The sequence below is a fragment of the Amphiprion ocellaris genome, chromosome 13 (assembly GCF_022539595.1).
Source record: "Amphiprion ocellaris isolate individual 3 ecotype Okinawa chromosome 13, ASM2253959v1, whole genome shotgun sequence".
NCBI lineage: Eukaryota > Metazoa > Chordata > Actinopteri > Pomacentridae > Amphiprion > Amphiprion ocellaris.
This window is the reverse complement of record NC_072778.1, coordinates 34,253,327-34,382,316: the sequence shown is the minus strand read 5'-3', so window position 1 is coordinate 34,382,316 and position 128,990 is coordinate 34,253,327. Positions and strand designations below refer to the sequence as shown.

The window sequence follows — 128,990 nt, the reverse complement described above, 5'->3', positions numbered from 1 at the left end:
GACCTGCTGGTTGGGTTCTCTCTGTTCTCATATTTCCTCCATGTTTGTCTCCTGATGCTGCCTTACTTCAGCCAGTCCATGAGCAACAGAAAACACAGTTTGCCTTGTATCCATTGCCAGTGGTTCCACTCTTCCCACTCCAGTCTGTACATTTGCAAACGTTTTTGCTTCTTTAGACGTGGTGGAGTTTCAGGTGTAGACATTTTTAAACGTGCGGGTGCAGCAGCGTCTGTAACCTGGCAACCAGAGACAGGACCGGACAGGACCGGACACACAGAGACGTCTGAAGTCTGTCCACTGGACCTGGCATCGGGTCCTCGCTACAAAGGTCCTACGAAGATGAAATTGGCTGCCCTTAATATTTCCTGTGTTTTATTTTATTCATTATGCAGTTTTGATGAGTGTGTGACAGACGTGTACGGGGCATTTATGAAAATACGGAACAAGTTGCGTCCCGTAATGATTCAATACGGGACGCAACAATTAATTGTCGAATAAAGGACGTTTCCGTATTTTAAGGGACGGGTGGCAACCTTAGGTCAGGCTGTTGCTGTGGCTGTGGACGGGGACTTAGCTAGCGGACGTGTTGTGTGGCTGGTGGGCAGAGGTTTCAGGGTCACACACGGACATGCCTCAAGGAAGGAGTGTAATGAAGCTTTAGACACAGCTGGTGCTTGCCAGGGCAGGCCTCAAGTTACAAACCACAAATAAAAGGTCATTTTTGGACCAAAACTGCTTCAAATTAAATAAGTGTTTTGTGATGGTTGGGAGGGAGGTGTGTGCACTGGCTCATGGTAAGTATACCGTGGGTTAACCTTGGTTCGGGGTGGCTGACAGGATAACCTAGACTAAGAATAGATTACAAATGACTTTGAAAGAGTGCTTTTGACCATCAAACCCCTTTGTCAAAGTATCCCTGCACAGCACCAATGAGAAATGCTGGGGAAAGCAAGGCAAAGCAGATCTCATCAAGTAATGTACTGTATAGCAGCAATACAATGAACGATGAAGGGTAGCCCAGGGGTAATCGATAATTTGAGCCACCAATCTGTTCCAGGTGCTTTATGATGTGACTGAGGTAATTATCACCAGATCAATGAAAGAGTTTGTTGTACAGATGAATGGGAGAGGGAGGGGGTAATTGGTTTTTGCTGCTGAACTGATTTTATGTATGTATTCCTCCAACCTGGGGATAGGGGTTAAAAATGATTCTCTCTAAAAGCAGTTCCCCTTTAGGGTTCAGGACCAATATTCTGACATGTCCATGGGTTTATTTGTATTTGCATGCATCATTAAACGCTCACAAAGGGAGCTTCGGTGAGTCTCGGAGCAAAGAAGAATGTGCCGAGCTTGGAACTTAAAAGGGAGGGAAAAAGAGAAAAGAATTTAGGAAAGAGGACGCCCAAACTCACAGGAATTCATCAGGGGAAACAGACTTGCTTGTCTGTTTGCAAGAACCGATAATCAAAACGCGGGATGTCCAATTTTCACCAAACTTTGACTCATTCAGATGCAACCAAACAGACACTCCATAGACAAAGAAAGATTTTTACACCCATTTTGTGGAACGGGTGTAGAAACCGAACATGTAAAAACAACATGTGGGCTCCCAGCTTGATAGCCCACTTATCTTTGCACTTTTCTCCTATCTTCTAAGGACGCATGGTGGTTACTGTGCAGCGTGACGTTTGCTGTCCAGGTGACAACAAGGATTTATTGCTGGTTTCAAAAATAAAAAGACTAAGCACCACATGGCAGCAACGCAACAAGATGAAAACACAACACTGATCTACAATCACCTCACTGATTGTGTTAATAAAGTGAAAACTACAAATTAGTCCAATATTCTGAGGGGAATATCTGGCTGTTTGCTTCCAATATGCTGAGCAACTATAAACTTGCTGTGCAGACAGGGTACGGTGATTTTTAAAGAGCTTTTTTCTTTCTTTTCTTTTTTCTTTGCAGAAAACAGCTGCTTGCTTTGGCTGGAAATTAGGTTAATGGGAGCAATACCACAACACTGAAGCTAAAAGACAGTAAATGGCTCCATAAAGCTGATTGGGACAAAATTAGGTGGGGTCAGTGATTGCAAGCAACCTCTTTTACATCACATATTGTCATTTGAACCATTAATAATGTAAATATATTGATCATTGCAGCTTTAAAGTCTTTAGTGGGAAGCTACTTATTAATCATTTCGTTTTAACTGATGCAGTTGGCTTCCTGCACATGGAAATTAAATTGTAAGGTATTTAAAGATATCTGCTATGTACAGAGCAGTGGCTTTGAGTTTATATACATTTGTAATACATTCTCATAACTAGTGAAACCAGGACTGCATGTTCGGAGGACAGGGTGAGAGGAAACATGGTCGGGGGCCATTATGAGCTAAGATGAGTGTGACTTAGAGGTGAGAGTTCTGGTAATAGAGGTCCCACCGGGTTTGCTGTTCTGACCTGGAATGGGTAAAACGTGAAATTTTGATGTCAAGCCTTCCCTACAACAGGGTTAGCATCAGGTGAACGCTTATTCATGTTGATATGCATTTTTACCCCTGACAGGCCCTTTGTGTTTTCAGCTAATATTCACGCTGCTGTGTTGCAGACGCTTTGCATTGCAGACCCGCTTTCCTTCATTTTACAGTTCAGCTCCCTGTGGGTAGACTTAACCTCCTGTCTGTCCTCGGGACTTGTTGACCTCCTCTTAATATGGATGAGGGATTTAGTGTGTTGTGTAATCTGGTGTTGCTGTTGTTTCATATTGCTGTTGCGTCCACCCAGTGCCCACGCTAAATTTTACATGAGCTCATTATGCAGCAAGAGGCATCCAAAGTGTCACGTAACCCACAGATCAGCTTCACATGCAACACTGGAACCGACTGCTGATACACAAGAGAAACACCTGTATACACTCTAGATGTTTACTCCCTATTTACTTTCTTTGAGCTAATTTTTGGCAAGAAATCCAATAACAACTCTAAACGTACCTGCGGGACAGGTAGGAGGGGGTTGCTAATGAAGTTGGAGTATGTATCATCTTTTGAAATGTCTGTGTGTAAGCCAAGCGCCTCAGACATACTTAAACACATGCAATACCCTGTCCTGCATGCAGTCACGCTAAAGGTGAGTGATTCTCACAGCATTATGTGACACCTTTAAGTGCTGCTACTGCAATTTGACATGCACATGACCAAAGTACCAAGTGTCCTTCTCGCCTTGTTCTTCATTTAAGCATTTATATTTTGTAAATGAGAATCTGGGGTTTAATTTCTCACTAATCCGTGTAATCAGATGATTTTCATTTTATTAGTCATTTGCATTTGTTTTCATTTGAATCTGAAATTAATGAACCATTGTACTTGTGCCTTTTACTTTCACAGCACCGATCACAAAAAATATAGTTTGTTTGTGGGTCCATCTCAGTTTGCTCTGCATCACAAGCATTCGCAGCAGTCCTTGTAATTCATTGTAAATGTGATTGATGTTTGCAGAAACACTCTAAGACAGTACTGCAATCAATTATGTTTGATTTATCGTCTTTGCACTTTCCGTATGCATTGTGTAGCCACTGAAACAACAAAAACTTTCTGTGCAGCTTCACTCACGCAACCGTGATCGTTCTTTTTCTAACCCCTCCGTATGGAGTGGAGTCAATGCTCCCAAGCTGTCCTCATCATATTTTATTACTGTAATTCACAATGAAGGTCATTCTTATGAACTGACTGAGGAAAGACCAGTTTTTGTCCAAACTTAATTAAAACTCAGGCGTATCTTTCTGGGAAAGACTTTTTTTTTCTTCCTCCATGATTCAATAATCAACAGAAGTAAATCATCTACAGTCTATTGCATCAGTCGCCAGCAGGCTGGAACAAATGCAAAAAATAAATAGACCTACTCTGGCATGCCCTGAGTTACTGGCAGGAGCTGCAAGGTTACTCTGTGCAGCACACAGAGGCACCTTTAGACCACATGGCTACAATTATTACAGAGAAATCCTGTTTAAAGTGCCGTGCTATGATCTATGAAGTGCTGATCAGCTGTTATATCACCTATAGATATTATATGATCCTTTACTATTACAATATATCCTCGGTGCTGCTGGTGCCACCAGCCTTACTAATTACTAATGGTGATTTAATGTAACAGTGTGACCATTCCCTCTCCTGTGCAGGCCCCATTCCCACACTGTTGTCCTTGTAAATTAGGTGTGCACCACTGATTAATGGTTAACAGCCACTATTCCAAGAGAGGCATCATCAGCAAAGCATTTAATTAAATGGTTGTCTCATTTACTTAGCAAACTAATGTAGCTGAAACACAAGGTAACTTTATTAAACCATATGAAATGTCCCCTACTCAGGTTTTATACAAACATCCAAACACTAATCCATATGGCTACACGCGTTATCTCCAACATTAAAGATACTAATGCATTGTGGGACATCCAAAATGTATATTTCTCCCCTAAACCTGCCAACAACAACAAAAAACAACCTCAAATGCCATGTGCAGTTATATGACATAGCTATGGTACAATCTGCAGGATATTTTCTGAACCTGTATATTTCCTAAAAAAAAAAAAAAAAAAACAACTTCAAATTAATTGCTTCTATCAGCTGGTTCAATTCCTGAGCTGCACTGCGAAAGACAAAGTGCCGAGCCAAACATGGTGCCCTGTGCCATCAATCACTGCTCTGTATTAACTACCCCACCTCCCATCGCAAAGAAAACAATTAAAGTTAAACTTGTTGATTTGTTATGGTAGGCCATAAATCACGCTGGTATGTGAAACCCACCATCTCCTGGGGCCCCTTTTCATGTTCCTCGATCAGTGAGCCGAGGTTAGAAAGCAGCGCTTTGAACTGCACTGATGGCATTCCCTTTTTTATTAATTTCCTTGTTTGTTTTGAATAAAATGACACTTGCTTTAGTCACCTTAAAATATGCTGAATTAAAGTTCCATATGTGAGCCCATAAGCACTGTACGTGTACATATAGATAAAGTGCTTACATTATTCGGAAAGAAAGGGAAAAAACACTTTTCAGAAGGAGTGAGATACTGAAGTGCTGCAGATTATGCTGTCTGCAGTGCTTTGTGCTTTCTGTTTCTTCTGACTTCAGCACAGCGACAGGAGAGAAATGTCTGTTTGTCCCAGCAGGATGTCATTTTGAAACATGTGGTGACACATTGTTTTGAACAGCCAAAACTGTTGCAGCTAATGACCTGTTCTCTTCTCATAATGTTCCTTCTTTTCAGGATTGGCTATTGGTATTTTTTTGCCCCTACATTTCATTATTTTTTCTTGGACAATATGAACAAACTAAGCAACTCTTCCATCACTCCTGGCCACTTCTCAAAAAGCTATTGTAGTTGTGGCTGTGCCTTCGTCTGCCAGGATAAAGAGGTGGGCATTGTGATAATGCCTGGACTTGAAATGGATAACTTGAAGTGATTTCCGAAGCTTTGTCTTGAAAGTGTTAACTCCTTGCCTCCTATTACTCATTGAATGCATTTAGCCACAGCTGCACTATTAGGAAAGGAAATGAGAGAGATCCCTTAGCTCGCAGCAGAACTGGCAGGCTCATATTCCAGATCCGGTGACATTCAGGGATCCTGCAGAGAGCACAGAAATTCTGTACATGCTATGTTAAGAGAGAGAAGAGGAAGAAGAGACGATTTGATGGATGTCTGTGACTGCTCAGCTTCGGCTGCACAGGAGACCTTGTTATTGTCCGGGGCAGGCCACGGGTCAGACAGTCTCCGTCTGAAATTTTTATAGATGGAAATGTGCCTGAATAACATCAAGTGCACTGAGTCCGCACAAGTAATGAGACTTAACACGTGTCTCATCAACTTAAAATGCATCAACGTCCACAGACTCAAAGTCCCACCTTGTTAAACTGCACAACAAATAGAGTTGAGGCAGTAAATTATCAGACTCCCAGTGGCTGCAAAAATTACCATATCTTTTCAAAATCATGCCGCTGTGCTATTGGCTTCACTCAGATGTCAAACACAGTTTATGTGGTCTCGTATGGAATTCCTTTTTATCTGATAATTGAATAAAACCATTACGCTCATCGCTGTTTTTGTCTGCAAAGCTAATCTACTACTGGCATGGTTAGCTCTCTGTGCCTGAAAAAAGAAATTAAGTTGTTGACACTGGATATTCATTACAGCCAACCGTTTAAAAAACGTCACTTGTGTGGATTATAATTGTTTTGCTGCTGTCTATTAATCATAAGGTTCACATTTGAAATAAATTAGATTCTGTGTAACAAATCTCTTTGTGCTGAGGGAAAACAAGATAGGAAAGTCATATCCATTAAACAGTCATTCATTCCGCTGTTCTACCTTACTGAGAAAGCAGTACAATTTTCTGTTTACATAAGTTTACAGTGAGCACAATAACTGCACAATGAATGCCGGGATTATTCTTTCAATACAACATGCTTTGAGAGAAGAGTAGAGCTAAACAGAAAAGTTAACAACGTGAAGAAAACTCGAGTGAAATGAAGACCCAGAGGCCACAGTGATGGTCAGAAAACCCATCATCACTCAGACAGCAGGCTGCTATATAGACATGTAGGGTACTTTTAGAAAGTAATCTGAAGCTGGAAAATGTACTTATAGGAAAACCAAATGCAGTATGTTAGGCCATGGAAGGAGCATCCTTTACATCTACACTAAATCTCACCAATTCAGCCTGAGGCTTTTGCATCAAGGCGTCGGACAGCTACACAGTGTCCATATCTAAGCCAAGTATCATGGTGTGAACACACATGCTGAATCGCTGGTTGCCAATAAAGTCACTTTGGCTGCTCCTGACTTTGATTTTTGGCATGTTTTCAGAGCTCGAGCTCTGTCTGGCAGAGGCAGCTTAGCTAATGAGCTAACCATGAGAAGTGTAAAAGCCTACCTGCTGGCTTCAGAGCCCAGACTTTCAATTAAAAGGCAGGACAGCTAAGAGCCCCGCTGCAATGCATTTCTTTCAATTAGGCTTTGAAAAAATAGACAAGCCTCACTCCCTTCCACTCAGCCTCGGCTCGGTGCAAAGCGAGTTAAAATCACGAATAAGAAAAGGTTTGTTATTTTGTCAATGATAAAAGAAATGACCAGACTTTTGTTTGAGGACTTTGATTTGTTTAGCACCTACTCAGTGTTCTGAATGATTAGCAGCTAATATCATTTGTGAGCCAGCGTCACTGCAGCTTTGTCAGTTGTAAATCAGCTGAAGTGTTTGGTTTGCTTCAGATTTTACAGAAAGTAAAATCCAAACTTCTGAAGGTCTAGAGAGCTCCAAGACCAATTTAGATGAGAAAATGTGTTGATATAAAACCATAAAGCTTTGATTTGTGGTGAGACATTGGCACAATTTTTATGTACTTTTGGCTCATTGATTAACTGTGCTGCAGGGGTCTGCAGAGAATGTCGACTATTTGGAGCTGCTCAGCACTCCACAATAATAAGGACTGACTGTGAGATTTTGTGCGAACACTTCTGTTGGTTCTGGGAGTCTGTTTGAGCTCGGGCACGTTCAAACAATGTTGCCCATAAGGCTTTTTTGTCTCAGTGAAAGCTACAAATGACAGTCTAGTATAGCTGCCTCAATTCCTGTTAAAGAGATGTAAGAGGAGGACTGGGGAGGCCGGTCAACCTTTTATGGGGGAGCAGTGAATATAGCCTCTTATGGCAGACATGGGGTGAACTCAAAGAGAGGAACACACAAAATAAGTATGATGACATTGAAGCTGGATTTTTCTTGCATGATTTTAGCACTGCAGTACAAAAGTGGGAAGCCGTTTCCCTCTCTGCAGCAGAAATATCCTCACTCTCCCTCTCTCTTTATTTCTCCCTCTCTCCAGCTTTTTCTGTTCCATTGGTATTCCACCAGATTCATCACCATACGAGGGTGGCGTTCTGCCATCTCTCCTCAAATATAGCTGACAGAAAATTCTAAATCACCTCCTGCTTTAGGGACTGCTGGCTGCTGGATTGTTTTAATCACACATAATTGATTTTATTTTAACAAAGCATATGAGAGAAGAAACCCTACCACTAATAGATGAAACTGGGAGTGTTGAACAAGAAGACAATCGGTTAAATGTTGTCCTACGGTTTTTGGCAGAATATAATTTGAATTCATTTTAATCTAGGAGCCTCCATTTGTAAATCTTTGACTTGCTTCTCTTTGTTGGCTTTGTGATCCAAATGAAGGATTAAAAATAGCTGCTGAAGGCTAAATCAAAATATGCAGAAATGTTGAACTAAGTTTGAAATTAAACAAGCTCTCAAAGGCTTCTGTTACCCTTGATGTGGTTCAAGTTAGAAGAAAAAAAGCTTATAAAATCGGCAGCAGGGTTATTTAACAAATGGCCTCTCAGGAGTCAGGGTCCCTTGCTTTTATATTTCCCGAACTGTCATTCACTTAATAGGGGGGTTTCTGCTGACCTCAGTAATTTCTACTCCTACTTAAATTGCATGTAATTGCAGCAAATGGTACAGTTGAGGAGAGGCTGCATTTTGGTAAATGTAATGTTTGCTGTGTGGCATTTTGTTGTACAATAGCCTCCTACTCATGAGGCTGGAAGCAGCTCAGAGCAGAATGGCTCAGCTACAGATTCATAGAAAAGATTCCCTAGCACCTCTTACCCATTTATGTGTGTTTGTGCAGTGCGTTCATGAATACATGCATGCCTAAATGAGTGGATGAAGTAACTAAATGTGCAAGCTCAGTTTAGAAACAAGAAACTGCTTTGTGAAGTAGAACAATATCTCAGCATTCATATACATTTTCATAAACCGCTCTCCTGTTCTTTGTGCACTATGGAGCTAATACATGTTTAGTTTTTTTTTTAAACAATGCTAAAAGGTGAAGCTGATTGATTCAAGGTGATTGAATGTGCCAGCAACAAGGTTGTCATGGCATCCGTTTACTTCTAAAGGCAGCATTCTCGCATAGTGGGTAATATTGAAACTGTTTGAAACTAAAAGCTTGTGAAATTATTTCTCCTGAAGAAATGTTGCATAAAATCAAAGAGAACAGTCACTGTAGCTCCACAGAAAGAAATCTCTCTTATCCAAGATCTTAATATGGAGCCTGTTTGAAATGCACTTTGTGATCCACTAATTTGAGCAGACGCTCCCTCCTCTCGGCTCAGACTGAAGCGCAGTGATAACCTGTCTCAATAATGTCTCAGTGCTTTTGTCTAAGCCCAACACCATGTGGGTATAGGCCTGCGTATTGGCAGGCAAACCATGCTTTGACAAAATAATCCCTCCCTGCATAGCGGACATTATCCACCTCTGATGCTTTCACCAGTTGATCCGTATTCTGGGACCGGTCCATGTTAACCACCATGCAGGATTGCCCCTCTCTGCTTTCTCTTGCAAATTAAGCATTGCATGTGGTTAATGATCATTTGTACATTAGTCTATAAATGATGAATACTCCTTTTCTTTCACTGTTTTTCTCATGGAAACAGATTGTTGATAGATCACTGTGTATCAAATCACCAGATAGAGATTTGTGAAATCTCATTAATTAAATGACAGGCCCATAGTGAGTTTGTCTAAATTAGCGGAAGGGGAAAGTCACTGAATTACTTATCCTGTCCTAATTGCAAAAAACTATTGTATACATTATAAATTATCCTCATAACTAGACCACCAAACTGCAGAAATTACATAACCGTCTCTGATGAAACAGTGTGTTAAATCAAATCAATCAGATGAAATTACAATCCATTCCTCTTAGCAATTCATATAATTAAAATATATCAGCTATGGATGCAAGTTTCAGTGAATTACCTAATCAGTCACTGAATATGTCAACAACCAGTGGAGAAATTTTAAACCGCTTGTGTTAGCCACAACAGTCACAAAATCCAGTTAGGTATTTGAGCAATATAATCCGAAAACTTATCAGAATGTTAATAACAAATAACAACTTTACTTAAACTATAGCACTGCAACTTGCCAGAAAAGTTTAAAATATTAATATGTCACGTGCACCAATCGGCCACAACATTAAAACCACGTGGCTAATATGATATATTATCATAACCCGCTGATCTACAACAGTGTTTGGTTTGCTGCTACTTTTCAAAGTGAATGCCAGGATCCAACAGAACACTATATCCAGATGATCAGTGACATCTTTATTATAACTTGGTGTGGTGCATATATTGGCCAGTTTAAGAATTAAGGTAATTTTCTTCCATCAAAATGGCTCTAGTTTTAAATACCTGCCACAAAGTAGACATGAAGTTTGTTCCAACAGATAGTAAGCACACCTTAGGTCAGGTTAAGTTGAACACTGGTGGTTTCTCTCCATCTGTCCCAGCTGCTCAAAACACCTGCTCAAGTGCAAGAGATTTTACAAGAACACACACATACTAAAGTACCAGCTCAGCCCAATCCTTTAACATTTCACCTCCACCCGTAAATTCTGTTTAATTCCAAAGAAAGACATGACGCTTATAAACAATTTTGTCTTTGAAAGTTGTTGGAAAGTGTCGCTCGTCCAAAACTTCAAACTGTCAGCTGTTAACAGCTGTTAGCTTATTTTGTTGGAGTTTGAAGTTTAGCATTGCCTTCAAGTAATTTCAAGTGACTGAGTTTCTGTAAAAAGCATGTTACTTTATGTTTAAGAGTTTTGTACAAACAGGTTATTCAGTCAGTGTGGTTAGCTAGCTGTCAGAACGTCCAGTTCTTCACTTAAATAGAAGGGTGGAAGAGAGGAGCATATTTATTTAATGTGTGCAGCCCTTTCAAGTGGTTAGAATACATTTATTTGCAACTTTATGTCAGGGCCCCAAAACCACAAGACATTTTCTAACCGCTTACACCACACATCAACATGTTTTTTCTGTTTTAGCCAAGTCATTTCAACAAAGCTGAGTAGATCCTCACTATGAGCTCATTATGTATTTAAGAAATGTGAATATTTGCATTGGTTTGAGGATTCTGCTAACATTAAACTCAGAGAAGTGGTTCGAAGTTATTTTTGTGTTCTTGGGGCATGAAGCACTGAGAGATGAAAGTGATATGATTTAATTCAGTCATTAAGAAATGGCTGCTTCACGCAACCTTTCTCCTTGGTGTACCCCCTCAGTGGTAGTTTCCCCCGTCAAGGTCGTGGCCGTCGGCCATCAAGCAGCCATCAGTCATTTCCTGACAAAGTAATACATATGAGGGCTAATCATTAATTACCATCTCTTGACACGGTTTGCTTTTTATTAGAATTTGTGGCAAAGGAGAAATCAATAATATTTTAATAGAATAAATTGGGTGCTGTAGGTATAACTGACAGTTCGTTTGCGCAAAAGAAAAGTAGCATTAAACTTTAAAACGGCTCTATTTTTCCACAGGCTGGGTGATTGAATATGATTTGCCCAATCTATTCTTTCTCTTAATCCTGAGGTTCAGATGTTGTCAACTTGATTACAACTCCTGGCATGAATGAATATACTTGGCATGGTGACATTTTTTAGATAAATATCTGTCTACTTGAGAAGACACTTTTAAGCCTGGAGCTCTGACAAGATTAAATCGGTGGGAAATTGTTTGTGAATCTGCAAATGATTTGAAACAAAAGCAAAAAAAGAATGATAAGTGATTAAATATTTCCGTCCTTTTCTCGTCCTTCGAAAGAAAGAGACGAGATTGAATCTCTGGGTCTGACTTTAATATGTCTGAAAACATCCAGCACATTTCATATTTCTGACAATTTAACACAAATGTGTTCCTTTAATTTGATGGCCAGTTATCTTTTCAGTGCCTTCCAAGGATGAAACACATTGAATGAACAAGAATCTGTGCAGTGACTGATGAGCTGACGTCAACTGACCGAAAAAAAAGAATGTCCTGTGTCATCACACTATCATTATTATTTTTTCCATCCAGCGACAACCTGATAACGCTCTTGGATAGCCATAGCAATTATACCCTGCTGCAATATGGAGGTGCAGGGAATGAGAAATAGGTGCAACAGAAAGAAGGTCAAGCTACTTATGTTTCATTGCTAATGTGTGTACATTTTATTTCATGTGGACTGCAGAGAAGAGGGGGTCAGTATCGATTAAAAATCCAGAACAGGGGAAGGAAAAAAAGGTGGCAGACAGGCAACAGAAATGAGCAAGAGGGGCAGACAAAAAAGAGGGAAAATGGGTGTCCACTGAAAGTGAAAGAGTGGAGGAAGAGGAGGAAGAACTTGAGAGAGAGAAAGGAGGAGGAGCAGTGATGAGAGAGCACATTAGTACAAGAAAGAGAGAGAGAGAGGGAGACTGAGGAGTGATAGAGTCACAGAACAAAAGGAAGATGGGGAGGGAGAGCAGAGAAAAAGTGGAGATGGGGGGAAGAGAGCAGCTAGTAATGGGGAAAGTGCTGGAGTGCCCCCCACAGGCCTGCCGACACACTGTGACAGCAACACACACTGATCCATGTATCATTGTAATGCATTGCCTGTGCAAATTGAAACATTACACAATGATCACCTGAATGCTCGCAGTCATTTCCTAATAAGATAAGTGCAGTGAATGAAATGAATGCAATTTATTTTTCTGACAGACTTGTTTTCTCATTAGATAAACTACTTGGAGTTCTTCAGATTCATATGCAGCCAGACAAAATGAACGAGCACAAAACTACATCCGGTGACAGTTTGCTATCACAAATGGCAAAACTGTTTCCTCGCAGACACCCAGAGACTCACCTCGCAGCTAAATTCATTTGGAAAAGGAAACTCCACACCCCCAAGGTCAATCAGCACATCACATTCTGCTTGTGTTACCATGAGAACAAGAGACCTAGCAGTCTCATTTATATTCATAGTCACACAGATGTACATTTGCAATAGCAATTAAATGCCATTTTGCCTTTGTAGGCAGAAAAAAAGAAAAACAGCGACAGTGTGATTACAAAACCATTGCAATGCATCTGTGGCGAATTGTGATTTCATTTTAAGTAACCCTGCTTTTCATAGATTTTTCATGCAACCCTCAGAAAAACACATTTGAGTTGTTGTGGTAGTATGCAAGTTTTATAATTGTCATTCTTTGCCACTGAAAAGTGCAGTCGAATTCAAATTGAAAGTGGGTGCTAAAATGCCAAGAGCACATTTTAAATAATTTCATGAGTGAACATGAGTTGAATCAAGCTAAAAGCAGAAGGAGGCTCTCTTTTGAGTGTGCAGGCAGTAAGTGCCCTCCATCTCTGTCCCTTGTCTGTGAAGTCTGCTCAGCACAGTGGGGTCGCTGGAAAAACAGAATATGAGGATACTAAGGTCTATGCCTGAAGGCTCAGTCAGAGGCAGTAATACAAACATATGCCTGTGTGGGTGCTGCAGTCTCGAGTGAAGGAGCAGCACCAGGAGCTGGAGGACCTTCAGGAAGAAAATAGATGTTATTGAAGGAGGGACAGAGGAAGATTGTGATGAAAGGCTGATGAAGAGATAAAGGTGAAAGTAACAAGGACGCCTTCACCTTTTTAGAATTAACATTTTTCTCACCTCTTCTTTTTTCTCACCCTCGTGCTGCTGCGGAGATCAAAAAAATTATGATACAAGCAAATTTTCACTCTCTCAGCTCACTGGGCTCTCATTTGAAGGGTCAGGTGTTTCATGACTAAACATGCTGAGGCTCTCTATAAATAGTGCCGCGCAAATGCTTATAATGGCCTTGGAGACCTGGGGGAGCATGCCTGACATTTAGCATGTCCATATATAACAGAAAACTCCCAGTAAGTTGTCCTGTAGGTAGTGTGGCAGAGTAACTATTGATCTGCAGTTGCCTCATAAAAGCATTTCTCAGCTAATAATGAACATGGCATAAATGCTTGTGTATTTCTTTCATTTTCCTCATGACCACGCTCAGCCAGAGAGGGGAGAGAAAAGAAGGGCTTTTGGCCATGCAAATGGAAAGATATTTGTAATGCATACTAAGTACATCTTGAGTGTTGATCTTGAGGAGTGCTTTAACATTTTCTGTGATCTAGACAGCCTCATCTGCAAGCAACTGGCACTCTTCAGAGCTTAATTTTCAGGAAAACTATTAGCAAACTGCTATATCCTCCAACTCGAGAGTCACATGACCAGCAGTCCAACTTTTACTGCTGACTCTTCACTATTAACTGTGCTATCTCACAAACCACACTAGCTGTAGCTTTGAAAATGTTGTTTTATGGTGTGTTTCTCCCGTCACTATGGTTTTTATATTTTAAAATCTTTCAAGGACAGTTGAGTTATGAGCTCTTTTACCTTCTTCTGCACAGTGCAAGCAGAAAAGCTGCCAATTTTTTACAATGAAACTTGTCACAAGAGGAGCAAAATGTAATTCGGCAAATCAACACTGTTATTGTTTTCCTACAGCGCCTCTAGATTGGCACCTAAATATGATTGATAAGTATGTGCAAGCATCGTTTAATGTAAAGCATCAGTGCATTAAAAGGTGTAATCAATCATCAGTAATAATGAGTGGAAAAGTAAATTGAGTTTCTGAGTAGCTGCAGCTTCCAACCAAATGATTAACTCTGCAGAAGAAGAAAAAACAGCACATCCATGCTTGTATATCCATTGCCCTGGCAAGGACTTGACAACAATAGCCCACCTGGACTCTGCCATTCCAGCTCAATGTAATCAAACGCTGTGCGCTCAGAAAATGCAGACATGTTAAAATCTGAAAGGATGACATTAAGGATGAGAGATGAACAGGATGACAGAGGGCTGTGTGAGACAATAAAATCAAGGCCATCCAAGAACCAAGATGGATTGATGAGTCCGTTGAGTGGAGATGGCAGGCAGCCAGCTAGCACAGAGGTCAGTGCAGAAGGATATCTCTTGGAAGAAATGATGCATTTAAGAGGGCCAAGGCTGCCAGGGTGGGCTCACTGGCGGGGAGAGAAGGAAAGGAGATATGAAGTGAGCGATGGGTGGGTAGGCGGGCAGAGGAGGCTGGTATGTAGATGAAGTGGGGACGTGAGAAATATTTAAAATGAGCAAGAGAAATGATGGAGAATGAAAGAGGGATCGATTAGGGAGGCTAGCAGGTAAGTGGACAATGGGGAAGGAAAATATAGAAGTGAAAGAGAGGTTAGAGGGGTTGGAAGTTTAAGGCAGAAGGCTACAGGTGGGAAACACTTACAGCTCTGGGCATTAATGATTCATTTATCATATTGTCTGCGTTAGCGAGAATGAAAAAACAGTACGAATTCACCCTGCACATGAACACACAGTGTACTATAAAGGCTCCTCTTTTCTGCAGAGACATGGGGATCCATTTCAGTGTGAGCCAAAAACCTTCTGCCTACGGAGACTGGTTTTATTAATCAAACTGATTATTCAATGAGTCAGGCACTCACACAAACAAGGAAAAATAATGGGTTTGAGCCCTAGCCACCAAAAATGGAAAATATCACCCATCTGCCTATTGTGATTTGCTGCGATGGATCCGGCTCAGTGTCTGCTAACACCCCGGCTGGCTAATTGAGTTAGGTTTATAACGGTGAGGTCTACAATGAAATTTATGCAACCCATCTGCCACATAAATAAACAATGCCAAAGGAGATGGAGTGAATCAGTCAGAAGTTAACTGTCTGATTTCTCGAAAGGTCTCAGTTCCTTTCACTATTTGCAATGCCGTCTCAAGACCCTGCCTTTATTCCCTCCACTCTACGCTCCCTTCAAATTCCCCCCTTGACATTCCCCCGTTAGCCTGGGGGCAGGGGAAATCCACGGTGTAATATGAGCAGCACTGAAGGCGGTCGGCCTTCATCATTTCTCTATCCTCACTTTCCTGACATGGAGATAAATGCTGCACAAGTTATTGTACAGCATGGTTGATTGATACCCTCTACGGAGGCCCTAAAATGCAACTCTTAGCCTCTTGTCACAATTCAAGGTTACCAGACTAATAAAGTGGACATATTTTCAATAAAAAGCTTTCATAGATGTGTGATAATGTTGATTTAATGTACTTGCTAAAATGAAAACACAAGATCTAAAGAAGCAGGAGAGACAATGCTCATTTGATGGAGAACAAGAGATCAGAATGCAGCATGAATGAGTTCACTGGAAGGGTTTCAGCAAAACTTCAAATCAGAGAAGTAGACATAAAGAGCTTTTAACTTGCCATGATAATGTTTGATGTGTCAGCTCGTTGCATTTCCTTCTATTTAGAAATGCAGTCAAAGAATAAAATGAATCCCCTTAAGATGTCCCCAAGGGAAGCGCTTCAGATTTTTTTTCCTCCTTCATCTGTCAAAATCATACTCTCACTCCAGTACACAGCCTGCGGAGTATATAAAACGAGAAGGTTGTCGTAAATGTATATTAAGCTTTTTAGAAGCACGGTTGACAACTACCAAGGGCTAAATCGCTCAGCTGAAGCAGAGCCTGTTCTCAGGCAGGACGCAACATTCCCATAATCCGGGTCATATATAGACAAGCTTTCGAACCCACAGGAGCATCATGCAGACACACGTGCAAACTGCATGCACATATTGGGAAAAGATAAAAAAGGAGTTTTCTCTCAGGCAAATAACTGGGTCGGCTAAACAGCAAATGATAGTTTAAGAGATATAAATATGGTTTTCACATAGAGGGAATTATTTTCCCTTACCACAAAGACACATGCTGTGAGAAAGGAAAAAGAATTTACTCATGAGATGTTGACTGGTTATTAGTAAGATAATAACTGACTGACACACAATCAATTAGCAACTATTTAGATATTCAGTTTTTATGCAAGAAAAGTTCCAAACTGTAGTTCCACTTTCTTCACTGTTCTGTTTATATCATTATACACTCAAGATTGGGTGTTGGACCTTTGAAGATGGCACCCCTTGCTCTGACATTTCAGCCTTTTTTTCCTATCCTCTGACATTTAATGATGAAATGATTAATTGAGTTATCGAGAAAGTGATTGTCAGATTAACTGATGATAACATTAATCACTGGTTTAAAGTTTCTACGCTTTTTACAGTGATTTAAAGATTATACGTTAGATGGTTATAGCGGAGAGAGACTGAAAATGTGCAGGGAATGATGTGTAGAAGGGGTCAGCCAGCCGGGAATTGAACCGGGGACTCACTGTTGGCTGGATTTACACCCTAAACACTTGAGATTTCAGCTGCAATGAACTCACTCCACTGCAGGAGTATTACTAGCGAGTGAGTTTAGTATCTGTTGCCGACCCTTAGTCTCTCTGCTGTGTTCAGATGTTTGCTGCAAGCCAGCAGTGCCATTTTCTATGACTTGTCAGGCAAGCATTGCTAGTAAGTTTTGGCAGCTTGTGTTCAGGTTGTTACTTCAACCTGTCCTCATTGGGCACACTTTCCATCTGCCTGGTGTGTGTCAGCTTGGCAAACGTCCAGCAGAGCTGTGGATAACCCCTCCTTTCACTGCCACTGCATCCACGTGGGAAAGAAATACCTACAGCAATGCTTTGATATTTTTTTCTAAAGCACTGAACACCGCGACTTGCTCTCTTTGGATTGGAGGCATGAGAGTGGTGATGCACAAAGAGCGAGCTCCCCTTGTAGTGAAATGTTGGACACGTTAAACTCACCTCCTTTGACCAGGCTAGCCTCTGTGCAGTCACCGGTTTGCTTTCAGTGTGACAGCTAAGTCCCATCCCAGTTCAGCTGACAGGCCTGTTTGCATCAGGTTGCGATGCATTTTAAGGCTTAAAGAAGCGTCAAACTCCAGCTCAGCCTCCATCTCTCTCATTGTGCTGTAGAGGTGTAAATTCCCTCAAGGTAGCTTGGCATACTTCTCCGTCCAATGGCTTGTGCTCGCTTCACTCTTTGTTGATCTCTGAAAAATATCAGCTTTCACAGATAAGCTGAAGCTACTATCACCCGGAGTTCCTGCAATATTAATAGGATAAATTGTTTAGTATATACAGACAATATGAATACATAGTCATCTGACAAACCTGTCAGCTCTTACAGCACCTGCACACCTGTCAACATCGCAGCTTAAGAAGACCCATTGTGCTCGGGTGGCAATTCCCCTCAGTTTGGCATCTGCACTGACACTTTTATCTCAACACAGAGCTGAAGAACTGGACCACTTTTACATATAAATAGGAAAGATTCCTGCTCATCTCACCATGGGGAAACCATTCTATATTCACAGCTGTGGTGGAAGAGTATTTGAAGCACATATTACATGCTGGACTAGTGTAAGTGCCTATGCAACAGTAAAAAAAAAAAAAAAAATACTGTACAACCAGAATAGTTCTTCCATTCAAACAATGTCCTCACTTTAAATAAATAGTGTATTTAGCTTAATTTGTACTACTTGTTGTCATTCTGAGTGTTCAGTGCTTCGCCTTTGTAGTCCTTTAATCATTTTTGAACATTATTTTTCAGAGTATGGGCAGTTTCACACTTGAGAGCACAAAGACTCATGGATCAAGTTAAAATCCTGAATATGTTGTCATCATTGCCTCAGTTATAGTATGTTTGCTCTTTACTTGTTCTAGTTGTGTGATGAGGTTTCCAGTATTAGTGTGGTTGAGAACAGTGTTGAGGTTTAGCTAGCAGGAGGCCACCATGACTGAGCATCCTGTCGCCATTAAAGACTTCCGGCCAGTGTTTATGTTCAAGAGTATTGTTCGGATTTTAAGAATCGCAGCATTCCTATAGCTATGCAGTGAATGAGTTATGGGAATTGTGATGTAAAATGAGATCATTGCCTCTCAACACTTAAGTTCAATTTTGTACACAGGTACTCTTAATTGTCTAAAACAGTTAAGTAGGATTTTTCATAATAACAATCTGTGAGTTCATTCATTTTTAAGTCAGCTAAACTAAGAAATATTAAGCGTTAATTAATTTGAAATTAAGTAAAGCTTGCTTATTGTGAAATGGTTAATTAAATACTTGAGACTCATTTTAGAAGAGCTGTTTTAAAATTTTCAAAAAGAGTTAGAAAGGCTTGAGGACAACATTGAGTGCTTGCATCTTAGAGAATGTGAACACAAAACCATTTTACACAAGCTGACCAAGTTAGGTTCCTTTTTACTTACTTTTCCCAAGTTAATCAGTCTCCTAATATTTTTAAGCAAATTTACCTTAAAGTTTAATTCAAGTAAATGAACTGAGTAGTTGTATTTTTGGGCTTTTTTCCCCTTTATTATAGTGCACTGTGAAGAGAAAGACAAGAAATGTAGGGAGAAGAATGGATGAAGGACCTGCAGCAAATGGTTGTGGGTCGAACTCAAACCCATGGTCGCTGCTTCGGGGACTAACTCCCTGTTTATTGCCTGCTCAACTTGTTGAGCTACAGGGGTGCCTGAGTAGTTGTATTTGATTATTTCCAACCACTGCTTGTTTGGCAATTATATAAAATGCAGTATATCATAGGTACCGCACAAAACTATCTGATATTTGTAATATTTTATGTGCTATATGAATCTGCACTGATTTATTATTACAATATTTAATTATCTTTTTTAGCCTATTTGCATTTTCTTAATTCCCTATAACACCATGCCTAAACGAGTAGCAGCTATTAAATTCCACACATAATTTCCCGACATATTTACATGTTATTAGCAACTTCATATAAGAAAATAATTGATCTAAAATTTTCAATTTGCTGCTTCTGTTTATCTATCAGCACAGTTTGTTCTGCAGCTATCTGTGTTTACTTCATTGGTATTGATGGATTGTTGCTCTGGGCTCAGGGCTGGTTGAAAGGCACACATTGGTGACATCAGTTCAGTGCTAACTCTCTTGGGGTTCTGTTGTTATTGGTAGAAGCACAATATGAGCTCCTTTTGAACAGTTGGCTTCATCGGGTCTACTGGTTATATCTTTAAACTGCCCTGTTCTTGACCTTCTGCTTTGCCAAGATGATATTTAACGACTCAAACCCTCTGTACCAGATTCCAGTTGAGGTAGATGTTATAGTACACCCTGAGTTTGTACGTACTCATAAGGCTGTTAATCTGTTTTGAAAAGCTTCTGCTGTTGATGTAGATGTCATTTTATCTCTTGTGTCTTTAAAGAGCAAAGGAGACCGGCTGCCTTGTGCATACATTTCACATGAGGCACATATCAGGCTCTCGACTCATGCAATCAGCTGTTTGCTTGCTTTGTAAATCCAGCTCAGGGCAAGCACCGTCGAAACAGTCTTTGTCCCTCCAGATCATGCATACTATTACCACAGCCTTCAATGCAAGACGGGCTGATTGCCTGGCAATACTCACATTTGCTCTCGCAGAAGGCATCCTGAAATTATTGAAATGACTTTCATTGAGAGATGTCATTGAAGATAACTGTGTTTCACTGTAATGCATTTGTTAGATAGTAGCATATGAATGAGAGAGGTCCCCATTAACCTCTTTTTTTTCTTTTTCTCTAAGCTGAACTGTCAGGGTTTGTCAGGGTATTACTTTATATCCTCCTCATTGTTGGTGTTACACTGGATGAGCTTGAGTTTATCTACATAACCCCACTTTCCAGAAAGAAAGAAGGGAGATGCAATAACAGCTGGCCTTCCACCATCCCTCAAGACTCACTGAAGTGCAGATTTATGAAATAATAATCATGAAATAATTACGCACTGCGGGAAGACAGGACCTTCCCCAGACGTATTTATCAGTCCTAAGGATGTGCCCTCCCTCGCAAATTATGTGGAAGAGAAAAATCCCAAATGATTTAACATGCACCTTGTACCTGTCCTTCAGCAAGATGGTGTTGTGCTACATTATGCTATAAATACCACCATAGTGTTTGTGTAGTTACAGTAATAACATAATATCATGCAGGAGAAATAATTCAGATTAGTGGATTGTGTAATGTTAAACATGTAAAGTAAAATTAAGATTCTTTGAAATCTGCCCCATTCTGTAGCATTTCTTCATTGATCTTTGAAATGCAGTTGTCAGGTTGTGCTGGGTTTCAACGATAATTAGGGGAGTTCTTGCTGTCAGGGACATGCTGTACCGCCTGTTAAAAATGGTGTGTTTCACTCATGGACCAAGTATCCTATCAATCTAACACTTTAGAGTATCATCAGTACTTTAGACTTTGGTGTGCTCAAAAGAAATGACAGCCTTTGTTGCCAGCAGATCATAAAAAAGCTTCTCCTTTTTGTAACCATCAGTTAATTATTTCTCTGTACATGTAGCAATGCTGTTTTATCATTCCCTATGTAACCATTTTTGAATTGTTCATGTAATTTTACACCAATGCCATGCATAGATTAATGTCTTAATTTATGATGTATGATTTCTAGGCTGCCGTTCAGAGAGGCTAAACACTTGTGTGCGCTGCTGAGGAATCTGTTTACCGTTGCATCTCAAAATAAATATCTCCTTTGAAATGCAAATCATGGTATGCACAAAAGATTTTAAAAAATGCTTTCTGGAGCTCTCCTCTAACTGAGGACCATGTACTGTGTATCCTCAGCTTAAACATGGGTTTTTGAAGATGCTGTCAGATAATTTGCCACGATGTCAGGCTGTTTCCTCTTGGGAAAATGGTATGAGAATGAGTAAGGGTAAGAGTTTTGGATGTTTTTTTTCTCCACCACTACCTCAAAAAACAGCATTTGCATCATTATTGCAAATGCTGTTTTTTGTTTTTTTTTTTAGCATGAATGATTCATAAATTATGCTCCGAGATACAGTAAACAAATGCAACAGTATGTTTGTAGTTGTGTAAAAATTAGTCTGCTGTCCAGAATGAGGGATTTCTGCACAGATGTATTAGATTATTGAGAATTTCTGATCTCCTAGCTTAGCTTTGAGCTCATGTCTCTTTGAACAATGACACTTAAGAACCTATTCATCTTCAATGCTGGCAGTTTCTTATGCTTTTTTGAGTGGTAGAAAAGACGTTCTCTGAGTGCTAATCAGATGAGCTCCTGATCAATTGTGATAGAAATGTAATAAAGCTTGTGTGCATGTGGTAAAGGGGGTCCATGCATCGGCTGCCACACTTTGTATCTCCCTGCAGATTGATTTCTGTGCCGTGCAGCGGCAGAGTCAACTAAATATGTAATAGGCTGGCTATCTGCACAAGCACAGGAAATTATGAATGGATATTTAATGAGCTGGTTGGACTTCAATATATCACTGCAGCGTGTGTGCACATATGGGATGAAGAATTGGAGATGGAAGGCAAATTCTGTTGGTCAAGAGATGAATGTCATCAGAGTCTTAAATTAGAATCTACATTGTGAACTCCTGCAAGGGAATTTTACACAGAAGCAAAGGACTTTACGTCTTAGATTTGATCAAGAACAATCATGAAAGAGAATTAATGCTGTGGTCCTGTATGAACACAGATACAAACATGAGATTGTTCATCTGTTTTGGAGTACTGGTATTAGTCTAAAATATGTTCAATTCAAACTCCAAATTCACATCATTTTTACCTACTGTAGCCTAAATTTAGATACTTATATTCCTAGCTAGAGGCTAAAGAGTTGAGAATGCCTTGAAAATGTGATTGAGAAGATACTGGGGACTGGTAGCAACAGTGACAGCTGACAATGAATGCATGACACTGTGCACATATTGTGATAGCATAAAATGAAATAAAGATCTGAGAAAACATAAACAATGATTCATCATTGCAAATCTCCATTTCACTTGCTTGTGTTCCAGTTTTGTCTTCCATTGATGTGACATATTAGTGCCACAAGGTTTTAGTCTCCATGTATTCAGGATTAAATTGCTCCTGTTCATAAACAATAATTACTTGTCAGAGATCACATTTATTACACATTCTTGCTTTTACGCAGCTATATGTTGAGCTGCATTGCTATAGCTGAATGGATGGCAGCATTAGGAATGCTGAAAGCAAGACTGTGTGAAAAAAGGGCAACACTATGTCAGCAAAAAAGATAAATGCTTCTGTTTCACAAACACATAATGTACATTTCGCTAAGTGCGGAACATGAAACAAAGCAGGCCTACTTTAAGTAACACTAAGCCTGATAGATGGATCATACAACTTTATGAAAATCAATGCATTAACTCCCAGAAGATGCAGTTCTTTGTTATGTGCATGACAGTCTATGGTGTGTTCGCTCTCTGGCAAAGGTGCAGTGGAAGACCTAAATATCAAAGAGAGACCAAGGCGTTTTGTGAATTCCTCCTCCACACTCAAGTGCTTTCCCTTGTTGCTGAATAGAAATGCTTTTGATCTAAAACTTGAGGCCGCTGTGTTCTCAGATGACAATGAATATTACATGGAAACAGCCTTGAGATGCAGTTCGGCTTCCTGTCCTACGTAGCGTTTGTCAACAGGAGCCGAGACCACCAGCAGAACTGAAGGAAAAAAGCCCGAGACTCTCCGCAGATTTTCACAAGATTAGTACTGCAAATAGCTTAACTAGCCTCGGTGACAGCTGCTGTCACCTAATTGAATTCTGTAATTCATCATTCATTCTTGTTTACTGCCAGCACAACAGGTGACGGGCTGATGAGACATCTCTGAAGAATTACATGATGAATGAAACCTACTGCTAATACTGGTGCGTGCGTGCGTGCGTGCGTGCGTGCGTGCGTGCGTGCGTGCGTGCGTGCGTGCGTGCGTGCGTGCGTGCGTGCGTGCGTGCGTGCTCCCTACCTATCAACTGACAGGATAGATTTGGTTACATCAAAGTCAGACAGGAAGCAACACGTAAAAATGGTGCAAATCTTTTGAGCCTGGTAAACACCTTATCAGTCCCTTTCTACACAGTTCTCCATTATTTCCCATGTTGCATTAAAAGGGTAAGAAGGAAGAAATAACCATTATGAAATCCAATTACAAGACGCTCAGGGGTCCAAACACCCACGTTGTGCATAGCATCAGGCCAAATTTCATTTCGCCATGGTGAGTAGCTGCTCGTACATATTTCACTAAGGAGAGATTATGTCAATTCATTTCCAACAGGCTTTGACATCGTTTCGCAGTAAGTGTAACACTCAAAAATTCATGCACCTGGACTTCAGCCAAATCCAACCTCACCTCCCAAAAAGAATTCAAAAGATAATTGTATTATGGGACTGCAGTTTTAGATTTCCTTTGAGTTTAAATTAAGTGTTACACAACATTGTATAAGCCACACAGATTTGGAAAGCAGTGAAGCTGCTTAGTTTCTTAGCTGGCAGCTGGTTGATTGGTTGCTAAGTTACATATATAAATTGGTAAATAGAGTGGAGTGACACTCGTGTGATACTGTATTGAAGTATATTGGCACTCATTCAGATGGCTGTGACAGTGAGCTCACTGTGCTCTAATTAGTATTTTAAGGGATGCTGACAACATGAGCAGCTTGTTCTGAATACATCTAATACTGCATCTCCACCTTAAATTCTAAATCCAGCATCATTAATAATATTCTCCCTGTTAGGTTTTGTGTTTACTTTTCCTCTAAAGCAACAATGGTACAGTTCCAGCATCTTGAAAGCATCTGCAGATGCAGTGGCACCTGATTACTTTCATCAACTCTTCATTAGTTATGCCTTAATCACAGATCATAGCAGCTGATGCACCTGGGAGTGAAATAGTCTTAATATGGCTGCTGGCAGAGACGAGCTCTCCAGCTGTTTGCTGCCCTCCAAAGCTGTCAGCCCTCATTTGAGCCAATTGCCCTGTGGAACTCAATAATCAAACCTGTAATAACCTCACACAACCTCGGATGCACTTATGTGCAGGGCCAGCTAGTGCACATCCCATTTCTCTCCCTTTCTCTCTGTGTCATCCTTCAGCCACATCTAAATGTAGTGCGTGCTCACGTGGAACAGCAAACTGAGTATGATTAATTTCAGATTCGCTTATTTGACTTCAGGATGTGCACACCTGAAGCTGCATTTTTCAAGTTAGTTCACATGACTTGGCATTGTGGGAAAGTGTATACTTTCCCAATTTGTTAAATTTAGGCTCACACATAAAATGGAACACAGATGTAAATGATTAAAAGGTATCTGTGTTTGTTTTATTTGGAATTTTTGCTTCTAAAGTTACCCTTGCTCATTTTTTGACTACATATGAAATATTTCACTCAAGATGTGCATCTTCAAGCCAGGCATTGTTTGCAATTGCAGTAAGACTCTTTTATATACTTATTTATATGCTTGTTTGGAAAGAGATTTAATTATCTTTAGAGTGACTTCCAGTGAAATTTTACCATCAGCTTCAAAACAAATGCTACAATTTATGTGTGTGTGTGTGTGTGTGTGTGTGTGCGTGTGTGTGTTTCTTCCTTTTCAAGCATTACATTTGACATATTTCTCAGTCAATAATTTTTTTTCTGTGCTTTGGCGAGAATGAGAATTTACTACACAGAAAAAAATAAAGTGTTGTTGTGTAGGAGTGAAACGCTGTGCAGGGACTGTTTTTTCTTATAATTATGTGCAAACAGTGCTTTGCGGAAGATGACTTTGAAGATCTCACATCTCGTCACATTCAAAGGATAGCCTCATTATCGTGCCTAACCTTTACGATGCTTTACGCATCTGTAGTCTATTTCAGTTACACGCATTTGACGCAGGAACTCTTGTAAATGTTGATTACGTTAAATAAAACCACGTGAAACACAATGCAGTCTCTCTGTCCCTTTCCCCACATGACTCCATGACTCGGAGGCTGCAGCCTTCGTAATGAAAATAGTTTAGAGCTTAAACTTTTCTGGACAGCTTCCCTTTTCTACTTTGTCTAACAAGCTAGGTATTCCATTTCACTTGGGAGCTTTCAGATACATTTTAGCCTTCATGGTGTGATGAGGTGCCAAAACTACCAGGGGAAGGTAACTCTGTGGAGAGTCTGTCAGTGTGCTGAGGATCAAAGCCATTTGCAAAGAGCACACACACATCAAACACTGCCATGCAACGTGTTACCTAGCAACCCAGACCAGGTGTTGCAGGGAGTAGGAAATATTAAAGCCCACATTCTTCCTGTTTTCTGCAAATACAATTTTAAAGGAAATCGATAAAGCTGTGAATGTGTACTGCATGCGAGAGGAGTGGGGAGGCTTTTTTTTTTTCCTACATCATGGCAGACAACAAGGGCACGAAGAAGATAAGAGTGTAATATCAAAACCTGAGGCGGGTGGAAAAGAAAATATGAAGTAGTGACGCATATCCTCAGATGGATCACACTAATAATGCCCATCGCCTGTCCTTATAAGGAGAGGCACAGTGAAGTGAGCGGCATGAAATCGTGAAAGAGCCTCACTAAAAAGAGGAGTGTGATATGTGAAGCTAGAAAAGGCCCAATTCCACTGAGTGGCCATGTCAGAATGGAGTTAGGGAATTACATGTGATGCAGCAGAGCAGTGAAAGGAAGCGCTAAGGTGAGGCTACTGGCTCCTGGTGCATCGTGAGCAGCTCTTTATCATGATTAGAACACAGCTGTCATATTATTAGGAAATTAAACAGCGTTATTGTCCTACAGATTCCTACACAGCTGAGCAGGAGGTATCAACAGGATCAAACTGAGGTCATCTCCACAGTGTGAGGGCTGATGATGCTGTAATGTTGTTTGAAATGCACCCTCCATGCACATGAATTAAAGGATGCTAATGCCATGTGTCCTCATTTGCTTGCTCCCTGTCAGGCCAGGCCAGGTTAGCTTTATTTACCTAGAAACGGTGATGGTCATTGCGGGGAGCTAATGTGAAAAACATCAGGAACAATATGTGTGCGCAGCCCCCTTAGGAACACTTGAGGGGAGCGCAGAGAGTGATGTGGCACCGCAGCTGTCCCAGCTTGTCTGCCTTAGCCAGCAGAAACAGGTGTAAGCTGTGAAAGTACTTGATGAATGTTCTCTTTAGTGCCGGTGACTGACTGCCCTTATTCAAACAGCAGACAGCTCCTCTGGCTAAGTACTTCGGGAGCAGATACTGTACACGGCTCACACAGGCGTACAGTGCAGCGAGGCAGACGCGCCCACAGATACATGAAAACATGAGCAAACAGACGCACATGAAGACATTTTTAGCGCACTTCCCATATCACACGAGTTTGCTCTGCTTTGATAAGAGAACGCTCAGCAAAAACATGACCACTGATGGATTTTGTTTGTTGATTATGAGAGACGTGAGCTGCCCACCTGTAGCCTCCCCCTGGGCGTATATGAGATGAATCCATTCTGATAATTATTACACAGCAAGCATGAATAGAAAGGACAGAGCCCAGCACATGATGACTTAATCAAGCCACACAAGGACAAAAATAGGATTAAAGAGCAGGGGAAAAAAGAGAAAAGTGAGAGACGTTTCTCTTTTCTTGATCCATGAATAGAGTCTGAAACAAAAGGACAGCAGTGGATGGAAGGCCTGCGTGATGAAGACAGACTGTTTCCCTCTGGGCTGAAGGGATGACTGACAGAAGCAGAGGGTCATGATCTGACTCTCCCTCTACAAAGGAAATAAAGAGTCACATTTAAACAAAGAGCTCGCCATCCAAACACAGCTTTCATCTCATTTGGTCTGACTATGAGACGCATGAAAGGAAAATACGCACACACACTTGCATCGGCAACAAAAGCACAGGCAAACAAACCAGCAGCTACTTTTAGAGCTGTGGATCCTTTATTGTTTTTCGCGTTATTGCTTTTTTTCTTTTCTCGGCTGGCCTTTGACTCCATCTGCACTGAACTTTCATTCTGTTTCCTTTTGATCTTTGTATGCTACATGCAATTATTTCAAATATAAAAGCCAAAAGCGAGCAGACTCTAGAGTTACTGCAGGAAAGGAAAATTTCCACCTTCTATCTGCAGGCATTAATTTCCCCGCAAGCTACCTGAGGTGATATTGATGAAATGATCACTATGATGTGAATGGAAGATGATGAGGGGTTCTTAACAATTGTTATCGGTGTCGTGGTCTGGGGAGTTGCATGTCTGATGGCCTCTTGTAACCTTTCTGTTGACACCCTGCCACATGTCCCAAAGAAACCAATTACTCCCCTGTCTGAAGCTTTTCCGCAGCCCAATATGCCAACTTTTATCCAAGCACGCTTTGGTCCAGGGCAGTAGTTATTCACTATTTAACTATTTATTTCAGATTCCTTTTAATCTTACACAATTTATGGCTCACACAGAAGAAAATGTTGCTTGCTGTTACTTTTGCTTTTACAAATACAAAAACCTTGCCAGCACTAATGAGAATAAAAAGCAAAACACTGAGATCGTTTGTCAAGTGTAGTTATGTGAATGTAATGTGCATTTGTGTTTGAAGCAAAGATAAACAACTAGCACAGTAACATAATTGGCTCACTTGGTCCAGCAGGACAGATATAACGTTGAGAGCAGACAGGAGACTATCTATAGTATCATCCTGCATACATTCAGCATTCTAACACAAGGCGCATCCATGCAGCGCATCGAATAATAGGATGGTGAACATGCAGCAGCACAAGTGAGCTTCATTAATCACAGTGATATCAAACTCATTCCTGACACACAAAAAAAGAGTTTGTCCTGAAGAGTGGAATGAAAAATCCAATAATAGTAGTAGTATTTACGGCAAGTGAAGAGCTGCATGTAACAGAAGTAATACGATACAGACTCTAACTTTTGTTGCCTTCAAAAGCTTCTCGAGGGCTGCAGCTTGAAACCCTTTGAGGGAAAGAATCTTCTTGATCTGCTTTCATGCAACTGAGCTTCTCGCTGGGGAGAAACTCTGTACGCATATTTAGCTTTGGTTGTCACAAATTTAACAATTTTGAACCAACTAGCAGCACGATGTCTGGCAGGACGATCTCAGTGGGTGTGTGAGGGTGATCATGATTCCAAGCAATGCTCTGTCTTTGGAGCTTAAATATTTGTATTTTGAGCAGGTGGTTAAAAGGGATTTTATGTTGCTGTTGTGGGCGGACGACACTCAAAATACACTGGGTCACAACAGACTTAGTTTGGGTCATTACTACACAGTGATGCAATGCTGTGTTAACTTTGCCCACTACCCCACGGACAGGAACCCCCCAAAGACAACTATGTTTTGATACAACTTTAGTGTTGTTTTATAATGTAGTTGGATCATGTACCCTCTGAAATATGGTTATGAACTATTACTATCTCCTCTATTGCTTTTAAAACTTGCATCAATGCTTCAAAAAATCATCAGGTATGCACTGACACAATGCTGGGTTAGCTTTAAACATTTATTGATTTATTCTTTACACAGCACCAATGGGTAGAAAACCACTTAAGACAAGGGGATCAAGCCAACATTAAGACTGTGGCAAAGTATCAGTGCTGATTTACCCAGTACAATGGCAATGCTATACTGATCCAGAATCCTGTGAATTTCAGTGCATATATTCTCATGCAGGCCTAAAATCAAGAAGTACAATGATATTGTAGCTTGTAATGTTAGAAATGTTTATGGGAAATCACACAAGATATGTATAAACAACTGGAAATTTATTTGCAATTGGCTAAACCCACTAATATCCTCCAAATGGAAGTTCTCCTTCACACTGATACACAAAAGTCTCACAACAAATCCAATGTTGTCTTAAAATGCATGTAACATTTCCTACTATAGCCTGATACAGTACAAATGGAGATTTTGAAGTCATCTTCTGGTGAAAATCAAGTTTTTTTCATATGGTGTTGTTTTTATATACTCTAGAGGACAAAAGAAGAATAAAAAAAGCATAGCAGAGCATTTCCACCTTTAGTCTACCACAAACACGTAGATACAGACTGCCAGGGCTTCATATGGAACAAATATAAGGAACCAATCCTGGCAGCTTGCAGGGTGGGGTTTTCTGTATCATTATTCTTCTTCAGAATTGGTTTCTGGTTCGAACATGTATAACAGAACCACTCCACTGCAGAGTAATTTTACACTGTTTGAACAGAGTTGGAGGTGATCTGGTGTGCTTGAGCTGCAGCAGATATAGGTTTGGATGAAGAAAGACACCGGAATTTTATATATCGGCACATTCTAGATGAAGCAGAGTTCCATCTATGCCATGTTAATGAAAGCTTGTAACTTTTACAGACAACTTTTACACAGAGATTTGAGATTTTAGGGGTTAAATCGTTGCCTGGAGAGGGACTTTAAAGAGATCACTACAAGATAAAGAACATGAAAAACCCTCTGATGTAAGACAAATGTATATATAATCTGGCAGCACATTTTATCTTTATATCGCTCCAACTAAACCTGCAGTACAAAGTAGAACAATCTGCATATTCAACACAAAAATGCCTCACTTGACTTCATCTTCAGTGGAATATATAAAATTGTGGACACAGTCATTTAACTTGAACCTCTGGTGCACTCACAGTCAAGGGTCTCAATGGGACTCCATATTAATACCATATGAATGGAGGCACTCTTAATAAAGACGAATAGAAGGCAACATACTGCATGCACACACTATCCTCGGCTCAGTGTCCACACTCACAGACGCTGAGGCATGTTCCTGCTTGAGGTCAAATCATCAAGTGCATGAGGGCTCTCAGAGAGTCCCCAGGGAGTTGCCCATTGCGCAAATTGGCCATATACCTACAATGCCCCATAAAATGTGAACAAACCAAGCATGGATGGTGTTTATCTGTAACCGACAGTAGCTTGTTGTGTTTTGTTTTCTTGCACATTTGTAGAGCTGTTTGTATTTTTCAGTGAAAAATCATATTTAGAGACGCTGACTTTTGCTTTGACATTTGCTGAAATGTACAAACGCTGTAATATCACATAAAGAAAGTCACTAACTGAGTGGCTAATCAAACTACAGATGAAACAGGACTCCAAATTCCCTTCTTTTTTTTTTTTGTTAATGGAAAAGTGTTGTTTCCAGGCAACCAGTGCTGTCACTATAGTGTGTCCCATCCCTCCTTTTGATACCATTCAGAGCCCTCATTAACTCACACTCAATAACTGCAGGCTGTGACGTCAGGTAAGTCTGTGAGGGTTTAGTGTTTAGGCCTCAGGCTGGAGATCGAGCCACTGTAATGTGATTCCACTGGTTAAGTCCTCTTATTGCACATTTATTCATCCTCTGTCATGTATTTCTGAAGTATTCTTCAAAACTATTCAGCTGGAGTACTAGATGATTGAAGGGTGTTAAGCTAATCTAGGATTTACACTGATAAACCTGTTTCTTAGTCAAATACCTTCTTTTCCCTGGAGGTCACTGGATGTTATTAGAGTACTCACTGAATTAGCAGAATTCCTGCATCATACCTTTAAAAATTTGCAAAATACCATAAAATAATTTGCATCAGGGTGTTGCATTTAACTGTACCAGATGGATGTACTACTATATATTTTTATGTCCTCAAACCACTTAAACTACTTTTTGTGCCACTTCGGTAGAGAAACCAGTGCAACAACCCCAATACAACATTTTTATCTGTGAGCAGATGCATGCTTCATCAAACTTTAATCACTCCCAAGCGGTGTCCTCCTCTAATCGAACATACTCAAGCCTCTGCCCAGTTTATCACTGAGGAGGAGGATAAAGTAGAAATGTGATGTTTGACCCTATTGGAATGAAGTATCGTTACATATTGCGAGCAATGTAAGTGATGCGACATGATCAGTAATGTCCTTTATCATCTCCTTTGCCATAAACTACAACAAGCCCTGTATTTTTCAGTGATAAGCTCTCACCAGCAACTGACATAAAGAAACAGAAATGCAACAAAGTATTATAGAAAAGCACACAGGAAACCAAAGTGATTGTACTTTTTGTTCTGAGAGACCGTGATTTATTGTATGCATAAGAAAGAAACTGAAAACATAATTGCAAATGAAGCTTGTCATACATCTAATTAACACAATTAGATGTATGACAAGTGAAGCTACAACATATATACTATTTCAAAAAGTGCAAAAGCTTGTATTTAACATTGCTATATTGTAGCATGTATTCAACCTTAGAGTACATTTTAGCATTTACCCTTCATCCGAGTCTGCCAAACAGAAGGTTTAGAACAGCGTATTTTGAGTTATTGTGATCCATTTAGAGAATATTACACCTGTAGGCCACAGCTGCAGAGATTCTGAACAGAAAAACAGGTGATAGAAGCTAGATAGACGTTAGATGTGCAGTGATTTGATATATCGTGTATCACTTTAGATCCTGCAGAAGCAGAGCATTGACATGCCAGACACATAACTCAGACAAATCAAATAAAAGTTACTCCAAAACAAGCAGACAAAATCAGTGGCACAAAAGGAATGAGCCAACACAAGACTGAATGCTGAACTTCAAAGCATTTGGAACTCTCCTTCCAACACTAATTAAATGCATTTAGGCAATGGTTACAAGTGTACAGAGTGTATTCAATCCAAAAGCTTTGGAGAGATTTGATGGAAACTCTATATATAATACAACATGTTGAAAGAGGAAACATTAAGAGGTGAAAGTAGAAAAACTACAATGAAACAATAATCACTACAAGTAAAGGCATTCAACATGTATGTCATGTCCAAAGTATGAGTTCCAGATAAAAATATCAAAATACACATTGATATGTATACACAGGATTTCAGTGACAGATTTCTGGCTTCAGACTTTACATACTGTTGAATATTTAAAATACTTTGACTATTCAAATTAGAATCACAATCATATGTGTCATATTTAAAATTTTTACTAGCAAAGTAACTGCAGCCATCATGTGTATGTGTGTGTGTGTATATATATATATATATATATATATATATATATATATATATATATATATATGTGACATGTGATATATTTATATATTTTTACAGGTATAAAGTTAGTCATAAAGGTGGAGAAAAAAATAACTACAGACCTGCACAAAATCTTCCACTTTTGGTGGAAAGATTTGGTTTTCTGTCTTTTCCTAACATACAGTTTGCTTGTTCTTTTAAATTATGAATGTAAGTTACAGAATAATTTAGATAAGATTAAATTTTCACTGGTCTCAGACTAGAGTTTTCTGTGTATCTGTCAATAAAGGCAAATATAAATTCTGAAAAATATATATTTTTGAAATTTAACTTTGGGGAAAAACTGACATTGTCAGTTACAAAATGTGCAACGGATTCAGAATACCTTGATTTATGTTAATGCTTTCAAAATGGTAAATAGTTTTCTTTTATAAACAACAGTTCTCTGAAAAATACTGACATGGTTCCAGACTCCTGAGTGCAGAAAATGGGCTAATGTGAATTAGAGCCATATGCAGCTGCAGCGCGGTCAGCAGGCTTCGTATGGCCACTTGATCTAAAATGGAATTATAATCTTTTTGGATGGGGGGCTAATTGTGTATGGGTCCTAACTGCAAATAAATGAGTGCTTAGGACACAAAGACACACAACTGACACATGTACCTCGCCAAAACCAAGAAAGCCCTGCTTCCTGCCACTCAGGCTACATCAAGGAAAAATAAGCCAAATGGCCACTTGTGACCATGTAGCAGCATCATACAATGTCAACAATCACGTCTGCATTATGCAAAAAGTGGGTAAACAACAGACTGAGGGACACAAATTGGCTCAACACCAGCTGTCTAATTAGCTTTGTGCTGCTCTTGAAAAGCAAACAAACACTGAAAGCGGGACGGTCTGAAAGCCGGCCAGGCATCGGTTCTAAGTGTTCTGTTCCCCCCCAAATCAGACGGGGTGCTGCGATTCTGCTTGCACAGAGAAAGGAGGCGGTTTCAGATAAGACACACAGATTAGATCATAAGTTAGGTCCCCAGAAGGCCTTCGCTCGGTTATTTTGGAAGCACTGTAAGGACTCACAAGATGCCTGGGCAGAATTTACATCTTAATGAAGCTGATTGCTGTTATGTGAGGATCCTTACAAGTGCCTGGTTTGAGCTCGCATGAGGTGCACAGCACATCATATATGCATGTATGTATGCACAGAAAAACAGCCTTTGTCACAAGACCCAGACAAATACAACCATGCCCTGCTAATTTAACACACTCCTGCTGAGAGGTTGTTGCAGAAACAAATTGTCCTGAAAACATCAGCAGAGAGCAGAGAGGACATAGGGGCATGTTCAATGAAAAAAACAACAAATTCTCACCCAGCTCAGTAAGTGGGCAACAAATTTCCTGCATTAGACAATGTTAAAAATAGAGGCTTTTTAAACCATATAGAACATGAGAGGATACAGGTACAAAGAAAAAAAGAATTAGGGGAACAGGGAGCGAGGTTGTTGTCTTTTTTTAATGTGTTGTAGCATCACAGTGACAGGCACAGCGATGAGTAGCAGGAGCGCCGTGACAAGTGGCACTGTGACGAGAGTTACTGACGAGTTGCGCTTGGCGAAAGACGACATGTATCATGTCAGAATCATCAGGACTCGTCACTTCACTGTCATTTAGCAACACCCTGTGTGGGAGTGAAGACAAATCCGCGTTCCTGCGTCGTTATCAGGCACACTGCAGTCAGAGGCGTGAGTAATGATTAGTCACGTACAGTGGTGGCTGTTATTCACCAGTCATTACTAGAAAAGATGCCAGTAATGGGGAAACTTGAGAACCGTTGATGAAATTCTCGGTGAATAACATCAAGTGCGATATAAAGGCTGCTGCATGCTGTGAAAAACAAATCTAGCTTGTGCTGTTGAACACAGAATGCAACAGAGTGCTGGCAGTCGTAACACTGCTTTAAAAATGATCAGTTCCTCCCCCCTTCCCTGTAAATGGCAGGGGCTCCTGGCACATCCAGAACAGGAGACATCTTATCTGCAGCACCCCTCTTATCGCTCAGCCCCAGTGGAAACTATTGCCAGGTAGCACATTGTCATATGACACACAGCTCGGTGACAAGCCACAGTCAGCATAGTTTGCCACACCACTGGCAGGCAGCTCCCATGTGACACAACAGTACTGCAGGGTCTCAGATAGCGCCGAGGGGAAATATGAACCCAGTGATGATTTGTATCTGCCTTATTAAAGAGCTGACCTTGACCGCTGGGGAAAACTGGATTAGTCTGATTTTTTAACAAAGAGGCGGGATGATGTTATGCTGCTGAAATGAAGAACCTCTTCCCTTTTCATGTTTTTTTTCTTTCTTCCCTCACTTTCTCTGTCTGGTGTTGACTAGCATCCAGTGTTCATTGTCGTGTTAAACAAAAGGAAAGGCTGATGCAACAGACCGTTGGCCGGCCGTCTCTGCCTGGCTCAACATAAACACAGCACACACTGACTCGGCACTCGCTGTGGGGTAACACTGCTCGAGCAGACAACACACATAACGCCACCATGCTACCTCGGTCATAAACAAAGCCAGATGAAAGGATCCAGGAGGTGATTGAAGGGATAAATACATCCTCCACACTGCAGCTCATGGCAGGAATACATCCATTTTTCTCAGAAGAAAATACAGTAGCATGTAATTTTTTACTTTCAGAGGAGCTGTGTGAGAGGACTTTTTATCTGAGACTGTAATCATTTCGGAGAGGCCTACACTTTGCTGCTCATGCAGGCATGTCATGAGCATATTTAAACTGGGATAAAAGAATACTTTAGTTCTTGTGTAATTTGTGGCACCTCCGGTTTACAAAGAGCTCCTAAACTCACAGGAACACAGAACCTTACTAGCAATAACCTTGGTGATGGTGACCCAGGTTCAGTTAAAATCCATTTTGAACGCTAGTAATTGTCGAATGAGGAGTGATAGTCTCAGAGGATGAAGGCCAGTTCTTGAATAAATGAGTCGAAAGGTATTTACATCGCTGAACTGACTGGGGGACATTGAATTGACCTTACATTAAAGGGTCACTTCTCGCCGTTCTCTTTTCCCACACGTAACATTAGTGCTTCTTTTCCTTTCACCCTCTTAATCTCCTCCTCTCCTCCCCTTTCCTTTCTCATTTTCTCCTCTGCTGTCTATACAGCCCGCTCTTTTTTTTCTTTATTTCCCTTACCGCTAGACGTTATCTCAAAGACCAGATCACCATGGCAACAATTAGTCACATCGTCATCGCCCACACTTGTATTTGATGGCTGTTTTTATTTTTGAGGGTTTGTCGATGCACCCCTACCTCACTGGCAGATCGCCAAGTAACCTGTTCTGGTGAAGAAGGAACAATGTTGCCATCTGTTGGATCCGAGTGTTTGCACACAGAGAGCGACACTGAGAAGCAGCCAGCGCTCCCGTGATGATTCATGACAGGCAATCACATGCCAATTAAGACCTTCGGCTCCAACCAGGAGCTGTATGGCTCAATCGTATTTCACAAGTTCGAAACACATCTGGTCCCTCTTTGAAAAGGTCACTGTCACACTGTCGCATTTTTTTCCACTAAAAAATAATAGAAATGGAAAACAAGATGCTCCAGTTTTTGATACATAAAATGCAGCTACACACATAATGGTGACATGCTGCCAACCTGAACCAGGTGAAAGTACACCATGAGTAGCTTGATGACAGCTCTGTTAATTAAATGTGCAGAATATTTGGGCTTACAACCAGCACTCATATTTATTCATCAGCGCCTGCCATATTGTATATCTCTAAATGAAAAGAGTGCTCTCTTGCAGCAGGGTACCAACTAATGTGATAGATAATATATTGGCTGAGATTTTGGCTGAGTGTTACCCTTGAAATCTTGGATCTGTTTCTGCTCTCTGGAGGCACTAATTAAGTTTTTTTTTTTCTCCCTAAGTCTTACCGTTAAGTGATGTAATACTTCATAGTCACAAATAATTTTCCATGTGGGACAGATCATTGCTCTTATTATTTATTTTGCTCACTGAGGTCCTCGCCAAGAGAAGGATGTTGAAATGTTTACCCACATTATGACGATTTCTTCATCAGAAAGATATTCTTCGGCACTCAAGTGCAGGAACAAAGCTGCTTGTTCAGAGTGAGATAATGCAATACTGGGGGTAAATGAAGTCCAGGCTGCAGGGGAGGATTTCTTTACTGGCACCATAGGTGGGGACCCCTGCTAAGACAGAAGCCCAGGGCTATATATTAATTAATATTCTGCAGAGCTGTTTCACCAGAGATATAATTCACCATCATCTTCATAGACTGATTCACAGTACGGCTTGTCTGCTAAAGATAAATGCTCATGTCACACTGACCAGTCGCTTGCACACAACTGTGTTTTGCTTTCAGGTCTTCATCAAGAAAAGACAGCAACTTTCCAGCTCTTGGACTGTAAAGATCCACTGTGGCTCGCCAGACACGGGGAAATAAAAGAAACAATTGGCATGCAGATGCTCAGTGGTCTTCTGTAAAATGAGTCAGTGCTGTCTTCATCAGCTCTGCTCAGTGAATCTTAACAAAGTTGTCATATAATCTGCAGCTTTGTTTTTACCAATATGAGCGTGTATAGACGCAGATTTAGAAAAAACACATGCAGGTGAAGACTGAAACGTGCACATTCCTGCAACATATATGGATTTCTCTTTAGATCCTGCATAGTCAGCAGTTCGTCTTGTTTTACATTCGGATTCAGGACCACTTCCTGAAAAACAAAAAGCTTGTAAAATGCTTTCCATTTCATTTGCTGTCAAGTACACTGCAAGTGCTGCTATTTTTGGCTGCATATTGTAGAACCCCGCCGTGAGGTAATTGATCCCCTCCCTCCACCCCTCCAAAAAAACCTTGGCTTAAAACTCTGTGAAATTTTCTGCATTTTATGCTTTGCAAATTAATGCAAGCACCTCATCTCTTTTCATTATTTATTCATTGGGAGCAAATGTTTTTCTCTGTATTCACGCAGAGGCTTTTTCCCCTTCAGAGGACAAAGATACAGTAACCCAGGTGCTGTTTCACAAAATAAAAAGAGAGCTAAAGAAACAGTTTTTTTCATATTTGCACTCAATATGCTCTCCCTTGAAATGCCAGATTGAAAACATTATCTTGACACAGAGGGATAAAAATAGTTTCTGACTCGTTTTTTAATTATTGCTGAGTTTTCCATGTGAGGCACAAAAGTCTATCTCAAGCAGATTTGCATAAAGTTTTTTGGAGATTACCAGTACAAAAATGCTTCAACTGTTGATCCCTTGCCAGTCAGTGTTATTCAGGGGCCAGCCTCAGATGTCTTCACATATCTTGAACATCACTCCAACATGATATAACTGCAATGAAAACCACATCAATACCGCTTTGAGTTTAATCTGACTTAATGCCCCATAGGTTGCAAACATTCATTACAGCATCTGTTCTTCATAAAGTACTGAACTCCTGCTGATCTTTAGGAATATGTTTTCAAAAATGTGAAGAAAATGTTGTTTATGTGCTCTTAATGAGCTCTTGCTTAAATTTGCATTCTTCAGAACAGTTGTTTTTGCCAATTACCTACAGTAGCTCATCACACAAGTCACCAGACCTTACACAGCTCCATTTAATTAAGCTGGATGGAGATCCTAACATAGACAGACTGCACTCATTGTTAAAGCCTTTCCCGAACCTTTAAATGTCTGTTGTACTAGACGTCCTCGAGACTGCATTGATCCTCTTGGGTACATTAACCTATCAATGCAGTAGGCAGTGTGCATTATGATTAAGCACATGGAAAACATCCACGTTCCTCACTCAGAGGTCAGAGAGAGGCAGCTACAGTAAACCACAAAGCCGAGCATGGAGCAAAGTCCTGGCATTAATATTGATGAGATGGAGTTCATGCTATGCCATATCTATCACAGAGTAAAGAAACCCTGATTAAGTGTGGCCAGCAGTATCGTGGGGGCTATTAGGCCTATAGCACATCTGGACTTTGTGAGTGGGTCCCAAGTATTGATAAGGACACATGGTTATATAAGGGAGGCGAGTGGACAAGGAAATAACCGGCCGCTGAGATGCGGCGTAATTAAAGTGCAGGGGCCGCTTGTGGCGCTGGCGGGCTCCTTGCCACGTTTCCCATTGACTTTCAACTGGACGAGGAAGGTCACCAACAAGGTGTTTAGAGCAATCTCCACAAATTGTTGGACTGAGGCTTGATAATCTCCAAGGCTTTAATGGATCTCAGATCTGTTTACCAAGTGAGTGCACCTTACAAAGTCATTTGGCAATTGTTTTACCCTCTAACACAATAATAGAACTGGAATTGGCTTTTTGATCAATGACATCAGTGGTTAAGTTGATATATTCAATAAGCACGACAACCTTGAGCCTCATAGAATTACTGTGTGTGCTTGTGATGTGTGTGTGTGTTTGTGTGCATGTGAATTGTACTGTACTCCCAAACTGTACTGAGAAATGCATAATTTTATACAGGAGGTAGCTGTTTTAATTTACTCTTCAATATCTCATTAAATTGCTTCGAGGTTCCTTCTCTTCAGGAGATTGACCCCTAGAATATTTGTGAGTAAACATTTAGTTACATACACAACAAAGTGCAGAACCTATAATGTCTGTTCAGCTCTGTATGTTTATCACAAACTCCCCAGACAGCTGTTTATTACATCAAAAGTAGCTATATTTTTTCTAAAAATGAAACTGCTGAGTGTACAGTAGATTCAGATGGAGGAGGAGGAGGATATAGAGAGCGTTCTTTCCTGTCCTGTCATGTGTGAGAATAATTGATTTTTTTTTTTTTTTTTTTAACCAAAGCTGGGCAAAGGAAGCAATGAGTTTGAAGAGGAAAAAGGACTCCGGTCTATCTGCCTGAGAGTTTATCTGAAGGCTGTAATGTTTCCTTTGGTCTACTCTCGGGCATTAATGGTTCAATGGAACGGATTGGACATGCCTGAAGACTCAACCAGCCTCTAGTTTCACTCCCAGCAAATCTCAACAGCCTGCATCTAAGCTCAAATAAGCACTGTGGTCACTGCCCTCCCAATAATTTGAACAACTCCCAAGTGTAAAACCCCTTTCTCATTTGTAGCTCGTTTATCAGATAGTTATGCGGTTTGCTAAGACAGGGACAAACCAACAGAGAGTGGAAGACAGGGGGAGAGGGGGATGACTGCTATACAGCCAGCCTCGAATAAATTCACTTCTACAGCAGGAAATAAGATTCTAAAGTACACATTACTCGAAGAGCCTAATAACTAATAGTTACAGTTATTGCCTATAAGATTGCAGGAGTTCAGTCTCTCAGGCTGACACATGAAGAGCATGAAGGAGGAATGAGCAATGTGATTTCATAAGTCTTTAACAAGAGCTACTTATGACTTGTTACGCCGCATTGCAGCTCAGATGCAATTGTGAAATATCCAATCTTTTAAGACAGGATTCTTTCTTTTCTGCCATTTCTTTGTCATCTTAATTTCACTGCAGCAATATCCATAATTCACTGTGATTTTCCCGGCCTCCTTGTCTTTCCCATGCGAGAAAAAAAAGTTTAGAGATGGATTCCCCCCTAAGTTTCATGAAAAAGTGTCCGATTCTCAGGCGAACAATGAGAACACTATTACAAGACTTGGCACAGAAAAGCCTCAAAGGCCTTGGCACAAAAGCCTGTACAAATTGCAAAGATAGAAGTGCAAACTCATTAGCTTACCAGGTTTCCAATCACAGCATTTTTTTATATGCTGGATGTCTCAGTCTGCAGAGCCCTCATCAGATGAGACTCACTTTGCATGACTTCAAAGGATACAGTTCTGCCTCAGAACTTTAGGCTGACGTTTCCAGCACTCATGTATTTTGTCAGAACATATATGGCAAGGTGTGTCTCACCTTAGAAAATCTCTGTTCTTGTTAATGATGTTGGCCTGAAATTCCCACCGGCATACCATCACATCTCACCCTCGTTTCCATTTTGGGGAGCGCAGAAATGGCTGCATTGTTATGTATGACCACTTGTCGTTATGAGTCTATTTTCTGTTTTCGCTATGATGTGACAAACTTTCTTCGCCGCATTTTCTTCAAGCACTTTTGAGAGCATGAATCTCTCTGGTATTTCCCAAATGGCATGCAATACAGCACAGAAACAATACTTGACTTTGTGTTTAGGGGCAGAGGCAATCTCGAATAAATCAGCCAGTTTGATCTCGCTTCAACGTGCACTTTACTGCCTGGCAAATTTGAAAAGGCCAAATCTGAAATAGCAAGGTGTTTCAGCCCTGCTTTATATTTGACTCCAGAATACCTATAATACCACATGCCAGCACTATGCACAACAAAACAATGTTTGTTGACACAAATGTCACAAATGCTCTTGTGAAAAATGCTCTTTGTGAAGCAAATGAAGCCCCTGTAGACAATTTTGCCTGATCTGATATTTGTTCTGGTCCTTGTTTGCTTTCTGCTCCTGCTATATCAAGCCTGTAATGTGCAGTTTGAATATTATGATTGCACTCAATCCTGGATTCATTTACGTAAGTGACTGGATTCAAACTGCAGCAGCACACACATACATTCACTGCACCCCGGCTATCAATGTGCTCCACTTTTAATCGCCCCCCTGGGTACACCATATGGGAGATGTTGAAAGATATACTGCTGTCATTCGTGATTCTGTCATTTCTTTTGAAATGTGCTGCCTTGCACGATGATGGTGTAGGTAAGATATTACCCTATTATCCCATTAAGGTCCGTACCTCAGAATCTGCAGCGTTCATTTTCAGAAGGCTCGTCTTCTGCACCATTTTCATCCTGTTCTGAGAGAAGCTCCTCTGCGATGCTGCACTACCATCTGCTGGGGAACCTGCAGGCACAATCAGTCGCAGCAAATGCTTCACTGTCCTTCCTCCTCCACTCTCTCACTCTCCGTCTCTCTCTCTCCCTCTCCATAGTAGAGATTGATTTCTCTGTCTGTCACTGATGACATTGTACGACTGCTGTGTTTAAATTAGCAGCGCTTCGATAAGAGAATATAAATGAATCAAACCTCCCAGGACTTAAAATATTACAATTCATTGACGAAATGCACTGAAGTCCTGTAGCAGTTACAAAAGCCCCATTGATATGGCTTAAAATTGACAATGACCTGTGACAGCTCCCATTTGTGATTAGGCTGTTGTCTGGCGGTGCACTAGGGGAGAGAGAGCTTGACTCTGTGCACAGCCAATAGCCACAGCTGTTTGACTCTTCTGAAAGGCAGCACAACACATTATGTAATGCAATTATGCATCAAAATTAATAGCAGCCAATTGTGCAGGCAACCAGCCAGCTGTGATGGGTTTATATAACTGCCAAAATTTGACAAATAACAATAAGTGGGCAACCTTTTCCTGTAAGGAGCAAATTTGCAGACACACACATGCAGTCACACAAAAACCATAAGTCATCCTTCCGCTCATGTGGTCTGCCTTGAGACAGTTTAACAAATTGCCGTGACATAATATAATGTAATATTGCTTCCAGTATGTCACATTGTTAATCTGTATAGCTTGGCTTACATTCAGGTGCTGTATATTGAGCTCAATCATTGGTGAAAGTGCTCTCACACAGATTCATTGAATTAAGCCTGCATGCATAAAGAAGATGGAGAATAGCTCTGAGCACTTTGTATGTTCAATTTGCATAATGCCTTTAATTTTAGTACATCCGCTATTATACCCAAAGGATAGTTCAATCAGCAGACTATAGACAGTGTGTGTAATGTACACTGTGGATAGGGGATCATTAAAACAAATATGTTAACAACAAATGTTACATAAATTAACACACATTATCAAAAGCGTAGGTGTATTCTGAGGAGATATGGAGAGGTCACGTCGATGTTCTTCATGACAAATGCAGACATTTGTAAGAAGCAGCAACAAATCCTCTCTAAGAGCTGTAAACAGGGCACATTAGCAGAGGGGCTGCGTTAGTGTGTGTGATGAAAACAGCCCATTCAAGCTAAAGAATCTGCTTTCCTGCTCCTTCCATCTTAATTTTGAGTTCATCTTGAGCCATTTTGGATGACGACGCAAAATTTGCTGGTCTCACACGTACACAGAGACACAAGGAGGTAAGAGCTGCTCAAGGTGATGACAGCTGCATCCTGCTAATAACAGCCAGAGGAGGAGGAGGAGAGTCATACACGAGTAAATATTTCATTCTGTGCATCCATGGATATACATTAAACCGAATCGATTCATGTATGTCCTGAGTTGATATGTTCCCTGGTTAGTGCTGTGAATAGTAATCACACCCCTCAGAGACGATGAACAGTCTCTGCTGCCACCTAGAGGTGCTGAAGGCTGCTCTGCTCTCCTGGTTTATTCATCATTCTTAAAAACAGCAAGAATGTTTTCTGCTCCAAGACCTGCAGCAAGCCCCAGCCCCTCCCTGTTTTTCCTTAACGGTTTGTGGCAGACTAAGGAATATTAATGCAATTTGGTGCGGTAAATGTGCCCAATCATTCATGACTGCTTCAAAGAGGGGGTAAAAGTGGGATTTGAAGTCTCTCGTGGGCAGGGGTTTCTTATTCTCACTCAGCTCCAGGAGCCAGAAGCAGCATGTATGCACACGCCACAGAAGAAATGACTTGCAATCCAAACAGCTGTAAATTTTAGCTGTGTGGCAGCCTCAGCCCATGTCAAGATTTTATAACTCAGATTGATTGGAATTATATAATGCTCGCCGTGACTGACTGACTCCACTCAATGGATCGGTAAAAGGAAAAGCATCATGCAGGAGCTTTGGTCGTAAAGAAGCCATGATAGATAAAAGGCAGGTTCACTGTGGACTGAAAGGACCACTGCCGACTGTGAACTGCACACAAAGAACATTCTATTTTACACTTTATTTCCCATAACATAACACATGCTGAATCTCTTTGGCTCATACAATCCACTGCAGATATTTCCTGCTGCTGCTATAAACTAGTGCAGCCACAACATTCTGCTGTGGACCAGTGAGCATATATTCTGCAACATTTGGAGGTTAAAGAGTGGATATTATTTAATTTCCATGATTTTGAATTCAAATAAACCGCAGTCAGGGACGAAAGTTGTTTTTTTCAAAGTATTGTGCAAGTTAATGTGGTATAATACCAGGGTATTTGTTAAATGGACTGGAAAACCGAGTCCTGAAAGGCTGAAAAACTGGACCCTTATTAGCAGCAAACAGCAAGCTCCTCTGATTCAAATAAGGCCAACCTACTGAGAAGAGTGTTGATTAAAATGCTCTAACTGGAAGGGTTTTCAGAAGGTTTCACCGAGGGGAGCCAATCAGGACCAAATCCAGCTGCGATGTGTTTACTGGAATAACTCGGAGCAAAGCTAGATTACCAACTGGGCGAAGCTAGCAAGAGCCCAGGGATCCCAGACCTCCGAGGGCCCCAACAGCACCCGGTTCACTCCTTTTTGTCTACTTTATTTGTTTAAGTGAAAATTTGTTACAAATTTCACTCTTTTGAATTATATCAGCTCCTCCAACCTCCCATCTTGAGAAAGGTCCCTGTGTCAAAATCAAGCTTTAAGACCATTTAAGACTCTTGATTCTTGTAGAAAATGTCAGAAAACGCTCATAATTATCTCCCTTAAGTCTAATTTAACGTATTTAAATGTCTTGTTTTGTCTGACCTACAGTCAAATACCTCAAAAGATATTAAGTTTACTATCACAGGAAAATGGAAAGGCTGTATATTCACATTTTAGAAGTACCGGAGAATTAGGTTTCTGGGTATCTGGGTAAATAAAGAAACAGAAATGCACAGCAGGGGATCATTAAGGGCCTGACAACAAACTTTTTGCCCCAGGGGCCTGTCAGGAGGTTAATCCAGCCGTGACTCGGAGTTAAAATACATCTGAATCTGCACATATCTACCACTACAAACCATTAAAACTATAATCAGGCTTTACTTGCCTGTGAATTCAGCCCCACATGCATTGAATCCTACCTTACTGCTATTTTAAGTGAAGTTTCACGATGGCAGCTCATGTGTCTTTTCATGTCTGGCTGAGTGACAAGTCTGAAATCATAGGATCCATTTTAACACTACTCCCACAGTGATTAGTCTCCCCGACTGCAGATATAAAATCTGTTAGCAGCAGTGGCCTGAATGTAACTGTTACCATCACAGCACAGGCTGCACTGATATAATAAACTAGATCATAAAATCCTATTTAGGAATTATTGTAGCTGGAAACCAAATCTGACAAGCCGGCCTGCCATAACACTTGTTGTCCTCCAAAATATATTAAGTGGCATGAAGTTGCTGAGTTAATGGTGAGCAGTTTTGGAAAAGGAATTCAGATACTGTAAGAATACTAGGTTAAAAATAAAAACAAATATCAGGAAAATGTACTTAAAGTCTTAAAAATAAAAGCACTCAAAGCGTGCCTGTGATATTTTACTGTCGATATATTATATCTGTAGATTATTGTTGGTTGTAGTTCATTAATGTAAAAGCAGGATTTTACTGTTTATATGAATTTTTTATTGTTTTATATAACTAATGGTTATAACTATGGAGTTATGTAATGATCGGCATTGGTTTGTCTGTCTGTCTGTCTGTTAGCAACATTACTCAAAAACGGACTAACGGATCTGGATAAAATTTTCAGGGAAGGTCAGAAATGACACAAGGACCGGGTGATTAGATTTTGGCAGTGATGCGGCTTATAGTCTGGATCCACGGATTTGTTAAAGATTTCTGTATATTGCCAGATAGAGGCGCAGCGTCACTGTAACCATGACAACAAGTGAGCTGCCTGCTGACGATCACATGATTGTAGTCCTACTACAAATTCACCACTTCGGACTTATCCGTTGGAAATGATACAAGGAACAATTGATTAAATTGTGGGGGTGTTTCAAAGTCCCATCAATTCCTGCAATCCGTACATATCGTACACATGCAGAACACACACCTGTGTTCAATGCAAGGTCATTTTGTTTGTGGGTACGTCTGTATTAAATGGACACATTCTGGTGCCGTGATTTCTGATCATCAATAACTAATAAACAAATGCTGCATTTCTGACATATGGGGGAATGAGCAGCCTTGGCGGAGTACCGTGCTCTGTGTTGATTTCTCTGCTGATTATTTTATTCATGAATCGATTGACTGTTTGTAAAAATTCTGAAAATAGCAAGAAAAGCTGTGACAATCACCTAGCCAATGATCCAAGCCTTAAACGTATTAAAACAGGTTTAAATGATTAACTGACTTCATGGAAAAGCAGCAAATATTTACATTTTTGAAGCTTAAATTGTTCTTACATGAAAAATAATTTGGCAGAACAACCGGCAATCAGCTGCCAAACAGTTTTCTGTCAGGTAATTGATTTATTGACTAATCTTTTGAGTTGTTGAGTAATTTAATAACAAAACATCACATTTCAGAAATAATAAATAAATAAAACTCTCTGTTTGCTTTGTGTGCAAGAAGCTTAAGCTACAAAAGCAACTGTTAACTAAATCTGTCAGACTGATACAGTATGAGTGCAACATATCCCTCTGAGATGTACGAGAGTGGAAGCAGAAAATATGAATGCGCTGTTAAAAGTGAAAGTATGTAATATAATCGGTAAAATGCACTCAGAAAGCACTTACGGTGTACCTGTGATGTTTTACTGTTAAATATTGTATCTTTAGGTTATTATTAGTTATGCATTAATGTAAAAGCAGCCATTTTTTTTCAAGAATGATAAATTACAACAGTGCTTCATTTATCTGAATGTTTTCCAACATCTCAGATCTACAAACACACTTATTGAACGCAATCAAAAAACAAACTAGTGACGCATCGCAATAAACTGAGTGAAAAACTCTTCTATTCAGACATCACAATAAACATATCTATCAAACCTGAAAAACACCAACATTCATAGTCCCTGACTGCTTTTACTACAGAGTCTCTGGTATAACTATCTGCAGTACTGAGCTTCCAGGTTGTGAATGTGAAAAGTTTTCCTGCTACTTCAGGGAGAAAACAATTGACTTTAGATCTGGTTTCTCCCAGCAGAACACAGTCCTGTTACCAAGAGGGATGTGGAGTTGGAGTGTTTTGACCTGGTTGATGCTGAAACTCACAAAAAAGTGTTATCAAAACGGAAATTGTGCACATGTTCCCTTGACCCAATTCCAACCTTCCTTTTGAAAACTATTTTTATTTTTCTGTATCCGAAGACATCCTTATCAGAGTGAATCACTCACTACAGCTTAGTAGAGAAAGCTGTAGAGAAAGTAGCTCTTAAGAAAAACACTGTTAATGCTGTATTATTAGCTGCTTTAGATTAAGATTACTTCAGATATTATGTGAGCTTATGGTTTCTAACGACTTTACCTCATACCAAGGCGATTTTTTTAAATCTATAACTGCTCCTCCAAACACTATGAGGTTATCTGTAGAATATAACAACGATCAGTTTGAGGAATTTTATTTCTTAAAATTTGAATATGCCTTCCCTGGTCAGTGTCACACAAAGGCACAATATCTCTTTCCACAGATGTGCTGATGACACCCACATTTATTTCATTAATTCCATCACTTTTAAATTGTATTTTAGGAATTAAAACCAGATTTTTTTTCAAAATTTATTTCAGCTCAACGAGGATCAAGTTGAAATATTGATTACTGGCTCCAAAACCCAGAGAAAGAAACAGAACCTCTGACTAAATCCATTTAACCAAAGCAGAGAAGCAAGAAATTGTAGGGTGATTTTTTATCTCTGGTGTTAATTTAAATGCTCATTTACAGGATGACACAGAAAGTGAGCCCATTTCTGTGACACTGAAGCACTGCATTTTAAATTTAACAGACAAGACTACTATAATAGTGGTCTTTCTGGAGTGCAATAAATCAGCTGCAATTAATTCAAAATTCAGTGCTGACTAAGACCTAAAGGAAACCGTACATTATGCCTATTGTAAAATCTTTACACTGGTTAGCTGTTAGCTTTAATACTGAGTTGAAGTTGCCTTTATTAATCACTAAATGGCTTCTTACCAGACTACATCTCAGAAATGAAATCGGTCTATGAACCAGGAAGGTGCCTCTGATCCTTCACCTCTTCTTTTCTAGCTGTTACATAAAGGAGAATAACAAAAAAAAAAACATTTGGTGATGCTGCTTTTTGCCAATATGCTCCAAATAGCTAGTGGAGGTAAGAGGAGCTGACAGTATTGATATTTTTTACATGTAGAGTTAAAGTTCATCTATTCGGTCTAACTTTTGTAGGATTTTATCATTTCTGGTTTAAATATTCAAATTAATTATTATAATGATTATTATTATTATTGTTTTTGTTGTTGTTGTTGTTGTTGTTTGTTGATTAATCATCATTCATTTAATCATCATTTCATATTTTTCCATTTCATTTGAGGCACTAACAAACTTTTAAAAAGAACACGTGGTTCTATCAGATAAAATTTTTTATTTCACAATCATTATTTTATTATTTCACTCCAATCAATTTTTTGTGTAATATTCCATCATTTTATTTTTCTATTGTGAATTTATTATTGCTTGTATCATCTTCTATTATGTTAACTACCCATCTCTCTTTTTTTATTTTTCATTCATTCATTTATTTATTGTTAGTTAGTTAGTTAGTTAGTTAGTTAGTTAGTTAGTTAGTTAGTTAGTTAGTTAGTTAGTTAGTTAGTTATTTTAATGGTGGCTCTTAGTAGCAATAGTAGTAATAGTTCTTAAGTTTTTTATTGTTGTTGTTTAATATACATTATATTGCATTTCAGTTGTAGCAAAGTCACTGTGCTTTGAATTAAAATGCATGTGAGCACAACAACCAGCACATTTTTAACTGGATCTCAGCCTGAATTGGATTTAATTAAAATTAATGCTGTTGTTTGTGTTTTTCCTTGTTGTTTTAATTACTGAGATGCGTCTGCTAATGGTGTTTTGAATATTCCTAATTCTTAACAAAAGAGGCTCAGATGAAATACCAGATGTTTGCTAGCAACCAATTAAAGAGTGTTGCCAGTGTCTCTGTTATTATTAGAACACACTGATGTGAAAGTGAAACAGTTCTTGCATCTTGTATGCGGTTTCTGTAAAAGCTGCTGAAAATGCTAAATGAGAAACATGCAATTAAAATAAAAGACCACAAGAGGGCAGATGTGGCTTAAAAGTACAAGCAGCTCTGTGTGGAAACGGAGCATGACACCTGCTAGACTTAAAGGGATGAAAGTAAATATAAAAAGACAACTGTATAGATACACCGTTTGTAAAGTTTCCTTGTGTTGCAGTGTGCTGATGGAACATTAAACGGGTATTTGTAGTGCACATTTTGCAGAGCCATTTAAGATTAACTGAAAGAGATCAGCACCATAGACAGAGATTGACTTCAGCACCTTGAACAGAGACTCACTTCAGCACCATAGACAGAGATTGACTTCAGCACTTTGAACAGATTCTTTTCAGCACCTTGGACAGCACCAGACTGAAACTCACTGCTACTAAAACAAAACAGAGAAAACCTGCATTTATGTGGATCACACATCAAAACAGTCTGCATGTAACGGATGAAGAGGAGAAAAATCTACATAATCTCATTTTTATTCAGCAGCTTACACAAGGTTCTCATTTTCACTTCATATTGAGAACCTAGTGAAAAAACTGAACGTTAAACTGGGTTTTTAGGATCAAAATCGAGTCTGCCTTGATTTGCTAGTTTGAAACTACCCATGTACAGACTTTTAAATTATTATTTTATATGTGTGCATCTGCCTTGACTTTGTGTATCACGGCTCTCTGTGTTTTATATCTAACTTACTGGCTAGTACACACCACTGTGTACTATAGGATCTGTTTTCTCAGCCTTCACCAAGCCTGAGGAGACAGCAGCACAGATAGAACTTCAATGTACAACAAATGAGCTGAGCAGGAAAATAAAGAGCACACAAATAGGGACATATCAAATGTTTGTTAATTTTAAAAACCAATGAATCAACTAAAATAAGTCCAATTAGATGACAATAACTTGCCCTGAATTATCCTAAGGATAATAATTAGTCAAATTTAGATTGTTCTGTAGGTTATTCTAGGTAGCAGGTGCATGTTGGGTAAACCTAGATTTTTTTTAAGCTCAGTAAAAACACCTTTAACTGCAGTGTCATCTAGTTATTTGAGTGTGTAAGGGCCCACATTTAAAAAGAGTAACAAGATAGTGCAATGGGGTAAATAAAACAGTAAGTGTCTTATAAATAAATAAAAGCCAGAGTCTTCCCTGCCTTAGAGAGAGCACCAACCAACCCTACATCCAGCTCACACTGACGAGTTTTGTAATAATCGCCAGTATTGATCTTAAGTCAGAGTGATAAACAGTGTCCAAGGGCAGCTGGAGTGAGCATATAACAAAACAATAAGACTTTGAGAGAAAGAACAAGGTCAATATCTTGCAGCAAAAGTGCCAGTAAAAAGACAGTAAATAGATAATGATATTTTTAGGTCATTTATATACAAGTGTTTGCTTTTACGGTCAAACATTGTAAATAAATTGTATTATTTGTAAAAATACAGATTTCAATGTGGGCATTTGGCCTGCTTTTCTGCAGTCAACATGTAAATGAATACTTTTTTGTGATTTTAACAGCTCTTATTTGTAATTTAACTGAATCAAAAAGGAAAAATCTGTAAAATAACATTTGAAAATAATCTTGTAGTTTTAAATCCTTAAAATGCATGATCTGTCTTTAAAACAACAGCCAATATCTGTAAATAATATTGTTGTTGTTGTTGTTGTTATTGTTTAATATTATTCATTATTATTATTACAACTTGTGAAAGTACAAATTATTGAGGTGAACATTATTTACAGCCTTGGTCTGTTTTTTTAGGGTTAACATAATAAACACCTTTTTTCTGTGATTTTACCAGAGTTTTATCGGGTATTTAAGAAAACAAGGAAAAGCTATAATTTAACAGTAATTTCTTTTTAGAAGTAAAGTTAAAAAGTATCATTTTTTACAGTGTGCAAAACTGTCACCATCATCCAGCTCTGATAGAATAATTGCTTGAATGTGTTATTGTTCAATATAATGGAAATTTACTTATTTCTGTAAAATATATACTTTGTATTTTAACTTCTATGTTACTGTATTAGGTGATAGTGTAAGTAATTTATCAGAAATTTAACATTAGCAAGGCTACAGGATTGAAAATTATTGAAGTCAAAGTCCTACTTTGACATTTTTTACATACTACAGAGGAAGCTTGGTTTGTTTGTTTTTTTTTAACTCTGGTGTCAACAGAAAAGAAGTTTGTCTGTGTATATTCTTGTTAAAATCCACAGAGGGTTATTTTGTACTGTCAGATTGTTTCACCATTTTACCTCAAACCCACCTTTGTGATTTTCTCTGAATGATTTTGATGCTATTTAAAGATCAACAAGGTCAGAATCATCCGAGAAAAGAGTTGAGATGGAAACTGACTGTATCTAATGGTCATGAGGGGGATGTGGTGGCTTTACCTTTGATATTTACATTTCTTTCTTCTTTCTGGGTCACCTGGGCAGATCCACTGAAGCCTCAGTCTGCTCACTGCTGCTCTCCAAAGCCAAATGAAAGCAGGCAGGACGATTCAAGGAGATATCTGGGGTTTCCTCTGTCTGGAGGGGGAGAGTTTTTGGAGGCAGGGGGGGACAGGAAGGATTTCGCAATCACTCGCCCACTACAAGGATGATTGCGTCACTGCACATACGTCAGAGAGGTTAAAAAAAAAGGAAGTGGGGTATTTAACTCTTACGACGCTGCAAAGAGGCTCAATATAAAAAGTAAGGAAACGTGTCTCATCCAGCTCCGGTCCCCGTGGATCAGCGTCACGACCGCGTGGAGTGTTCAATTTTCCATTCCGAGGGAATCGTGATTCCACCTGACGTCATGCTCTGCTCTGATTGGCTGAGACTCCTTCGGGAAAACGACTCCCACTCATTACAATTAATAATCGAGTGTAATGGAATAATTTAAACTTTCAGCAATTTAATCAAAAAAACGAAAGCTTTTATTTAGCCTCCATTTATAAACTAAATTGGATTAACTTTCAGGTCAAAACTCAAAATTATACATCCTCACAGTGCTCCTGCTAAATCAACCCACCCCCATTTCTTCCACAGAATGGTTTCACCCTCATATCACGCTTGTGTTTGCAGATCTTAGCAGGCGTTTCACATGAAGAATGAGATGATTGGCTTTAAATGTGACAGCTGGTAATGAGCTAATAGCATAATTGGGGCCAGTTATTCCTAAAACTGCAACAAACCGCAGGATGCTGGTTACATTTCTGAATAAAATAGAGTTTTTCAGTGCTGTTTGGGTGGAGAGGAAAGCTGAATTTAGTTATGCAACACATTTTATTCCTAAAGGACGTGCTTCATGCTAAAATAAAGACAATGCAAAAACATATACGTGCATTTATAATATATATGCATGTAAAAATATGCATGTGAGGAGACTATTTTGAAACACATTCAGGCTAATTAAATGGGAAGTAGGAGGAGTTTCCATCTGGTAAGTTAAATCCAAGATGGAGTCCACTGGAAATTGAAAAAAATAATAATATTAGCTTAAAAATCAACAAATGGTAATATATATATATTTGCAATCAGACACCACCAGGATAATGTTTTTGTTGTTTGGTTTTTTTCAACATCACTGTCCTGTGTTGCATTTCTGCGACTACATAACCAGGCTTAATATGGACACATGATGTAACTGCTGCAAGAGAAAGAAAAAGAAATGGGGAAGACGTGACGTGGTGTGGCTCTGCTATAGCTGATTTTCCGAACGTTGTGACATCTGGGGTGATCAATAGTGAAAGGGAGCCAGTGATGGTGGAGGGAGGAGGGAGGAGGGAGGAGGAGGGAGGAGGATGGGAGGGAGGGAGGGAGGGAGGGAGGGGGGACGTGATAGTCTCAGCCGCACTGTGAAGGGGGCCGTCCCTGTTGGTGGAGATCAGCCCGAAGAAGGCCCACCTAGTGATCATTTGAAGATATCTCCCATTTAAAGACGATAGTTTGACTCGACCGCGCTGCTCAACCATAAGGGGACAAGTGGAAGGCTATTTGTAAATAGGTAAGAACACTCCTTTTCCTGTTGCATTCTTTTACTAGTGTTATTTTGCTCAGCTTATAGAGGTCACCACCATTTGAGGACCATGCCCGTGCGCGTCGTCTTTGGCAGGTTTGCGCCGTGCGTAAAATGATGCCAATAAATGCTTTCAGTTTATTATCCGTTTGTTTTGGAGGACGGATAGTGCAACAGTCTGGGAGGGACGTGAACGTGACAACCTGTCGACATCGTAGAAAGGGTGCATGTGTATGAATATCCTGTATATGTGTGGAGGCTGGATGTTGCAGACCTGACCTGCAGCATCCAGGATGTTCCTCTAAACGGTGGATCCGTGTCCAGTGCAAGAAAACCGTCCGGAATCCTGCAGCTCAGCTCATCTGCTCCATCATAATGTCGCCTGTCAGATTATTTCCACATTATTCGACGTTAAAACCGACATCACACTACGTCGTGCCTCCCTTCCCCCAGCAATCCTGAAATAAAATGCCACCTTCTCGTAGTGTGATATTACCGTGCGGTCCCATAATAAAATGCATTTTAAATAAGAGGCCTGGCGCAGCCCTGTCATCTCTCTGCCACTGAGAGTAGCATTACAGACGAGCAATAATTAATGAGCGTCACCACAATTAACCATTTCATTGATATTTTTTTTAAGCTGTTGAATATTTAATGCATTGACGAGGATGTGAAAATGGGGCTGAATGCATGAGTGAACAGGTTTTTACTACAGAGCTGCAGCTGGCCCGATCTGCCACAGGAGGCGGCCCTGCCTTCTTTTAACATATGCTCTTATGTCAGAAATCCATAAAGCTGAATTAAAAATACATAGGAATAACACGATTGCACGTCCTCAATCATTGGTGCTATTAAATGTCAAAGTGGAAACTGCAGGACAGCAGTGATGGTCACTGAAAGCTCCTATGGTCCATCTCTCCACAGTAGCTCGGCCAAGATGGATGTGTTTATGAAGGGTTTGTCTAAAGCGAAAGAAGGGATGGCTGTGGCCGCAGAGAAGACCAAGGAAGGAGTTGCAGTTGCGGCTGAAAAGACTAAAGAAGGAGTCATGTTTGTAGGTAAGATCATCCCAGAATCTCTGTAGCATGCAAATCATACACAGGCCCCCAAAAAGCATATTAGGATTCAGCTCATGCAGCCTCCTAAAACAAATGGTTAAATTATACAGAGACTTCCAACCAGCAGGCGGCTGGATGCATTTTTTTCACCATCATCTTACAGTTAGAGGATAATATTACACTTATTTACAGGACTCATTGCATGGTATAAGTTAAGATGACTGATATTTCCTAGTATAGGGGACCGTAAAGTGCAACTGAGTGTTCTCCTTTGATAAATTCAATGCAGTTCATAATAGCAATAAGATGAATCAGCCCACCTGTCAGCTGATCAATATCTTTGCTTTAGTTATGCAAGGCTGATGCAGTAAATCAGTGCGTGTTTCTATAGCATATCAAAATCAGTGCCACAGCATGAGCTCTAGGTTTCTGTAGAATAGCAGTAATGGTGACGTAGGTGACGAGGAAGCTGAACGTCCTTGTGGCCTCTTGCTTGACTTGACCGGGCTACAGGCAGGAGATGGAGGCAGGGGTGGGGGTGGGGCAGCAGGATGGTGGGAGCAGCTCCTGCCACATGTCCCTGCATTGGACAGCAGCAGATTGTAGAGGAGTCTCAGCCTGCAGTCACCTCCTGGAGACAAACAGGCTGAAGGCCTCAGTTTTTGTCCTTTTTAAAGTGCAGGCTAACTGGTAGAGGGCGTCCCACAGATATCTGATACCAATTAGATCCTCTGTCCCCTTATTTCAAGCGCAGAAGCCAGACACACACCTAAGCATATTATCCCAAGCCATATTACTTGCTTAAGATCATTATTAAAGTCAACAAGTACATGTGAGCTGCAGCTACAAAGCCGGAAAAGGAAGTAACAGGCAGCTTACGAAGGGAACAGAAACTGCTAAAATATTTTCTGAATCTCTTATCTTATCTTGTCTTTTCTCAAGGCAGTTCCATGCATAATTCCATTGTCTGTTACTATGCCATAATTCAAGACTGTTCTTTAGCCGTTTAAAGTCATTCTGAAGTAATTAGCTTTAAACATTTTCCAACTAATTTATTTTTTTAATGACAAAAGGGATATTATACATATTTTAGACAACCTTACTTCAGTTGTAAAGCTCTGGTTTCTTAGACTGCAACTCACAACTCGCAGTTATTCACATTATCTCTTAATATCAATGTATTTGTTGACTATTTTTCAGTCCATAAAATAAAAAAGGCTTGTGACAGATTCCTGTAGTTTTTGGTGATGTCTTCAGTTTGCCTGTTTTGTTTAGTCAACAGTCCAAAACCCAAAGATTCACTGTGTACAGTTACATAAGAGAAGAAAACCAGCAACTCTGCACGATTGCCAGGACAGAAATAGGCAATGTTTAGCATTTGGGCATGAAAAATGACTCACACTGTTAATCATTGTGAAAAGAGTTGCAGATAATTTTCTGTTAATCAAAAAATGGATTAATCAGCTCAGTGTTTCAGCTCTGAATATGTTATCACTACATATCTACGCTGACTAATATCTCCATGTTGTGTATGATAAACAGTTACATACTGGTCAGGGGTCAGTGTGACTCAGGGGACTAAGAGCAGACCTGCCAGGGATTTATTTTGTCAGTTGTTGAGCTGCTGTCAGAGATCCAAATTTCCAGTGACACTCCTGCTGGTTGTTCTACAGTCACCAGCTCCAACCACTGATGCTGCGCTTTGGGTGCGTTCTAGAGACCTTCAGTATTTCAGCAGAAGTTGTCAGGCACGTTCCGGTCGAATCTCATTACTCAACACTTTCAGCACAGTGTCCCTGTCAGTCATCAGAAGCACAAACATGTCAGGCGGTAGTCAAAACATGTGCATTTTCATCATGTCCATGTTGCACAAGCAGGGAAAGGATCATTACTGTGGCATTTCTGTGCCTTTCGCATGCTGCTTCCTGAGCATCGCGGTGCCCTAGAAAGCGTTCTATGATGCGCTCGAAGGCTCCTCTTGGAGGAGGGGTGAGAGTGATCTGATAGGTCTGTGGCCCACCTTTTGACAGCAGCTGCTGCAGACCACCCACCCAGCTGAGCAGAGCAGACAGTAAAGCATGGAGAGGCATAAATGAGAAAACTGCTGCACAAGATGCGATTTAATGTCACAGCTAATGTCTGTTTACCTCATTAGAACATAATGGAAGATTTATCCAGCACTGCTTTTACAGAAATATTCTTACTTTTGTGAATATGTGCAGTCACAACACATCAGTCTTACTTTATGGCAGCTCCTTTCTACAGTTATAGCTGTTAGCCACATTTGCTAAGCAGTAGCTGCAGCCTGAAGTTGAATTACAGCATTAAAATAATCTTTATCATCTGTTTCCATTTTTGCACTACCGTGATGCTAATTTCTATTATTAGTGCTTAGGGGACAGTTATAGGAAGAATTTGCAAGTGAAATTAACTTATGTTTACATTTAGGTACACTGCTGCTCTGTGTTCTCATTTTAAAGTCAATAATAGTTAAAATGATAAAGAACAGGTGGAAACAAGTGCAAGAGTCATTCATTTTAAGATTTTTTTTTTCTTGTAGAAGAGTATACCTTTAGTTTGTTCCTTTTTCGTAACACAATTTCACCTAAACAAACCCAAAAATAGATAGCATTCAGTCCAAGGTTGTTTTGGAGAATTCTGAGCTTAAAAATATCAAATTTAATTTCAAAATATTCATATTTTTAATGACATGTAGCTTTTCAAACCACCGCTGTTGTCCATTTGTGTTTCTGTAGACATTGTGCAGTAGCTGCACTTCAGCAAAACTGAAATGGACGCATCCTTTAGACGTATGTTTTTGCTTTGAGGCCTGCCTTTTGTTGAGACAGTTCTGTGCTTCATCCTTATTTCGTCTGTGCTCAGTTTGCTTTTAAGGGCCCTCAGGGACCAATAAGGCTGAGTAAAAGAGAGCATGACAGGGCCTGAGCGATCAGAACCAGTGGACTCACAGTGAGTTGACCAGACAGTGTAGTGGAGTACAGTGTAAATGGATGAGGTCTGCCAGTGGTGAGAGAATTGAACAATGTTTTGGTTGGGGTTTAAACCATCTATAAAGTTTAATAACTCAATAAAAATACCAGGAAATCCCACATGTAGAAGCTATCATTTTTCTCCAGTATCTCAGGTAAACAGTGAGTAATGAACAAAAGTGATATTCCTCTATTCATCTGAAAACCAATTGTTATTTAGAGACAAAATTGTTCTAAAAGGCTGAATTGCTGTGGTCTTTTGTCATGCTGACATATTGTATTGTAGCAACAGTGTGTTAAACGTTGTGGTATCAGGTTTGGAAGAGTTAAAAAGTTACTCAGAAATGGTTCATTCTAACAAATTACAAGGAAACCTGATTTAGACAGCAAAACCTTTTGTCCATTTCACAAAACAATACATGCTATTAGTTCTTCAGTCATTCGTTTTGGGACAGTGTAAAGTTCCAGTATCTAAACACAAAGAGAAAAAACTGTGTCAAATGATTCATGACTTGCAAGAGATCCTCCATCTTTTCTAAATTATCTCCTCTTTTCTTAACCCAGGTAACAAGGCCAAAGACAGTGTGGGCACAGGTGAGTTTTCCAAATCCCAACATCATTATTATTGCAGTAAGAAGCTTAGTTTCATCACAGTGGCAAGACATGACTCCAAACCAGATAATGTCAAATTCATTAAGGCAGCAGGGAGGGTGTGTGTGGGGTTATGTGTAAGTGGCCATTATGTACAATAATCAATTGGTGAAACAAAAGAGGAGTTGGATCACGTGCTTGCTTTTAATCTGTCTGCACGATCTGTGGAGATAATATTACATCTATATGTGTGTGTGTGTCTGCAGTGGCTGAGAAAACCACTGGAGCCGTCGGAAACATCGTCGCTGCCACCGGCCTGGTGAAGAAAGACGAGTTCCCAGCTGACATGAACGTATGTGCTGCACACACGGCTTTGTTTTCTGCATTCACCAGACAGAAGAGTGGGGCAGCGTGTTTACACAAATACAGACACAGAGTCCTTTAACTGTGAAATCTTATTAGGGATTTGGTGACTGACATGTTGCAAATTTGCTGTCCTGAAAAACACAGGCTGTGTTTTTTTCTTTTTTTTCAGTTTACCACCTGCAGCATATGTTAGTGTCAGGAAACTGTTTCATTAATTAGCTAGAACTTACTTAGATGTTGTAATTTTGCAGATGAACCAAGAGTGGTTTTATAGCTTTCCCGAACAATGATCTTCTGAAATAATCACATTTAATAGAAATGCAAACTGTGAATGTAGATTTCTGGGGTTCTGGAGATTCATCCCCCTCAAGTATTTAAAATATGCGCATTTATCCCACCAAAAAAAAGAAGCAGATTGAAAAAAGTGATATTATGTTGCTCAGATGCAGCAATGCCTCCAACTGGAGTGTCTGTTTTTTCTCCCAAAATATGAATTATGAGCTCATATAACCGCTGAATCTTTCATGGCAAATGTAATTGTCCTTGCCACACACACACACACACACACACACACACACACACACACAGACACACACACAGTGTTGTGATTTCCTCTGGTGTTGTGCACACAGGCAGGTTGATAACTGTGGAGAAGCCTGAAGGGAAAATGAGGAGGAGGTCTGACAGGCATTTTTTTTTCTCCAAAAGTCTCAAAACCAATAAGGTGTGAGCAAGCAGGTAATGTTTTCTTGAGTTTACTTTGAGAAGTGTTGCTTTTGTTTTCCCAGAATTCTTTAGAAGTTAAGAAAGTCTCTTAGTAGATTAGATCGATGTTTTAATCAGTTGTAGCCAAAATATGTTGGACTCGTGTTTTCGTGATATGTGCCTATCAGCTATGTTATTCCTAGAAATCAGTCGAAAACATAGATATGACAGATATGTGTCATTTTGTTTCAAATGTGCAGAAAGATTTGAATGTTGCTGAAAACACATAGCAGCTATTAAACTCCACATGTTAACAAATTCAATAAAATGTTATAATTTATCATTAGCATGAATGGATACCACATGCACATTTGAAGAGAGGACTTTCCCAAACAAAAGACAAAAGCAGGACAGAAGAATAAATATGTGTGTTGACTAAAGGAGGATCAATATTTGAAAGCAATACAGAGTGCCTGAGAGCATTACTGCGATATATTCCATCATACTTTGAACTATCACCTGGTGCCTGTAATTTGCTGGTTACCATCTCATACATAAAGGCACCTGCATCATAAATGAATGCAGAAAAGGCACAAATTGATGCATAAAAATGTATCAGAACGCGGAAATTAGGTGTTTAATGCTCAAAATGTGACACTGAATGTGCCATCTCAGTATCCAAACTGAACAGATATCAATACAGCTTCAGAAAGTTTCGAAAACCATTTACCTTTAACACTTCTAGTAGGAAAAAGGATCTTAATAGGGGTTTCTCTGCAATTTAAATATGCTTTTTCAAACACAGACTTTAAAGAGAACAGTTGAATCACAGCAGCAAAAGCAAGAATATCCCAACTTGAGCTACTCTGGTGTCAAGCTTCAAAAAAGCAGGAGCCTACATTTCCAATGATGCCAAATAATCTTTTTTTCTTCAAACTTTGCTTTGTAACACAGGTTTTCTGTAGAAAATCTAAGTCTCAAGCACAAGCTGAGGCAATCCCGAAGTCTTTGTCAGGGTTATTTTAGAAAAAAAGATTGAAATCCTCTTCCAGAAGATATTATATCATATTGCACAGGCTGAGTAGGACGTAAATGTCGTGTTAAAACTGCGCTCTGCATTAACGTAAAGAAATGATTACAAAAAATTACCCAGTACGTGCTTGTTAGAGACATATCAACTCCTTGTTATTCCAATTTGGGCATATTTGTGTTTGCATGTGTACCTGAGAACAAATAGAAAAGAAAAGCAAATCTCTGTTCCAAATCCAAGGCTCACTTACAGTTGGCAGCTCGCTCTAAGTTGTGTTGATTAAAGCCTGGACAGGATGGTGGCTGTAGCAGAGCCAGATTCAGACAGCACAGCTAAATCTGATGAATCTGCATGTCACCGCAAAAGAGAATTACTAGTCTGCGTTTTGTCTTTTTTATTCCTCTGCTGTCAGTACACACACTCAATATACTACATTTCTCTTGCTTAACAAATAGTTCTTTCACATTAAATGAAAATAAATTTAGGCCTTGTTTCGCACTCACTTTATTGGAGGAAGCTGGAGGTATTCTGAGGATGAACGCAGTCTGCAGAGCTGCATTCATTCTGTTATAAGGCTTCAGCTGTTCAGGTAAACATCTCTCAGAGGGAGTATCAGCTCTCTAAAACACACAACCTTTCCATTCATGTGTCCCTCGGTGACCTTAATGTCACCGCTGTCTGACATTGCAATGTGATGCTGAGGATGGCAGTAGCAGTGTGGGACAGATTTGGCTGCTCACAGCAACAGGGTAGAATCAACTTAACCCTTTAAGGTTCTGTTCAGCCATTTGGTAGAGCACATTTTGACTCACTATATCTTATTGAAAAATATGTTTTACTTAATTCCACCTGTTTCAGCCATCTCTGCCACTCAGTTGAGGTACATTATACTAAAAAAAAGTCCAGTAGATGTCACTGTATTTGAAATAGCATGCAGAGCAAGTTAGTCTGCTCACAGGAAGTTAGCACGAGCAAAATCACTCCTCACATGAGGCCTCTGTTTGCTGTGATTTTCAAAGGTAAAGTAATACTTTTGACATATTATTGTGCCTAAGGAGTTGCTGAACACAACTGTGTCATTTTAAATGTAAAAAAAAAGATTTAAAAGGGTCAAATCATTTTTCTCAACTGTTTGGTAGAGGTCAGTATTTTAAAAACCACTGGGTCTCTTTATAAAAAAAACATTGATTGTTGTTATTAGTGCCCCAAAAAGATAAGAAATATAAAGAAATAATTTTTTCATTGCCTTTTTCTTGGTGAGGATGTTAAAGGGTCAAAGCCAAGTTTTGAAATTTGACTGACACACATTTTCTGAACAGCCTGTTTTTCTCCTGTGTTCTTTACCTTTAATGACCGGGTGACGCTCTGTCAGCTCGCTGGCATTTGGTCTGTAACTGTCAGTGAAAGAGTGAGGTCCTCATCCAGTCCTGAGCCTTCATCCCTCAGAGTTGGACCCCCTCCACTGACTCACTAATCTAGTAAATCTGACAGCCTGCTCTAATAGGCTTCTCCAAGGCACTATCTCAGTGATGAAACTCCTCATTGCAACACCCTGACAACAGACTGCTAAACTGTTGACACTGTTATCAAATGTGCACAGCTATTCCTTGGTCCAGTTTTAGCTTTGTTGGGCTTTACATCTCCTCTAACCTGTGGATTTATTAGGGGAACCAATGTAAGAAAATAGCCAATATTTTCCACTATAAGATTTCACTTACACGCCCATTCGTACGGCAAATTATAGAACTCAGAAACTTAATTCAAAACATTGTTTCAGACACAGTCTGAACAAAAGTCTTTGCTTTTGTCTCAGCTGAATTCAAATGTGTGACCAATTGGACGCACAGTTTATCTTTCCCCTGTGCTGTAATCACATAAACAGTCTTTTTCGTGTTCACTTTTTCCCAGGCAATGATCCATCTGATTAGGTGTGTCTTCCCATTGTGCAGCCTCTAAGACCATGCTAATCGTGTTGGTGGGCTTACAGCAATAACAGTAGCTTGATGCAGCACACAGGATTATGGTCTGTTCTTCTCTGACCTAATTGACTTGATTAGTGCTGGGTTTAAAAATAAATGTGTGGTGACCCACTAGCTTTGTTGTCAGGGCTCGTAGCGGCAGGTGCAGCAGTGATGGAGAGCTGTCTGCTTAACAACGCCCTCAGAAGGAGACGCTTTATGATCACTTTTACTGTATTACAGTGTCAAGATATTAAGTTATTAGATTTTCAGGGTTAGTTCAGTTATTAAAGGATAAATCTGACATATTTACATATATATTTTTATTGACAAGATGAGATAAGTTAAAAAATTCTTGGATAATAACACGACCTGGCAATTCTTGGATAAATTACGAGTGTGGTTTTAGTTGCTTGTAGTACTTATACAGTTCAACGTGTGTCCAGGAGGAAGCTGGTGTCAAACTTGCAACCTTCTGATAAAAGGATAATCCCTCTAACAACTGAGCTGCAACCACGTCACAGACAAAGAGATAAATGCAAATACCAAAACCCACAATGCAAGTACTTCCTGTGTATCTGAAGCCTGGCAGAGCTTCGTCTTCTGTGCCATAGAGCTTCATTTTTGTCCAAGAAGCAGTAAAAACACATCAGTGATTTACTGCTGTAAACGCTCTCTAGACTATCAAATGTGTTTCAGTTCACAGCTGAAAACAGCACCAACAAACACCAGCTGTTTTAAGTAGTTATTGATCGATTTTTGAAAGTGGAACTCATTTTTAAGGAAGGAGAAAGAGCCAGCGAGCTTCGGGCACCGTGCCACAAACTGAGCAGGTGTGAGATATGCTGACAGATTAATGCGTTGTTGGTTTTGGACTTTTCCAGCCTCGGTTTGTGCCAGCCTTATCATTACAATCAAGTCACAGCATAGAGTCTATAGCATAGATTTTCTAACCAGTAACTTTGCTGCAATCGATGAACAAGACTAAGAATCTGCAGCTTTTTGCACACATTTTGAAGTAAATGCTACCAATAGTATATATATTGGCATTCTCACAGTCACAATACTAATACAACAATCAAATCACTTACTTTTTCTTTTTACTTTCAGTGCAACTGCCCTTACAAAGTACGTACTGTTTCATGCAGTATGCACACAATTAGGACATAATAGTTCATCATAACTTTACACCTTCTGTCACAGTCTGTGGTGCAAAATGTGCTGTCGTCTGTCTGTGCTCTCTCTGCATCCCAAGCCTGTTTATACTCGTGCAACACGACGTAGGATGCGTTCCAGTACCCATACTACCATGCATATTGCCCAGAAAAGCATGCTGGCTTTCAAACCGCAATGCCAGCATGCTTTTCTGGGCATTTTGACCCACAACACTCTGTGCAGTGGATGATACGTCACAGTTTAATGCAAGTATAAACAAACTTCATCAGTCAAGAGTGCACAGACAGATGACAGCTCGTTTCACACTGCAGACTGTAACAGATATATAAGCAAAACTGTCAAAACTTAAGGCATAATATTGTGATGAAATAGCATGTCAGAACTGTATACGTATTGCATGCAAACTGAAAAAAAGTGATATGGAATGCAGCTGCAATGTTCACCATGCTCGTCATCTTTGCTTAGCATGTTGGTCTATACAGTTTGGCACTAAGCACAAACGGCTGGTCAGAATGTTATTGATTTTTCAGGTATTTCATCACTAGCCAGAGTATTGCACAAACTGAAATGTTGACCCAATTCTGGCACTAAAGAAAGAATCAGGGAGTAACCAGAGCTCTGGCAAGGCATCGTGTGGGTGACAAAAAGGTCTGCACAAAATGTCATCACGGTCTGTCCTGGAAGTCAGCCAGTCAAAATGAAATAAATGATTTTATTTTTTGTGATTTGATATATTCAAGAATAATTATACCATGATATTTGAACACATTGTGCAAAAAGACCCCAAGCTTATTTCTGGGGATAGAAAAATCAGAATTTTAGAAACGGGTTAAAAAATTGCTGTGTATATGAGTAATTGCTTCTGTTTCTGTGAATCTTTCTTCACCTCTCTGTCTCACTCTCTTTGCAGCCTGAGGAGTATGGGCAGGAGGCCATGGAGGGCCAGGGAGAGGCGATGCTGGAGCCAGAAGGGGAGACATATGATGAGTCCCAGCAGGTAACCGGCCTCCACCACACAAAGCGCATACATGACTCTGAAGTGTCGCATCGCTCAGCGTTTAAGTGGAGCCAAATGATTTTATTATAGAGAGCTTTTTGTGTATTACATGAAAGCCTGTAAGAAAAACCTCTAAAGTGGTGGACTGCAGGCAGGGATGAGTCCATTCACTTACAGTAGATGGATGCTCGCAGTGTTCGCGAGCTCCGCATGGTTACACATTTTAGCTGTATTGCATTTCAATAGCGCTCCACACTTGCCCTCCATTTGTGTCCCACACAAACACTACGGCGCATGCTGAGGTAATTCTTCCTTTCTATGGAAATGAAAACAGAGGGCTTAACAAGCCAATTGCCTCAGAGTACAGTGAATATAGCACCACCTACCTACACTGAGTGCTGGGTGTGTGTCGGTGTGTGTGTGCACGGAGGAAGGATGTGAGTCTGACACAGATGGTTATTTTTGGATTTTGGCTGTCAGGGGCGAGACGAACTGCAGAACCGATGGCTTTGAAAACACATTTTAAATAGCTGTCATAGTATATAAAAATACCACACAGTGCACATAATACTGAAAGTATAGCTTCACTTGTATGTGTCTTAATTTAAAGCATGTTTTTAGCCACAAAAGCTGTGATATTCTCAATGAATATTCAAATAGTCTGAATCAGCTTCAGCTGGAAGAAGATTTAATTTGAGATATTGCATGATCTCTAATAGTGTTCGATTTATTCAGTGCATTTGCTTGGATTTTCTTTTAATTCCTGCTTACAGCTTCCATCTGTGGATTATTGCAATAATCAGTGAAAGGAATAAAACTGAGATTTTCCCAGAGATCCATATTTAAAGTGAATTTCTCAGTGGCAGTAGCCTATATCATCCTCGTCCTCCTCCACCTCTTTCCTCCATCTCTCTCCTCCTCCTCTACATCTCTCTCCCCTCCCCCATCCCTGCTACACCAGCGATGTGCAAGCTCTGTCTGAATGGGTGTGGTGATGACGCTTTCCGCCTCCGTGCATTGTGGGTAATGTCAGGGTCTCCCTGCATTGCTGTAAATATGGAGTCTGAGTGTTGCAGACTGAACTTCTCAGGGAGGAACAGGACGTGAAAACCCATTTCGTCCACTTTCACACTTGGTTTTGTGAATACTTTAGATGAGTTAAGGCTAGCAGAGGCCTGTGCTATTTTTTCACCACCCTGCGCATGGTGGAGGCAGAGTTGCAAGGATGTGGGGAATGTGCTCACGACTCGTCCTTGAAGCTGGTGCAGGCTTGTGCTGCCCTCTGCAGGCTGGAGAGACACACTGAAGCAGCAGAGGAGCCCAGCTGTGATGTAGTGACATCATTACCTTCAGCTGAGTGCTATCATGTCCCACCATAAGCTCTCTGTCATATATTCTTCTTAAACGGATTAAAGCTGAATTTAAAACGATTAACTTTTAATTACAGCCTTTCTGTTCAACTTAACCTGCACCTTCTCTGTGCCGCAACTTCGAGCTGCCTGCCTCTCAAAACCTGTTCTTGTTTTCCCAGGAGAGCCAGGACTACGAGCCAGAAGCGTAAAAGCATCAGTCCGAGACACCATCCAACCAGCAGCACAATACTATTTCTAATAATAAAAAGGACAAATGCTGAAAGTATTACAATTATATCCCCGTTGCAAAAAACAACAAAAAGACAAGCATTCCCACTGAAAAATGTTCTTCCTTCAAGACAAATCTTTTATTATTATATATTGTAAATGTCATGTTATTAATGTAATGTGTTGGGTGTAGGTATTTACTGAGATGTAGGATTTGTCCTCTCAGTCTCATTTCCTTGATTCCCTCCCAACGAAATGAGACGAGTCAGGGCTTGTGACTTTGTACTTGTGTGTATCTGTATTTAGAAATGTGCAATAGATGTTCATCATCTTCCAATGAGACATTGGGAGTGGAAAAAATAAATATGACCGGTTGCAAGCAGATATGAATACAATAATATCCTCTTAAGTGTCGACAATGCCTGTTTGTGGGTTTTTTCTTTTTGCATTTCTTTGGAAATTGATTTGAAAGTTTTTTGAAGTAAGAGTTTTTTACATTGTATCTTTATAGTTGCTTGTGAAATCATTCCAGTAAACTATCTGTTAGAAACGGACAGTATACATGTTTGTGTGTGCGTGTGTTTGTGTGTACTGAAGATTTTAACAAGTTAAAGTCAATATATTATGTCTTGGAATCATAATTGTCATATCAATATGTGCTTTAAATTGCAGGACTTGTCAATATAAAGGTTTATGTGTTAAGCCAGACATACAAATCCTCTGTAAATAAAAAGTAAAAAAATAAAACCATTTGTTAGTGTTGTTTGATAATGTCCAAGCTCACTTTTGTGACTACTTCCCTGTCTTTTTCTGCATGTTAGCCTAAACGAGAATCTATTATGCATCATCCTCGTGTGTTTATCTCTTTGCTCACTCCTGTCTGGCAGTTTGATTATGGGATGTGTAAAATCTGCTGAGCATGCTCTGGCTCTTGGCGGGAATTTGCCATATTTAGGATGCCAGTCGGATCAGGCCTCTTTGGGTGGGTTTTGTTTTGATTAATCCGGCTGGAACGTGCAGCCTCGGTGGTGTCGGGCTCAAACAGAGGGTATTAAACAGCCATTCCCGCCGCTGTCGGGTCAGACGGATGTGTTGAAGCTGCAGAGACAAAGACCGAAGCCATGGCATCGTTCAAGAAGTCCGTCGAGGGCCTGAAAGGCACCAGCCACGCAGCTGCTAAAGGCGTCACAGACACTGCAGGTACAGATATAAAGCTATAAGATGACACAGCCAATGTAGCACCTGGCAGTCAGAGAAAAACTTTTAGAAATGACTTATCTTTTTTTGGAAATAAGTTGTATTGCAATTGTACATAATCTTTTATGTGTAAAGGACTCTGAGATCTGATATGTTAAGGCATTCTGAAGAGTTTTGGCAGTGAGACAGAGTCTGAAAAAGCAAAGTTTTACCTGGAATAGTTATTTAGCTCAGTGAGGTCAGTCGCTGTGATGTGTCTTCAGTGCAGGCAGCTCAGGACGCTGTGCAGCAGGTGGCAGACTCCTCCAAAGAAACAGCCAACATAGGTAAAGTGCACTTACTTCTGTCTTTGAAGCATCACCATGTTATAATGCATACAGTGGACTAGAGCAGACAAAAATGATGAGTCAATTTCTCCCAAAATAAATGCTGAATGATCAATGAAGCCTAAGCTCTAGAAATATAAACATATACCAAACATGAAATCTCAAAACTCATCTTTTAAAGTTACAAAGGTGTGAAGCAGTGGAGTTTTGGAATTGCTACTGTAGAGAGAAAAATACCAGGTGTTTCCAGATATAAAATCTAAAAATAAGGTCCTGGAACTGGTACTGTACAAATATACTGGGATTTTATAGAGTTGAAATCTCTTCCTAGCCTCATCCTAGAAACTCTACTTTCATTTTTTCTACTAAATAAAATCATTACTACCAATTTTTGACATCCATTATTGATAAGATAAGATAAACCCTTATTAATCCCACAGTAGGGAAATTCTCAGTGCTACACAGCAACAAAGATGGTACAAACATTTTAGAAACGTAGCACAAAAATAAACCAAAATATATATAAGTACTAGTTACACAAATAACAATATTGCACCTATCAGTGGCATGAACAGTATCGACCAATAACATTTCTCCCGTCTACTGTTTGTCTTACATAACTGTGATACAAGACTATAGAAATAACTCAAAAATACTCAAATGTAGCTGGGTTCACAGTGGATTTTTGGACCAAATACACAGATTGTTATAGGAATAACAAGAAATTTGTATATAAAAAGCTCACATTTTACACTCATAAGACTGCATGTAAAGGTTTAGTCATTATCCAACTCTATGCAACTTTCTTCTGATAATTTGTTGTTTAACTCCCTGAAAATTTCTCTTCTGCTTCACTCTGACTTTTTGAAGCTGCTCAAGAAGCCAGCAGGCAGACTCAGGCAGTCATAGGAAAAGCTGCGGACAAGGCCACGGACACCATCAAGGAGTTCGGACAGAAAATGGAGACCAAATGATGCCTAAAGAATGAACAATTGTAGCTGAAACGCTTGAGCCAACTTGCTTTAAACAAGAAATAATCTTGGGATGGGAGTATGTTGGCATCAGAAAACCTGAAACAGAGATACATATACAGTATATTTCTCCACACAGCTAACATTCCAAAACAAATCTTTATAAATTGTCTTTCTTTTTTTTCAACTAATCTTTCAGTTGTGTTTCTTGCTTCATTATAGATTTCATTGCATGTGATTGTTATTATGGGAAATAAACAAATACCAACTTCTTTCTCAGGTTCATAAAATGCGATATGCTGCCACATACAGTTGAGATCACAGTGTTAGTAGATCTGGATGCGCTGTATCTGTGAAGCATTCTGTTTTTACACTGTGGAGAACTCTCATCAATGAATCACCACAGTCATTATTACCAACACAATGCCGACAAGATGGCCTTTGGCAGGCTGATAGCTTCTGACGAGAGTATGATCGGAGCCGTCTACCTTGGTCCCCGGCCGCACACCTCCACTCCATCACACTATGCGGTTGCTAGGCAACAGATCTCAGTAGCGGCCTGGGATTGGTGGAGGGCGCTGAATTAATGGTGAGAATACTTCTGTCAGTACACAATGTTCTAGCCAAGCTGCAGCCCACTGTGAAACCAAGACAGGGAAGATTCTTTTAAAAAATGAAAGAAATACAAACATCCTCTGTCCCACATAATTACTCGAGCAGAGCAGATTTAAAGAAGCTCTGGAGAAATGCTTGTGACAAAGCAGAGAGGTTGGAGAGAGGAATGAGAGACTCTGTGTTTTACAAGTGTTTGTTTGTGTGGGAGGCACAGCTCTGCTTCCTCCAGGCTCCTTCAGCTGAAATTCCCCGTTGTCTTTTATGTACAGTTGCAGCACAACGCTCACTGTTACTAATATTTGTTATATTTCCTCCCCAAGACCTGAATTTGCATAAATTTTTGGGTCTTGTAATGGTTGTGTGATCATCATCATCTCTCATGAAACAAAGCAGGACTTCATTGCAGTTTTTTGGGGGGTTTTTTTGTAAATCAAAACAGCTCACTTTTTTTTTTTTTACTATGATTGCTCGTTGATTTCATTAAACTAAGAGGGGTCCCATAAATGTGGCCTTCACAGACAGACACATTGCTGTCTCATTTCAAAGCAGTCATCCATTATTAAGAAGAGAAATTCCCCTTCTGCATACTTCACCCTACCTGCAGAAGCCCTCACAGTGGTTATCTGTAGTGACGTAGAAGCTTTTATCACAAATTGCTACAAAAATATCTCCTGCAAAGCCAGTTCGCAGGTTTTATCTTTCTGCACACAGTTCCCATTGTGTTGCTATGAGAACCTGAAGCTAATTACTATGATTTACTGATGATTAGAGAGCTGAGCAGAGATTTTGTCATTACATTACCACTCACTGCCAGAACCCGACCGTGGTTTCCAGGGAAACTGGAAATGTGAAGCTTTTCAATAGACACAGCCACAGCCTAAAGAGCGAGGATTGCCTAAGATAGATTCTTCTAGAGACAAACCTGTAGCCACTGCAATCAGTATCAATCAACAGGGGAGATGTACGGACAGATGCTGGTCTCAGTAAATGGTGAGATTTCTGATGTTTGACCCAAAACTGAAGGAGAGTTGTGGAGAAGCTTCAGTCTGACTTAGACTGCTGAGGTATGTCTTTCACTCACGATTTTCTACTATTTGTTTCTCTTTACAGTTAAAATTTGACAAGTATTCTGGATTCCTGTGCATGCTTTTGTTGTTATGTGATTATGGACTAAAACTGAATTCAAACGCGAGCTATGATGGTGAATCTTTAGAGAAGAAAGGTTATGAAACAGCAAAATACTTTAACAGAAAAAATGCTATCTTAAATGGAGTATGATGAAGTGTTCAGTTAAAGTAAATATTTTAGTGTCCTATGATTCGAAGCATGCAAACAGTTTCCATCAAGTAGTAGCAATGATGCAGCTTGGTTACATGTGAGTGCTTAGATGCTTGACATCGATTTCATATGACAGAATATTTTTAGAGCAAAAACAAGCTGTTGTTTTATCCTCCTCTCATGCTCGGGCTTCTTGCTGGTTACAAACTGCACAAACCATGTGTCTGTGCTCTGCCTCGCAGGTAATTCTGCCACTTTAATGCAGAGACAGAATGGGGAGTCTTAAAGATGAGATGAGGGGTCTCAGGGAGGACCACCAGCCTTGTGAGAAGATGGATGATGGAGGTTCAGAAAGCAGCACTGCACCTGAAGGAATGCAGCTAAGCACAAGTCAAGAGTCAACAACTCAAGAGGACTGTCAGCCAAAACTACACGTGAATGCCGGTTCTGTTAAGGAGAAAGATAAAGACCTAATATCCAAAGATCCAGCACTCTCAGGAGGGGATTGTGACTACACTGACCAATCAGACTCTGAACAGGTTAAAGACTCTACACAGACTGATGACATGCCTCAGATACACCAGCCAGAAGCTGATACAACAGCAACACATGCTGAAACGACAATCTCTATTAAGCTGCTGAGTGATGGAGATGGAGAAATTCAAGAGGAAAAGAATGAGGATGAAACCATAAATCATGACAGAGAGAAAGATGCAGACATTGAGAATGTCTTGGTTCCTGTGCCATCGACTCCAGATCCCATCGACCCACGTTCCCCAGCCCCTTTTGGACAGCACCACATGCGCACACAGGTGAGCCTGGAGGTGGTCCAGTGCCGCTCAGCAGCCACCAGCCCCATGACCCCTCCAGAGGGCGGCCATTCCTTCTTCTTCCCAAATTCTTTTGGGAAATCTGGATCCGTGGGTAGTGACACTAAAGATGCCGAGCTACAGGTGGGTCGGCAAGTGGAGTTCTGCTCTGTTGCCACGTCCCCCATGACCCCGAAGACGCCATCGACCACGGCTTTCCCAGAGCTCATCGGAAGAGAGACGGAGAAAGTGAGAAAGAGTGAGGAGCAGAAGGACAGCTGCCAACAAGAGAGTTTCCCTGCAACCAAAAGTCCAGCAGAAGCTGAGTCAGAAATAAATGGAGTTTCGAAATTTACCACATCAAAGGAGCTGAGTGAAGGCGTCAGCTCAAATGTGTCTCCAGAGACCACCACCAAGTGCCTGGCTGCTGGGTTAATAGATTCACAAGCAACTCTGGAGGACAGGAATCAGCCCTGTAAGCAGCAGAGGATGGGAAGTATGGATCAAGACATTACAATCTTAGTGACCCACTACGGCAACAATGGGGAGGAAGATGAAAATAAGGTTGAGTCGAATTTTTGTTCTATTGAACCTGAGATGGTCAAAATAGATGAATATGATGAAGCCGGAGAAAACGGCAGTGATGTAAAGAGGGAGGATGGAAAGGAAACGATCTCGGCAGAAACTAATCATGAACAGGACACTTCAAACACAAACCATCCAGAAAACCAGGCTGACGAACCAAAAACATGCGTGGAACATGAAACATCACAGGTTAAAGAAAAGAACGATGCAAGTGAAGAGTCGAGAGATGTTTCTGTGACAAAACCTCTCGTCCCCGAATCACCAGCTCCATTTGGCTGCCACAATATTCGCACTCAGGTGAGCCTGGAGGTGGTGCAGTGTCAGTCTGCAGCTACCAGCCCCATGACCCCTCCTGAGGGGGACCAAGCCTTCTGCTTCCCCAGCTCCTTCGGTAAATGTGCGACGGTGGGCACAGAGACCAAAGATGCTGAGCTGCAGGTGGGCCAACAAGTGGAGTTTCGCTCTGTTGCAACGGCGCCCATGACACCGAGAACCCCCATCGCCACGACTTTTCCAGAAGTCAGGAAAGAGAGCAGTATAGAGGAGAAGATACTGGAGGAGGAGGAGGATGCAAAGGAGCAGGTGGTGGAGGACAAAGAGGAGGAGAAAGTCACTGAGGAGGAAAAGGAGGAAGCAGCCGAACGGGACAAAAAGGAGACAATAAACTGTAAGGAGAAAGGTGAGGAGAAATGCGAGGAGCCGGTGCAGGAGGTGAGCTGGGATGAGAAAGGGATGACGTGGGAGGTGTACGGAGCTGTGGTGGAGGTGGCTGTGCTGGGCTCGGCCATTCAGAAGCACCTTGAGAAACAGGTGAAAAAGCAAAAGAGGCAGTCCACCCTGCCTCCTCCTCCTCCGCTCAACCCCTCGGCCATGCCCCTCGAGTCGGCCCAGGGTGGGGGTTCCGGTTCGGGTTCAGGTTCGGGGAAGGGCCGGGCCGGGAAGAGAGGGGGGCAGGACGGGAAAGTGAGCCGACGCAGAAGAAACCCCTTCCGCCTGCTGATGGAGAACATGCAGCAGCCACACTGTTGCTCCAGAGCTCACACCACCGAGTGACAGGAGAGATCCACAGCGGGTTGGAGGACAAATTCTGTGCTGGAAAATCACATGGCATCTGAAATATGCGGCTGTGATTCAGTGAATCCAGTGGTTCACTTCAACGTGATATTGTCCTGACAGTGTGAGAGACAAATCACAAGACAAACAAGCACAAAAGCATTTCCTAGACAATTTGTACCATGAAGCATTAATCGCTGAGCCATACAATAGTATTTTCATTGGGTTTCTTTTCTTGATCTTTCTTTTTCACTTATTTCCTGTGACGTCTCTCTACACAGACTGACAGAACAATGGACTCCATGTTTAGGAAAATGAGAATGATACGTCAGTGTTAGCTCAGCTCTTCTCCTTTAATGTTTTTCACTCAGACCATTCAGTTGTCCAGTGAGTCATTTTAGCGGTTGGTAGATGCTTTTTTTAATACACCTCGGATAAAATGAAGCCATGGCAACCAGTGTTCCTTCTCCTGGCTGCTGACAAGCTTAACGAAGCTTTGAAAGAGTGTGACGATAGTAGAGTGACAATGTTTGAGAGTGATTTTTGACCTTGTGGTCTGTCAGTAGAATGTGGAGGTAATTCTAATCTAAATGTTACCTTGATCTGTGTGTAAGAGGAGTCTCTACCATTAATGCAGGCTTTTGTATGTTCTGCTTTTAAATTTGTTAGTGTTTTGACTTGTTCGTAACGTGAAAAATATAAACACTGTACCGATGACGCGCACAATCATCTTTTGAGAAAAGTAACTACGCCTGATAGCAGGATATTTTTAGTCCTTACCACTTTGTGTATTTTAATGCCATGATTAGTGATTCAGTTGTACAACTTTGTGATGCAAATTTATTTAAATGTGCTTTAATTCTGAGGTTGTTCGCAGTGTCAGTGATGTTGGTGTTCATACATTAACCTCATAAAAGTGGGATCAAATCCACATTTGAAGGAAATTGTTTTATTCACAGATTGCACTTGTGACAAATTCATTTGTCAGTTAACAGTAAAATAATCATTTTAATCTGCTGCTTGTAGGAAGTCACAAAGTCACTTTGCATGAGGTTTTACTGCTGCAACAAGTGTGTCAAACTCCAAGCAAATACTGACAAATCAGACATGCATAAGACTTTGGCTGACAGGCAGTCATAAATAAGAATCTCATTCATATACTGACATTATGCAATATTCGTGTCTTTTTCTCTTAATTTCTAGCAGCATCCTCTGCAACAAAAATTACCTTTGTATGTCAAAATAACTTATAATACAGTTTATTTCAAAGCAAACCAAACACTCTTTAAACCACTGCTTAATATATTAACAAAAATAAAGTGATTCACATGTGCAACAAACGGTCTCGCTGCTTCTGTTCAGTTTTCTTTATTGTCCTAATTGAATCCGTCTCTATACGAAGGAAGGGTTTGACAATTTGAAAGATAGATTTCATTTTCCTTGCCAAGCATTAGATGACTGGCATACCTGGATGTTAAAGATGAGGCCACAGTGAGCTGGCACATAACTCAGTTTAGTTTAAAAATTGGAAGCGGGGAAAAAAAGCGCTATTCAGGCACTGTTATGCTTTTGTATTGATTAAAAAAGCAACACCAGAACTATTCTTTTAACTGAAACAGAAATAAAACAGATATTGATTGAACAACCAAACTATATTCCATGTCATTTTGTGGAATAATCCCTCTCATTTAGTTTTTTCTTCAAACTTTTAGATAAAATAATTCATCACTTTAGGAGCCATGAATCTTGTGCATCATGCAGAGCTGAATATCTATAACACATTACTGTTGGTCACAACAGAAGGCTTCTTGAAGACAAGGCCTTCATCCAACGCTGCAAATATGTTTGATTTGGTTGGCCCAGTTACTGGTCTGTGCCTCTCCTTTCATTATTTACATCACAGGTCTGTAGTGTTGAATGCATGGTTTGTATAGCCCATATTAGGTGTGTTGGAGTCTTTCTTTGGGTTTCGCTGGGCCAGCGCTGCACCCAGAGGCTCAATGTACTCAGGTGGCCCATTATCCTCTTCCTCCTCTTCGATTATATGCTGAAGTGAAGCAGACAAGTTCTGACATGAGATCAAATTCTAATTTCCATTAGTACAATTGATGATGGATTTCAAAATGTGAACTCACCATGTTAGATTTTTTGTCCATTTCAGGAAATGTCATGTCATTGCTGTAATCCAGGGAGTTGAGGCTTGGTGGAAAATGGGGAGAAAAAAAGAGACAAAAGTCATCTCCATGTGCCAAGACAATTATTTCAGAAAGATATTTTTTCTCAGCTTAGGTTTTCAATTGGAACAAAGGTCACACAGCACGACTGGGAGTGGAAAGTCAGTCATAGAGTGGAGTTTGAACTTGTGAATCAGCGTGATCCACCTTGTCAGTAGATATGAGGACAGTCACAGAGAAGTTTTGTTCACCTGACTTTGTCCACGTCTGAGCTCTCATGATCTAAGTCCAGGACCAAGGTTGAGTCGATGTTGAGGTTGAGCACAGGATTAGCGCTGAAACACATTGAAAGAGAAAAGTAAGTCCAAGTAATGAGGTACATGTTATACTCATTTATCATTCATTCATTTACAGTGTTCGTGCTCTTGTTTTCTCACCCCTCCATGGTGTACTTGTTGGTTCCAGGGACCACAGCACCACCTTTCTGGTTGTCAGAAGTCACCATGGATGCAGAGTTCATGGCTTTAGCTGCCTTCAGCTTCGTCCTGTACCTGCAGCGTGAAATTAATTGGTTAGTGAACGGACTAATTAACTCTTCACTCTCTAGCTTTAATCCAAATTTCCTTTTCCTTACTTTCTGCGAGTGCATAGCAGTGAAGTGGCGAGGACAGTCAACACAATGACGAGACCTCCCACCACCCCCAGCAGGATGTATCTCCAAGGGTCTACCTCTGGCTCAATTATATTAGACCCCCCCTGAAGCAGAAGAAAGAAATCTCATTTAAGTATATTGTTGTATCTAGATGTTTAGGATTTCATTACACTTAGTAATCAAATAAAAAGTGACAAAAAGCCGCTTTAGGTTGACACGTGAAAATGGTGGCAATATGCCATGAAACACATGAGTTGCTGTAACAGCATAATTCTAATACATTTTACAAGTATCGTCAATTACACTAAAATATAAGTAATAGACAAAAATACAAACTATAACAATTCCAATAATAATAATGTCATCTTGCTTATGTGCATAAATTCTCTCAAAGAAAAAGCTAACTAAACTTTTCCTATTTAAGTAACACAAAAAAAGATAAAAACAAGTCCAGTTTCACTTTTTATATTTTGTGATTTTTTTTGATGTTTTTATATATTACACAACTGCTGATACTCACAATGTTATTGAGGCCAAGTGAAGCCAGTGCAGCAGAATGTTTAGGATCAGAGAGCATAACTTCCACTTCATCAGATGTAAGAGCTGTCCCATTGGTGTAGACAAAATATGCAATCACAGTGGTTCTGCCTGCAGCCCTGAGAGGGGAATACAAATACTCAAAATAATGCACCTAAATCATCAGTTTTCACAATTAAACATGTAAAATAAAACCATCTTGTCTGGCTGCAATAATCATTTACTTTTAAAATCTCAACAACATCGTGTAATTTGCAGGTGCACTGGCACCACCTAGTGAGCACAATGTATAAAAACCTGAGGATTTATTAGGAGGTTTCTGTTCACAGCAGCCAGTGATTTATGATCTATATTCACACACTGGCAATATATTTTGATGTACGGTGATTTAAAGGTAGAGGTGATGTGAAAAGGAACTTGCCTGGATGTTTCATCAGTGGTTTCCCGTACTGTAACAATTTCAACAGCTGTCAGGGTGGCAGCACTGAGCGATCTGAAAAGAAGTAGATGTGAGCGTTAACTAAATGAAAACTAGAAAATGCTTAGTAACCAATTACAAACGTTACTTAAACATACTAATGCAAAGAGAAATGCACCTGATGATTTCAGCGCGCTTTTCTTCAACTTCTGAGACAGGAATTCCAAATTCAAGTTCAACTTTGTAGGATTCGTCAATCGTGAAAATCTGAAACATAAGAAAGAACAGAAGTATTAACATGGAGTGCAGTTTTTATCGCCTGTCTGGTGTCTCCAACACACACAGGAAAGTGTTGTACAGTGGATCATGAAGGTAAATTCAGGGTCATTTCAGTCACTCACCTCCAGGACGATGGCAGACCAGAGGCCCCCAGTATCAGTTGCTTTTACTGTGACCAAATACTTCCCTTTCAGTGTCATATCAAGGGCTTCGGTAGGTCTGTGGAAAGAAAAAGAAATTATGAGTACAGCAATAGACAAATTATGTCATAGAGCCCCTGAGCTCAGCATCAGCTACAGTTTGGTTGAAATACCTCAACTGAAAGAGACGCAAATAGTAACAACAACAATAATAACTTCATTTGTATAGCTATTTTTTAAAAATCACGGTGTTTAGATTATATGAAATGTAGAGTTAGACAAATATTCAAAGTAATAAATAAAATTCCAAACATGCAATATAAACAAAATAAAATAGTCATGTCTGGTCAACATTTTGTTCTATTCTGAGAGTAAGTCTAAATATTATGGTTAAGATCCTATAGTGTTATTTATGGTGTGATTCTACCAGAGCAATTTAAATATTAGAGAGTAAAATCTCACAAAAATATATAAAATACCACTTTTCCTGCCAATAATGCATTTTAAGGCTGAGACCCCACAATGTTAATTATGGAGAATAATGTAACTAATGTCACAGTATAGATAAGACAGCATTATAAATACATTATTACAAATTGCAAAACTAATATAACAATTATTGCTTGATCTCACCGCAGCATTAATGATTATTATTACTCTGACTAATTTAGAATTTAGACATTTTGACACTACAAAAATATAAAACAAAGATTTGATGGATTCGCTTTGAGCCAGCTTTGTTTTTGTTTTGTATTTTTATATATTATTATGTGTTTTTAATGCTTAGTTTTAATATACAGAAGTTTTACTGAGAGTGTGTTGCTTCTCATTCTAGTCATTTTGAGTGTCTTTGTGGTTGTTTTAAATCTCTTTGCAGTTCCTCAACTGGCTTCAAGCAGAAGCCTGGGAGTTCAACGGTAAACTGCAAAGCTCATGAGGAAAAAAAAACAAATACGTGTTTAGGACAAAATGAGATATGAGATTACATTGTACTCACTGAATTATCCCAACATAAATGCCATTTTGCTGTGTGGTGAGGACATCAAACAGTGTCTTCATGGTAGTTGTGACATTGTTTGTGTCTTCAAATCTGACTGCTGCTACTTCAAACGTAATCTCCCTGTTTTCTCCAGAGTCCCGATCAGTAGCCTGAAAGCAGAATGAGATATGAGTCAGAATGATGTCACATATTGCGTTAACTTGCTAAATTTATGTCAGGTATTTATTTTTCATTCATACTCACAGTGACTTGTCCAACTGGAGTTCCTTTATTTGCACTTTCTGACACCACAACTAAAGTACAAAAGAGTAAAAATGAACTCACTGAGTGTCACACCAACTTTGATTCACTGACACAGTCATAAAAATGGCTAAATTCTTATCAAATTTTTACACTTAAAAGTTTTATTGATTTAAATGGCTCCTCAGCTGGCTTCTTCTTAAATGGCTTCTTCAACTGAGTAGATTTTTGCAGAGTAAGACAATCTCCCAATAGGCAAGCATTTCTAAGATGGATGGAAAATGTCGATTTTAAATGCAATGTTCATTTTGTTTAGTTTTTATGTACAATTGACATGTTTCTCCTGTAATTTGCTGTATAATTTAATAAATGACAACCAGTGATGCTTCTAGAAATACTAACAATAACAATAATGCATTAATTTAGTTTTTTCATTTATATTTTAAGTTTTGTTCCTCCTATCGACGTTATAAAATTTTAGATACTCGAGCAACAGTATAACAATAATAATATTACTTTCTCAAACTTGTTTCAAAACTAAAAGTAAGTTAATATAATCAAAACAGCTACTGAATTCGAAGGAGCAGGTCCATCTCTGGGAAAACAGAGCAAACTCTTCATACAGCTAAAAGCTGCAGGAAAAAAATGCATGTACACAGACAAATTGTATTTACTGAAGAAAACATTCAAATAAAATAAGAAAAAGTCTTTGGTGATGTGCAAATGGTTAAAAATGACTTAGCATAATTTATTTTCAGAAATACACTTACAAAATACAGCATCAGTGGGAATGAACACTGGAGCGTTGTCGTTGATGTCTTGAATGTTTATCACAACTTTCCCTGAAATGAGCCAAAAAAAAAAAAGAGTTTTAAAGAATGTATATGAGAAGTGTGTTTGTACACATGCACTCAGTCATTTTTAATGCTTTTACAGCTTTTACTCGGTGCAAACAACCCAGCGCTGACCTGTTGTTTGGCTGTTGTTCTCGCCCTTCTCTGTGTACTCGTCCACCACCTGAGCCTCCACCTCCGCCTGGTCACATTCCTCGTAATCCACTGTGTACTCCGGGTTGACTCTAATTTCTCCCGTTGGATCGAGGATGAACCAGTTGCAGGGTGTCAAAGAGCCGCTACATCTGCATTTGACGGACACCAGCTCGTAGATCAGGGAATGGTTGCCGTCCTTGTCGAGCGCCTTAAATTTCCCCACAGCGTCGGTGATGGTGGTGTTCTCCTTCACTGCCACGGGCGACACTGGCGTGAACTCGGGCCTCTCGTCATTTACGTCCAGCACATCCACTTCCACCAACACTACAGCTGTCTCCTGCTCCAGGTCTGCTGCCTCCACCCACATTTCGAAATGTGTGCGAGCGCTCTCATAGTCCAACTCGCTATCTGGGTCCACCGTGATGTCTCCCCTGTATCCCGTTGGTTCTGCAAAGGTTCGGATGATGAAGCTGCCAAAGCTTCCATTTAAGATGCTGAAAGAAATGCGGTTGAAGTCCAGCGTTTGGTCCAAATCAAAAGCACTGACGGAACCCACAAATGCACCTAATTGAATGAAAGAGGTCAATTAAAACCCTGACACAGAGATATGAACAGTGAGAAGCTTGGTAAAGTGAAATACTTGCCTTTTTCTCCTTCTTTAACAGTGAATTTGTAAGACATTTCATTAAATTCTGGTTTGTTGTCATTGACATCCTGGGATGTATCAAAAGGAAACATTAGCAGTTATCTTTCTCACCACTGGTTGCAACATGATACAACTAATTTGCCAAAACCTACTTCGACACTGATGATGACAGTGGTGGAGGAGGACCGTGGGGGGTCACCCTTGTCAGTGGCCGTTACAATGAGCTCAATCCTCCCATTCAGCTTTGGATCCAAGGCCTCCCGATCCAGAACACCAGTGTTTGTTAACACACCAGTTTTAGGATCTATTTTAAACAAATCACTGTACATGCTCGGCTTGATCGCAAACACAATTTGGCTGTTTACTGTATCAGGGTCATCTCCATCAGTAGCCTGTCGAAAGGAGAAACATGAATTAAGCGGTAAAAAGCAGTCTTTTTTCACTTGATACTGCAAATAAGTATGTGGACATCTGAAAACTACATCTATATGTGATGGTCAAACATTCAGTTCCAAAAGTACAGGCAGTAATATGCAGCTACTACAGCCTGACTGTTCATATTAAAAGAGGATATTGCAGTTGGCAAGTTGTTGCCAGAATTTCGGAAACATTAGCTTCCTAAATACCACCGCAGTCCTAAAAATTGTAAATTCCTTCACTAGCCTAAAAGTACAAAAGCATGTGGACAATTTCGTTCACATCCTTCTGAAACTTGTTTGTACCTTTTAACTGATTAAAAGTAGAAGCCATCAGTGCCTGTAAAATGGATCTTTTAACCCTTGTGTCGTCCTGCAGGTCAAAATTGACCTGTTTTAAAGTTTGAAAATGTGGAGAAAAAAATATATATTTTCACAGCGAAACTTCTGATGTCCACTTTTTCAACATTTTTGGGAAATCTTTGAACATTTTTTGGTGGGAAACAAAGAAATGTTAAAAATGTTTCTTAAGAACATTCACAGAAAAAAAATCAACCAAAATCCAGCGAATTTCGCTGGATTTTGGTTGATTTTTTTGTGAATGTTCTTAAAGAAAATATTAGAAGTTTTACTGATACATATGGAATCACTTTAGATATTTTTAGGATGTTTTGGAAGATTTTTACTCATTTTTTGAAAATATTCACAAGAATTTTCTTGCCAAATTTGGGGATTTTTTTAAAAATAATATTTTTAAGGAAAACTTTAAAGGAATTATTGGAATTTTCTTCCATAGGTTTAGCAAATTTTCAGAAATTTGGGGAATTTTTTTGCTGATTTTTTGGATTTTTTTCAGACAAGGAAACAATATTTTTTGGTGCCTGTAAAAGAGGACAACAGGAGGGTTAAACACAATTTGCACAAACTTCACTGAATCACAATGGATTATATTGAAATACTTACTCTTCTCTCACACTTACCTGTATCGTAACTTGAAGGTTTCCACCCTCCTCAACAAACTCCAGGTAGGATTCTCTGTTGATGACCGGATCCTGATCATTGATGTCTGTCACAGTGATCTCCAGCACTGTGCTACCAGGCTTGTTGTCTGAGTCTCTGGCCTCCAGAGTCGCTGAATACAGAGATCTGGTTTCGCGATCCAACCGAGTTGCGTCTACCACGTAGACCTCTCCAGTCGTCTGGTTCACGTCAAAAAACGGCAGTCTGAAACACAGGTGCACAAGTTTAGTTCAGTGCTGACATGCACAAAAGGCAGACAAGACCTGCATTCAGACTACTGTTGTCTAGCATAGGTGTACACATACATGCTGTCTGGAAGAAGTCTGTAGGTAATGCGTCCTTTATCCATTGTGTCAGGGTCATTTGCCTGGGGAAAAAAAATAAAGCATATTCTCCTGAGTACCTTGCAAGACTGTCCTTACATGTGAGCTCAATCTGTCTGGATCCAGAATGTTAAGGACTTACAGTAATTATAGTCACTTTTGTCCCATTGGGAGAGTGCTCAGGAACCGTAAGCTTATATGTGTCTTGTGGGAACGTGGGACTGTTGTCGTTGGTGTCTCTTATGTTAATAGTAACAGTGGCAACGGAGCGGAAGCTGGTCTCATCTCGATCGATAGCAATCACCTGCAGCATGACACAAGCAAGGGAAGTACATCAGAACGGAAAGGGGCTTTACAAATCTCAAATACGATTACAAAAAATGAATGCTGTCTCTAATGCTAGCTTTTTTTCCTTACCTGTAGAACCATTTGCTGTGTTTGTTCAAAATCCAGTTGCTGGGGCTGCCTGACGAGGAGCTGAACTGTGCTTTCTGACATGGTAAAAGGAGGGTCCACAGAGAACACATCCTTATATTCTCCTTCCAGGATTAGTTCAGTGTTGGAGAACTGTAAAATCCCAGCTTCTCACTTAATATACATGCATTACAGAAAAGCATCATCTTTTAGTTGATGAATGTCATTTTCTTTCTTACCCTATCCAGATCTCTGACCATCATGCTGAGGGGAATGAACCCCAGCGAGTGCTCATCGACCTCTCCAATGAACTGATCTGCGGTCTCACAGGAGAGCTCATCTGCAAGGTCTGTGCACTTGTAAAACAAAGGTGCGTTGTCATTGATGTCGACGATGCTGATCACTACTTTTGCTGTGGCGCTGGCATAGATCCCGTTGATGTTCGGTTTAGACTCCGTGGCCTGAAATAAATCAGAGTAGATTCATTTTACTGTCTCAACACTTTTCAGAAAGAAATATTCTCAATAACTGTAAACTTTTTGTCAGATGCAAAGTTGTCTCAAATTTTGAGCGCATCTGTGTAACATATACTATACTATACTGTATTACAACCAACATTGTTCGATTCTCTTATTGCCTACACAACGCAGCAGACTTTTGAGATATTTCCTTCTCCCTTCGTCGTAGTCGTTTTCCCTTCATGTTTTCAGTGAAAATGAGAGAAGAAAAATCAACACACCATTGTGTAAAATTACTCCTGATTTCTCCTTTCTGGTTGCACACTCCCTATCCTCCACTCATAAAGATGTTACCCCTACACTGAAACCTCACTTCCTGGGTTCCACTATGACATCTTCTGCTCACTGTCCAATGACCCTTCTACACACACCCTTCTGTTTCTTGAATGTGTTCTTAAAGGCAACTTAAAAATGCCCTTAAAATACTACTACTTCTACTGTTCACCCTCTTTTTGATTCCAGTCACAGCTGCTGACAGATTGATCTGGGCTCTGTTTCATAAACTCAACGAGTTCAAAGAACATCAATAAAGGCTACATTTTGGGCCTTTTTATTGCTCAGGATTTAATAAGATGTTCTGCTTCCCAGAACATTTTTATCATGTTACATCTCGTTTATTTGAACTATAAAAACAAATTGTGTGTTGTGAAGTTGCCAGACAACCAGAGCCTTGAACAGGGGCAGGCTAACTGTTTCTCCCTGCTCCCAGTCTTTATGCTAAGCTAAGTTTTATGCTAAGCTGCTAGATCCTGCTTCTTATTTAATGCTCAGACACTTGAGTGTGGTGTTCTTATTTCAGATACAAGATTATACACATACACAAGTCTAACCTCGGAAAAGCTAACCTGGTTCTGGTTAAACAAATAGCTGTATAAAATTAACAAAGTCTGCCAACCAGAATCTCAAAAGCTCATTAACATAGGAATTTTTTATTTCATCTATACAAAACCAAAATGGAAGAACAATATATGCTGTTTCCCTGTGTTTCCAAACTGCTAAGCAAGGCTAACTGGCTGTACTAGCTTCATGTTTACCACACAGAGATGAATGTGGTACCTTGATCTAATTCATAGTAAGAAAGCAAAAAATTCCCAAAATGTTAAATTATTGCTTTGAAGATTCTGCTATTACAGACAACATGCAAAAGGAGTATTCTAAGATTCAAGATTATACAAATACTAAGTCAAGAACAATTACACAGCGAGAAGGAAACTGATGTTAAAATATACTGTACCTTTACAGTCAGAGTCACAGTATCACCAATAACTTCTCTGTCGATAGTTGACAGGACAGATATGATGCCATCATTACTTGAGATTTCAAACAGGTCATCTACTGTAGCATCTGTCAAAAATGTGCAAAATAAAGTAAGATTTGAATCAACTTGCTCACAGAAAACAACAAATTGCTGTTCTGACATCAGTTCCTGCAGCGCACCTTCAATGCTATAGATTATAACATCATTGATTCCGGTGTCCATGTCTATGGCAGTCACCTGTACCACAGCTGTGCCCTGCCAAAGAAAAAAAATACTGAAACCAACAGCATCTAAATGTCTTCTCACATTCACTTACACAAAATGGCAAACTGAAGCAGGGTCACTGCACGGAGATTTGCAATATATCACAGGTAAGTTGTCACATTAAATGACTATATTTCTTATTTACTGAACGGCTGCATACACTGGGTCACATATTGTACTAACCGTAGGACCTTCATTTCCCTATCACAGACCTTTTGTAAACATCAGTCAAGTTTAGTGGCACAGGAAAGAAAATCCATCAGCACTCACCACAGCCGCATTCTCCTCAACTGACCCTGTGTAGGGAAGGCCGAGGAACTGTGGGTCAAGGTCTGCAACATCCAGAACCGTAATGAAGACAAATGCAGTGCTTGATTGGAAATTTTTTTCAGCAAAATGACAGCGGCCTCCACCATCCTATAACAAAATACACAACATCACTTAGGATTTTATTGTCATAATATTAATCATGGACTGCTAGTGATTGATCATTACTGAATATTAAAAATATATTACACAATAACAGATTATATTAATGAATGGGACTTTTAAATTCAAATTAAATGACTTGTAAAGAGACAGTCGGTAAAATGCAATAAACTGATAAATCCTATCTACTGCGGTGACCAGTCAAAAAACACCAAAAAACAACACATGTACAAAGGGGGACACAAATGGAGAAAACAAAACACTTCATGACAATAAAAAAAACAAACATTCACAATTATCAATATCTAAATTCAAAGTAGATTTGGAAATGACCTGCACTATGCTTGCTATAAAATGAATTAAATGAATCAATTATTTGTCTTAGATTCACAAAGGAGCAGAGCCCCTAATTTTGCACAATTCATATTTTTCAAAATATGGTAAAACAATAGATGTATATCAGCAGTGAAATTAGTAGTATTAGGAAGATGATTTAATAATGAATGTAAGTTTATTAAAGACAACTGCACCATAAAAAGAAATTGTTACGGGGGGAAGCAGGAGAACCCAAGTGCAGGCACACAGAAAACTGGCAGACAGGTGAATTTACAGAAAAGGATTTATTCAACCAAATAACTAACCTAATACAGAAAAGGGAAAAACAAACCAGGAGATAAATTAAGCCGAATCTAACACTAAAAGAAACAATACTACTAAATCTACAAAAACCACAAAACCAAACAGGAATAAACTGAACCAAACAACACAGCAATGTACTTACAAAAAACCAGGGGAAAACAGAACTAAGGGCTAGGCAGGCTCGGGGAATCAGAAGCTAGTGGGGAAACAAAACTGGTGTACTGAAGACTGGGGAGTATCCAAGAACAAACAGAAGTTGAACAGAGTCCACGAGAGGGAAATCCAGGATGGGGGAATCAGTTTAGTCCAAGGGCTGAAGCTGACAGGGGGTAGGAGGCTTGGTGGGGAGAAACAGAATCCAGGAATGCAAAGGAAGCCATGAAGGGATGTGAATCTTTGAGGGTACGTGGGTCGATGATCCGACAGGGAGTGAATGACTGAGCAGGGTTTAAATAGTGGAGGTGAGGTGGAGAACAGGTGAATGGTGTGACCTGATTGCTGCAGCTGAAACTCATTGTAGCAATCAGCAAACCAGAGTGCAGGCAGGTGAAGCAGGTGAAGCAGGAGGGAGAGAGACAGGGAGAGAGAGAGAGACATGAGGGAGAGGTGACAGACAGAGGGAGACAGAGAGAGAGACAGGTCAAAACAAACAGATGAGGAACAATGGGAGAAAAGAGAAAAGGAGGAAGAAGGGCAGAGGCTGGAGCAGGATCATAACAGGAATATTGCCACATTTTATGAAATATGCTTTTTAAATTTCTTGCCAAGAGTTAAATAAGAAAAAAAATCAATCACATTTATATTTATTTGATTGGTGTGAAGCTGAAACCAGAACTTGGCTCTGATTCTGAAACAGATAACAACAAAATCTACCAACCAGACCCTCTAAAATTTACTAAAATGTTTTTCTTTTTCACCCATAGAGAACCGAATGTAAAAACAATATGTTGTGGTTTTACAGGGATTGTGTGCTGCACTATTTTCTTGCCCAAAACCAGTGACTTCTGAGAATCTTCTCTAGTTGTCTCACAGTTTCTGAACTGCTAAGCCGAGCTAATTGACTGTTAGCAGTAGCTTTATGTTTACTGCACAGAAGTGAAAGGGATATCTAATTCTCAGCAAGAAAGTAAGAGCTTCACAAGATGTCAAATGAGTGCTTTGAAGATTTAAGGAGACAGAATATGACATTAAAGGTCCCATATATTGTTCCCTTTTTCAAGTCTCTAAAATGTTTCTTGCAGTTTTTCAGCTCAGAATACCACAACGATGGCTCATTTCACTGTGAGTGTGTATCCCCTGGTCTTAGCCCTGTTCTGAACAGGCTGTTTAAATGTCTCTACCTTTAAATGCAGCTGATTCAGCCATTGATTCTAATTTATGTGAGTTTGCTTTACGCCTCCAGGTTTATAAAACACACAAAACACAATGAAAGACGATCTTTGGGACCTTTAAGGAGCCTCTGATTTGATGATTAAGGCTTCTTTACGTTGTAAGGGATACTTCAACCCTTATTGAATTTTTTCTCAGTTGAATTGACAGCATCATAAAAAAGCGTTATAGTTTAGACCTTTCAGCGCTATACTTACAGTTGCATTAATCTGCAGTCGATAGTACGTGGTCAGTGAGGCATTAAGACTTCCATTTAATCTGATATCCCCAGTTGTGCTCGAGATGTTAAACAGCTCAAATCCAGATGATGGAGTTACCTAGGAAAAGAGTGTAGATGAGGCTTTGCAGTTCATTGAACATCAGAATATAATATCATTGAATAATACGATTTACAAAGAAAGCTTACTTGATCAATGTGGTAACTAACAACACCAGCACCTGCAGTGTCAGCATCCGTGGCAGACACCCGGACCAGAAGGTCACCTACAGCAGTAGTCTAAGGAAGCAAATGGATATAAAAGCAAAAAAAAAAAGAGAAAATTTAGAAACAGAAACATCTCCGAGTTAACAACTAGGTGAGCACACTTTCACAGGTATTGTATATTAATGCTTTTCTGCCACAGCAATTTAGACAACATGGTTAAACTGACATTTTGCTGTCTATGCTAGCAACATGCAGACGAACAAAAACTGAAAAATAAAAAGATATATTTGACTTACTTCTGCATAAGTTGCCTCATATGAAGTCTGCTCAAATATAGGTGGGTTGTCATTGGCATCTTGTAATATTATAGTTACGGTACCTGGTGTCTGAAAGATGTGATGCACTTTATGAATAAAAATAACAAACTGATATAAAATAGATGTCTAATACCAACTTAAATGTCACTTACAGTATTGAGCCCATCGGAGACAGTAACTCCAAGTATGATTACATTACTAGCCTAGAAGAGATAAATTGATGAAACACATACATGCTTAGTCAAAATGAAGTTGATTACAGCTCAAGGTCTCTGCTTCCACCATGTCATACCTCTCTGTCTAGCTTTTGAGCGACTGTTACGCTCCCAGTTGATGGGTTAACTGAGAAGAAGGCAGCATTGGGCCCAGTGAGTGTAAAAGTCAGTGGGTCATTTTCATCATCTCTTGCGATTATATTGAATGCGTGGTTTTCTACAAAAACAACAACAACAACAACAATGCAACATTTATAAAGTGTTCAGAGTTTACTGAGGCATAATATCACAAATGTGAAACTATACTCCACAAACACGCTAACAAATACATACTTATGGGTGTGTCCTCGCAGAGTTGATAAACCTGGGGTTCAATTACAGGACTGTTGTTTGCTGTAAAGGCACAGATTGTTCAAATGTTAATTAACAAGTAAAGAAACTGTGAAAAAAACAAACAAACAATAAAATCAGCTGAATACGCACCACTGGCAAAGCTGACAAGGCAGAAGAGGAGAATATTTCTTGCAATTCCCCCCATGTCTAAAAATCAAAGAAAAAAGATAACTGTAAAAATTGTCAGTTAATTGATTAATTTAAGTGGTAACTATTTTAATAACTGATAAATCGTTGAAGTCAATTATCAATCAAGAACGCCACAAAAAATGATACTTAGCACTTAAAAAGTGCATCAGATTTAGTTTCTCTTGGCACAACACCACTATAATTAAAACATTATTGACATGTATTTTCAGTTTTATAGCTGAATAAAAAAAAAAGGAAATTTATTGAACTATACAAGGAAGATAACAACTCTTGCCCTGATTTCTGTGAGTTGAAATTTAACAGGAAATTGCAGTTTTGGCCGCACCCAAACTAGTAGCGGCAACGTAGGCGATGAAGACACCTGAAGAGTTTCGTTTACAGTGAAAGCAGAGCAGCCATGCAGAAATGTGCTCATGTCAAATCTTAATACCTTTAAAAAACCCTTTCATGTCTGCATATTATGGTAAAAGTAGCTCTACAACAAATACATTTGAGAGGTAAAAAAAACTGAAATTAATTTTTAACAAAACGCTGACAAATCAGTTTGGCAATTTTATAGTCTGGTTTTACAAACGTTACTCAGTCTACAGTTTACTACTTAATTTAAGCATTATTTTGGTAATAGTCTTCTTTAAGAATTTAAGGAACCCAGAGTTTATATGAATAAGCCTTGTAGGAATGATAGAGGCCATTTTCAGCCTTTTAAAGGGTTCTGGCACTTGTTTAATAATTGTTGCAGTAATAATTTAAAAAATATTGTAAATAAGGATGAGAATAAAGTCATTTGTAAAACTATCTTTAGAGGATTAATCACTTTGATAGTGCTTTTACAATTGATCCATTTTATTCGATCACTGTGGACTATGATTTTTATTACAGTTATACAACACAAGGCCTTTTACCACACAAGCTTGAAAACAATGGTACATTTCTCTCCCATCTGTTCAATATTAACACAAGTAAGTACACATATACTGAGAGGAATTACAGTTGTCCTTAGTATGATAGCTACCAGGCTGTACTATTACAAAAAGCAATACATTAACACTTTAAAATGGTAAATCTAATTTAGGAAATTCAGCAGACTTACCAGACGACGATCACAGAAGGCTTCCTTGTCACTGATGGTCTGGATGAGACCTTTGGCTCTTTTAGCTCCAGGTGATTATCTTCTTGAAGCTATAAACATAAATGATTAACGCACACAACAGTCATACAGCCAATGACACAGCACGTACCCAAGTCCCTGTGTTTGAATGTTAAATAAGAAAAAAACAAAAACCAAGACACTTAGAAAGTTAAAAAGATCAAATTCAAAAAATTTAAAAAATGTGTTGTCAAGTAGTTGCTCTCACATGGCTGTTTATGTGTAGGTAGTAAAGAGAAGCAACGCAGAGACAGCAAGCTCCTCACACCATCACTGACTGTCACCAGGAATCTGCAGCATCGTTCCATACTGGGTCACCAGTGTCCACTCCACAACCCTAAAAGCATCTAATCGGCCCCTTTGTCTGAATGGGAGCTACTGTTGTCGTGGCGACAACAGTTGTCTGCATGCTTTCGTTGAGAAAACCCACTGTGATCAGGGGTGTTTCCAAAACATGTCTCATCAGAACCAATCAGAAAGCCGATGTCTCGTTCAGAAACCTCAGATCCGTGTTCTAATGAGCTCTGCCCAATAAAGCCCCCTGCCCATCGGCCAGCCCTCCTAATTAAAGGGCATCACACAAAGGCTTATGTTCCGCATTTGCCAGAAAACAAAGGCACAGCACTATACCTAATCATTGTGACAGAAAAGATTTGCCAGTAAATGATGTGTTTAAAATAGGGGTAAACATGAAAACACATCTGACAAAATGCCTAACTGTTGCGTGTTCCAAAGAAAATGCAAGTTATATAGTTTAGAAAGATTCTTAACAGTTTGAACAGAGTCCCTTTCTCCTAAAGTGAGTCTATCTGTTGTAAAAAATAATTTAAAATGTAGCATAAAGATACTTGCTGATTGTTGTAAAGCAATTAGACATTCAACTGAGTGAATTATTATTTTGTTCTGCATTTCAGGACCGCAGTGCTTTTAGCAAAACACTCATGAGAGAATGTTTGCATGTTAGAATGACCTACAGATCATCAGCATGTTGGAAAGAATATGCGGACAAACTGATGGTATAAAGTGTACCGTGGTCACCATTTCATTTGGAGTTTTGCATGTTAACATTTGCTAATTAGCACATAACATAGTACAGCTAAAGCTGCTGGGAACGTTAGATAAGTACAGGTCTTGGTCATGAACTAAACTGAAGTTGTGGCCCGATCATGGTGCGAGAGGAAAGAAGTTGATTTCATCCTGAGAGGAATGTGAATGTCTGTAAGAATATTGCATGGCAGCCAATCTAACAGTTGTTGAGACATTTCACTCAATACCTCATTTCACAATCCAAGCAGTTGTTGTCGAGTGATTTCAAAGCGGTGAACCGACCAGCCTGCTCAATAGACTGCAGACAAAGATTAAAATTATTCATTGCTTTGCTGCTTTGCTTTGGTTCTAGTTAATTAAAGAAGAGATTACTTAAAAACTTGTGAATTTTTGAGAGTACAGCACCTTCTCCAAAACCGTTAATCTACCATTAATCCATTTCATACTTGTGTGTACACATTGTGGCATCATTGACACTGAAATGTCAAAGAATTGCTAGAAAGTTAAATTACTCTGTACGACCTGTGACCTAATTCGTACCTTGAAGAGTCTAAAAATGCTCAACTCCAAAAAACATGCTAATATGGTGAAAAGAGCAATATTCGCCATGCTCACCCTCCTGTTTTAACATGTTGGCATTGTGTTAGCATTTATTAGTATTTATAAGTATATTATCAGTAGTACAGAGAGCACAGCTGAGTCTGTTGAAACTTAATGGATCCCAAAACTGCATCCTGTGTGCAAGCCAAATTTCACGTTAATCCATCTGATAGTTCTGGAGGTATTTCACCCAAAACCACCACAAATGGCAACTGTGAGGAAGGAGTCAGAGAAACACCAGTAGGATAAAGTATATCTGCAAATCTGTATAAAACTTCATAGCAATCAATTGAACAATTGAAAATGTGAAAGAGAAGTATTGTCCATTTTCTCATAAAATCTAAATTAAGACTATGATTTGTTAAATTAAGACAAATGTTCTAGATGTGGTATAAAGAAAGACTGTCAGGCTTATTGAGTGCGAAGATCAAACCAATGGAAAAAAAAAACAAAACAAACTCTGATAAGTATCATAAAACAGCATAAAATGACACAGCCTAGATACTGATGACACTGGTTCCAGAAAACGCCTCCTATAATCTTATCCAGTGAGACTTTGGTTTATGACATACAGCAGTGAACATAAAACTGCCACTCCTGGCCCAGCAATAGGAAAATATAAAGGGGTGGGAATGTAATAAAATGTTTCCCAAGCACTTCCAGTAAGCAAAAATGTACATAATGTTTAAAAAAAATCTAATTTGACGAACTGAATGATCTAAGGGTAGGTCAGGGTGTTGTGGTTCCACATAGACCAGATTAGAAGTCCTTACATAATAAATGACATCACCAGCTAATGAATGAATGAGAACAACAGAAGAATTTAATAAAATTTCCTTACTTCTTCCTTTGTCTCATTAAGTTGTTTTTAGGGTTAAGGTTAGGTCTGCGTATTGTTTGAACTCTTTTGTCTGTATATTTTCTTTTATCACTCATTTTTTCCCTCCTTCCAGCACAGAGATGTATTATCAGTGTTTTCTAGCTTCTTGTGGAGGAGAATGCTTAAGGTACTGTGTTTTGTTCACTTCCTCAGGGTTGAGAACATGCGTCTTTCTGGCTGTTTCGGAGAAATAATTGCGGCTCAGTGTGAATGATTTTGTTTTTTACTTGATAATGTGTTCCCCAAAATGTGATAAGTAGCTGTACACAAAATATGTTAACAAGGTTAAAGTCTAGCAGGAAAGGTGAAGATATCCGGGTTGAACCACATAGCTGTTATTCTTTAACCACCTTTTTTAAAATATATATATAAAGGTGACATTATAATCAAAAGACTCAAGTCAATGTAAAATAATTCCTTAAAAAAGGGTCATTGTCGCTATATCTCGCAATGGGAAATCCTTAACAAATCCGTGGATCCAGACTATAAGCCACTTCACTGCCAAAATCTAATGAGGTGGTCCTTGTGTCATTTCTGACCTTCCCTGAAAATTTCATCCAAATCCGTTGGTCAGTTTCTGAGTAATGTTTCACACTGACAGACAGACCGACCGACAGATTCACAGACAAATGTACGCCGATCGTCACATAACTCTGCAGCGTTCCAACCCTACATCTGTTCAAAGGAAACAGTCTGTCACATCAGCAGAGATTTTTGGCCTAAACTTGCAACAAACTGCTACTAGCTAGCTTGCACTAGAGCTAGCTAATGTAGCATAACACTATTAACATAAAGTCAGCTAATTAGCCTTTTAGACCGATAATACACTGATAGACTTTTTTGCTAGTTAGCTGTTGTGTTATTATACTGATGATGATTTTACTTTTTTTTAAAAAAAAAGTGTGATCATTGCCAATTATTTGATTTGATAGGCCCAAGACAAATCACAATTAGAGAGATTAGAACTTTAACATCACTGAAATGACAAAATATCACATTACCAGGATTTTAACCTACATTAGCCAGGAAGTCACAGTAGTTAGGTACCTTGTGGCAAGCTAATATGCTAGCCACCCATAACACACACACACACACACACACACACACACACACACACACACACACACACACACACACACCTATTTCTGTACACAAGTAACAGTTTGTCACATTAGCAGCGATGTTTAGCCTAAATTTGCAAAGAATTCCCATTAGCTAGCTAGTGCTACAACAAGCTAATGTAGCATAGCTTAACATAAAGTCAGCTAATTAGCCTTTTAGACAGTTACTGACACTTTTTACTGCTGGTTAGCTGTTGTGTTATTATATTAGATGATTGTGTACATAATTTAGGCTATCAGAAATCCACAATTGGCAAGTCTAGAATGATTAAGTGGCAAAAAACAAATCTACTTAATTAACTCTAATGTGAACCGTAATTTTAAAAAAATGAAAAAACATTGTATATGTATATCTTCAAAGGAAATTACAGCAGCTTATTTTGTACAGTCGAAAATTTACACCGACATACCTTAAAACTAATTATTTTGTTTTCCTGCCACTAGTAAAACTATATCAATGTTATCTTAAAATTAGTGACGTCAACAGCTTCCAAAAAACGACCCGGAAAGAAAAAGATGTTAGCAGAACGTTTACGGTAACTTTCCCAAAGTTGTGGTTGTTTCCCCTCTTTATCTATTAACTCTCTGAATACTAATGAACGCCTTTCTCACAGGCGAACCTTGAACTTTGGAGTCAGACTGGCACACTTTTTTCTGTCCATTACGGTAAAAATGGCAGCACCGGCGTGTGCTCCCTGCTCTGGAAATACGCAGAAACGGGGGTGTAACGGGGAACTGCACGAACCCAAAACAGCCGCGGGGCCGGGCTGCCGCTGCGTAAAGGAAAAAAGGGGCTTTAACGCACATTTACACGGGTGTTGCAAAGCCATAAACCGGCACAGTGTGTGAACAGGATGTGCTGATAATGTCAGACTCGTATGTTTAGCACCTTTTTTTGCAGCAGTGGTGAAATCCACGGAATGTTCCATAGCGGAACAGCTGACCATAGGATGCCGCACTTAGCCTAACGAGATGTGAGCATTACAAGGAAAATATCAGTGATCAGATGGTTGCATATTAACAATCAGGTAACTACACTCCTCATCTTGTTCTTGCTTTGTCTCGGCTGAGTTTTGAGGCTTCACGGTGCGTTTTTACGGCAGATGGCCAGACTGCTTATTAGGGCTGTCATCCTGCTCAACCTCCAGCCCCTCCTTGTTTTGCTGCTACCGAGTGCGATGTTGTAATGTTTACATTTAGCCAATGTTGCATACGGCTGCTCCGCTCCTTAGTCAGCTATTCATTAGATGCACACTGTGGATGCGTCCAGAATGACCAGATAGGATCCAACACTTTGCAGTGAAGCATCCAACACATACGACATTAGTTATTAACTCTTACTGGACAAATTAGGCCTGATAGGTAGCCCTATTAGGCTTAATGAAGCTTGATAATCACCAGTGCAACCTCACACAGGCTCTTGCAGCTGCATTCACTGGCCTGCAAAAGCATAGCTGCAAAATCTCTCGTGGTAGCAGATGAAGGGTGTTTCTGACTTGATCATGCAAGTGCAATATTACATAACCGGCTGGGTAGTCTACAGTAGGACACTGTGGCCTCCAAAAGCAGACTGTGAGCAACAACAGAGCTGCAGACCTGGAGGAGTCCGTTGTACAACAATAAATCAGTGAATGCATGTTTTAAGTAGGCTCAATCTAAATAATTTAAAGGCACTGAATGTTGTTGTTTTTGAAGGTAGACAGAGGAGAGATGCATCTGTTTCCACGTGATGCTCAGATGTCCCACCAAGATCCTTATGTGGAAAAAAAGTTTGACCTGTTGAAAATTGAAATTTGCACATATTGTGATTTTCAGTGTTGAAAGAAGTAGGCTGAGTAGAAGTGTTATCAGTGACATATTATTAGACGGTTATTGTTGTTACTTTAACGCATATATGCTGAGGTGAAGTTTCAGTTTCAATCGCCTTAAGCTGTAACAATTCAACGCATTATATTTTAACAATGTAGAAGAGATGGCGCAAAGAAAGTACTTCCTCGAAGTACCTGCAAATTGTACTTAATTACAATGATTGTTTGTATGCACCTATTTATTTGACTTTGTTTGTGGTGACCCTGCTACCTCTCGGGGAGCCTGTTGTTTATAAGGCAGCAGTAACAACAGGAACTGCTTGTTTTGATTGTAACACTGTAGCCTGGACTGTCTGGACGTCTGCTGTCTGTGTTTGCTGCGCTCTGATTGGCCGCTGCGCGGAAGGGGGCGTGCCTTCGCCGTAACAATACATTTCAAGGAACACACACGCGCCAAGGAGTGTTTACTGTCGTTGTGTAGCTAACGTTTATTTAGTGGCACGTTTAACGGTATCTCCTGCTCAGGTAGCCGTTAACGGACGCAACGGGGTATTTTTAATTTTTTTACGGTTTCCTGAATCTCAACGAATCCCCCCCCGTAATGCAGCAGTGTGTTAGCTGGCTAACGTTAGCAAGCTAGCTAAAGCCTGGTCCTTCAGTTCGGGGGGTGGGGGGGGGACGCTGTGAGAAGATTGTCGGGGAGGAAGCAGCAGTCGACTGATGGTCCGTTAGCGTCGTGTTTCTGTCGGGAGATGGTGGTCGGTTACGTGCGAGGATAACTTGATGGGACACGACGTTTCTGAGGCTGGAACACCTGCCGTCTCCCCCTCTCTCACCGAGCGAGCAAACTAGCTAAGAAAGTAAGATGCTGGCTGTGTTGTTGCCCAACTCGTAGCTAAACCTTCCGTCTGTGGTGTAGATGTGCAGTGGTCATCTAACATCTGTCCTAACCGTGTGTTAGCACGCTGGCTATCAATATGTGGCTGGTGTGTCCTGCTATGTTGGACAAAGCGTTAGCCTAGCTTTGCTAAAGTTAGCTGCTCTCCTTCAGCAGGGGGCATCTGATTTGCCCTGGCTTTAAGGAACCAGCGGTTGCCACAAAGATATTGTTTCTCATTTTCGCAGCGCAAAGCTTTGCATAATACTTGTGAGAAATGGTGTAATGGTGCAACGGCCTCCTGCAGCTGTATGGTCGCAAGCCGTCCCGCTTACCTACCACGTCTTTTGTTGTTGCTTTGTCTTATGAGCACATGGCTTTCCATGTTTTTGTTCAGGCAGGCTACAGCGACCCCTATTCATTATGTCCCCGAACAGCGTTAATTAGACTGCTGCATTTCTTGAATTAGTAATTAAATAATTCACATTTTTGGCTAAATGCATGTAAAGGTAAAATGTTTGCAATGCCTTAAAATTAACGCTGTAATTAAGAAATACGTATCAGCCAGCTCAGACATGATTGGGGCTTTTAAAATCGGTAATTACAAATGACATGACTGTTATGTTTGTGTTTGTGTGTTGTAAATGCCAAGATCTTCATTTGTGCAATGCTCAACTACACCAGAAGCATACTGTGTTTTGTCTTAGATTTGGTGATAACAACCCCATATGTGTTGTGTTTTCTCACATGGTCGATCTTACATTAATAAAGCAATAATTTACAGTCTTATTGAGATTTTCTGAGTAAGTGATGCAAAACATTTAGTGAAACACCCAGCAGCATATCATCAGATTGAAAATGAAAATGTAGAATTAAATATTATTATCCTTAGAACCTACCAGAATACTTTAAGTATTTTTATTGTCAAAACTTATCCACAATCTGGGGCGAACTGGTCTTGCACACTGACTTTATGTTATGTTAATCTGTGTAGACAATGTTGGCATCAGTTGGAAGTGGTCTGTTACATAAGTACTGTGATTGTAATCTAGGCCATTTCCATTAAATTCTTAGAACGCACAATAAGGTCAGTGAAACAAACATAACAATGAAACGTATAATCCCTGGAGCAAAAACAAGTGCACATGTGCTTCAATAAAATGTGCGGTCACAATCATTGTCTCAAATCACTGATGTCATTTCTCTGTATTCCTATATTTTGAGCAATTTACACTCAGTTAATGCAAAAAAAAAAGGTAAACTGGCTTGCTTCAAAATTTAACCTCAGTGAAATGAATTATAATTGACATTTTCCATTATTGCAGCCTTTAATATATTAGCATATAATTGTGCAGTATAGCAACATATATGATTCCAAGTGAGTGGGTGGTCTGACAGACCTGAAAATCTCAGAATTTTTGATGTAGGAGCTCAAATGTGACGGGCACTGTACACATTTTGCTTAAAATCTGGTATATTCCTGTTGAAAAGCACAGTTACCATGTTTGTTTTATGCTGTGTAGCATGAGGATTGTTAATTTGTCAATTGGTGTGTTTTTGCAGGGTTAAGACAATCAGAGGCAACATACAAGTGCCTCCATTGTACGGTTTCCTTTCCCAGAGTGTGACTCGTCTGCACGACGTCACCAATGCGACCATGGGAAATAGCAGTAAATAGGCTGCCACCAACAGCCCCCTTAAATCCGAGGAGGTTCCTTGGAGAGCCCTGCAACGCCCCAGTGCATCTCAGGAGAAGGTGAGTCTCTGCCCGGTCTTACCTTTAGACATTTCTGCTTTAAAGGCTGCTTTAAATACCTTTTTTGTTGTATAATAACAGATAACATGTTCTTTTTTTGGGGCTGCACAGTGGCGTAGTGGTTAGCACTTTCGCCTTGCAGCAAGAAGGTCCCTGGTTCGCGTCCCGGCTTTCCCGGGATCTTTCTGCATGGAGTTTGCATGTTCTCCCTGTGCATGCGTGGGTTTTCTCCGGGTACTCCGGCTTCCTCCCACAGTCCAAAAATATGCTGAGATTAATTGATTATTCTAAATTGCCCATAGGTGTGAATGTGAGAGTGATTGTTTGTCTTTTTATGTAGCCCTGTGACAGACTGGTGACCTGTCTAGGGTGTCCCCTGCCTTCGCCCGAGTCAGCTGGGATAGGCTCCAGCCCCCCCCGCAACCCTAGTGAGGATTAAGCGGTGTATAGATAATGGATGGATGGATGGATGGATGTTCTTTTTTGTTAAGAATGTAAATTATTCATGATATTTTTGATGGAATAATAGACATACTGAATGAAAAAGTATATGAATTTGCAATCAAGGCCTATGTGGAATAAGCAGCTGTGCATCTGGACTATTGCAGTTAAGAACTTATTCTAAGGAAGCAACATACTATCTCCCTTGCAAAATTTTTATGAAAGATGATATGAACAATCTGTGACTGTTCTTTTATTTATTTATTTTTTGTCCTGCAGCCCACCAGTGAGACGCCAGTGGGGGAGACGAGACAGGCCTGTACTGCACACTTCTCCGGTCCAGGATGAGAACTTCCATCATCTGCTTTTCTCCCAACATCACCAACAGGTTCCTTTAGATGAATCCAGACAGTACAGCCACACCAGCACAGCACCACGCATGCTTCACCCTGCTGCTCACCTGCCCCAGCAGAACCCCATCATGGTGGATCTACACGACCAGGTAACAGAAAACCTCATGGTTAAAATGTTTAGAACATTTGTTAAATATGATTTGCTGCCTTGTCAGACCACATCCATTCCACAGCAATGTACGAATTTAACATGATGCAGGACGTTGTGTACAGGTGTGCGATGAGTTTTTTTAACCAGTAGATTATGGAATTATTTCATCTCCCCTCACCTCTTTTCTTGAAAGATGCACCAGGGATCAGTTCCAATATCATACACTGTTACGACGGTGACGACCCATGGATTTCCCATCCACACCGGGCAGCCCCTTCCAGGGTGCAACACTCAGCAGCTCCCAGCATGCTCGGTAATGTTCAGCGGACAGCTCTCTCTGCTCTGCTGCCTTCCTCCTCCTGTGAGTTTGAAAAGGAAGAGCCCAAATGTCAGTGGCATCCATGTAGCACACCATACCAGCCATGCAATCTGTCACTGTTCATGACTAACCAACAAGCTGCTTGGATTTGTAATTTAGTCTTCATGTTAGCACGATGATTAGAAACATTTAGGCAACATAAAGCAGGATTTTCTTCTACATTTAGTTTATTTTCTTTCAAAACACATATACTTAAGTAATATTTGGTGTTGCTGGAACAGTTGTTGTATTAATCAGACTGGTGTTGTGTCAGTACTGTCAGTGGTGTGGTTTTATGCAATGCATCGCTTCTGTTCACCACATGCTTACAACATGCTTTCATTATAGCTGTCTTATTGTGAATATGAGGAGCAAATTTGCTTTGGTTAGGTGGAGGCTTTTTCAGAATGTTTAGTTTGATACAAATTTGACTTAAATTTATGTCTGTTCTTGTCTGTTCTGTCTCCTCAGCTCATACAGGCATGTACCATGCAACATATACCGGTGTCTTATCAAGCTTTTCCACCCCTGATCTCCAGTGAACATTTTGTATTGCACCCAACCCCATCTGTACCACCCCACCAGCCGCCGCACCTTACTCCTTTGAGCCAGTTTGTCCCTTTACAGCCTCAGCACCCACGCATGGTGAGTAGTCCACTCTACACACATGCCCATTAACAAAAACACAGACGGTGTAAGAATAACTTGTTGGCCCGCATATGTTGAATCTGACAGCAACCTTTTCTTTCTCCTGTCAGCCTCTACAGAGGGTAGAAAATGAAGTTGACCTAAGAGGAGACCAGCACCCATTAGGGACCTTCTCCTACCCTCCTTCTCATCACCCACCAGCGCTGCCTCCTTCTCTCCCTCTACAGTATCTTCCTCAAGAGCCTCTGCATCAGGAGCTTCCCTTCGGAGTGGTAAGATAGCCTGTCAGAGATTCTTAGACCTTTATTTCCCAGGGAAATTGACTTTGCACTTACAACTTTTTTTTAGCCTGACCTATTTAACACGCTCAGTGAGACACATTCACAGCTCGAAGCTATCCAGTACATCTGCATTCTCATACTGCTGGCCCCTGAGCAGCTCCACTGCAGCAGTCTGCGTATAGCCAATTTGCTCAAAGGCACCTAGGCAGCCGTTGTGCGACAGGAGAGTTTCTTACTCAGAAGGGTGATTATAACTAGGACATAAGAAGCTGAGTCAAATTAAATAGATGTTTTTCACAGTTGAAATTATTATCTGTTAAACATAGGTGAAACTAATTACATTAACCGTTGCACTGCATTGCAGTAATGGCTTGAAGGGATAATTAATGGCATCAATACTACATCAGTACTGTCATTTTGGAGCAATAAAGAAACAAGCAATTGACTCATGAAGCTTAGCTGCATTTGGAGTACAAGATGGACAAACATTTTATAAAGAGGAACCAAAAAAAATGTTGACACAAACCAAACACAAAAGTTAATTTTCTAAAGAGTGTCGCTAACTGTGCAAAAATACTATTAATAGGTACTTTTCCAGGAGTGCGATTTTATCAACATGTAAATGCGCTGAGTGACATTTGTTTAAGTCCTGATCTGGATGTGAGAGGGTTAAAAATAATTTGGTTATTAAATGAAATTTCAGTGTTCAGATACTTGTAGCTGTTGATTTTGGCGGAGGTGAGACCTCCATGTTTGCTTGCTTGAACTTCTGTACTTTAACGTGCTAGGTCAGATATACAATTGTGCTCATGAGTTTACATATCCTGGCAGAATTAGTGATTTATTTTTTTGGCCATTTTACAAAGATTATGAATGATAAGAGAAAAGCTTTTTTCACTTATGGTTAGTTAGTGTGTGGGTGAAGCCATTTATTGTCTAACAGCTGTGTTTACTCTTTTTAAATCCTAATGACAACAGAAACTACCCAAATGACCCTGATCAAAAGTTTATATACCCAGGTGATTTTGACCTGATAACATGCTCACAAGTTGACACAAATGGGTTTGAATGGCTACTAAAGGTAACCATCCTCACCTGTGATCTGTTTGCTTATAATCGGTGTTTATAAAAGGTCAATGAGTTTCTGGGCTCCTGACAGACCCTTGCATCTTTCATCCAGTGCTACACTGACATTTGGATTGGACAACTGGATTCTGAGTCATTGGGAAAGCAAAAGAATTGTCAAAGGATCTGTGGTAGAAAGGTAATTGAACTGGAAACTAAAACAGGAAAGGCTTATAAAAATATATCCAAGGAAATGAGAATGCCAATCAGCAGTGTTCAAACTCTAATTAAGAAGTGGAAAATGAGGGATTCTGTTGAAACAAACCACGGTCAGGTAGACCAACAAAAATTTCAGCCACAACTGCCAGGAAAATTGGTCGGGATGCAAAGAAAAACCCACAAATAACTTCAACTGAAATACAGGACTCTGGGAAAAAAGTGGTGTGGCTGTTTCAACATGCACAATAAGGAGGCACTTGAAGAAAAATGGGCTGCATGATCGAGTTGCCAGAAGAAAGTCATTATTCCACAAATGCCACAAAGCATCTCGCTTGCATACAATATGCCAAACAGCACAGAAACAAGCCTCAAAACTTCTGGAACAAAGTCATTTGGAGTGATAAGACCAAAATTGAACTTTTTGGCAATAACCATAAACCATTTGGAGATGAGCCAACAAGGCCGAAGATGAAGGTCCACCATTCCTACTGTGAAACACAGAAGTGGATTGTTGTGAGCTATAAAGGCACAGGAAACTTGGTCAAAATTGATGGCAAGATGAATGCAGCATGTTTTCAGAAAATGCTGGAGGAAAATTTGCACTCATCAGCCCGGAAGCTGCTCATTGGACATACTTGGATGTTCCAACGTGACAACGATCCAGAACACAAGACCAAGTTGGCCTGTCATTGGTTACAGCAGAATAAAGTGAAGGTTCTGGAGTGGATGTCTCACTCTCCTGACCTCAATATCATTGAGCTACTCTGGGGAGATCTCAAACGTACAGTTCATGCAGGAATTTACAGGAACTGGAGGCTTTTTGCCAAGAAGAATGGGCAGCTTTACCATCTAAGAAGATAAAGAGTCTCATTTACAACTACCACAGAAGACTTCAAGCTGCCATTGATGTTAAAGAGGGCAATATACGCTATTAAGAACTGGGCTGTGTAAACTTTTGATCAGGGTCTTTTGGGTAGTTTCTGGTGTCAGTATGATGTCATTTATATGTCATTTTGTGTTGTCATTCATATTCTCTGAAAAATGGCCAAGAAATCATAGATTCTGCCAGGGTATGCAAACTTATGAGCACAACTGTATAGTTAAGCTTAATTCTGACTTGGCAGGCCTCCAACCTTTTCACTACTCACACTGGCGCTCGCAACTAAAAAGTTAAGAAGAAACAGCACAAAATTTCAGAGCACCACTTAAATCTACATGCAACACAAAAAAAATGTGTTGTTCCATTTTAACTGTATTACTGATGAATTCCAATACACATAAAAAAACAATATGCTGTTTTATTTTAAATGAAAAGGTCACAAATTAAAGTAATGCTTTAATAGAAAAAAAATCTGTGAAGTGACAGCACTGTAAGTCCATCAGCGCATCTGTCCCTCCGTAGTTTGGCCTCGTGATTCGTGCTGTTATTGTGCTTTATGAATGTTTCATATTTAAAGGTTGCAGTTGTGCTGGCAGATTAAGTTTTTCCTTCAAATTTTGAGCCACGCTAAGAGCAGTACATAAATACATGGAAGGTCTTTCTTTGCTGTGTTTCACCTACATAATACCTGCTTTTGGTCTGTCTTTTTCAACATGAAATCCATTCCTCCTCTGAACTATAGGCATCAGGAATTTGAGACTGTAGTGACACAGGAGAGAAACAAAATCACTCTTTATCTCACTCTCACAATCATACCTTGATTCTTGCTTCCTCCTGGCATTTCACATTATAGGATGCTGATGTTTTGTTTTGTTTTTTTAAAGAGGAGTACATTTGCAAATTACACTTGTGCTCCTAGTTATAAAAAAGCCCAGAGATGTGACTAAGTGGTTGCAGTGTAAAGCTTTGATTGGATGTTAATTTGAACATTTTACAACTAAGGGACCGGTAATTGTGACAGCATAAACCATTTTCACACACATTACTTCAAAACTCTAATCACCCCGTTGAAAAAGTAATAGTACTCTGGTTAGCATTAAACGTATTTGCTCACATTAGTTTTTATTTTTCCTGCTGCTCTTATTATTATTCCGCCAAGGAATGCTGCAGTGTTATGTGACGATCGGCGTTGGTTTGTCTGTCTGTCTGTCTGTTAGCAACATCACTCACAAACGGACCAACGGATTTGGATGAAATTTTCAGGGAGGGTCAGAAATGACACAAAGACCACCTCATTAGATTTTGGCAGTGATGCAGCTAATAGTCTGGATCCATGGATTTGTTAAAGGTTTCTGAATCATTGCAAGATAGCGGCACGGCGTCACTGTAACCATGACAACAAGTGAACACTACACGATCACGATTGTGATCCTACTACAAATTGACCGCTGCGGACTTATCGGGACTCATCCGTCGGAAATGATAAAAGGAACAGTTGATTAAATTGTGGAGGTGTTTCTGAGTCCCATCAATTCCCGCGCGCTACATGTTTAGGTCGTGCATTTCGGTATCCGTACATAACATACATATACATAACACACACCTGTGCTCAGCGCAAGCTCATTTCTCATCAGTACACAATGAATAAACAAATGTTGCATTTCTACAAAAAAAGCTGCATTTCTGACAATGCCATATGGGGGAATGAACAGCCCCTTATTAGAGCGTAGTGTGCTCTCTGAGTGCTTTTGTAGTTGTAAATCTGCCACATGTTGCATGACGTTAGCTTATAATTCACTGAGGTAACAAATATGTATAAAAGTAATACATACAGTAGCTTTAAAAATCCAGCAACTGCTTCTAAAATTGCATCACATTACTGTAAAACTGTTCTGAGTTTTTCATTTGTTTTACTCCTGTTACACACCGGGAATTTTCAGCTTGGTCCCATTTCCTAACTTGCTATCATTGTCCAGTAAAATGTAAGAAGAATGATCACTTCAATCACAAACATCCATCTTAGAAACTCCATTGATCTGTTTGTTTCTCCACAGCCATATCCCCACATGCTGCCCCGGAGAGTGAGTGGACAGAGATACCGGTTGCAGCAGCCTCTCCCGCCTCCTCCTCCACCTCCATCTTACTACCCAGGCTTCCTCCCGTACTTCCTGTGAGTATCGGAAATAAAATTACCCTTTTTAATGAATCAAAACAGTCTTAATCATGTTGTTGTTTGCTTGACTGTAAAATGTCTGATGTTGATAGTATACGTTTCTGGTCTCCATGATGCAGCTGAGTTAGGGTTAATCATATGTTGCTAGACTGACTTTTTCATCTCTGCTTTTCACAAATGAACAGAGGTTAAACGTAAAGCTATTATGAATTGTTCTCTTTGCTGCTCAGGTCAATGCTCCCTGTGCCTCCAACAGCAGTGGGCCCAGCCATCAGCCTAGACCTGGATGTGGATGATGTGGAGATGGAGAACTATGAAGTTAGTCAATGTGTTAATTGATGGAAAAAATAATTTGATATTTGAATATACATTAAATATTAAATGTTATAGCTGTTTTGGTTGAAAAGAAGTCTCTTGTTTGGTGAGACTTCTCTGTCTCTGGTAATGACAATGGACATTATGTAAAGGTACTGATGGGGTGGCCCTAATTCAACACGTATTCAAGTATTTAGAACAGTTAACAGAACAAGAAGAGCTACATTGTTCACTGTAGATGGTGTCTGACTTTGGTGAATTCATGAAAAAGTGTAGAGACACACATACAGAATATGGTTCTTGATTTTACACCTGGTCAAAAATTCTAGAACCAAGAAATGGCACCGGGCTTCTTTTGTTTTTGACTCTCCTGTGTCTCATATTCTGCTATGTCCCGAAACATCAACAGTACCTTTTCTGTCTGTCTGTCTTTAGGCATTATTGAATCTGGCAGAAAGGTTGGGTGAAGCAAAACCACGTGGACTCACAAAAGCAGATATAGAGCAACTTCCGTCCTACAGATTCAACTCAGAGAATCATCTATCTGAACAAACGCTGTAAGCCCACTCCTCACCCTCAACAGAGCTCCTGTTCCTCCGGTATTGTTGATCTGCATCCTGCTAACTCGTTTCTTTCTTCCCCTCAGGTGTGTTGTGTGCTTTAGTGATTTTGAGTGTAGGCAGCTACTTCGGGTATTACCTTGTAACCACGAATTCCATGCTAAATGTGTGGATAAATGGTTAAAGGTAAGTTGATGTCAGTTTGAATATTTAAACCTTTCAGAAGAAAATCATTGTTTTTTAATGAATACTGCCAAGTATACTGCTTTGTGTTTTTACATGTGATGTTGCTTCCACTTCCAGACCAATCGCACTTGTCCTATTTGCCGAGCCGATGCCTCTGACGTACACCGGGAGGTGGAGTGAGAACTGTCTCTGAGTGCTGAACTGGAAAGCTGCACACACCAGAGTCTGTCCCAAAGCTGGGGACACCTGCCACCTAACCTGCGTCCTCCAGTAAATATAGCTTACCAACCCACTTAGTCCTGCCCCTTCCTAAATAATAAGCAATCCAGGATTGTTTCTGGAGCCTGTTGTACCTCTGCTGTGCTTCATTGTCCGAGTCTCATGAAACCCACTGCCTACTGCAGCCTATAGCCAGAGTTCTGGGATCGCCAGCCAGTTCTTTCTCTGCCCCCTTGTTGCAGATTCCAAAGATTTTTCCCTACAATGCATTATTTGCTGCTTTTGTTTACAGGGTTTCATTTTTACTTAGTGGATTTGGTTGTGGTATTGATGGAAAGTGGGAGTCCTGCATTGGAAGAGATGGTTTGGAAGCCTGGAGGATGGTAGGCTGGACACCTTGTGCAATTAGCAGAAAAATAATAGGAGTGCTTCAGCATGGGTATCTGTGTTTGGAGGCGACGCCTAACCATCAGAGATGCATGTTTGTGTAGGTGTTGGGCAAAGTGACTTGTTAATAATGTATGTTCTGCAATAATGTATCGATCCTTTTTAACAGTTTTACCCCTTATTTGTTTTAGACTTTGACAATGCTATTGTGAAAGTGTGACTTGCTGTGGTTAAATGCAGATTGTGTTAAGCCTGAGGTTATGGACTGCAAGTGACGGGACATGCAACTGCAGGGTATCTCCCACTCTGGAACACAGATCTGTATGAAAGCAGTCATGGATTAATGGACTGCGTCTTTTTGAGGTCATCTGGCATAACTGCACAAGTGCTACATCCACCCTCCACGTCAGCATTGTTCTTCTGGCAAGTGTGTACGCGTGTGTGCATATTGCGTGCGTATGTTTGTCCTGTTCACAGAGCCAATGCATTGTGTAACCACTGGATACAGGGCAGCATGCTAGGATTTGCATGAACTGTTGATTCAGACTAGCAATATTTTAATCAAGCATCGCCACCAAAATTTATCAAATTTTAAGAAAAAGAAGAGACAAAGAAGCATACTAAAAGAACTGCTTGCTTATTCAGAAAGCGCCACGGGGGAAGACTAGCATGTGGTTACACCCTTACTGTGTTTAAAGTATGGGAGGCCTCGTCTGAAGGCTAGCTGATGCCATAGAGCTCTGGAGACCTGTGCAGAAAGCAATATGTGCAGTGAGTGGTGAGTTTTAAATGAACAATTTCTTCCCCTTTTAGGAAGACTGGGCTTTTTATTTCTTTCTTTGTGAGCCAAATCCAATATACAGATATAGCCTACTGTTGAAGATTTCAGATCTGCCTTTTTATGACCTTGACAAGCACAAACCTATTACTAATCCTGAAAATACTTTGTCATTTCCACTTGTTTTGAAAGTTTTGTTTTTTTTTAAAAAAAGGTTTATTTATTGGTTTTATCTTCTAGAGGAAAATACATTGAAGGAAACAGTTGGAGCACTAACATTGTTTGTGTATGGTATGTGTTATAATCTGGTAACTTGGTCAGGTCATTGTCTTAGGCCATGGTAATGGTGTTGTAAAAGAGCAACTGTATGTATAGCTTCAGTGTGAATGCTTTTAGATAAACGTTTGAAGACAGAAGAATGTTGAAAACCCTTGTAGAAGTCACTGGTGACGCTCCACGTTACGCCAGCTGTCTGTATTCGCGGTGATCAGAAGAGGCTTCAAATGACACAGAGCTGGAGTGTTCAGTAGTGTAGAAACACTGTTAGACTTCTAGTTCCCTGCTTGTGTTAACACTAAAAAAAAAAACAAAAAAAAATAGGATATAGTTGGGGTGGGAGGGAAGAGAGCAACAAATGAACTTTTTGCTTTGGATTCACTCTTGTCTCTTAACTGCCCCAGTAAGCACTAACAGGCAGTTGTAACCTTTGCTTTTACACGTAAAGGGATCTTGCCTTTTCCTTTACTTTTGTTTCTTAAGTGAATGTGAGTCTTTGATGTGTGCCACCTTCAAGATAAAAAAAGAAGCCATTTAATAAGTTAAACCCACAGCTTTGAGAATTAACCTATGTGTACATATCTATTCGCTGGCATATATTGTAAGTTTAAAAAAAATCACTCAGGGCCTCTCGGTATATAAAAATAAAGGAGAACAGTCCATTTCGAATGAAAAGGATGCCATGAAAAGGGTATATCTGAATTTAGTTTGGTCGTTTTCCTCAGACCATAAATAATTTAATGTAATCAATTATAATATTCTGTTTTGTCTGAAATAGTAGATATTACATCATTTAAAGACAGGCATGCAAGAAAAAAGATCAGTAAATATGTTAATATTCACTGAAAAGAGGCAATGTACACTGCAACTCATTACAAGTGTATTATTCAAACCTGTTTGACTTTTGTTCTTGTACTCGAACCATATGTTCAGACATAGCAGTTGTGATCCCATTTCTAATTGTGCCGCAGCGCACACTGTCCTACCTAATTCACTCCCAAATCGACTTCAGAGGTGTTTTGCATGACTTTAAAAAAAAAAAAAAGTTAAACAAGTGTGTTATAGTGGAGGGAATCTCAAAATCCGGTGGGGACCTATTTAATGGTGCACAATATGCATGCTTGTCAACCAGATCCCAACTGATTTTTAGCTCTAGTTGGCTTTGGGTTCTGGGGGTTTGGATCTTAACGCTCAGCTGATAACTGCCATGCATTGTACTGCACACATTTGTAATAGAACTGAATGACTACAAGATTTTATTGTGCTAACTTCATTTTATAGAAAAGAAAAAAAACTGGTCTTGAATCCAGAAATTCTTACATACATTGTGTTACTGTTATTGCCCTAACGACTGAAAATTACATGCTCTGAAACTACTGTAGTTTATCAAAAGCCATAGTGAAAAGGTGCTAGATGTTCTGCTTTTAGGTATGAAAACTCACTTGCGTGAATGCAATAGTTTGTCATGGATCCCATGTATTCTTAAAGCATGCTATACCGATACCCCTAAACAATGTCAGTGAAAATCAACATAGTTTAAGGGATTTAAAAAAAAAAAAGAATAAAGTGTTGTCATACTTATTTCAGTGTAGTACTGTACCTGCCTATCAGGCTCTTGCTCTCAGTGTACCAATATCTTAAAATGTATTGTTCACATATAGATACCTTAATTCATGTTAATGTTAGCACTATTCTTTTTGAAGTAAATATTTAATTGACAATATCCAGCTACCCTCTGAAATAAAAAGAGAACCTCCCATTAAGGCCTAGGTAATTTTTAATGACAACTGAGAATAGAGTCTTGTAGTCTTTCTGTTAAGAGTTATTGAATAATCTCACAGCTTGTGTGGTGCAAAAATGTGTTCCAATAAGCAGCTAAAATTTATTTAGGATTTGTGATTGATTGCTCTGTAGATGCCATTTATTGTTTACCAATGATTTTTTGCTGTGGTGGGATAGTGGTTTACTGTTCTTACTCTCCTTGGCCTCTAGGGGTCCTTGCCTGAACACCAGACTACCCACCCACCAACAGAGCCAGGGGCATGTGTTCTGTGTTAGGCAGATATATTTTGCTTTGGTACTTGCACATTTACAGTTACCTCATTTTTTCCATGTTTGTATTGGGGGGTGGGGGGAGAAAACAACTAATATATATTATATATAGGAAATGGTTCTTATTAATGTTATGATTTTTCATTCCATTGGAATCATATTGTTTGTAGCATTTAACATAACTAGTTAGTGTATTATATATACATCTGTATACTGTTTGAAATTTTTAAGATTTGTACTTTTTTTAAATGAAAGTTGCTAGTTATGCTTTACCAAGTAGTGCAATCATATTTTTTTTTTTTATTGTTGTGGCTGATTTGAGAGGGTTGTTCACTAATAAATGTATGATGTATACCAATATCACACTTGTCTCATGTGACTCGGTTAAAATGTAGTACTTGAAGTAATTACTGTACTTTAAATGTCATTTCAGCTCTGAAAACTACCACCCAAAATATCCCACTCATCCTCTAAATGACTTCAGTGTTTCCTCACTCAGGCACATCTCATCACCACATGCAGGTGTCGTATATGCTCAATAAACCCACGTTTTTAAAATGTTTTTAATTTATAGTTGGAAAATTACATCTTTACATGAGCCCATTTAGATGTTACAGGCAAAACAGGCATCTATGAGTAATCACAGGCACACTATGGGCAGACTCGTACTATACTAGAATAAGCCACATGTAAAAGCTGTGGCCTCTGCTCTGTTAAATATTGTATTTTTGAACTTCATGAACTTGAGGCAGTCTGCTTTACATAGTAACCAACCTGCATTTGGTCATTTTATGACACAGATGAGTCAAAAAAAAAAAACAAAATAAGTAAGGTAAATTTGGAGATTTTAAATATCTAACTTATGTACAGGTCATGGCTCATTTTTAACAGGGTTCCCATATTTCCTTTATGTCCAAATCCACCAGCCTGTTCCCTGAAGTAGAACATTTGCTCTCCACACCACACAGATTAACAATCACAGCAAACCAAACTTGGAACAGATTTGTTGTGCTCGTCAGTCACTGTGGAGGAAATGTGTAAACTTGAGGCAAAAAGGGTCCTGAATTAGGACAAATGGATCAAACATCAGTTCTGACAGAAAAAAAGGCATTCAACACCATTATAAAAATACATCTTCGTCCATGCTGTATCCTGTCTGTCAGCAGGTCTTAATACAGCCCGTCTTTGTCAGTTGCCCAGACATGACTTAGGTTGGGATATGGTTCTGGTTTTGCACAAAGCTATGCTACTGTTTCAGTACATTTCAGTAGATGATTAATCTGTTGCTGCAACATTTACTGGTGAGGAAGGACAAGAATTAACTGGTAGATAGTGCTGACGATGGAAAACAAACTTTCTCCACACAGATGTAAAGATGAGTTCGAGGAAGGACTTCAAGAAATATTTATTTGATAAAATTCAAGACTTTCCAGGCTATTGGGAACCCTGTAAACACAACCAAACGACGACTGGATGCAGGGTGGTTAAATTTTTCCAGGTTAGGATTTTATCTCAATGATCCCTTATGCATAATGGCCATTTAACAAAATATGAAAAAGAAAAAACAAAAGGGGGGGAGTTGGTGGGAGTCAGAGGAAAGTGTGTTTCCACGTAGAAGAGGTATGTCATCTATTAATCGTCCGTAAGGTCCTGAACAAAAAGGACCTCGGAGCGGCTGAGTCCCGCCTCTTTCAGTGTGGGTGGGTTGGGCTGCTCTTCAGTTGGAAGGCAGGGCAAGACTCGGCGAGGGAAGTTTGTAACTATCTGAAACTTCTCTGGAGTTTCTTTCAAAGAGAAAAGGAAGTCGTATATTACCTGCGAAGGAAAACAGCCAAGTGAACAGGGAGATTAAAGAACTCAAAGCAGCAGTGTTGTACAGATACAGAAGAAAAACGGTCTAATATTTTAATATTTTCAATCAGCATCTGTATTTAATGAAGAAATTGGACTTGAAATTATTCAATCTTGCATAGTCGCTAACATTAATTACTATAATTTAGTGCTTGCTTGGAATGAAAACCTGACAGTTTGTCCTATAAATCACTGATTTATTACAGATGGACTAACATCTGTTGTAACTGACAAATTCAGAAAATCAAGCATTACTCACCGTCAGAGACTGGCCGAACAGGAATCGTCTCTCTACTCGTGTATCATTGGGCAGCTTAAACGATATTTTGACACTTTCTGGATCATCTGCAGGTGGCTCCGGAGGAAGACATTCGGACTTCCTCTCCTTCTCCTCTTCGAGTGTCTGGAGTGACAACAGAAAATAATATCAATCAGAAATTGTAAGAATGTTAAGGTTTATTGCTTGAAGTCTCCATGTGTGGATCATAAATGGAAAGTCAGACTCACTTGTCGTCTCCGCTCCTCGGCGAGAGCGCTCTGTCGGACCTTCTCTTCCTCTTGCCTCCGTTGCTCCTGCTCCTCCCTTTTCTTTCGGTCCTTCTCCTGGTCGGCACGGAGGGATGCAAGATAGGCCTCATCCTGCTGCTGCCTTAGCACTTGGGTCTGGTTCCTCTCCTCTCTGAAACAAAAATGCAAGTCTTCACTTTCACACTAATTAAGTACACAAGCAGAGCGGAATGTGACATTAAAGGGAAGATGATTTGCCATCACCTTTGAGACAAGTACGTGTACATGTGGTAATGCTGCTCATAATATATTCTTTGAGGCAATTGTACCCAACTCACTTCTTGTTTTATTCATCATTTTTGTTTTTTTATTCATGGTAAATGGGACAAATTGTCTTTTGTTGTGGGTTTGGTGGCAAGAAGCTGGAGGAAGGCTTAAATGAACATAACATTTTGTTTACAAAACTTTCTTGCCATGTGATTTTAAGATGTAAAGATAGACTTTTATTTAGATTATTTATATTTATTTTTATATTTTATACATACACTACCAGTCAAAAGTTTGGACACACTTTCTCATTCACACTTTGTCCAAACTTTTGACTGGTAGTGCATGTGACTAGTTTTGAGGTTGATCTGCTGACACGTATCCTCAACCAGTTTTTAATTTTTTCTTCATGGATGTTTTTTTATCTGTAAAACCAAGAGTCTTGTAAAGTGTTCTGTATTTTTGCACAATGTGAAGTCTCTGAGCCACATGGGAATGTGGGTGGGGCCAGTGGGTGAAACATTTAAAAAAGAAGGCACAAGCAAACCAGGAAGGTAGAAAACTTTTTGGCTTATACACCAGACACATGACCATCTTTGTATCCACTATCCAGTTCGTTTATACATCTGCTACGAGATAGTTACCCACACAGGAAGGCTCTCAAAAGCCCATTATTGTGCCTGTCTTGACTGTCAGAGCTCTGCCAGAGTTCTGGGGAAAAGGCCAGTCTGCCATAAGCCTTTTATGGCTGTTAGCTCTGACTACCAGCTGTAGGTCACTGTCCAAGCTACAAGGAGCAGTGGTCAATAAATCTGCACAGTGTCCTCACCCTCTGGATCACACAATATGTAACCATGACACCACATCTGTTGCTCTCTCACTATTCTGTTGAGAGAAATGCTCCTAGCAAAGTTTGAAGGTGTTCTCACCCTGTCAACAAGTTTTCAACTGTAACCATGAAAATGGAAATGAAGTAAATTTCTTCATCATCGCTTCAGGACAGTTACACTTCAATGAAAGCTTCAACGCTGTTAAATGTCAAGTTGAGATATTCTAAAGTCGAGCAAGCTTCTGCAAACTGACTGGTTTCCCTTACCGTTCAAGGCGCTCTGACATCAGATATGTTTGATTGGCATCCATGATGAAAGTGAGCTGATTGATGAGGTCTTCTGGCTGAATGAGACCCTCCAGCCTGCCTACCACTGTCATCTTGCGGTCCTTCAGCATTATCATGGCCAGGAATGGGTAGGTGTTCTCCCGCAATGCTTGGGACACTAAAACACACCGATAAAATCACACAAATAAATGATACAGTCAAATCTCACTGTGTCAACTGTGCCGCTGCCTGTAGTTCATTTGCATGCAAGTCATTGTTGCCAAATAGCAATTTTATGTGTTCCAAGGTTTGAAATGAATGCCAGCTCAAAGCTGTAAAGCAAATTTGTGGCATTAAAAATGACATTTAAAAAGCTCAATGTGTCCCTTTGCAGAAACAATCCCCCAGCTAGAGGCACTAACCACAGAACATTCTCTTAATTTCATCGTTTTACACGTTTTGTAAACAAATTCCATTAAATTAATAACAGGGTTGCAACACTAACTGTCAACAGTTTTTTTATTATATCAAATGTATGGTTACACCTGGCTATAGATCATGCCAATGAATGAATCTCCACTCCATGTCTGTTTTATGACCAAACAATGGCCACACAATAAAGTACAATCTCATCTTTACATTGGTCTTTTATTGGGTCAAAGATAAGGAGGGGCACTTTACTACCTCTGAATCCTCACAACCTCTTTCATATAGGAAATGCCCACAAAAGCGTCTGTGTGAGTGACATACTTTTCACAATTAGAGCAACCCATGTTACACTAACCGCTAACTGACAACAAACTGTGGGTAAAATAACACCAAACTTGCATACCTCTGTAGCCCTCAGGTTTGCTCGTTGAACATGCCCAAAAGAGCATTCGCGCATTGAGGAAAGTTATGACCTCTTCTGTACATAACGTGGAGCTAGACGGTGACAGATAAGGAGCATAAAACAACTGATTACGCAGCCATTTCCATGTACACATGGTTAAAAATACACATAGAAATATATATAAATACTAAACTAAAGCTCATGTGCTAGCAAAACATGTAACAAAGACCAAGCAGACTGCACCATTTTTTAGCTTTATGACACAGACTACAAGCGGTATGCAATAATAATAATATTCTGACACTCAGGTGATGTAAGCACAAGAGTGTGTATTATACCGGCAAAACTCGTCAGTGTCTTGATGATCGTCCCCGTGAAGGTACACTAATAGGTAGCGGAGCTCCCGTTTGGCATCATTCAGTGCCTGCATGTATCACAGTAAACAAATAAAAGCAATACAATTAACACTACTGCAATTTACAATGCAGTCTGTACTCCAGAGCTTCAAATACTGTATGTTTTTAATCTCTGTATCTGTAAACTCACCTGGCTGTATGTTCCCTGGTAAAATACAGGGTGTGACCGGCCATACTTCTCCTCAAAACAATGAATGAAAGACACAACATCTCCAACAGGGTCCGTCACACGACCACGAGGATCTGGCCTGATGAACCTCAGGGCAAACCTTGGAACAAAAGACAATCATGGCGATCAGTTACCTTGCTCTATCCAGCAACTACAAGTTTAAATCAATGTGCTTTAATTACCTGACTATGTCCAGAAGTGTGTAATATGTAAATCTGAAAGGTAGCATTATCAAGTAGTAACTCCATCCTAGTAATCCCTGAAAAGAAGCACCAACACAGTCTATTACAACTTACACAACACGCTTTTCTTTTGTTTCGCATCATACAAATACATTTAACGAATTAGGAACTCATTTTGGAAAAGAAATTACTTCAAAAATCTTAAGTGGTGAATACATATTGCACTCATAAGTAATACTTCAATATTTTATGCATTGTGGAGTGTGAAAATATCAAACAGCTATGCAGAGATTACCCTGATTAAGGTAAAAGCCTGCAGACTTACCCTGGGTTGTGGCCTTGAAACGATGTAACTATATACTCTATGGTCTGCTGTATTGACCTGAAGCGGTCTGGATGGAGGAGGGTTAAACACACTCGGCACTCCTTCCTGCTCATTAAGTCTGTCTTGTACTGCAGCCTGAAACACATGCATTTCATCGCATCACACTCGTCTTTCAATAAACCAAAAGAAAACAATGACAATGAATACAGAGCCGCAAAAAGGCCTTTAAAAAAACATGTCTTTACCTCTATGTTCCAATTATGTTGCTCTAATGTTCGACGACATTGGTCCATTGATTCCAAACCAGTTAAGTCCTGTTAGATATGGAAAGAAGATCAAACTGCGGAACCCAACTTGCTCATAAAAGCCACAAACGCTTGTTCTAAAACAATAGAGGGTTTCTGCAGAAATCAGCCAGTCAAATTTAATGCTTTTTAATGCCATTTTAATGCTACGCTGTAAAAATTTTAATGCCACGACCACAAACTCAACAAATTACATGGGTTTGTTTTTTTTGTAAAAGATGATTTTTTATATGAAAACTGTCCCAACATTTCACTATTTCTGAATCCACTAAGCACCCCTGACCACCCACGGGCTGTAGTCATTCTCTGAAATCCACCTTTTTGAGCCATTTTTGCTGGAATTAGGTAAACGAGACACAAAATGAAAAAAATGAGATGCAGAGCGACAAAAATAAGATACAAAATGACAAAAACAAGATGCAGTGACAAAAATGAGACACAAAACGACAAAAACGAGACACAAAATGACAAAAATGAGACACAAAACAACAAAAAGAAACCACCCCTGACCACCAACGGGCTGCAGTCATTCTCTGAAATCCACCTTTTTGAGCCATTTTTGCTGGAATTTGCATTTCCCCATTACCCAGCTCTCCTCCTCCTGGTCCAGTCTGCCGGCCACTTTAAAAACATGCAGCTTTTGGCAATAGTACCCGACCGGCTGGAACAATTATCGCAATGCTTCGCCATGTTTATGCAGATGCACATATTTGACGAATCGCACTCCATAATCATATATTATTATTGTCAAATATTTTTCTTGAAAACTGCAGAATTTTTTAATGGCATTGAGGATCTAATTTAATGATTTTTTAATGTCATATAAGGCCGTAATTTTCGCAAAATCAACTTAATGACTATTAATGCTTTTTAATGCCCTGCAGAAACCCTGCAATCAGGATTGGGAGGTTACAGGATACTGCTATGTCAAGTTCTTCATACAGCATTAACAGGAGTAGAATATGATGATTCAGGTAGTCTGTCAACTGCTACTGAACAGAGCTAAACAGCGATCTAATCCCCAGAAATGACCATAAATATAAAGAGAGAAACGATCGTTTACCACAAGCAGGAAGTCGTTTAATTGAAACTGAACTGACTCTACAGATTAGCTATCTAACTACCGACTCAAAAAGCTACAGCAGGCTACAGATTAAAGGGGGAGACATATTAGCCACACCGGTGTTACTGACATACATTAACAAGGTGATAGAGCATCGCAGAAACAGCTCTGTGGCTTAGAAACTTCACTGACAGCTCGATCATGACTGCTGTGCTAACGTCAACTCTGCCAGTTTTCAGTGGGGAGCGTCAGTAACGCTAGCCAAGTTACCGTTTAGTCAAACACTGTACTAAATACGCAGTACGGGAGAAGCTTAACAGCAGAGTTGAACGGAGTACGTGTGTATAAGAACCACACAATAAGCGTTAAGCTAAATAAGTCCGTCCATGTCGCTTAAAGTCTGCTAACTTGTTCGCTAGCCTAGCTAACGTTCGCTAGCGCTGCTAACGCTAGCTCTGACTAGTTGACGGGGAACGTTAGGGGCTGCTGTCCGAGTTGACTGTGCAAAAAAGCGTCCAAACACGTCCGGCACCGTCTGTTCACGGCGATTCAGCGTCGAGAACAAATTATCGACGTATGAGGTGCCAAACGGACATGTGAATGTGAAATTTAGGCTGTCTACCTGAAACTGGAGGAGTTTTTCGGTCTGCGCCTGGGATAATTCTGGCTCCTCTGGCGCCGCCATCTTACCTCGCCAATCATCTAGCAAGGCGCAGCGACGTCAACGGTCTTTTCCTGATGCCGGGTTAGGGGTTGGGGTAGCTGTGGCGCTGTGCGGGCTGCTGCCACCCAGCGGCCTGGGGGATCCCGTCAGGCTGCACCGAGAGGGCTGCACGGAGAGGGCTGCACATTTCCGGTCGCACATTTAGAGCATTTTTTATGTTACTGTCATGTACTGATATAAGTGTTACGTGATGACGTAGGAACAGAGGGCGGAAGTGAGGACATCGGAGGCGGCATGTTGATAGTCCGCATTTGTTTAATAAAAATACTGAAAAGACAGTGCTTCATGTCTTGAAGTTTTACCTAACCGAGTATCATGGTGGACGGTACACAACTAGTGATGGCTGATCGAGGCTTTGTTGAAGCTTCGACACTTCATTCAAAACATGGTTCATTACTCGAGGCCTCAATGACACACAGTGCTCGAGTAGGACATCTAGTGGTCAATAATATGAAGTGCAATCAAGACGTGGTCGTTGGTTCATGGATTGTTTTGGATTTGATTCGCCATGCACACATTCCTGTTTGACTACACTAGATGATTGTATGGGTTGTAGTGGACACAAAAATAATATAACTAGTAATAATAATGACAATAACTATTGAAGAGCACGTTTCTTATTTCCCATGTTTGTCTGTATCCCTATATACTCTTTGCTTATATTCTGTGTTATGAAACATTTAAACGGTGCTGCTACATTCATGAGATGCTCTACAAATATAGACTGATGTCATTTTCACATGGGGCTGGTGCAAATAAAGATTTTATGGATTATTATGGATTTTGGCAAAGTATGTCTTGGGGTTTATTGGTAAAGAGGTCAGTAAAGAGGGTGTGCTTATGTAACTGGTTATGAGGTTTTATTGAGAAATAATTTATCAACAGTTTTGGGACCACTGTTCCCTCTAAGCTGCGCGCGATACTTTTTTTTTTTTGCGCATTTATCATCTATTTTTTTTTGCCATTTTCGAGTTTTTTTTTAACTTGAGTCTCGACTCGATCGTTTTTCTCAGGAGGTTGGACTTTAGCCTTTGTGCTGGAGGGTTGAACCCTCAGTTCCAAGACTTTCAAAGCCTCCAGACCTCCTGAGTCCTCAGGACCTGAGCTTTCACACAGTCTGAGGGCTGAAATTTTCTAAGTCCCACAGTAGTTCTCTGTTAGATTGAACTTCCAGACAGTCCAAGGACTGATATCTTCTAAGTTCCTGAGTACTTCACTGTTAGTTTGAACCTTCACACAGTCTGACGACTGAAATCTTAAAAGTTCTTGAGTAGTTCTCTGTTAGTTTGAACCTTCAGACAGTCTGTTAATGTTTCGATTAAATCTTTAAGGTTTTTCTTTTTAAATGTTTTACCACCTTTTAATGTTTAATTTTATTTTTAAATACTTCATTGTGTTTTCAGTGTAATTCCTATTTGAACTTTTATTGTCTTTAAGATATAATTTTCCAATTAAACATTTAATTTTTTAATTAAATGTTTTGTCTTTTTTGGCCTTTTATTGGATAGGTGTAGTGAGAGACAGACAGAAAACAGGTGAGAAGAGTCGGGGGAAGACTTGCAGCAAAGGGCCACTAGCGGGACTCGAACCTGGGACGCTGCGTCAGGGACCAGCCCCTGTACATAAGTCACCCGCTTAACCCGTTGAGCTATACAGGCACCCATGTTTTGTCTTTTTAAGGGTTTAATAATCTGATTAAATGTTTTGCATTTTTAAAAATGTTGAACATTCTTCTTGTTGAATTGTATTTTTTAAATGTTTAATGATGGAAAATACTTTATCTGTAATTTCTAATATTTGTATTTTAAAAATTTTGTTTAATTTCATAACGACATGTATTGTATGTTGTCGAATTATCTCATTCAATATTTTGTCTGTTTAATAGAGTTAAACATTAAATTACATTACATTCTATTAAACAGACAAAATATTGAATGAGATAATTCGACAACATACAATACATGTCGTTATGAAATTAAACAAAATTTTTAAAATACAAATATTAGAAATTACAGATAAAGTATTTTCCATCATTAAACATTTAAAAAATACAATTCAACAAGAAGAATGTTCAACATTTTTAAAAATGCAAAACATTTAATCAGATTATTAAACCCTTAAAAAGACAAAACATTTAATTAAAGAATTAAATGTTTAATTAGAAAATTACATCATAAAGACAATAAAACTTCAAATAGGAATTAAACAGAAACTACAATGAAGCATTTAAAAAGAAAACTAAACATTAAAAGGTGGTATATGTAGATATAATTTAATTGTATTTAATGTTTAACTCTATTAAACAGACAAAATATTGAATTAGATAATTCAACAACATACAATACATGTCATTATGAAATTAAACAAAATTTTTAAAATACAAATATTAAAAATTACAGATAAAATATTTTCCATCATTAAACATTTAAAAAATAAAATTAAACAAGAATATTAAACATTTTTAAAAATGCAAAACATTTAATTAGATTATTAAACCTTTAAAAAGACAAAACATTTAATTAAAAAATTAAATGTTTAATTAGAAAATTGCATCTTAAATTTCTTAAATCTTTTTGACAATAAAATTTTTTAAAAGTTTTATTGTATTATTTTTTTTGTTTGATTTAATTGCTTTTTGTTATGTAGTTTATTTCTTTAATCTTCTTTTTCTGTCAAGATTTTAACCCCAACCTTAAAAATGAAATAAATCCTTAAATCACAATGAAAATACTTCTGTTGCCACAATCATGAGTTAGTCAATTATTCAGTTTATCAATTCAACTTTATTTGTTTAGCACCTTTTACACAGATGACAAAACTAAACAAGCAAAGAGAAAAAACTATGATTAAAACTCAAAAACATAAAAAAAAAAAAAAAAAAAAAACATTTAACATGGTAATAAAATATGTTTTGTCCAGGGGATGGAGGGAGTTTATTGAAGTCTTCTTGGGCTCACATGGGAAATCATTTAAAATATAAACTTGATATTCAGTCTAAGGAAACTGCAGAGCGACAGAAGAACCAACAATATCTCCTGTTTTCTCCTTTAATGAGTCGACTCTTCTTGTGCTTTCAGACCAAAGAACTACAGACTCTTCACAACCTGCTCAAACTCTTGGTACAGGACCTCACCACACGGGTCAAGAAGGTTTCCTTCTCATTTCTACTCTGAAGCTCACCTTCTCCTGCTCAAACTACTGACAAATGTTTCTGCTGCTCTAAAGTCTGGTCTCCAGAACTTCCTAAAAACTCTCTTCTGCTGCAGGTTGCTTTGTAGAACTGTTCCAGAAAACCTCACTAAACCACATGGAGGGGCCTCAAGATAGTCGTCCAAATGAAACCGTACAAAAACCAAACTAGCACAACCCAAACACTAAAGTCTCCTGCAGTCTACCAGAGAACCTCTGAGAACAGAGAATCAGGACAGGAACTCTTACCTTCTGGACAACCAACATTGGTTCACAAACAAGAATTCAGAATGTGTCTGACCAAAAACCTCTAAAGACTCACTACAGCCAAGATAAAGACACAACTGCACCAAATCCACTAATCACTGCACACATTAGCACCATGTGCTAACTGTGGCTAAAGAACCACATTTACCAAGACAACTATCCAGTACAAAGCCCTAAAACACACCAAGAAACACATTAAAGACGATTTTACTGCTGGAAGCTGCAAGCCAACGCCTAAAGATCAGACTAAAGCAACAGAGCCAAACCCGGTTCTGTGGTGAACAGAAGCAGAGGAAATGTTTGTCTGCAGCTAAATAAAGCAGGAAGACACTGAGCTGCTCAGGTGTTCCTGATAACACCAAGCTGCTCAGGTGTTCCTGATAACACCAAGCAGCCACCTGGACAGCCAATAGGAACACAGCTTCCTGAAAGTCCAGAGGGCTGGGTTAGTGAAGGAAATTTAGTTTCAAGTTGAGGCAGAAAGTTAATAAAGAAAGTTGAAAACCACCTTCTGATCCCTGAAATCTCTGAGTTTTCACACAAAGAACACCTGAACATGTCAAACTGGTTCCATAGTAGAACCATCATTGTAAAAATGTCATAATATGGTGTGTTGCTCAAAAAACACAAGGACCCGGCTATCAGGGGACAAACATGTAAGAAACATGAGAACAGAGAGAACCCAACCAGTAGGTCACAGTTTATCATCCCCCAGTCATCTCCTGAAGTCCATATGGTGAGAGACATCAGTATCTGATTGTTAATTTACCAGAGGATGCTTATAATCATGCTGATGTGGTCTGTACTCTACAGTATTTTAGTGACTCGATAAATGCCTAAGTTGTTTTTTTAAAATGCTTTTCAGTTTTTAATAAACATTTAAGAGCCTATATGTAATCAATAAGTGGCCTTTGCCTATCTTACGAAAAACTCACTCAGAACTCTGATATGTTAACAGTATTAAATAAATCAATAAATACATGCATACACACAAAAATAAGTTAATACATTAACTGTGTTAAGATAAGATTTAGATTTTTTTTAAAAAGTTGTTTATGTTTTTGCAGAATCCAGTATTGCTCACTGGTTGGTCATTACATTTTATTAGTTTGATTTCACTGTTTAAAATGATGCCACCTCTTTTCAGACAGAACCTGTGATAATAAAACAATACAAAATTTTTAGTTCCGTGTTAATAAAGCACTTAAAGCTTTAAGTATGGCTAAATGCTTTTTTCAGAATTAAATATATCACTCCTTAGGTGGTAGTGGCCCCAAGTTCAGTAAAGTTGGAAAGATATTCACAGATTCGGACTTCCAGCATCAATAACTCATTAGATATAGGTTGTCAAAACATAAACGGTGCCTCTTTCCCATTGTTGCAAGGCAGACAATGTGCTACAAGCCCAGTTTTATCAAAAGTAGCTGTCTTTCAAGCTACAGGAATAACATTGGTGTCTATGGAGTGAACAGGGTCCGTCTGCAATTTGCAAAACCGCTGCAACAGTAAAGAGAGACAAATATTCAATAACTTCACTCTTATACATTGTAGTGTCACTAAAATCACTGCAGCCTTCAACTGGCTCCTGTTGACAAAGTGTTTTAACAGAAATGTAAATGCTGTAATTTGATTCTTTTAATGAACCATGTAACTTGAATGGATGTGATGCTGGTGTGACCACAGTGCACATGTCTGATGTTGCTCACAGTGGTCCAAGGGACGCTCAGGGAGTTTGTGTGTTTGCTCAGACTCATGAAAAATTACAGGGAACATTGTTTGGGACTCAAGCAGTTCCTTCTTTTACTCACTATCTCCCCAGCCTTAGAAAAAAAAAACCTGTTCACACGGCACAGATGAGGCTGAGGTACACAGGAAATGTTTGGCTCCATTGTACAAGTTTGGGTAAACAGTTTTGTGGGTTGCCCAGTAAGCCAGTGGGTCTGCCGTTCTTTCTACAATTGCATTCGCTGTGGCGCTTTGCATTTGCCAGGCTCTACTTGCGTCTTCGTCTAATAGGCTCCACAGTTGAACTGAAAAATATTGAAGATCATCATCATCATCACCAGAAATGTCAGTCATTCCCTATTCAGAAGAGAAAAAAAATATCTGTGGAAGGTGCTGCTGGTGATGGAGGACGAGGCTGCGGTGGTGCTTGTGAGGTAGATGACTGCTGCTTGGTATTCTTTATGTTAATTGTTGTGCATTCAGTTATTAAACGTTCTTTCACACTGGCTGCCACTCTGATTGGTGAATCCAAAAGTTTTGAACTGCAGAGCCACAAGTGTAGCAACAGTCAGTGAACTGTTCTTTTCTTTGGTTTGTAGTCTGTCAGCTAAGCACCTGACAAGGTTCTGTGCCAGGTGTTGTGGCATGGGGGTGGTGAGTTGGGAATATATATATATATATATATATATATATATATATATATATATATATATATATATATATATATATATATATATATATATATATTCTACGAAATACGAAATCTGACATACTACTAACTCTCAAAGCAAAAACAACAGCAAAAAAAACAATCTATTCTGCGAAAAACAATTCAAATGAACAACACTAGGGATCTCCTATCCCGGAACACTCGATCCCGCTGAGTGATTCACATAACAAACCGAACCAATCAGGTGATTCGAAGCAGTTGAGTGCTTCAAACGTCACTGAAGTGATTCAAACGTCACGAGTCACGTGACCAAACCACGCCTCGGCACAGTGGCTCGATACGTTTGCTTCATGAGCTACAGCGCATGTGTCGAAGCCTCGGGTATCAGAGGACCATCACTATACACAACAATGGCGACGAGGAAGACGAGGAAGAGAAAGACGGGGACAATGATTTTCGCTTGGTGAAGCGAGGAAAACCGGCGGCGATACGGCAAGTTAGCAAAAGGCTAAGCTAACAGTATGGAAAAGTCAGGTATTCAACCGTTCGCTTGCTACACGGACCCAGCTACACTCGGACCGAGATGGACACGGTGGTTGACATCTTTCGAGCTGTATGCGGACGGGAAAGGACTTATTTTGACAAATGATGCCACGGATGCGATTAAGCAGCGGAGACGTACTCTTCTACTGCACTTAGCGGGACAGGACGTGCAGGATGTTTTCTCCACCTTACCACAGACGGGCGAGGCGACGGACTACGCGGCGGCGGTGGCGGCACTCAACACATATTTTGTTCCCCAAGTAAATGCAGCATATGCACGCCAGACCTTTCACTAGTTGTCCCAAAAACAAGGTGAGACTGTACAACAATTTTGTACGCGCTTAAGACAAGCTGCAAAAGACTGTGACTTTCAAGGTGATAGAGATAACCAAATAAGAGACGCTATCCTGAGTAAATGCATTTCTGAATATGCACAGAGAAAGCTACTTGAGGAAGGTCCAGGTCTAACATTGGCTCGCACATTGGAGGTGACGTCGCAATGTGAACGAGTGGAGGAGCAGCTGGCAGCTATGAGCATCACCGGGGAGAAGAAAGAAGGGGACACCGTCAACCGAAATTCAACGACAAAGAAAGGAAAGTACATAAAACCAAAATGAAAGAGGAGAATAAAACGGACAGACAGTGTTATAGATGTGGTTATACTGATCACATCAGTAAGGATCCCAAATGCCCAGCACGAGGACAAACATGTCACAAGTGCAATGGCAAGGACCACTTTTCAAAAATGTGTCGCACAAAAGGACATAGGAAGCAAAATGTGAATGTGGTAAAACAAGATGATTATGCATTCATTGTAAAAGATGATGATGTACCTGAGAAAATAACTTTTTTGGTGGGAGGAGTAGAGTTGAAGATGTTAATAGACTCTGGTGCTACAAGTAATATAATGGGAGAAAACGTATGGCAAAAGCTAAAAGATGAAAAGATAAAGTGTCATTCATATATACCCAAAAAGCTGAGGAATTTGTATGCATATTCCTCAACACAATCACTATCTGTTAAAGGAGCATTCAGATGTGAAATCAAGATTGGTGATAGGACTGACGAGGCTGAGTTCATTGTGATAAGAGGTATTGGTGAACCACTCCTGGGTAAAAGACTGCTGTAAAGCTAGGGGTGCTGAAAATAGGTGAAAATGTGGCTGCTGTCACAGACTTAAAACACACTCTTAAAGAGCAGTACCCAAAAGTGTTTAAAGGAGTGGGAAAACTAAACACTAAACAGATAAGCCTGTATATTGACCCAGACGTCAAACCAGTAGCACAGCCACTGAGGCGCATACCCTACCATTTAAGGGATGCAGTTGAAAAAAAGATGAATGAACTGATTGAAATGGACATTGTAGAACGTGTAGAAGGACCTACACCCTGGGTAAATCCTGTAGTGATACTTCCGAAGAAAGGTGACAAAGATATCAGAATGTGCTTAGACATGAGAAAAGCAAACAAAGCAATAGTCAGGGAAAGATACCCCATTCCTACAGTGGATGAAATACTCCAAGGATTGAACGGCTCTGCAATTTTCAGCAAACTAGATCTCAAGTGGGCATGCGAAAGACTACATCCATATGTGTATGGTAGAAAGTTTGACCTAATCACAGACCACAAACCGTTAGAAGTCATATACAATCACAGATCTAAACCATGTGCACGAATAGAACGGTGGGTTCTCAGACTACAACCGTATGACTTTAAAGTGGTGCACATTGCTGGAAAACAAAACATTGCCGATTCATTGTCAAGACTACTGTCAGACAAAGCACCGAAAGAGATACACAAACATGAATCAGAGGAGTATGTGAGATTCATTGCAGTAAATGCAACTCCAAAAGCACTTACCACATGAGAGGTCGAAGAAACCTCCGCCACGGACTCAGAGATAACAGAGGTGCAAAAAGCGATTGAAAACGGACATTTTGAAAAATGCAAAGCATATGCACCCATTGCAAATGAACTGTGTGTGATAGGATACATAGTTTTAAGAGGTAATCGCATAATATTGCCAGAAAAACTCAGCGCTAAGGCACTTTCACTAGCTCATGAAGGACATTTAGGAATCGTGGGAACCAAGCAACATCTCAGAACAAAAGTATGGTGGCCTGGCATGGACAAAGCTGCAGAAAAATACTGCAAAGCGTGTCATGGGTGTCAAATAGTGGCCAAACCTGATCCACCTGAACCACTGAGAGTTACACCCTTACCAGATGGACCTTGGCAAAATGTCGCTGTAGACATACTTGGACCGCTACCATCAAACTACTCAATACTTGTGCTGGTAGATTACTACAGTCGATATTATGAATATGATGTGATGACATCTACAACCACGGAAAAAGTGATCGACTCTATTGACTGTATATTCAGCAGACATGGACTTCCAGTTACGATTAAATCTGACAATGGCCCGCAGTTCAAATCTGAATTGTTCAGAGAATACTGTGAAGATAACGGAATCAAACATGAGAAAACAACACCAAAATGGGCTCAAGCCAATTGGGAAGTGGAACATCAAAACGCATCACTGATGAAAAGAATCAGGATTGCGCAAGCTGAGGGACTCGACTGGAAGCATGAACTGAGAAAATATGTTACTGCTTATCGTAGTATTGAACATCCAACCACAGGAAAAAGTCCAGCAGAACTTCTGTTCAACCGGAAAATGAGTGGAAAGTTGCCAGACATTTGTGAGTCAAAAACGACTGCTTTGGATGTACGCGACAGAGATGCTGAACAGAAAGGAAAAGCAAAGATGTATGCAGATGAACGAAGAGGAGCTCAGTACTCAAAAGTGGACACAGGAGACATAGTACTGGTTCAACAAGACAAAATGGACAAGTTTACAACACCATTTAATGCAACACCACACAAGGTTGTGAGCAAAACTGGAAACCAGGTCGTAGTTGAATCACCAACTGGAGCTCATTATCACAGGAACACAAGACATGTAAAGAAATATATGACCAATGAGATCATAGAAGGACACTATGGACAAGAAACAATACCTGAACGTGAGGAAAGTGAAATGAACAAAAACATTGACACTTACACTCCAACACCACAAGAGGGCACACAGGGTCCAGAGAAACAAACCAGACCTCAGAGGGTTACAAAGACACCTGAGAGGTTTCGTGATTTTGTGGTGAAATAAGTAAAACATATGGGTTCAAAGACAAGGTTCATGGTTATAAGAAAATGTTATTTGTGTTGTGAGACAGTCAGAAGATCACATTGTTAGACAGCGAGACAAGATGATGTGACGCGAAAAAATATATATGTACGTGTATGTGAAGATAAACTTTAATTCCAAGGAAAAGGGGAATGTCATGTACTGATATACGTGTTACATGATGACGTAGGAACATATGAGGACGGAAGTGAGGACCTCGGAGGCGGCATGTTGATAGTCCGCATTTGTTTAAAAAAAAATACTGAAAAGACAGTGCTTCATGTCTTGAAGTTTTACCTGACCGAGTATCATGGTGGACGGTACACAACAGTTACCACAATAATGATCACTAAAGTACACAACTTACGGTTTAAATGCAGAACTTACAGTTTTAAAGGATAGGGTTGCCACCCGTCCCTTAAAATACGGAAACGTCCTTTATTCGACAATTAATTGTTGCGTCCCGTATTGAATCAATACGGGACGCAACTTGTTCCGTATTTTCATAAATGCCCCGTACACGTCTGTCACACACTCATCAAAACTGCATAATGAATAAAATAAAACACAGGAAATATTAAGGGCAGCCAATTTCATCTTCGTAGGACCTTTGTAGCGAGGACCCGATGCCAGGTCCAGTGGACAGACTTCAGACGTCTCTGTGTGTCCGGTCCTGTCCGGTCCTGTCTCTGGTTGCCAGGTTACAGACGCTGCTGCACCCACACGTTTAAAAATGTCTACACCTGAAACTCCACCACGTCTAAAGAAGCAAAAACGTTTGCAAATGTACAGACTGGAGTGGGAAGAGTGGAACCACTGGCAATGGATACAAGGCAGACTGTGTTTTCTGTTGCTCATGGACTGGCTGAAGTAAGGCAGCATCAGGAGACAAACATGGAGGAAATATGAGAACGGAGAGAACCCAACCAGCAGGTCACAGTTTATTATCATCTAATCATCTCCTGAAGTCCATATGGTAAGGAACATCATGATGAGATCAGCTAGATTTCCTACAGTATATGGCTGTGAATTTACCAGAGGATGCTTATAATAATGCTGATGTGGCCGTAGACTCTACACTATTTTAGTGACTCAGTAAATGCCTAAGTTGGTTATTATGTTTTAATGCTTTTCAGTTTTTAATAAACATTTACTTAATAGCCTATATGTAATCAAACATGGCCTTTGCCTAAAAAGAATAATATTTCATTGCCCAAGTAAAAGTATAGTAATTTTTAATTTAATAATTTAGTAATAAATTATTAGTAATTTTTTTCTCTACAAATTATTATATGTTGCTAAAAAAACAAAAAAACCCAAAAACCACACCATAGTAATATCTCAATTAAAAAAGCCTATAGTATAGCGTGTTGCCCAACAAACGTCATAGTATAGCATGTTGCTCTTAAAACGTCATAGTATAGCATGTTGCTCTTAAAACGTCATAGTATAGCATGTCGCTCAAAAAAGTCATCATATAGCCTTTGGTCTAAAAACGTCATAGTATAGCATGTCGCTCAAAAAATGTCAGAGTATAGCCTTTGGTCCAGAAAAACGTCAAAGTATAGCATGTCGTCCAAAAAATGTCATAGTATAGCCTTTGGTCCAGAAAACGTCCATAGTATAGCTTTTGTTCTAAAAAACGTCATAGTATAGCATGTCGCTCAAAAAAGTCATCATATAGCCTTTGGTCTAAAAACGTCATAGTATAGCATGTTGCCCAACAAACGTCATAGTATAGCATGTCGCTCAAAAAATGTCAGAGTATAGCCTTTGGTCCAGAAAAACGTCAAAGTATAGCATGTTGTCCAAAAAACGTCATAGTATAACATGTCGTCCAAAGAATGTCATAGCATAGCATGTCGTCCATAAAACATCATGGTGTAGCATGTCGTTCTAGAAACGTCATACTATAGCATATTGTTCAAAAGACGTCATAGTGTACAGCAGTCCTTACTCCTTTTGTTGCACCTGTTCAAGTCACAAAGTGTTGAGGTCACATTCACTTGTAAATTCTGATTGTTCTTGTCACTACTTATTACTGTTATTGATATTAATTATAGTTATGGCCAAAATTCATGATGATTTTTTTTTCAAAGAAAACCTTTCTGGAGTGTTTTTCGCAGCCTGCTTTACATTATTTCATCATATGGCATGTTTTTACAACATGTTGAAAAATGGCTTTTTTTTTTGACATAGTATACTATGGCGTTTTTTTTGCACCAAAATTAATGATGATTTTTTTTCAAAGAAAACCTTACCATAGTGTTTTTCACGGCCTCCTTTACATTATTTGATCATATGGCACGTTTTTACATGTTGAAAACTCGCATTTTTTTTTCGACATAGTATACTGTGGCGTTTTTTTGTGCCAAAATTCATGATGATTTTTTTTTCAAAGAAAACCTTTCTGGAGTGTTTTTCATGGCCTACTTTACATTATTTCATCATATGGCACGTTTTTACATGTTGAAAAATCGCATTCTTTTTTCGACATACTATACTATGGCTTTTTTTGCGCCACAATTCATGATGATTTTTTTTTTCAAAGAAAACCTTTCTGGAGTGTTTTTCAGGCCTCCTTTACGTTATTTCATCATATGGCACGTTTTTACAACATGTTGAAAAATCGCATTTTTTCTTCGACATAGTATACTATGGCGTTTTTTTGCGCCAAAATTCATGATGATTTTTTTTTCAAAGACAACCTTACCATAGTGTTTTTCACAGCCTGCTTTACATCATTTCATCATATGGCATGTTTTCACATGTTGAAAAATGACATTTTTTGACATAGTATTCTATGGCGTTTTTTTGCGCCAAAATTCATGATGATTTTTTTTCAAAGAAAACCTCACCATAGTGTTTTTCACGGCCTCCTTTACATTATTTCATCATATGGCATGTTCTTACAACATATTGAAAAATGACATTTTTCGACATAGGCATGTCGCTCAAAAAATGTCATAGTATAACATGTCGCTCTAAAAACATCATAGTATAGCATGTCTCTCTATGAACGTCAGAGTATAGCATGTCGTTCAAAAAAGGTCATAGAATAGCATGTCGTCCAAGAAACGCCACGGTATAGCATGTCTTTCTGTAACGTCATACTATAGCATGACGTTCAAAAGACGTCATAGTGTACAGCAGTCCTTACTCCTTTTGTCGCACCTGTTGAAGTCACAAACTGTTGAGGTCACATTCACTTGTAAATTCTGATTGTTCTTATCACTACTTATTACTGTTATTGATATTAATTACAGTTAAGGCGGGCTGCACAGTGGCGTAGTGGTTAGCACTTTCGCCTTGCAGCAAGAAGGTCCCTGGTTCGCGTCCCGGCTTTCCCGGGATCTTTCTGCATGGAGTTTGCATGTTCTCCCTGTGCATGCGTGGGTTCTCTCCGGGTACTCCGGCTTCCTCCCACAGTCCAAAAATATGCTGAGGTTGATTGATTATTCTAAATTGCCCGTAGGTGTGAATGTGAGAGTGCTTGTTTGTCTTTGTATGTAGCCCTGCGACAGACTGGCGACCTGTCCAGGGTGTCCCCTGCCTTCGCCCGAGTCAGCTGGGATAGGCTCCAGCCCCCCCCGCGACCCTACTGAGGATTAAGCGGTGTATAGATAATGGATGGATTATCGTTAAGGCCAAAATTCATGATGATTTTTTTTTCAAAGAAAACCTTTCTGGAGTGTTTTTCGCAGCCTACTTTACATTATTTCATCATATGGCACATTTTTACAACATGTTGAAAAATCGCATTTTTTTTCTCGACAGTATACTAT

General features: G+C 39.7%; 5 protein-coding genes across 8 annotated transcripts; 3 read left to right on the top strand and 2 right to left on the bottom strand.

Moving 5' to 3' along the window:
* Positions 1 to 52,607: 52,607 nt before the first annotated feature.
* Positions 52,608 to 66,003, top strand: sncb (synuclein, beta). Of its 2 annotated transcripts, none has more exons than XM_023288738.3 (6): positions 52,608 to 52,769; positions 53,706 to 53,839; positions 57,394 to 57,423; positions 57,687 to 57,772; positions 63,566 to 63,652; positions 65,184 to 66,003. In XM_023288738.3, exons 2-6 carry the CDS (start codon positions 53,719 to 53,721, stop codon positions 65,211 to 65,213), a joined length of 354 nt encoding a protein of 117 aa, XP_023144506.1. In that variant the 5' UTR covers positions 52,608 to 52,769; positions 53,706 to 53,718; the 3' UTR covers positions 65,214 to 66,003. The 2 variants fall into 2 exon arrangements, with proteins under 2 accessions (XP_023144506.1, XP_023144514.1); XM_023288746.3 differs by having other exon boundaries at positions 52,618 to 52,769; positions 53,709 to 53,839.
* Positions 66,004 to 68,146: 2,143 nt separating this feature from the next.
* On the top strand, positions 68,147 to 73,410 carry LOC111580816 (G protein-regulated inducer of neurite outgrowth 3). Its single transcript, XM_023288726.3, has 2 exons — positions 68,147 to 69,405; positions 69,862 to 73,410. Exon 2 carries the CDS (start codon positions 69,892 to 69,894, stop codon positions 72,064 to 72,066), a length of 2,175 nt encoding a protein of 724 aa, XP_023144494.2. The 5' UTR covers positions 68,147 to 69,405; positions 69,862 to 69,891; the 3' UTR covers positions 72,067 to 73,410.
* Positions 72,996 to 88,489, bottom strand: cdhr2 (cadherin related family member 2). Its single transcript, XM_023288713.3, has 31 exons — positions 88,401 to 88,489; positions 87,251 to 87,307; positions 87,101 to 87,160; positions 86,845 to 86,984; positions 86,705 to 86,755; positions 86,532 to 86,621; positions 86,218 to 86,307; positions 86,009 to 86,128; positions 83,625 to 83,771; positions 83,270 to 83,345; positions 83,067 to 83,176; positions 81,554 to 81,775; positions 81,318 to 81,467; positions 81,043 to 81,204; positions 80,883 to 80,944; positions 80,538 to 80,781; positions 79,294 to 79,533; positions 79,140 to 79,209; positions 78,475 to 79,059; positions 78,277 to 78,348; positions 77,510 to 77,559; positions 77,264 to 77,415; positions 76,249 to 76,345; positions 76,026 to 76,114; positions 75,851 to 75,922; positions 75,413 to 75,548; positions 74,875 to 74,996; positions 74,678 to 74,791; positions 74,492 to 74,575; positions 74,202 to 74,265; positions 72,996 to 74,113 (listed from the first exon to the last, which is right to left on the bottom strand). Exons 2-31 carry the CDS (start codon positions 87,303 to 87,305, stop codon positions 73,964 to 73,966), a joined length of 3,876 nt encoding a protein of 1,291 aa, XP_023144481.1. The 5' UTR covers positions 87,306 to 87,307; positions 88,401 to 88,489; the 3' UTR covers positions 72,996 to 73,963.
* A 4,349-nt stretch (positions 88,490 to 92,838) lies between these two features.
* rnf44 (ring finger protein 44) lies at positions 92,839 to 108,251 on the top strand. Of its 3 annotated transcripts, none has more exons than XM_023274169.3 (11): positions 92,839 to 93,133; positions 96,354 to 96,546; positions 97,267 to 97,489; positions 97,685 to 97,852; positions 98,321 to 98,494; positions 98,608 to 98,769; positions 102,997 to 103,112; positions 103,346 to 103,433; positions 103,866 to 103,987; positions 104,077 to 104,176; positions 104,294 to 108,251. In XM_023274169.3, the coding sequence occupies exons 2-11, from the start codon at positions 96,440 to 96,442 to the stop codon at positions 104,354 to 104,356; spliced, it is 1,323 nt and encodes a 440-aa protein (XP_023129937.1). In that variant the 5' UTR covers positions 92,839 to 93,133; positions 96,354 to 96,439; the 3' UTR covers positions 104,357 to 108,251. The 3 variants fall into 3 exon arrangements, with proteins under 3 accessions (XP_023129937.1, XP_023129936.1, XP_023129938.1); XM_023274168.3 differs by lacking the exon at positions 92,839 to 93,133 and adding an exon at positions 94,323 to 94,773; XM_023274170.3 differs by lacking the exon at positions 92,839 to 93,133 and adding an exon at positions 94,324 to 94,773 and having other exon boundaries at positions 97,685 to 97,804.
* A 1,026-nt stretch (positions 108,252 to 109,277) lies between these two features.
* On the bottom strand, positions 109,278 to 115,644 carry faf2 (Fas associated factor family member 2). The gene is made up of 11 exons (XM_023274167.3): positions 115,524 to 115,644; positions 113,779 to 113,847; positions 113,534 to 113,668; positions 113,209 to 113,285; positions 112,988 to 113,126; positions 112,780 to 112,865; positions 112,442 to 112,533; positions 111,610 to 111,787; positions 110,247 to 110,418; positions 109,999 to 110,142; positions 109,278 to 109,703 (listed from the first exon to the last, which is right to left on the bottom strand). The coding sequence occupies exons 1-11, from the start codon at positions 115,584 to 115,586 to the stop codon at positions 109,521 to 109,523; spliced, it is 1,338 nt and encodes a 445-aa protein (XP_023129935.1). The 5' UTR covers positions 115,587 to 115,644; the 3' UTR covers positions 109,278 to 109,520.
* Between the last annotated feature and the right edge of the window lie 13,346 nt (positions 115,645 to 128,990).

Excerpts from the sequence above, each read along its gene's own strand:
- rnf44 (XM_023274169.3), top strand. The coding sequence starts at position 96,440 with ATGCGACCATGGGAAATAGCAGTAAATAGGCTGCCACCAACAGCCCCC. Across the intron at positions 97,490-97,684 it reads TGGTGGATCTACACGACCAG|ATGCACCAGGGATCAGTTCC; the intron begins GTAACAGAAAAC and ends TTTTCTTGAAAG. Across the intron at positions 98,770-102,996 it reads AGGAGCTTCCCTTCGGAGTG|CCATATCCCCACATGCTGCC; the intron begins GTAAGATAGCCT and ends GTTTCTCCACAG.
- faf2 (XM_023274167.3), bottom strand. The coding sequence starts at position 115,586 with ATGGCGGCGCCAGAGGAGCCAGAATTATCCCAGGCGCAGACCGAAAAA. Across the intron at positions 113,848-115,523 it reads AAAAACTCCTCCAGTTTCAG|GACTTAACTGGTTTGGAATC; the intron begins GTAGACAGCCTA and ends CATATCTAACAG. Across the intron at positions 113,127-113,208 it reads ACACTTCTGGACATAGTCAG|GTTTGCCCTGAGGTTCATCA; the intron begins GTAATTAAAGCA and ends TTTTGTTCCAAG.
- LOC111580816 (XM_023288726.3), top strand. The coding sequence starts at position 69,892 with ATGGGGAGTCTTAAAGATGAGATGAGGGGTCTCAGGGAGGACCACCAG.
- sncb (XM_023288738.3), top strand. The coding sequence starts at position 53,719 with ATGGATGTGTTTATGAAGGGTTTGTCTAAAGCGAAAGAAGGGATGGCT. Across the intron at positions 53,840-57,393 it reads AGAAGGAGTCATGTTTGTAG|GTAACAAGGCCAAAGACAGT; the intron begins GTAAGATCATCC and ends TTCTTAACCCAG. Across the intron at positions 63,653-65,183 it reads CATATGATGAGTCCCAGCAG|GAGAGCCAGGACTACGAGCC; the intron begins GTAACCGGCCTC and ends TTGTTTTCCCAG.
- cdhr2 (XM_023288713.3), bottom strand. The coding sequence starts at position 87,305 with ATGGGGGGAATTGCAAGAAATATTCTCCTCTTCTGCCTTGTCAGCTTT. Across the intron at positions 81,776-83,066 it reads CTGTGACTCTGACTGTAAAG|GCCACGGAGTCTAAACCGAA; the intron begins GTACAGTATATT and ends GATTTATTTCAG. Across the intron at positions 74,792-74,874 it reads CTGCTATGCACTCGCAGAAA|GTACAGGACGAAGCTGAAGG; the intron begins GTAAGGAAAAGG and ends TTCACGCTGCAG.